This window comes from Dipodomys merriami, unplaced genomic scaffold, assembly GCF_024711535.1.
Source record: "Dipodomys merriami isolate MVZ:Mamm:240054 unplaced genomic scaffold, mDipMer1.0.p SCAF_78, whole genome shotgun sequence".
Taxonomy (NCBI): Eukaryota; Metazoa; Chordata; class Mammalia; order Rodentia; family Heteromyidae; genus Dipodomys; species Dipodomys merriami.
The window spans coordinates 5,368,327-5,499,978 of record NW_027206379.1 but is presented as its reverse complement, the minus strand read 5'-3'; the positions used below and the strand labels follow the sequence as shown (position 1 = coordinate 5,499,978).

General features: G+C 62.2%; 3 protein-coding genes across 4 annotated transcripts; 2 read left to right on the top strand and 1 right to left on the bottom strand.

Moving 5' to 3' along the window:
* The first annotated feature begins 14,795 nt into the window (after positions 1-14,795).
* Positions 14,796-46,442, top strand: Muc5ac (mucin 5AC, oligomeric mucus/gel-forming). The gene is made up of 51 exons (XM_070009630.1): positions 14,796-14,868; positions 17,040-17,114; positions 17,525-17,584; positions 17,862-18,120; positions 18,275-18,389; positions 18,808-18,898; positions 19,339-19,448; positions 19,676-19,889; positions 19,990-20,115; positions 20,311-20,425; positions 20,521-20,659; positions 21,973-22,083; positions 22,590-22,659; positions 22,767-22,904; positions 22,995-23,159; positions 23,885-23,979; positions 24,603-24,729; positions 24,959-25,214; positions 25,340-25,392; positions 27,083-27,183; positions 27,504-27,655; positions 28,352-28,490; positions 28,757-28,870; positions 29,219-29,398; positions 30,328-30,567; positions 31,010-31,166; positions 31,438-31,566; positions 31,739-31,904; positions 32,601-32,644; positions 32,731-32,919; positions 33,419-34,030; positions 34,547-38,716; positions 38,915-39,138; positions 39,537-39,711; positions 40,083-40,333; positions 40,458-40,641; positions 40,941-41,148; positions 41,617-41,795; positions 41,893-41,980; positions 42,101-42,204; positions 42,365-42,396; positions 42,765-42,936; positions 43,230-43,331; positions 43,538-43,575; positions 43,808-43,930; positions 44,164-44,265; positions 44,602-44,715; positions 44,895-44,940; positions 45,040-45,148; positions 45,675-45,935; positions 46,253-46,442. Exons 1-51 carry the CDS (start codon positions 14,796-14,798, stop codon positions 46,440-46,442), a joined length of 11,487 nt encoding a protein of 3,828 aa, XP_069865731.1.
* A 15,759-nt stretch (positions 46,443-62,201) lies between these two features.
* Muc5b (mucin 5B, oligomeric mucus/gel-forming) lies at positions 62,202-97,580 on the top strand. The gene is made up of 49 exons (XM_070009916.1): positions 62,202-62,254; positions 64,215-64,286; positions 64,654-64,737; positions 65,016-65,277; positions 65,415-65,529; positions 65,631-65,721; positions 65,864-65,970; positions 67,762-67,963; positions 68,680-68,805; positions 69,165-69,282; positions 69,384-69,522; positions 69,766-69,876; positions 70,072-70,141; positions 70,844-70,981; positions 71,285-71,449; positions 71,721-71,815; positions 72,345-72,471; positions 72,713-72,968; positions 74,514-74,569; positions 74,883-74,983; positions 75,231-75,382; positions 75,596-75,734; positions 75,833-75,943; positions 76,663-76,842; positions 77,142-77,381; positions 78,697-78,853; positions 79,151-79,279; positions 79,390-79,534; positions 79,638-79,681; positions 79,758-79,952; positions 80,032-86,811; positions 87,007-87,191; positions 87,479-87,650; positions 89,980-90,233; positions 90,514-90,700; positions 90,856-91,093; positions 91,186-91,364; positions 91,440-91,509; positions 91,780-91,880; positions 92,154-92,185; positions 92,356-92,536; positions 92,829-92,933; positions 93,102-93,139; positions 93,558-93,674; positions 95,675-95,761; positions 95,859-95,981; positions 96,098-96,143; positions 96,271-96,379; positions 96,892-97,580. The coding sequence occupies exons 2-49, from the start codon at positions 64,259-64,261 to the stop codon at positions 97,082-97,084; spliced, it is 13,080 nt and encodes a 4,359-aa protein (XP_069866017.1). The 5' UTR covers positions 62,202-62,254; positions 64,215-64,258; the 3' UTR covers positions 97,085-97,580.
* Positions 97,581-103,746: 6,166 nt separating this feature from the next.
* On the bottom strand, positions 103,747-128,993 carry Tollip (toll interacting protein). 2 transcript variants are annotated; one of them, XM_070009934.1, is made up of 6 exons: positions 128,841-128,993; positions 118,749-118,898; positions 117,824-118,006; positions 116,615-116,767; positions 115,149-115,239; positions 103,747-106,520 (listed from the first exon to the last, which is right to left on the bottom strand). In XM_070009934.1, exons 1-6 carry the CDS (start codon positions 128,871-128,873, stop codon positions 106,306-106,308), a joined length of 825 nt encoding a protein of 274 aa, XP_069866035.1. In that variant the 5' UTR covers positions 128,874-128,993; the 3' UTR covers positions 103,747-106,305. The 2 variants fall into 2 exon arrangements, with proteins under 2 accessions (XP_069866035.1, XP_069866036.1); XM_070009935.1 differs by lacking the exon at positions 128,841-128,993 and adding an exon at positions 127,121-127,156.
* Positions 128,994-131,652: the final 2,659 nt, after the last annotated feature.

Genomic DNA, 131,652 nt, shown 5'->3' with positions numbered 1-131,652 from the left:
CCAGCGGAAGGCTGTGGAGCACCGCCAGAACCGTCAGAGAGCAGCCTGGGCCCTGGGCTCCATCCGCTCCAGCCGACTACACCCAGTGGGGCGGTGTGGGGATGGCCAGGCACCGTCAGGGGGGCAGACCGGCGTCCTTGCCTGATAGGCAAGCTACAGCTCTTCACCTGGTATTCATGCATGCATGCATGCATTCATTCATTCACACTCCTCCTCGCTCACTGGCCATTCAATTCTTCATTCCACACGATTGCTGGCTCTAGATGCTTAGCCTTCCTAGGCCTCAGTTTCATCTGTTCTGCGTGCATTTCCTGAGGCTGCCTGTCTCAGAGGACCCCAAACCTGGGCCTAAACACATCAGAAGCGTGTCTCCTCAAGCCGGGGGCCTGGGTGGGGAGGACCCCTCCCCCTCCTGTTTTGTCAGCCTCTGGGAGCTGTTCTGGCTCGCCTCAAATCTCTCTCTACCCATCTCTTAAGGACTTGCGCAGGGTCCTGGGGCCCAGCTGGGTGGCCCAGGACGCCTCGTCTGGGGCTGCAGAGCTCTCTTCCCAGCAGGCTGGGCCCCAGGGGCCAGGGGCTGCCGTGGGGCTTACCTTCCAGGGGCGGCTTCCGCCCAACCCTCGGCTCCTTCCGTCTAGACCTAGCTGTGCTGTGCACTCGGGGTTGGCCGCCGGCCACCGGGCAGCAGCCCCGCGGGGCGGCCTGGTCTGTTCTGTGGCCGTCCCCAGAGAGGGGTCCTGTGTGAGCCCCCGAAGGAGGGGAGACAGGACAGAGTGTGTGGAGGGTGAGGCTCATCACCCCTGCCCATCTCCAGGTGTCCGTGACAAAGCGCGGGGCCCCGGAGCCCGTGCGCATTGGTGACGGCCACCCCTCCGCAGCCTGGGCCTCTGAGGCTGGGCTGCCAGGTCCCAGGCCACCGTGAGGCTTCGAGTTCTGCCCACCAGAGGCAGGGAGGGGCGGCGGAGCTGCAGCGTTGGCCCCTGAGCCGAGTGTGCTGGGGCTCCTGCTTGGCCCCCCAGGGACGCCCCTCATACCCACCCTGGGCCAGTGACCTGTGTGGCCAGTGCTTGACCCCAGCCCAACGTGCCGTGGCCAGAGAGGTGATGCTCCCCCCGGGAGCCCGCGGTGCACGCTCCTCCCCCTCCCCCCCCATAGCCCGCAGTGCACGCTCCTCCCCACCCTCCCGGCTCCGTCCCCCCGGGTCTGAGGGTTAGTGAGAGTCATGGGTCCTCCCAGCCCAGGGTCCAGAACCGGGACTGCCCGAGGCCAACTGGCCCCCTTTCCATGGGAAGCAGGGTGTCTCCTTCCCACCCTCCCACCCTCCCTCCCTCCCTCCCCTCCCCTCCCTCCCTCCCTCCTCCCCTCCCTCCCTTCCTTCCCTCCCTTCCTTGCCTCCCTTCCTCCCTCCCTCCCTTCCTCCCTCCCTCCCCTCCCTCCCTTCTTCCCTCCCTCCCTCCCTTCCTTCCCTCCCTTCCTCCCTCCCTCCCTCCCTCCCACCCTCCCTCCCTTCCTCCATCCCTCCCTCCCTCCCTCTCTCCTTCCCCTCCCTCCCTCCCCTCCCTCCCTTCCCATCCCTTCCTTCCCTCCCTTCCCTCCCTCCCTCCCTCCCCTCCCACCCTCCCTCCCCTTCCTCCATCCCTCCCTCCCTCCCTCCTTCCCCTCCCTCCCTCCCTTCCCTCCCTCCCTTCCCTCCCTTCCTTCCCTCCCTTCCCTCCCTCCTCCCTCCTCCCTTCCCTCCCTCCCTCCCTCCCTCCCTCCCTTCCCTCCCTTCCTCCCTCCCTTCCCTTCTTCCCTTCCTCCCTCCCTTCCCTCCCTCCCTCCTCCCCCTTCCCTCCCTCCCTTCCCTCCCTCCCTTCCCTCCCTTCCTCCATCCCTTCCCTCCCTCCCTCCCTCTCTTCCTCCCTCCCTTCCCTCCCTCCCTTCCCTCCCTCCCTTCCCTCCCTCCCTCCCTTCCTCCTTCCTTCCCTCCCTCCCTCCCTCCCACCCTCCCTCCCTCACTCCCTCCCTCCCTCCCTTCCTTCCCTCCCTTCCTCCCCTCCCTCCCTCCCACCCTCCCTCCCTTCCTCCATCCCTCCCTCCCTTCCTCCCTCCCCTCCTTCCCCTCCCTCCCTCCCTTCCCTCCCTTCCCTCCCTCCCTTCCCTCCCTCCCTTCCCTCCCTCCCTTCCCTCCCTCCCTCCATCCCTTCCCTCCCTCCCTCCCTCTCTTCCTCCCTCCCTTCCCTCCCTCCCTTCCCTCCCTCCCTCCCTCCCTTCCTCCTTCCCTTCCCTCCCTCCCTCCCTCCACCCTCCCTCCCCTCACTCCCTCCCTCCTTCCCTCCCTCCCTTGCAGGTTAGATCAGGTGACTGCAAGGCTCTTTGTGTATGTGTGCTGCTCCTGGGGCTTAAACTCAGGGCCTGGGAGCTGCCCCTTGAGCTTTTTTAGGCCACAGCCCCACTTCCGGTTTCCTGGTGGTTGGTTAGAGATAAGAGTCTCAGGGACTTCCCTGTCTGGGCTGGCGTTGAACTGCCATGCTCAGCTCTGCAAGTCGCGTGGGGCCGGGACGGCCGGCGGGAGGCTCTGGAGCACTGTGGCGAGGGGCCGGGATGGGATGGGACCTCTGGCGGGAGGCTCTGGAGCACTGTGGCGAGGGGCCGGGATGGGATGGGACCTCTGGCGGGAGGCTCTGGAGCACTGTGGTTGAGGGGCTGGGACGGCAGGGCGGGAGGCTCTGGAGCACTGCGGCAGCGAGGGGCCGGGATGGGACGGCAGGCGGGAGGCTCTGGAGCACTGTGGTGAGGGGCCGGGACGGGCACTGTGGCAGCGAGGGGCCGGGATGGACGGCAGGCAGGAGGCTCTGGAGCACTGTGGTGAGGGGCCGGGACGGGCACTGTGGCAGCGAGGGGCCGGGATGGACGGCAGGCAGGAGGCTCTGGAGCACTGCGGCGAGGGGGCCGGGATGGACGGCAGGCGGGAGGCTCTGGAGCACTGTGGTGAGGGGCCGGGAACGGGCACTGTGGCAGCGAGGGGCCGGGATGGACGGCAGGCGGGAGGCTCTGGAGCACTGTGGTGAGGGGCCGGACGGGCACTGTGGCAGCGAGGGGCCGGGACGGACGGCAGGCGGGAGGCTCTGGAACACTGCGGCTGAGGTGGCAGGTGCTCCGTGCGCCCTCAGTACGGGCAGTGCGCTGGCCGCGGCTGGAAGGTCTACGGTGCCCCGGCCTCCCCCCAAGTCCGGGACGCTCACATCTGGGGGTTGGTGAGGTGCGCTGTCAGCCAGGGCCTGGCCCTGTGCACGTGCTCTGGAAAGTCAGGAGAGGGGAGCTGTGGCGGGACGGGGCAGGGGGGCGGGAAGCGCGGGGTGACAGGTCGGGACGGCCCCAGGCACGGGAAGCCTGGCCACTGTTCTCCCAGAGTCCTCCTCGGCCCCCTCCTCAGCCCGGGCCCACCCCTCAAAGCAGCCTTCGCGGGTGCCCTGGCCGGTCTGCACCTGTTGGGGCCCCAAGGCCCAGGCATGGCCCACCACGGCCCTGTCCTTCCACTGTCAGTCACACAGACCATCTGAGGTCACCTGATCTCTGTGGCTCTGCGGCTTTCTCTGGGGACTGCCGGCCGGATGGGGTCTGTGGGCAGAGGACAGGCTGAGCCCAGGACGTGGGCAAGGCCAGCGCCGGGCCGACGCCTCCCCCGAGCAGGTGAGGCCACGCTGCTGGGTGAAGGACTCGGCCTCGGGTCAGACAGCTCAAAGGGAGGGGACCGCCGTCACACTGGCGGTGGCAACGCTGGGAGGTCTTTGTCCTGAAGGAGCAGCGAGTCCCCGGTGTCCGCCATGCGGGCCCCCGGCGGCCGGAACTGATCCTTCCCACCCCCACCCCCTGCAGGCGCCTAATGCTGTGTCAGCGACGCGCCAAGAATTATAGATCTGGGAAACTGAGGCTCAGAGGCACCTGGCAGGTGCTGACAGAGTTGGCCTCACACTGCCCATCTGGTGCCCTGTCCAGAGCTATCCACCGGGTGCGGCCTGGTCAGCAAGCTTGGACAGTGTCCAGGGAAGGGCCGTGGTCAGGACCCCCCGGGCTTCGCTCCCTCAGGTGAGCTCTCCAACCTGGCTGGACCACTGCCATGTTGGGGGACAGCTGTCTTGCATTGGCAAGGCTTCAAAATGACCGCTACAGGTGTGGGCTTCGGGGAAGCTGTCCGTCCACAGGGGACAGGGGCTGCCTCGGTGGACAGCTGGGCGCCCCGCCCAGACCTGTCCCCCTGCTTACGGTCAGTGTGGTTCCCCGTGGGTGTGGCCTGCCGGGCAGATAAGCAGATTAGCCTAGCGAGTGTCCTCAGGCGTGTGGAATCAGCTTTATCACGGCCAGGATGTTGTCTCAGGTGGAGCCGGGCTGCCCCGGTGGGGGCGTTCCCCGGCCACCCAGAGCAGCGCTGCCCGGCTCCCGCCGTGGCGGGGGAGGGACAGGCCGGACCTGCCGTCCAGCTTCAGTGAGAAGCAGGGCTGGGGGCGATGGTGGAGGGGAGCCAGGCTGGAGGTTCAGATCCTCTCTGGTCTGGGGGAGCAGCCTGGCTCTTCCCCACGTCCCGCCCTCCATAGCCTGGACGAGGACCCCGGCCGGGCAGGGCGGGATCGCGTTGCACGGGGCCTGCAGGGGCTCCTGCTTCCTGGGTCCCCCACATGACCTTGATTCCCGAGAGAGGATTCTCACTTAGGAACAGGAGACAGGGCCTTGGGGGTTCATGGCCTGGGTCCCTGTGAGATCGCATCCTCCAGGGGCCATCTGAGCGCTGCACAGCAAGAGACGACCCAGCAAAGTAAAATAAGTGGGAGACGCACCGCTGTGAGACTCGGGCAGAGCCAGGGCAGGTGGCCGGGGACATGGGGCGGGATCAGGCCAGGGGGCACCCAGGCTGGCCTGCCGGGGTTCTGGCAGTGCAGGAAGGAGCCCGGGGGCACTTGGAGCGGCATGGGGCTTGGAGGGGACTTGGGAAGCCGGGCGGGGGCTGAGGGCAGGGTGGGTGCAGACCCGCAGCTCATCAAACCCACCTCCCCTGCCCACAACCGGAGACCCTGCACCGTGGGTCCATGCCAGCTCTGTCTGCGTCCAGCTGGTGACCAGGGGCCTCTCCCAGTGCTGACCTTCCCACTCCTCTGGGTTCTGAACCTGGCTCCCAGCTGCACCAGCTCCGTGATGCCACCCCACGTCCCTCTGTGTCCAAGACCCTCGGAGAGGGACGCCCCCCCCCTGCAGTCCTCCCCCGCCCTGACCACGGATGGAGAAATAGACCCCAGGGCTGCCCTCCAGCCCGAGGGCCTGGGGCCCCAAGTCTGGCCGGGAGCCAGGGCGCAGGCTTGGAGCTGGGGGAAAGGCCAACAGCCCTTTGTGCGAATCCCTGTCCTCTGCTCCCGGCACTCTGGGGGCAAAAGCTGGGGCTGAGGAGCCCCACAGTCCAGACGGCCCGGCCCCTCCGGGCAGACAGAGGCTGCCATGCAAGAGCTCCGGTGTCCCTAGGGCTGCTCCGTGGTCCCTGGCAGGAAGGACCCGTGAGGCCAGCAAGGCCAGCAGGACGGGCTCCAAGCTGGCCCCGTACGAGAGAGCAGTGCGGCTGTCTACCTCGGGCCTGGGTCTGGGGGAGAACTCAGTCAGGCTCTGAAACAGTGGAGTTGATCGGAAGGAAGAGACTCGCTGGGTTGGAAGCCTCGGCTTTCCACCCTCCCCTTCCCTGCAGGAGCTGCTGCTCTCTAGGGAGGAGGACACACTTTCCACGGAAGTGGGAGAGCCAGGATCCTTTGTTCCGTCCTCAGGGCCGGGCCCGCAGGGCAGAGCCTCCATCCAAGCCCCGGGAGGCTCCCCTCGAGGGCCTGGTGTCCTGGCGGTGTAGCAGTGAGAATCTACTGTCCTAGAGCTATTGGACGGATTTCTCCCTGTGTCCTCTGTCATGGTGCCTGTGATGCTCCCAACAACCCCACAAGCCAGTTACTCCGGGCCCGGAGTAACTTTTTTCTCCTTTTAAGTAATTGACAGGTAGCTTAACCAGCGGCTGGGTGAGGCGTAATCCACACCCGCTCCCCAGCCCTGGAGGAGCCTCCCACACACAAGCAGGCTGAGACCTACAAGAGCCGTGAGAGCGCAGCTCCGTGCCGCCAGACCAGAGCAGCGATGGATCCGTGAGTGGTCGCAGACCCCTGACAAAGGCCAGGGAGGGTGAGCGAAGCTCCAGGTGCGGCAACTCCAACCGGGCACCGGTGTCACGCCTGGAATCCCAGCTACTCGAGAGGCTGACCTGAGGACCGTGGTTCAAAGCCAGCCCTGGAAGGAAAGTCTGTGAGACTCTTATCTCCACTAAATTACCCAAGATGCCAGAAGTAGAGCTGTGGCTCAAGTGGTAGAGTGCTCGCCTTGAGCAAAAAGAACCCCAGGGTCAGCCCCAGGCCCCGAGTTCAATCCCAAGGACTGTCAGAAAAAAAAAAAAAGACAAGAAGAAAGAAAAGACTTGATGAGTCATCAACCCCACATTCTAAGAAAGTCAAAGTGCAGTAAGTATGAAGAAAACCGCATCCATGTGTATTCATCAAAGAGAAAGAAATGTAAAGGAAATGTTGGAAGAAAACCTCTGAAGCAGCTAGGAAAAAACACAGCCAACATAGAAAACAAGTTACAAAATGGCAACTATGAATGCCATCATACCAAAACTCATATTAAGTGTGAATGAATCAAACACTCCAACTAAAAGGCAGAGGTTTTCAAGTTGAGTCAAAAAGCAAGACCCATTCTCATGTTGTGCATACATTTGCCGAAGATCCTTCAATACTAACTTTGAATGAATTCTCTTATGTGTAAGTTGTACCCCAATAAAGTTATTTCAAAAGAAAGCCGTGGTCTCCTGAAAGGGGAGCAGGCCAGCGGAGAAGCAAGGCATGAAGCAACTGGCAGAGCCGGTCTGTGCTGGCACCCTGCTCTGCCCGCAGCGGATGCTGGAGACCCAACGCAGAGGTTCTGGCTACTACCTGAGTGGAGGCTCCACCCGCCCTTCGCTTGGCGGTTTGAAGGTCTGTTGCCCCAGTTTTGTGGAGATCAGTGTGGTCAGCCCTCAGCAGTGTTGGGAGGGTGGTGGCATGGAAGGGGGCCAGGCCGGGGACAGCAGGTACAGCTGTTAACTCAGTGGGTTAGAGCGACTCAGCTCTGCCTCCCCTGGGAACCAAGAGACGTGAAGACTTACTCCAGCCAGTGGCAGCACAGTCTCGGTTCAGTCTCAAGGGCGTGAGGCTGTGACCTTCAGGACGGTGACCTGGCTGAGGCCGTCCAGTGGGGACCTCCCGCCAGGAGCTCAGTCACTGCCAAAGGGCAGGACTGCCCTGGAACCCAGAGTCAATATTCCAGAACCAGACCTGGAGAGGAAGGCTGCTGAGTGTGTGTGAGCATGTGTTTCTATGATTGTGTTTGCATGGTTGTGTGTGCTTGCATGGATCTGTGTGTTTGCCTGTCTGTAGGCATGTGTTTGCCTAGTTCTGTGTGCAAGCTTGGGTATTTGCACGTTTGTTAGCATGCATTTACATGGTCATATATGTTCGCATGGCAGTGAGCGTATTTTGCACGGATGCATGTTTGGATGTGTGTGCGTGATGGTTGCATGCGTGTGAGCATGAGTTTGCATGGCTGTGTTTGTGTGGTGGTGAGCATATTTTGCATGGATGCGTGTTTAATTGCGTGCATGTCGGTCGTGTGTTTGTAAGCCTGTGTTTGTGTGGATGTGGGTGACTGCCTGGCCTGGCTTCCAGGACTGGGTTCCGCTTCGTGTTGCTCTGAGGGAGGGAGGAACGTCTTGGTGCTTTTCTTTGCTGTTTTTCTGTAAGTCTGATGCTGTGTGTATGGGTGGACGCTCGCTGTCCTCTGCCCAGGCCCATTAGGGCTTCTCCCCGAGGGACATTGCCAGCCGCCTGGGCCGGGGCTTCTGCACCCCGGTGCTCCTGGGGAGAGCCCGACACTGTTTCGTGGACGCACCTCACCTGGCGACCCCCCGCCTGGGGTGGTCCGCCATGGGTCTTTGGTCAGAGGAGGTGAGGGCCATGATTTTGGTGTGTGGACTCGGGAGAGGGTCCTGACTCAGGAGAGGAGGGCTGGGAAGAGCCCAGGGCCCCTGGCTAGAGGTGCAGGGCTGGACCCCAGCCCTGGCCAGGCAGCGATGCAGGGCAGCGATGGGTGGTTACCTGAACTTTCCTCAGATCGTGGGTGTGGGGTGGCGTGTTCACTCGGGGCTGGGTGTTGGGAGTCTCCGGTGGGTGTGGGGTGGCGTGTTCACTCGGGGCTGGGTGTTGGGAGTCTCCGGTGGGTGTGGGGTGGCATGTTCGCTCGGGGCCGGGTGTCGGGAGTCTTCTGGGCCCCCTGGGTTCTAGCCCCCGTGTGTGGGTGTCCAGGCCTGTCCAGGAGTGGGCTGGCCTGGTCTCGGGGACTCAGGCTCATGCCCCACTTGAGGGCAACACCTGTGTTTTGTATAATTCAGGGCTGTTAACCCTGGGGAGCGGCGGCGTGGGGCCGAGGCCGAGGCCAGGGCCTCAGATGCGGCAAAGTCAGAGAGGCCGAGACACCCAGCACCTATGTCTCAACGCAAGCAATATTTTAAGCAATATTTGCTTTAGATTTCTTTTTCCAACTTTTAATTATGGTCAAATATACATAACGAGATTTGGCGCCTTGGTTGTTTGAAGGCCACAAGGCAGGGGCATCCGGCACAATCACAGCGCTGTGCACTCCCCACTACCCGTCTCCAGAACTTTCTCCTCTTCCCAAACTGAACCTTGTCCCCACCGAGCACTGCCCCCAGCCCTGCCCCGCCTTCCCCTCTACCGCGGCTCTTACCAGTGCAGTTACGCAGGGTTTGTCTCCTCGACTGGCTGGCTTATTTCTCCGTGATGCAGAGGGAGTCTGATTCCCTTCCCTCAGAGGCTGAGGCCTGTATTGGTGTGAGGCTCTGGTGTCAGTCCCCCGCCAGGGGCAGTACGGCGGTGCCGGCTTGGGAACGGTGCTGCTCTCGTCCGGGAGACGCCTTCTTTCCCCAAGGCCCTGTGTTCAGTTATTGGGAGATGAACCCAGAAGCAGCACACTGCTTTTTTTTTCATGTATTGTGTGTGTATGTGTGTGCATATGTGTGCATGCACGTGTGTGTGCGTGCACGTGCCTGTTTGGGGGCTTGAACTCAGAGCCTGGGTGCTGTCCTTCAGCTTTTTTTTGCTCAAGCCTAGTGCTCTACCTCTGGAGGTTAGTTGGAAATCAGAGTCTTACAAATTGAAACACGAGGTTGTTTTGCTGTTTCTGTTTTCTGTTGTCTGGCCTGTTCACTTACCTGTCTTTGGGAAGGTGAGAGCGTAGAAATGGAGGGACAGGGTGAACAAATGCAGCCGTGCTCCTCACTAGACGCTGTGTTGAAAACGAACTCTGCAGCTTGTGCAGGGGGCCGGAGGGAACAGCTTGGAGAGAGGGAGGGAAGAGGTGACGCTGTCCAAACAGAGGTGCACTCTTTACCTGCCTCATGTAACTGGAACCCCCTGCAATCACCTTTAAAGAAAGTCTCACAGACTTTCCTACTCACGTACGCTTCAAACCGTGATCCTTAGAGCTCAGACTCCTGAGTAGCTAGGATGACACGTGTGCGCCGCCACTGCCCAACAGCACGCTAATTTTTAGGAGTATAATTTTATACTGAGAAATACGCCTTCAAATGTGCTGCCTCATTTTGTGGACGCCTTCTCTGTGTAGAAATCCCAGGGGCCCCGACAGCGTGCCGGCGAGCCCAGTGAAGGTGTCTGTGTGTCTGTGCATGCCGGGTCATCGGCCACGCCAAGGTCGAGTGTGGGTGGCCCGGGGGTGGGTGGGGGGAGGTGGGGGGGGGGGGGGGGGGGGGGGGGGGGGGGGGGGGGGGGTTGCCCCAGGGAGGGTGAGCAGCCTGGCCTGGCCCTCAGCCCAGGGCAAGGAGAGGAATGGAGCGGAGGGGACAGTGTGGGTCAGACCTCTGGAGTTCTCAGCTGGGGAGAGGCTTGGCTGGCGACAGGGGCGGGGGGCGGCCAGGATCATGTTCACTCTGAAGCTGCCTGGGGACTCAGGCCAGAGATTGAAGGAGGAGGGGAAGGGGTCAGGGGTTGGGAGGAGAAGGTTGGACGCCCAGGAGCTGTGCCAGCCCTGTAGGTGCGGGGGCCCTGCCCGGGGAGGCTGAGGGATAGGAGGGGCTCGGCTGTGCGGGGCCGGGACAGACCGGCTCTGAAGACATCACCTGGGCCTCGCTGGACGGGGTACAGGGGCCCGGGCCCGGGCAGATCCCTGAAGGAGGGCTCAGGACTGCTCCATGCTCCCTGGACGATCTTGGGAGGAATTCTGTTTGCTCTGTGACTCAGAGAAAGCAAATAAGTACAGGAATGCACCAAATCAGTGCAGCCACACCGCAAAGTCAAATCTGCGCTGTTCCTTTTCTCCTGATGGCAGGTGCAGGTCCTCATATCCGGCCAGGCCCTCTGGACAGGGCAGGATGGCTCCCCGTGCCCTCCCTCAGTCCCCTCCCCAAAGTAAGCAGAGGAGAAATTTAAGATCCCCTCCTCCTATCACGGAAGTTCCTGACGCACAGCAAAGCCTGCCCCTTCTGTCAACATTGGCCACACATCGTGAACGTGGTCAGGCTGCCCAGCTGCAGCCACAGGAGACCCCCTCCCTGCCGCAGCTCATTTCCTGCTTGCCCCTTAGTAGGGACAGACACACAGACAGCAGCTTTTCCATGACGCGACCTCTGGTGTTCCCACACAGCCCGGTCCTTCAGGAGGATGCCCTCCCTTGGGGAAGTGATTGCCAGGCATGGGACAAAGCCGTTGACACCAGACATGAGCGGTGCTCCATGTGCCACAGGGTGAAGATGTGTCACAGAAAAGACTGACTGCCGGGGATGGGGGCCAAGCACACTTTCCAGCCCTTCACTGGCCCAAGTCCCTGCGGGGAGAGATCCCTGGAAGGGAGGCAGGGCTACAGGAGCACTTCTGGGGCCCGCTGCAGCCCCAGGATGGTCTGCTCATCCTCACAGCATAGCACTAGGAGTGCGTCCCGCAGGAGAGGGGACAGAGGTACAGAGGGGCGGGCTGTGTGTCCCACAGGAGAGGACAGAGGTACACAGGGGCGGGCTGTGTGTCCCGCAGGAGGGGACAGAGGTACAGAGGGGCGGGCTGTGCGTCCCGCAGGAGAGGACAGAGGTACACAGGGGGCGGGCTGTGTGTCCCACAGGAGAGGACAGAGGTACACAGGGGGCGGGCTGTGTGTCCCACAGGAGAGGACAGAGGTACACAGGGGCGGGCTGTGTGTCCCACAGGAGAGGACAGAGGTACACAGGGGGCGGGCTGTGTGTCCCACAGGAGAGGACAGAGGTACAGAGGGGGCGGGCTGTGTGTCCCGCAGGAGAGGACAGAGGTACACAGGGGCGGGCTGTGTGTCCCACAGGAGAGGACAGAGGTACACAGGGGCGGGCTGTGTGTCCCGCAGGAGAGGACAGAGGTACAGAGGGGGCGGGCTGTGTGTCCCGCAGGAGAGGACAGAGGTACAGAGGGACGGGCTGTGTGTCCCACAGGAGAGGACAGAGGTACAGAGGGGGAGGGCTGTGTGTCCCGCAGGAGGGGACAGAGGTACACAGGGACGGGCTGTGCGTCCCGCAGGAGAGGACCGGGCACAGAGGGATGGACTGGCCCAGGGACACAGGTGCTGTGTGAGTCGGGACGACGGCTTCTGGCAGGGGATCTAGTCCCATGGAATCCACGGGCGGGAGGGCGGGCCGCAGCCCCTTCTCCCCTCCCCAGGTAGAGTTGTCCTCCATCCCCAGAGCAGGGGAGGAAGGTGGAGGTGTGGCTGAGCAGGGCTACAGGGGGCAGGGCCCCAGCCGTGTGGTCCGAACGCGCTGATCTGAGGGCCCTGCAGGTCACTGCACCTGGAGGTTTGAGCCAGGGGCTCTGCTGGACGCAGCTGGGCCAGAGATGGATTTCCTGGCGCTCCAGCAGCGGGGTGGGTTGCACAGGAACCAGGGGGTGTGCGGCCGCTCATCATGCAGATGGGGTACAGCCACCAAGCTCTGCCTGAGCCCGGGAGACCTGGGGGGCTGGAGACCTCAGCGGGGGCGGGGAAAGATCTCGGAGGGGGCTGGAGACCCCTGGGGCAGCTGGAGACCTGGGGGGCTGGAGACCTCAGCGGGGGGCGGGGAAAGATCTCGGAGGGGGCTGGAGACCCCCGGGGCAGAGGGAGACCTGGGGCTGGCGGCTGGCTGTATGCATGGCTCACGCCTGGGAAGCCCCTTGCTGAGCACACAGCCCACCCCAGGCAGCACGTGAGATGCCCAGATACACAGACCTGGCCAAGGAGCTCTGGACGCCCAGAGGGGGCACTGAGTGGGCCGGAAGAGCACCCTCCCAAGGCTATCCAGATTTGGCCATTTCTGGCCCCACCTGAGGCCCCGCTAAATGGCATCCGAGTTGGCCCAGGGCTTAATCTCCACTGAGTCACCGGGGTTGGCTTGCGGGACAAAGGGGCTGCCCGCCTGCTTCCTGTCCCAGATCAGGGGACCAGAGGCGGGTCTGCATCCTGACGCAGCCCGGCAGCGATGCTGTCACCTCCGCCCTGCCCTGACCCCCAACATTTTCCCTGTCCCCATGGCAACGTCCCTGGACACCCGCCAGCCCTTTCTTGTTAGGAGTGAGCCACTGGACTATCAGATCCTGGGGGGATGGGAGCCACCCGCCCAGCCCAAGCCCAGGCCTGGAGCTGAGTGGCCTCGGAGACCAGAGCGGGAGGGCTTCGAGCCCCTGTCCTGCCAGCACCCCCAGGGGCTTGGGTCCCTCCTGAGGGACAAGTGGAATGCTACAGGCCTATTTCTGGGAGCCACTGGGAAAGAAAGATCCGGAGTCTCTGGTCCTGAGCTCTTCTGGCTGCAGGACGGGAGAGGTGGGCTGGTCACCTCCCTCCCGAGACTCGTGGCCTAGGCTGGCCTTTCATGGGACCTGGAGCCCAATGTCCAGCGGCTCTAGTGCTCAGAGCTGGGCTGTACGTGGACACCAGGTGGGCACTGACGGGGCAAAAGCAGCCCCGGCCGCCTCTTGGGTGCTGGGCCTGGTGCCGGTCTGGGCTGCAGGCTCTGGGTGGCCGAGTGGCCAGCTGCCTGGTAGCTCAGCCCAGCCTGGGACACAGGGTGTGGTGCCCTTTGAGTCCAAGGTGCTGAATCAAACGGGTCAGGGTCAAGGCCTGGGCCCAGGTGGTGACTCAGGCCCGATCTCATGCCAGGGCCGTGGAAGCTGCTGGCCAGCCACTTCCCTGCCTTTGTGAGGGCACAAGGAGGCCAGAGCATGGCTCAGACCCCTGGCCGGGGACCCGTCTGCCTGCGGTCCCCGCCAGGCCCGATCGGAGAGGCCACACACGTGTCGGGGCCAGCCCTGTCCACCGGCCCCTCCACAGGGAGGCTGCTCTCCGGTGCTGACCTCGATCTCAGCTCTGTCAGCACCTGGCAGATGTGGAGTCCAGGGCAAAGGTCGGGCAGGGAAGCCCCGGCTGTGTCTGGGGAGGTAACAGGGCTGAAGCACAGCCTGCTGGGTCCAGGCACCCCAACGCCCCCTTCCTGCTCCCCATTCACTCACTGGCTCACTCATTCACCGCTTACCCAGTCACTCCCTCATTCATTCACTCATTAACTTACCCAGTCACTCCCTCATTCATTAACTCCCTCCCTCATTCACTCCTTAACTTACCCAGTCACTCTCTCATTCATTAACTCCCTCCCTCATTCACTCCTTAACTTACCCTGTCGTCCCTCATTCATTAACTCCCTCATTCATCCATTCATTCCTGTGTTCCTCCACTCCTGTGATGTGCGAGGGGCTCCCTCTCCTAGATACTGGTACCAAGACAGTGTCTAGGGACAGAGCAGAGACAGAGTTACATTAGGAGATCAGGTTTGGCTTGGGATGGGCCCAGGGAAGCCGGAAGCAGATGGTCGGATCTGGGGTGCCTCTCGAGTGCCCTCCGGGGCAGAGCAGGAGCCCAGTCCCCCTCTCCCCCTGTGCTGCCATCCCTCCTCCGGGCCCCCGCCGCACTCCGCCCTGTGGGTCTGCTGGGGGAGGGGGCCGCGCGGCGGGTGGGTTGGGCCCGAGTCCCGGCAGGGCGGACGAGGCCCAGCGCCACCTGCCCATGGCGGGGCAGGTTTCCGTCCAGTGAGGTGCTGTCTCTGCTGGAGGCGTCAGAACAGTGACTTCAGGACAACTTCCCGCCGGAGCCAATTCTCAGCCCGGTGGCCAGTGGGCATCAAGGACTCCTGGTCCCTGGCGGTCAGAGGAACTGGGCCTTGCTCTCCGCCTGCCTGGGCCCAGCTGTGGTCTCAGGCCGCAGGGGGCTGGGGCTGCTCTGCCCCTAGCTTGGGGGCTGTTGCCCACGGAGCTTCTGGGAGTGAGGGGAGGTGACCGGCCAGTCCAGGCTCACGACACCTTATGGGTAGCATTTGGTCATGTTCCTTGAAGAACCAGGAACCCCTGGGTTGCAAGTGAGAAAGTCAGGGTGGGGGCCACATGGCGAGGGCCTGCGGGAATCCAGGGGAAAACAGGCCCCACCCAGGGTGGGCCCGCCCACCTCCACCCTCTGCGGCTGACCGGCCTGAAGCGGGCGCCCACTGTTTACCTGGGTGAGAACCACAGCCTGCCCCGCCCACTCACGTGGAGCCCCCGGGGCTGGGGCCGGCTCCGGGGCTACAAAAGCCCAGGGCGGACTCCAGCCTCCCCTCAGAGGCCGCCGGTGGGGACACCTCTCACACCCACACCATGCGTGTCGGCCGGGAGAAGCTGGCCCCGCTGTGGGCGCTGGCGCTGGCCCTGGCTTGCTGCCAGCACACAGGTAGGACTTGAGCTGTCCCGATGTCCCAGATGGGGCTTGGAGCCCCAGCCACTGTCCAAGCCCTGGTCTCAGGTGGGCGGTGGTCACTTGGAGTTCCTCCCCGTGGGCAAGCTGAATGCATCCACGGGGCACCAGCCCCTCAGCCCCCGTGCAGCCCCACTCCTCCCCCAAGACAGCTTCTGGCTGGGGGGCTGCGGGGCTGCGGCTGGACGTCCCCGCGGTGGAGAAGCGCGCTCCATCTCCAAGCCCGGCCGGCCTGGTCGGGTGGCTCTCGGCACCTTGGACACAGGACTCATGTCTAGAGAGTCTGCCTCTGTTGGGGCCTTGGTGGGGGGTATCCTGAGGTCTCGACCTTGGGGGACAAGGTGACCCCGACTCACCAGGCCTGTGTTCCTGAGGTGAGAGAGGGCTACAGCCCTAGGGCAGGCTGGTCACCCTTCCCACGGGGCCAGCACACCCTGCCTCTGCAGGAGAGCCAGGCTGCCAGTGAGGGGGTGGGCGCGGAGGGGGGAGCAGGGGGGGATGGCCGCCAGTGAGGGGGTGGGCGCGGAGGGGGGAGCAGGGGGGGACGGCCTGCAGTGAGGAGGTGGGTGTGGAGGGGGGAGCGGGGGGGACGGCCGCCAGTGAGGAGGTGGGCGCGGAGGGGGGAGCAGGGGGGGACGGCCTGCAGTGAGGAGGTGGGTGTGGAGGGGGGAGCGGGGGGGACGGCCTGCAGTGAGGAGGTGGGCGCGGAGGGGGGAGCGGGGGGGACGGCCTGCAGTGAGGAGGTGGGCGTGGAGGGGGGAGTGGGGGGGGGATGGCCGCCAGTGAGGGGGTGGGTGTGGAGGGGGGAGCGGGGAGGGGACGGCCGCCAGTGAGGAGGTGGGTGTGGAGGGGGGAGCGGGGGGGGGGACGGCCGCCAGTGAGGAGGTGGGTGTGGAGGGGGGAGGGGGGGGACGGCCTGCAGTGAGGAGGTGGGCGCGGAGGGGGGAGCGGGGGGGGGATGGCCGCCAGTGAGGAGGTGGGCGCGGAGGGGGGAGCAGGGGGGGATGGCCGCCAGTGAGGGGGTGGGCGCGGAGGGGGGGGAGGGGGGGGACGGCCTGCAGTGAGGAGGTGGGCGTGGAGGGGGGAGTGGGGGGGGGATGGCCGCCAGTGAGGAGGTGGGTGTGGAGGGGGGAGCGGGGGGGATGGCCGCCAGTGAGGGGGTGGGTGTGGAGGGGGGAGGGGGGGGGGATGGCCGTGGCGCAGGCCCTGGAGGGGCAGGGAACACGCTCACAGTTCCGGCCACACTGCTGTCCTGCTCTAAGCCACAGCCCTCTGCCAGAGACTTGGAGCCCGCAGGGCCTCCTTCCACCTGCCTGTGCTCCTCTGGCAGGCAGGACCCTGTCTGGCCTGGCCACCCACCCGGTCCGTGCTGACCCCCAGTGGACACTCGCTCCGGAGGCCTGGCATGGTCCTCCCGGGCCTCTGCAGAGCTCACAGGGCAGGGCCAGGGCACTGGGTGAGTGGGCTTCTGAAGCGCCGTCTGTGCTGAGGGGCCACACCCATGCCATGGCCTGTGTCCTGAGCCAGCCACCTTCCCGCTGGCCTCTGCCACGCCGTGTCAAGGCTGGCCTGGCCTCTGGTGTCTGGGAGCCCTGGGCAGGGCTGCACCACCATCTCGCTGGCCTCTGCCGGCCTGAGGCCCTGGCCAGGGTGCTGATGAGGCTCGTGTCCAGGGAGGCGGGAGGGGACAGCAACTTGGAACTGGCTCTTGCTCTGTCCTTCGCATGTCTGCTCCCCAGGCTGGCCAGTCATGACCCTCATAAGATCACCCCTGCAGAAGCCGAGGGACAGCAGGGCGTGGGGGAGCGCAGGACGCAGGCAGCTGGACTCCCGGTGGAATCCAGTGTGGCCTTGCACACCACCCCTCCACCCGAGCAGGGCCCGCCACGCCGGCCCCAGGCGTCAGGCTAGCCGGTGACACTGTGCACACGTGTGCAGCCTGACGGGGCAGCGATGGGGCCATTCTCACGGCCCTCAGCCCGGGGGCCTCCGATGCCCGGCCACGGGGATGGGAGCATCCCGCCACCCAGACAGCCCTTCCTACCGGCCCTCCCACCTCTTTATGCCTCTCCCTTCGTCCGCACCTCTGGTGACCGGCGGCCTGGACCGTTTGAGGCACCTGCCCTGCTCAGGCTCATCTCTTACAGGCCAGGCCCAGGGTGACGCTCTGAAGTCCGGCTATAAGCAGCACCCAAGCCTCTCCCCGGCTCAGGGGCACGGCAGTAAGTCTTGGCCTTCTTTCCCCACCCCACGCGACTGCCAGGTTCCCCACCTCCAACACGCACGGCCAGGGGCCCCAGGACTTCTTGAGGTGGCAACGCAGCTGGTTACCACCGAGGGGTCAGAACTCGGAGGGAGGGGTGCTGGGGGAGGCCCCCCGCCCATGTGGCCCTGGGCAGTCCCTGCCTGGCCGTCCTTGGCCCAGCCCCGTGGGGCATCGCAGCCTTCAAGGCCCAGGCTTCTCAGGGCTGGCCGAGCTGGACAGGGCACTTCCCTGAGGTTCTCTGGCTGCTGGACACCCGTGACCACCTGCAGACAGAACGGGGGGCTCCCCGAACCGCTTCCTCTGGGCCGCGGGGTCCCCAGCCCCTCTCAAGTCCGCTCACAGCCCCACGAGCCCCGGTCTCCACAGGTGACCCGCTCCGAGGCGTGACGCTCCTCTCTCCGCTGAGGCCCCTCCCGGTGGTCCAGGGTGAGTGCGGCCCGACGGCTGGCCCGGGGTGGCAGGGCTGCCCTGGGCGGGTAGACAGCGGGGGTCCACGTCCAGGCTGACAACGAGCAGGCCGGGAAAGGGGTCCCCACGGCCTCCAGCCATCCCCAGCGCGTTCTAGATCAGTCAGGACTGCCGCCTGAGGCGGCCGTGTCGGGGGTCCCGGAGGCCTGCGGAGGGCGGTGGCAGCCGCCGTGTGCCCGGGAGGCTGCGGGAAAGGCGGCAGCCCCGAAGGCTCAACCGCGCCGGTTCCCCGCAGCCCTGAGCCCCGCGCACAACGGGCGGGTGTGCAGCACCTGGGGCGACTTCCACTACAAGACCTTCGACGGCCGCGTCTTCCGCTTCCCCGGCCTCTGCAACTACGTGTTCTCCGCGCACTGCGGCGCCGCCTACGAGGACTTCAACGTGCAGCTGCGCCGCGGCCCGCTCCCCAGCGCCTCCGCGCTGCAGGTCACCATGAAGCTCGATGGCCTGGTGGTCCAGCTGGCCAAGAGCTCCGTCCTGGTCAACGGCCGTCCGTGAGTCTCCGGGGGTGCTGGGGGAACCTGCGTGCGGGCGGTGGGGGACAGCAGGGCCTCGCGGTCCTGGGACACCCCCCCCAGAGGCGCGGGGCTTGTGCTCCACCCCGGGCAGCCCCGGCCGCTCAGCTCCTCCGCCTGCTCTCCTCCACAGTGTCCAGCTGCCTTTCAGCCAGTCCGGGGTCCTCGTGGAGCTCAGCAGTGGATACCTGAAGGTGGTGGCCAAGCTGGGCCTGGTCTTCATGTGGAATGAGGATGACAGCCTCCTGGTGAGCTGGGGGGTTGGGGGGAGGGGAAGGGGAGGGGGAGGGAGGAGGGCGAGGGGGGAGGGGCAGAGCAATGGTGGGAGACGTGGGAGGGGGCGGACGGGCCTGTGACGAAGGCAGGATGGGGCCCCGCTCCAGCCGAGGCCTGGCCAGTCCCACAGGCTCCGCAGAGGCCTTCCTGGGCGGAAGGCGCGTGGGATGGGCTGCGGGGGCGGCGGGCTGTCACCAGTAGGGCTTCGCCCCAAGACGGAGGCCCCCTGTGTGCAGTGTCTCCACCCTGCTTGGGGTCCGCTTCCATCGACTCCCGTGGGGTCTCCAGCCTGGGCCTCCTCTGAGGGCCCCCAGCCCCTCCTTGGGAGTCTGCCCTTCATATCTTGGGACCCTGTTGGCGGGACGGGGTCTGACGTCTCCCCCATTTCAGCTGGAGCTGGACGGCAAGTATGCCAACAAGACCTGTGGGCTCTGTGGCGATTTCAACGGCAGCCCCGCGTCCAGCGAGTTCATCGTTCACAGTAAGGCCGCCGGCGGGCCCACCCAGAGCCCCCCGGGTCTCAGACTCCGGGAGCCCCAGTCCGGCATCTCCAAATAGTGTGCAAACATTCCCCCACACGTGACGCACAAAGACACGCACCCAGAGCACTCTGTGTGCCCACACGCAGGCCTGCCGAGGCACAGTTCTCGCACACACCTCACACGCGTGCCGCCCGGCCTCCGCCGTCTGGCGGTAGGAACCAGGGTCCCCTGTGGTTAGTGCCAGGCTGGAGCCCTCGGCTCCTCCCTCTCCTCACGCAGCTCCAGACTCCCCGCATGTCCGGGCAGCGGACAGGACGTGAGTTAGCAGGATGACTCAGGCCTCCCGGCAGGGCGCCAGCCCCCCGCAGGGATCTAGCCCCAGGAATTCTCTGGGCTGAGGCCGGGGCCACAGGCAGGGCTGGCTCTGTGTCTCTTGCAGATGTCAAGCTGACCCCCCTCGAGTTTGGGAACCTGCAGAAGATGGATGGTCCCACAGAGCAGTGCCAAGACCCCGTCCCGGAGCCTCAGAAGAACTGCTCAAACAGCCACGTGAGCCTTGAAGCGAACTGGCCGGGGGGGGGGGGGGGGACGGGGGACGGGGAGAGTCAGTGAACCATGAGGGGGAGGGGGATGGGGTTGGGGGACAGGGAGCAGCAGTGAGCCATGAGGGGGAGGGGGACGGGGTCGGGGGACGGGGACGGGGAGCGGCAGCGAGCCGTGAGGACACCCCAGCACGCTCTGAGCCGAGGCTCAGCACAGGCTCCTGTCTTGCCCAGGGCATCTGCGATGAGATCTTGAGAAGCCGGCTGTTCTCAGGCTGTGCGGCCCTGGTGGACGTGGGCAGCTACGTGGAGGCCTGCCGGCAGGACGTCTGCCGGTGCGCCCACGCCCACCTGCCCGCCTGCCTCTGCCACACCCTAGCCGAGTACTCGAGGCAGTGCGCCCACGCGGGAGGGCGGCCGCAGGACTGGCGGGGTCCCGACCTCTGCCGTGAGTCCCCAGCCAGGCGCCCCTCCTCCGTCGCGCCATCCTGGGGTCAGGGGGAAGGGGCCGGGGCCAGGACGTAAACCCATGCTGGTGGTCTCCGCAGCCCGGACGTGCCCCCTCAACATGCAGCACCAGGAGTGCGGCTCGCCCTGCGTGGACACCTGCTCCAACCCCCAGCGCTCCCAGACCTGCGAGGACCACTGTGTCGCTGGGTGTTTCTGCCCCAAGGGTAAGACGGGGTTCAGCCCTGCACGCCCATGCACAGAGGCGCACCTGCATTCTGGGCTCCAGGTGGCCATCTTCCATGGCTGAGCCTTGGAGAACAGACCCCTCTGGCCCCTGACTGGAGGTGTCCTGGGCTGTCGGTGCTGGCCGAGGCCCCGGCTGGTACCTACCTGCCACACAGCCTGGCTGTTCTCTGCAGGGCTGGTGCTCGATGACATCGGCCAGACTGGCTGTGTGCCGGTGTCGCAGTGTGCCTGCCTGTACAACGGGACTGCTTATGCACCGGGAGCCAACTACTCTACAGACTGCACCACGTGGTAGGTCCCGGGCTCCTGTGGCCTGCGGAGGGGCCAGACGGCCTGTTGCTCCCGCGGCCAATGCGTGTTATCCCTGTCCCCGCTGCCTGCAGTACCTGCTCTGGAGGCCGGTGGAGCTGCCGGGAGGTCCCCTGCCCAGGCACCTGCTCGGTGCTGGGCGGCTCCCACTTCTCCACGTTCGACGAGAGGCAGTACACGGTGCACGGAGACTGCAGCTATGTACTGACCAAGGTAGGGCCTGGGCTGTCTCTCGTCCTCTGCTTTCTGGGATGCACCCGGCGGGGTCCCAGGCTCAGCCTCCTGGTTTAACTCCCCTGACTGAGGGTCTCACATCTCAGCCGTCCTTGGGAATACCTGGTGTGAGATCTTGAAGAAATGCCCTGTCCTCAAACATGGGCTCCGCAGGGACACCTGCGTTCCCTCAATGGAGGACTGCTGTCCGGTGTCTGGCTGATGCCTCTGACCTTGAGCTTTGTCTTTGTTTTGGTAGCATTGGGCTTGAACTCAGGGTCTCTTGCTACACAGGTACCAACTAAGTCATGCCTTCAGCCCTGAAGTTTTTGTTTAATAAACTTGGTAATAATAAGAATTATTAGGGAGACACAGGGGTTTGAACTCGGGCCTTTGTGCTTGCTAGGCAAGACCCCATTAACAAGCTATTTCTCCCGTTAGATTGTATTCTTTTTGCCAGTCCTGGAGCTTGAACTTGGAGCCTGGGCACTGTCCCTGAGCCTCTGTTGTTGATGCTCTACCACTTGAGCCATAGCTCCATTTCTGGCTTCCTGTGGTTGATTATTTGGAGGTTAGAGTCTCACGGACTTTCCTGCTCAGGCTGGCTTCAAACAGTGATCCTCGGATCTCAGCCTCCCGAGTAGCTACGATTACAGGTGTGAGCTACCAGTGTCTGGCTATACTGCATTTTTAAAGAGCAGTTTTAGGTTTACAAATTGAGCAGAAAGTCCAGAGAATTCTCATGTACTCCCATCCTCAGTCCAGTTTCTTTCCCCCCCACGTTAACTTTTTACATTAGTGAGATTTTGTGACAATCGAGGGGTCAAAATCGACGCCTCATTGCCACGATGCCTGTTCCCATCACCTGACATCCCTCACCGGGCGCTGAGTGCGTGGAGCCGCCGTGTGGCGCCCCTCCTGCTGCTCTTGGTGTCGTGCAGTGTGCTGTGTCTGCCATCGCAGTGTCACACCACAGAGCTGTGTCATACAGAATAGTGCCACTGCCTGGGCACCTGGGATGCCTGCCCACCTCTCCCCACCCTCGGAGCCCGCAGACCCTCTGGTCGCGTGATTGGAATGATCACTGGCCGCCTTCTTAGATTTCTTCCACACAGTGGGCGTACTGCCATTCCCCTGTGTGGGCTGCGGGGCAGGGGAGGGGTCCCCATTTGGGGATCTGAAAGCACATCTCCCTGGGATTGGGGGAAGGTGCTGCTGAGGAGCCCAGTGAAGGGACACAGCATGGGCCGGAGGAGAGGGAGGATGAGGTGGGTGGTAGGGACAGTGCCTGAGGACCCGTGCTGTGTCCGCAGCCCTGCGACAGTGGCGCCTTCACTGTGCTGGCTGAGCTGCGCAGGTGCGGGCTGACCGACAGTGAGACCTGCCTGAAGAGCGTAACGCTGAGCCTGGGTGGGGGGCAGACGGTGAGTCTCACAGGCGGGGGGGGCCGTGGCGTGGGGGAACACAGGCCCGGGATGACCCAGGGAGGGAGGGAGGGGAGTCCTGTGGCATGTCACCTGTGCCCACGTGATGGGCAGCAAGTGGCTGCTGCTTGAGTCTTCTCAGTGCCTATCCCTAAGTGGAGAGGCTCAGGGACGGGATGCTGAGCCCCAGGCCTGGCCCACCTGGTCCTAGGTAGGTAGGAGAGGCTGCAGCATCTCTGGCCAGCAGGCTTCTTCACTGAAGTTGATTTTTTTTTAACAGACTTTGGGCTGTAGATGTCGGGGGGGGGGAGTTCTCATAAAGTTTAGGAAAGTAGAATAGGAATCAGAACACCTCATGGGGGTCGTGACCCTCCGGGAAGATGGTCTCCAGGCCCCTCAAGGACACATTTCACAGCCTCGGCCAGGCACCATGGGGGAGGGTAGCTGGAGGGACAAGGCCCCAGGCCTGAGCCACATGCTGACTTGTTGTGTGTGGCCGCTTCCAGGTTGTCGTGATGAAGGCCAGTGGAGAGGTCTTTGTGAATCAGATCTACACGCAGCTGCCGGTCTCTGCAGGTGAGGGCGCTGCCTGCAGTCTCCCTGTGCACCCCGCCCCCCAATCACAGGCCGCCTCTGGGTCTCCTCCCGAGCCCCAGCACAACCTGTGTGCTCTTCATCCGCAGCCAACGTCACCCTCTTCAGACCCTCAACCTTCTTCATCATCGCTCAGACCACCCTGGGCCTGCAGCTGGATGTCCAGCTGGTGCCCACCATGCAGGTGTTTGTGCGGCTGGCACCTGAGCTCCGGGGACTGACCTGCGGTAAGAGCACCATCTCCGGGCTGCCTGACTGACCTCATCCCAGAGCCCACCTGGGTCTCAAGCTGCTTTCTCTTTCCCCCCATCCCCCAGGTCTCTGCGGGAACTTCAACAGCATCCAGGCTGATGACTTCCGGACCATCAGTGGGGTGGTGGAGGGCACCGCTGCTGCTTTCTTCAACACCTTCAAGACACAGGCTGCCTGCCCCAATGTTAAGAACATCTTTGAGGACCCCTGCTCACTCAGCGTGGAGAATGGTATGTGTGGGCATTGGCTGCCCAGGGCTCATCTACCCACCCCTATTGCTGAGCTGGGCACTTGCTCAGTGCCCTCTGACCCTGGCGAGGGTTCAGCTCTCTGCTCTGAAGGGAGGTCATCAGGCAAACTCACCATGTGCTGGGTGGCAAGTGAGGCAAGTCTGGGTGCCCCAGGGCAGATGGAAGGCTGGTGTCTTCCATCTGGGTGTGGTGGTGGACAGCTGGTGTCTATGTCTGGGTGAGGCAATGGAAAATGGCCCTGAAATGGTCACAGCCAGCCACCTGCCTTGTCGCTGAGCACCCGGAATCACACTTTGGGCCTCTGCTTCTGGGCCTCTCTTGACCTACCAGTGATATTAGTTACTCAGCCTCCTGGACCTGGCAAGGTGCAAGAGGCAAGGAGTTCAGCCAGTCCTGACTCCATCACTGCCTGCCCTGGTATAGTTATCTTGGCTTACCTATCCATAGTGAGAGCCTCTCATACCCCTAGAAGATGGTGGCTCTGAGGAGGGGCTGGGGGCGGGGAAGGGGGAGGAGCCTGGGCCGCGGCTGCTCCGTGCTCCCTGTGTGTGGGAGGACACTGAATCCCCAGTCTGCAGTGCTGCGTTCAGTGTAACGGCGCCTGCCATGTCTGTTGGTACAGATGCCAGAACCTCCAAACCTCAGGCAGGAGCAACCAGGAGTGCAGGTATGTGAGTAGCTGATGGCTTCTTTTCTGTCCATAGAGAAGTATGCCCAGTACTGGTGCTCACAGCTGACAAACTCCAATGGCCCTTTTTCCCAGTGCCACGCCACCGTGAACCCTGCTACCTACTACTCGGTAACACTCTCTGCCAGCCTCTGGACACAGCCCCACCACTGGGCTTGTGGGGTCCCCCACAGAGGGCTGAGGAACTCTAAGGAGGGGCACCTGGTGGGCAGTGGGCAGCGGGGTCTGGAGGAAGCTCTGTGCTCTGGTGCCATTTCCTCATTCTCACACCTCATTCACTCACTCACTCATTCATCATTTCCATAAGCCCACACCAGCACAGGGACTAAACTCTGGGGGTTTTCAGCTAGCTGGACCCAAGGACTAAGCGGGGAACCAGGAAGGGATAGAGCAGATGCATGTAGAACCCACACTTGATGGGTCACAGAGAGAAAACACCAGAGTTTTCCAAAACTCACTGCCCTGAGGACCTGATTAGAGCCCTGAAGCTCCAAGTCCTGTGTGCTGCACAAGTACTTCTCACCAGGGAGGGTGGGGGCCATGGGGGATCCTGGGGGAGCCAGGGAAGGTGGGGAGATGCAGGGACACTGGGCTTCCAGACCCCAGGCCAGCAGTGAAGGAGATGTCCCCACGTGTGGGCGGGGTTCTTGGTGTCCTGACCTCCATCTGCAGAGCTGGGTGCTGAGGGACCCTGAGGGGCATGGGGTCCCTGATGCCCCGACTTGCGCCCTCAGAACTGCATGTTTGACACGTGCAACTGCGAGAAGAGCGAGGATTGCATGTGCGCGGCCCTGTCCTCCTACGTGCGTGCCTGTGCGGCCCAGGGCGTGCTGCTCAGCGGCTGGCGAGACGGCTTCTGCAGTGAGTGTGCCCGGGAGGGGGCTGGGCCTGGCCCCCACCAGGCTTGGGGGAGGCCCCATCGTCTTCTAGGGCCTGGCTCCCTTGCTCTAAGGCTGAGCAGCACCCAAACCACCACCACCAGGCTTAGTATCCGGGGAGCCAGAGGCCTCTGCCCACTGGGCTGCCAGCTGACCCCAGGCTGTTTACCACGACCCTCCTGAGTGTCCCCTTCCTGCCTCCTACCCCATAGCAAAACCCACCACCACCTGCCCGAAGTCAATGAGCTACCATTACCACATCAGCACCTGCCAGCCCACCTGCCGCTCCCTGAGCCAGGAGGATGTCACCTGTCAGGTCAGCTTTGTCCCTGTGGATGGCTGTGCCTGCCCTGAGGGCACCTTCCTGGATGACGTGGGCAAGTGTGTGGCGGCAGCCAGCTGCCCCTGCTACCACAGAGGCTCCCTCGTCCCCAACGGCGAGTCTGTGCACGACAACGGGGCTGTCTGGTAGGGCTTGTGGGTCGGGCAGGGTGGGGACAAGGCAGGGTGGGGTCTGGTGGGTGGGGCCTGGCTTGTGGGTCTCCAGGCCCCAGGAGCCCAGAGCAGACATGCTGACAGCCCTCTTCTCCTAGCACCTGCACAACGGGGTCCCTGACCTGCATCGGAGGCCCTGCTCCCACCCCAGGTGAGGCGGGATTGGGAATCACTGCCCTTAAGCTCCCTCATCTCCACGAGAAACTCCCTATTTGGTGCTGGGGTCAAACAGACAAGAGGTTGTTGACTGGCTTCTCTGTGTCTGGTGTGGTATCTGCTCCCCACCCCTCAGTGCTGGTGAGGACGATGGGAGCAAGGACTGGCCACTTCCAACACTTAGAACATACAATCACACACACCTCAAAATCCACACACACTTCCCCCATGCACAGCACACAATCACACACACACATACCTCACAATCCACACACAGCACACACAATCACCCACACCCATGCCTCACAATCCACACTTGCTTCCTCCACGCACAGCACAATCACACACACATACCTCACAATCCACACACGCTTCCCCCCCACAGCACAATCACACACACCTCACAATCCACACAATCCACACATGCTTCTCCCATGCACAGCATACACAATCACACACCCACCTCACAATCCACACACGCTTCCCCCACACACAGCACACACAATCACCCACACCCACACCTCACAATCCACACACGCTTCCCACACACACAGCACACACAATCACACACACATACCTCACAATCCACATACAGCACACACAATCACCCACACCCATGCCTCACAATCCACACTTGCTTCCTCCACGCACAGCACAATCACACACCCACACCTCACAATCCACACACGCTTCCCCCCACAGCACAATCACACACACCTCACAATCCACACAATCCACACATGCTTCTCCCATGCACAGCATACACAATCACACACCCACCTCACAATCCACACACGCTTCCCCCACACACAGCACACACAATCACACACACATACCTCACAATCCACACACGCTTCCCCCACACACAGCACACACAATCACCCACACCCACACCTCACAATCCACACACGCTTCCCACACACACAGCACACACAATCACACACACACACCTCACTCCACACACGCTTCCCCCACGCATAGCACACACAATCACCCACACCCACACCTCACGATACACACATGCTTCCTCCCACACAGCACATACAATCATACCCACACCTCATAATCCACACACGCTTCCCACACACACAGCACACACAATCACACACACCCACACCTTACAATCCACACACGCTTCCCCCCCCCACAGCACACACAATCACACACACACACCTCACAACCCACCCAATCCACACATGCTTCCCCCATGTACAGCACACACAATTACCCATACCCACGCCTCACAATCCACACATGATTCCCCCCACAGCACACACAATCACACATACCTCACAATCCACACATGCTTCCCCCATGTACAGCACAATCACACATACCCACACCTCACAATTTACACAGCTTCCCACTCACACAGCACCCACAATCACATACCCCCACACCTCACAATCCACACACGCCTCCCCCCCACATAGCACACACAATCACACACACACCTCACAATCCACACGGACACACATTCCCCACGCACAGCACACATAATCACACACACACCTCACAATCCACATGGACACACGCTTCCCACACACAGCACAGATGTGCAGCTCTCCCACATTCAGGGTGGTCGGATGTTTAAGAACATGCTCGAGGATGGCAGCAGCTGCCCCCCTTTGGTGCAGCTGCCCCCTGGTGGTGGGAAGGTCTCCTGACTGGCCCTCCCTCCCCAGTGTGCGAAACACCCATGGTCTACTTCGACTGCCGAAATGCCACAGCCGGGGCCACCGGGGCTGGCTGCCAGAAGAGCTGCCACACGCTGGACATGGCCTGTGTAAGTACCCTGGTCACCCCTCCCACTGGCTTCTGACCCCTGGCCCTTCCTGCTGAGGGTGCTCCCCATGACCCCTGGCCCTTCCTGCTGAGGGTGCTCCCCATGACCCCTGACCCTTCCTGCTGAGGATGTCTGTGGCTGCTCTAGTAGTAGGGTCAGAGGAGTTCACCAGCACACTGGAGCTTGGGACAGTGTGGCCAGACTGGTCCTTCAAAGACTCTGATGCTCCTGGGGCCCTGCGGCCGTGTGCCACGTCTCTTGGGGGTCGTGGCAGTCCGGCTCTGTCCCTGTCCACTCAGCCCTGTCCACCTCCCCTACAGTACAGCCCTCAGTGCGTGCCTGGCTGTGTGTGCCCTGATGGGCTGGTGGCAGATGGCGACGGTGGCTGCGTGGCCGTGGAAGACTGTCCCTGTGTGCACAACGAGGCCACGTACAGACGCGGGGAGACGATCCGGGTGGGCTGCAACACCTGGTACGTGGGCATCCGTACAGACGCGGGGTGACCATCTGGGTGGGCTGTAACACCTGGCACGTGGGCATCCGTACAGACGCGGGGTGACCATCTGGGTGGGCTGTAACACCTGGCACGTGGGCATCCGTACAGACGCGGGGCGACCATCTGGGTGGGCTGTAACACCTGGCACGTGGGCATCCGTACAGATGCGGGGCGACCATCTGGGTGGGCTGTAACACCTGGCACGTGGGCATCTGTACAGACGCGGGGCGACCATCTGGGTGGGCTGTAACACCTGGCACGTGGGCATCTGTACAGACGCGGGCGACCATCTGGGTGGGCTGTAACACCTGGTACGTGGGCATCCGTACAGACGCGGGGCGACCATCTGGGTGGGCTGTAACACCTGGCACGTGGGCATCTGTACAGACGCGGGGCGACCATCTGGGTGGGCTGTAACACCTGGCACGTGGGCATCCAAGCCATCCTCAACCCCAAGACACAGAGGCCAGGGCTGGGGAATTACGAGCCAGTGCAGAGGCCCTGCTGACTGATGTCTGTCACGGGATACCCAGCCAGGAAAACTCTGGTCAGATAGTTAAATCACCAGGTCCTCTTGGAGGTCACGGCCACCAGCAGGCCCTGCAGGGTCTCCCAGAGCCTCTGGGAGGGTCCCTGGCAGGGGCCCAGGCCTGACCTCTGTGTCCCACATAGCACCTGTGAGAGCAGAAAGTGGCAGTGCACAGATGAGCCCTGCCTGGCCACCTGCTCTGTTTATGGGGATGGCCACTACCTCACCTTTGACGGACAGCGCTACAGTTTCAGTGGAGACTGCGAGTATACACTGGTGCAGGTCTGTATGGGGGGGTGAGGATGTCCTGGTTCATGTGTGTGGGGACTGCTAGTATGCACTAGTGCAAATGTGTGGATAGCAGGGGGATTATGCGCTGGTGCAGGGATGTGGACGGCAGGCGAGTGTGCGCTGGTGCAGGGGTGTGCAGAGTAGGGAGTCAGCAGCCTGGGCCAAGCCACACAAGGCCCAGAGAGCGTGGCTGTCCCAATGCCTGTGGGCGCCCCACGCACCCCGTCTCCTTGGCCCTCTGCTCTCTGCCCTCCCAGGACCACTGCAGCGGGAACAGCAGTGCGCAGGGCTCCTTCCGCGTGGTCACAGAGAACGTCCCCTGCGGCACCACAGGGACCACCTGCTCCAAAGCCATCAAGCTATTCCTCGGGGTGAGAAGCCCGGGGTACCAGGAGCTCCGTGGCGGGTCGCCGGCCTGGGGCTGAGCGGGGGTCCGTGGCGGGACGTGGGCCTGGGGCTGAGCGGGGGCTCCGTGGCGGGACGTGGGCCTGGGGCTGAGCGGGGGCTCCGTGGCGGGATGTGGGGAGCTGGGGCTGAGTGGCGGCTCCGTGGCGGGACGCGGGCCTGGGGCTGAGCGGGGGCTCCGTGGCGGGATGTGGGGGCCTGGGGCTGAGCGGGGGCTCCGTGGTGGGACGCGGGCCTGGGGCTGAGCGGGGGCTCCGTGGCGGGATGGGGGGGGCCAGGGCTCTGCCAGACCCTGAGGGCTGTTTGTCTCGCAGCACTACGAGCTGAAGCTGAGCGACGGGAAGGTGGAGGTGGTTCAGAAGGAGGCGGGGCAGGAGATGCCCTTCTCCATCCGCCAGGTGGGCGTCTACCTGGTGGTGGAGACGGACGTTGGCCTGGTGCTACTATGGGACAGAAGGACCAGCATCTTCCTCAGGCTTGATCCAGAGTTCAAGGTGAGACGGAGACAGGAAGGCCACTGCATTGCTCACAAGGCCAGAGGGACCCAGTGGGTAGGGGACAGAGACGGAGACAAGATTTAGAAGGTGCAGAGAGAGGCAGGATGCACAGAGACAGAGACAGAGCGCCCCAGAGAGGAGACAGGCAGAGACAGGTAGACACAGGGAGACGGGAGGCAGGGGGTGGGAGAGGGGGCGGGGCAGGACCCCCGCCCATGGCTGTCCTTCCGCGGCCATAGCAGGTGGCGGTAGACTAGGTGGTCAGTCCTTTCTCAGCTCTAGACACTAGAATTGCAGATGAGACGCCGGCAGAGCCGCGTTCCCGCTTGGGCTTGGGTAGGCCGCGGCGGCCTCTTTGGCCTCTGGGGCTCCAGGTGTGTTTGGCTTGTGGCGGAGTCGCTCAGCCTCTGCCTCCACCATCGAGCATTTCCCTGTGCATTGCTCCGCTGCGCACGCTTCCCTCTGCTCCAGACACTAGACACTGGGCCTGGGGGCCACGGCTCCAGCGAGGCCTCGTCTCACCGTGGCTAGTCACAGGCCCGGGGAGGAGTGGGAACAGCGAGGGGCCCCTGACCCACTCAGGTTTCGGCTTCCCTGCGAGACAGGCTCTCGACCTCCGACAGGGCTCTGGACCTCACCATGCAGTGTATTCAGGGCCTTGCTCCCGGGTCCCCGCGTTTGATGGGGGAGAGGCCCCGCATTGCCCCCAGGAGGCTCCAGGGAGGGACAGGCCGGGCCCAGCCGGGGGCGTCTGCCGTCTGGCAGGGCGCAGACACGGGGCCGGCCCCAGGGGCGGCATTGCAAACCCCACGCGCCCCCTCTTCCTTAGCTCCTCCCTCTAGAAACGGGGCATCCGTGCGGCCTTAGGGGGCTGGGGCGTGTGGGAAGGGGCCCCAGCTTACTTCTGCTCTTCCTGGGCTCCGCAGGGCAGGGTCTGCGGCCTGTGCGGGAACTTCGATGACAACGCCATCAACGACTTCACCACGCGGAGTCAGTCTGTGGTGGGAGACGCCCTGGAGTTCGGCAACAGCTGGAAGTTCTCCCCATCCTGCCCCGATGCCCTGGTGCCCAAGGACCCCTGCACTGCCAACCCTTACCGCAAGTCCTGGGCCCAGAAGCAGTGCAGCATCATCAACAGCAAGACCTTCGCTGCCTGCCACGCCCATGTACGACGGAGGGGGGGAGGCTGGCTGAGGGCAGGGGAGGGGGCGGTGGGGGCCTGGCTGAAGACAGGGCGGGGGGGGGGTCCTGGCTGAGGGCAGGGAGAGGGCGGTGGGGGCCGGGCTGAGGGCAGGGGAGGGGGCCTGGCTGAGGGCAGGGAGAGGGCGGTGGGGGCCGGGCTGAGGGCAGGGGAGGGGGCCTGGCTGAGGCATCCTGGGGAGCAGGCAAGGAGGGAGATGCAGCCATCAGCCCAGGGTGTGTGTGGGGGCCAGGATGGGCTATCTGGGAGCCGGGGATTGAACGGGAACACCGGGTAGCCAGAACTCAGCAGAGCCAGGACTGCGCTACAGACACCAGCCATTTGCTTCCCTGAGCCCCGCTGGAAACAGGCCAGCAGACCAGGGTGTGCATCCGGGGTCCCCAGAGCTGAAGCCCTGTCTCCCCCAGGTGGAGCCCACCAAGTACTACGAGGCCTGCGTGAGCGACGCGTGTGCCTGCGACGCGGGGGGAGACTGCGAGTGTCTGTGCACCGCCGTGGCGGCCTACGCCCAGGCCTGCCACGACGTGGGCGTGTGCGTGTCCTGGAGGACGCCCGACGTCTGCCGTGAGTGCCGGGCGGGGAGGCAGCGCCGGGGCCCTCGGGAGGACGGAAGCGAAAGACCGCGGGGCCGCGTCTGAGTGAGCCCTGGGGTGCGGTTGAGGGGCTCTGTCTCGAGACCCCTGCACCCCATCTCATGTCAGCCCCTCCAGGACCTGGGAACCAGGAGGGGCGGGACCAGGGTCACGCTCCCGGTTCTGGGTCACCGTGGCCGTGGCCGAGAGCGAGGGGTGGTGGCGCCGGCCGAGCTCCGGGCTGACTCTCCCTGTCCCCGCAGCGCTCTTCTGCGACTACTACAACGCGGAGGGCCAGTGCACGTGGCACTACCGGCCCTGTGGAGCCCCCTGTATGCGCACCTGCCGGAACCCCAGCGGCCAGTGCCTGAATGGCCTTCGTAGCCTTGAAGGTGGGCTGGGAGCTGGCCTGGGAGGGCCGGGGTGTGGCCGGGCCCCCGGGATCTGGTCTGGGGGCTGCCCTGGGGAACTTGGGGTCCAGAGTGGGGGTCCACCGGGGCCGTGGGCTGCCCCTGGGCACGCAGCACGCCCGGCCGGCGTGTCTGACGCAGCTCTGGCCCGCAGGCTGTTATCCCCAGTGCTCAGCCGACACACCCATCTTCGATGAGGACAAGATGCAGTGTGTGGCCACGTGCCCCACCCCGCCACCACCGCCACCCATCTGCCGTGTCCACGGGAAGTCGTACCGGCTGGGCGCTGCGGTGCCCTCCGACCAGAACTGTCATTCCTGGTGCGTCACGTGCCTGCCCGGGGGGGGGGGCGGGGGGCTGGGCCGCTGCACTCCCAGAGCTCTGGGCCTTGCGCCCTCGGCCCGGGGTCTCCTGACGGGCTGTGTACTCTGGATCAAGCACACAGGACACACTTCTCTTAAGGGCTGGGGTCCCGTGTCCTGAGGTCCAGAGATGTGGGGTACATTCCAGGTTGGGGTGCTTTGGGGGTGCAGGGGACAGCTAATGGGGTGCAGGGGAAACAGCTGTGCTGACACCAGGGGACGGGTGCCCGTCGGAAGCGTGGGCCGAAGAGCAGTGTTTTTTATTTTTGGCCAGTCCTGGGGCTTGAACTCAAGGCCTGGGCACTGTCCCCGAGCTTCTTTTGTTCAAAGCTGGTGCTCTACCACTCGAGCCACAGCGCCACTTCCGGCTTTTCCTGCGTATGTGGTGCTGAGGCATCGAACCCAGGGCTTTGTGCACGCTAGGCCAGCACTCTACCACTAGCACCTTCCCAGCCCGTGGGCAGTGTTTTAGTTCGCATGTCTCCACGGTCACTGACCGCTGGCCAGCCCTGGAGAAGGCATGCGCCCAGGGGTGCTGACCCCAGAGGGCTGCAGGCTGGGCCGCCCCTGGCCAGCGGGCCGTGGGGAGGCGCGGGGCCCTGTGCGGGCCGGCGGCAGCCTGCACACCCTGCTTAATGCTCCTCCTCCCGCCAGCGTCTGCACGGAGCGCGGTGTGCACTGCGTCCACGACCCCCAGGGTGAGTAGTCGCAGCCTCCGGACCGGGGGTGGCGGTCTCCGCTAGCGCCCCGGCCCCCATCAGCCCAGCGGCTCTGCTCCCCGCAGCCTGTGTCTGCAGCTACGGCGGGAGCCGCTTCCGTCCCGGGGAGGTGATCTACCACACGGCCGACGGCACGGGCGGCTGCATCACTGCCCGCTGTGGGGCCGAGGGCACCATTGAGAGGAAGACCTACGCGTGCAGCCCCACCACCCCCGGGCCCACGACCACCTTCTCCTTCTCCACGGCGCCGCCCGGTAAGGCAGAGGGGCCCGGGGTCCTGTGGCTGCCCCACAGTCTGTCTGGCTGGATGCCGGGTGTGTGCCCAGCACCGAGGGTCAGACGGGGCCTGGAGCATCAGCCCCTGATGGCGCCCTGCCCCTCTCCCAGGCCCCCAGCTGCAGGGGCAGGCCTGGCCTCCACGATCCTGCCTCCAGCAGCGGACGGGCCTGGCTTTGAGCGTGCTTAGACCCCAGGACTGAGGCTCCCCACACACGGGAATTTAGGGCTACTGCACGCACGCGGGGCATCTCCAAGTCCCTACGCCCGCTGTGCCGGCAGCACCGTCACCAGCCTCCGAGCGAGGCGGGATTATACACATGGGCTGGGCCAAACTGCTGCTCCACCCCTGCCCGGGTCAGGCAGGCCCTTCTGTGGTGAAAGGCCCAGGCAGCCGGTGGCATGGCGGGGCGGCAGGGCCAGAGGCGGCCCGAGCACCAGCCCCGGTGCCAGCTCTGTCCCCTTCTTTGCCCACAGCTGTGAGCTCAAGGCAAACCGTTGGCACAGGGCCCAGCCCCACCCAGAGCACGGCACGCACGGAGCCCCCGAGCACCGCCTCCTCCTCCAGGGAGATGCCGGGCACCACCTCTGTGCGGACCAGCCCGGGCTGCGAGGACCAATGCCTGTGGTCCCCGTGGCTGGACGTCAGCCGTCCAGGGCTGGGGCTCGACAGCGGTGACTTCGAGACGCTGGAGAACCTCCGGGCGCACGGGTTCCGGGTCTGCCCGGCGCCCAGGGCCGTGCAGTGCCGGGCCGAGGGCGCTCCCGAGGAGCGCCCCCTGGCCCCGGGCCAGCACGTGGACTGCAGCCCCGCCGTGGGGCTGAGCTGCCGCAACAGGGACCAGGCATCGGGGCTCTGCCACAACTACCAGGTGAGGATCCTGTGCTGCAGCCCCGCGCCCTGCTCCAGCTCCGGCAGCCCCGAACCGACCCTCAGCACCGCCTCCAGCACAGCCAGACCCGGAACCACCGCCTCCCCGGCCGCCTCCCCCTCAGCCACTGTCTCCACAGCTAGTGCTCCTGTGCCTGCCCTGGGCACCTCCACACCTGCCCCGGGCACCCCTGCACCTGCCCCGGGCACCTCCACACCTGCCCCGGGCACCCCTACACCTGCCCCACGCACCCCTACACCTGCCCCGGGCACCTCCACACCTGCCCCGGGCACCCCTACACCTGCCCCGGGCACCTCCACACCTGCCCCACGCACCCCTACACCTGCCCCGGGCACCCCTACACCTGCCCCACGCACCCCTACACCTGCCCCACGCACCCCTACACCTGCCCCACGCACCACTACACCTGCCCCGGGCACCCCTACACCTGCCCCACGCACCCCTACATCTGCCCCACGCACCCCTACACCTGCCCCACGCACCACTACACCTGCCCCGGGCACCCCTACACCTGCCCCACGCACCCCTACACCTGCCCCACGCACCCCTACACCTGCCCCGGGCACCTCCACACCTGCCCCACGCACCCCTACACCTGCCCCGGACACCTCCACACCTGCCCCACGCACCCCTACACCTGCCCCGGGCACCCCTACACCTGCCCCGGACACCCCTACACCTGCTCCGGACACCCCTACACCTGCCCCGGGCACCTCCACACCTGCCCCGGGCACCTCCACACCTGCCCCGGGCACCTCCACACCTGCCCAAACAACTCTTCCCACCACTAGCATAATGCACGTGTCAACCACTTCAGCAAGGCCCTCCGTGTCCACTGTGGCCACAGAAGCCACGGCGCACATCCACAGCCTGACCTCCCCTGGTGACCCCTGCCGGCGGGAGTTGTGCGAATGGACCGAATGGATGGATGGCAGCTATCCCAGGCCAGACAGGAACAGTGGTGATTTCGACACCTTTGAAAACCTGCGGTCCCAGGGATTCCAGTTCTGTGAGCGCCCTCAGCAGGTGGACTGCAGGGCTCAGTTTTTCCCCAACACACCGCTGGCTGAGCTGGGCCAAGACGTGACCTGCAGCCTGGAGCAGGGGCTGATCTGCCTGAACAAAAACCAGCTCCCGCCCATCTGCTACAACTACGAGATCCGGGTGAAGTGCTGCCGCACCGTGGATCAGTGTGTTACCAGCATGCGAGCCCACACCGAGGCCGGCCCACGCAACACCAGCCCCCAGACGCCAGCCACCGGCTGGACTGTCAGCAGACACTCGCCAGCAGACAGCTCAGCACCTGTGACCAGATCCAGAAACCCCACCGGCAGAACTCAAACCAGCACTGCACCTGTAACCACTAACTGCCAGCCACAGTGCAACTGGACCAAGTGGTTCAACGTGGACTCCCCCGTCCCCGGGCCACACGGAGGGGACGAGGAAACCTACAGCCGCATCCTCAGGGCGGGAGAGCAGATCTGCGGTCGCCCCGAGGAGATCACTCAGCTGCAGTGCCGGGCCGAGAGCCACCCGGAAGCAAGCCTGGAGAGCCTGGGCCAGGTGGTGCGGTGCGACCCCGACGTGGGCCTGCTGTGCCGGAACCAGGACCAGCCGGGGACCCTGGGAATGTGCCTGGACTACTCGGTGCGGGTGCTGTGCTGCCGGCAGCCCTCGGGCTGCCCTACCACCACACCTGTCACCCCACCCAGAGCCTCCACTGAGAGTGTCACTCCTGTGCACACAGTCAGTGTCTCCTCCAGACCCCAGACCAGCTCCTCCTCTGTGCACACAGTCAGTGTCTCCTCCAGACCCCAGACCAGCTCCTCCTCTGCGCACACAGTCAGCGTCTCCTCCAGACCCCAGACCAGCTCCACCTCTGTGCACACAGTCAGCACCTCCTCCAGACCCCAGACCAGCTCCACCTCTGCGCACACAGTCAGTGTCTCCTCTGCGCACACAGTCAGCTCCTCCTCCAGACCCCAGACCAGCTCCTCCTCTGCGCACACAGTCAGCGTCTCCTCCAGACCCCAGACCAGCTCCTCCTCTGCGCACACAGTCAGCACCTCCTCCAGACCCCAGACCAGCTCCACCTCTGCGCACACAGTCAGTGTCTCCTCTGCGCACACAGTCAGCTCCTCCTCCAGACCCCAGACCAGCTCCTCCTCTGCGCACACAGTCAGTGTCTCCTCCAGACCCCAGACCAGCTCCTCCTCTGCGCACACAGTCAGTGTCTCCTCCAGACCCCAGACCAGCTCCGCCTCTGCGCACACAGTCAGCACCTCCTCCAGACCCCAGACCAGCTCCACCACTGCGCACACAGTCAGTGTCTCCTCTGCGCACACAGTCAGATCCACCTCCTCTCAAAGGCACAGCACCACTTCTGCATCTACAGCCAGCACAAGACCTGTGTCTACACCACCACCAAGCCAGTCCTCGGCCGTGCCCCCTGAGTGCCAGCCACAGTGCAACTGGACCAAGTGGTTCAACGTGGACTCCCCTGTCCCCGGGCCACACGGAGGGGACGAGGAAACCTACAGCCGCATCCTCAGGGCGGGAGAGCAGATCTGCGGTCGCCCCGAGGAGATCACTCAGCTGCAGTGCCGGGCCGAGAGCCACCCGGAAGCGAGCCTGGAGAGCCTGGGCCAGGTGGTGCGGTGCGACCCCGACGTGGGCCTGCTGTGCCGGAACCAGGACCAGCCGGGGACCCTGGGAATGTGCCTGGACTACTCGGTGCGGGTGCTGTGCTGCCGGCAGCCCTCGGGCTGTCCTACCACCACACCTGTCACCCCACCCAGAGCCTCCACTAAGAGTGTCACTCCTGCGCACACAGTCAGTGTCTCCTCCAGACCCCAGACCAGCTCCACCTCTGCGCACACAGTCAGCACCTCCTCTGCGCACACAGTCAGCACCTCTTCCAGACCCCAGACCAGCTCCTCCTCTGCGCACACAGTCAGCACCTCCTCTGCGCACACAGTCAGCACCTCCTCCAGACCCCAGACCAGCTCCTCCTCTGTGCACACAGTCAGCACCTCCTCCAGACCCCAGACCAGCTCCTCCTCTGTGCACACAGTCAGCACTTCCTCCAGACCCCAGACCAGCACCTCCTCTGCGCACACAGTCAGCACCTTCTCCAGACCCCAGACCAGCTCCACCACTGAGCACACAGTCAGTGTCTCCTCTGCGCACACAGTCAGATCCACCTCCTCTCAAAGGCACAGCACCACTTCTGCATCTACAGCCAGCACAAGACCTGTGTCTACACCACCACCAAGCCAGTCCTCGGCCGTGCCCCCTGAGTGCCAGCCACAGTGCAACTGGACCAAGTGGTTCAACGTGGACTCCCCCGTCCCCGGGCCACACGGAGGGGACGAGGAAACCTACAGCCGCATCCTCAGGGCGGGAGAGCAGATCTGCGGTCGCCCCGAGGAGATCACTCAGCTGCAGTGCCGGGCCGAGAGCCACCCGGAAGCGAGCCTGGAGAGCCTGGGCCAGGTGGTGCGGTGCGACCCCGACGTGGGCCTGCTGTGCCGGAACCAGGACCAGCCGGGGACCCTGGGAATGTGCCTGGACTACTCGGTGCGGGTGCTGTGCTGCCGGCAGCCCTCGGGCTGCCCTACCACCACACCTGTCACCCCACCCAGAGCCTCCACTGAGAGTGTCACTCCTGCGCACACAGTCAGTGTCTTCTCCAGACCCCAGACCAGCTCCACCTCTGTGCACACAGTCAGCACCTCCTCCAGACCCCAGACCAGCTCCTCCTCTGTGCACACAGTCAGTGTCTCCTCCAGACCCCAGACCAGCTCCACCTCTGCGCACACAGTCAGCACCTTCTCCAGACCCCAGACCAGCTCCTCCTCTGTGCACACAGTCAGCATTTCCTCCAGACCCCAGACCAGCTCCGCCTCTGCGCACACAGTCAGCACCTCCTCTGCGCACACAGTCAGTGTCTCCTCCAGACCCCAGATCAGTACCTCCTCTGCGCACACAGTCAGCACCTCCTCCAGACCCCAGACCAGCTCCACCACTGAGCACACAGTCAGCACCTCCTCCAGACCCCAGACCAGCTCCTCCTCTGCGCACACAGTCAGCACCTCCTCCAGACCCCAGACCAGCTCCTCCTCTGCGCACACAGTCAGCACCTCCTCCAGACCCCAGACCAGCACCTCCTCTGCGCACACAGTCAGCACCTCCTCCAGACCCCAGACCAGCTCCGCCTCTGCGCACACAGTCAGCACCTTCTCCAGACCCCAGACCAGCTCCACCACTGAGCACACAGTCAGTGTCTCCTCTGCGCACACAGTCAGATCCACCTCCTCTCAAAGGCACAGCACCACTTCTGCATCTACAGCCAGCACAAGACCTGTGTCTACACCACCACCAAGCCAGTCCTCGGCCGTGCCCCCTGAGTGCCAGCCACAGTGCAACTGGACCAAGTGGTTCAACGTGGACTCCCCCGTCCCCGGGCCACACGGAGGGGACGTGGAAACCTACAGCCGCATCCTCAGGGCGGGAGAGCAGATCTGCGGTCGCCCCGAGGAGATCACTCAGCTGCAGTGCCGGGCCGAGAGCCACCCGGAAGCGAGCCTGGAGAGCCTGGGCCAGGTGGTGCGGTGCGACCCCGACGTGGGCCTGCTGTGCCGGAACCAGGACCAGCCGGGGACCCTGGGAATGTGCCTGGACTACTCGGTGCGGGTGCTGTGCTGCCGGCAGCCCTCGGGCTGCGGTGTGACTCCGACGGTGCCTCTCGCGATCTCCACCACCTCTGTCTGGTCTCCGCCACCCTCGCCGTCAGCTCCCTCCTCGCCTTGGACGTCCGGCTCCCTGTCAGTCTCCACCCCCAAATGCTTCTGCAATGTGCACAACCACCTGTATGCAGCAGGTAGGCCCAGGGGCTTGCGGGAGCGGCAGCCAGGCAGGGCTGGCATTTAGCAGTCACGCAGATTGGCCCCAGGCCCTGGGGGTGCTGACGCCACCTCCACGGGGGTGGGGGGGCCCCCCGGGCCTGGCGACTCCAGCCGGGCTGGGGAGGGGCCTTTCCGGGAAGGCCTCTACTCATTCTCCTCGCTCTTTGGTTCAGGGTCTACTATATACCTCCAGAGAGACCTCGAGGGCCATTGCTACCACGCCACGTGCAGCCAGGACTGTGTGGTCATCCGTGGTGTGGACCGGGACTGTCCCTCCACCGCACAGCCCCCCACGCCCTCTTTGTCCCCCTCCCCATCATCGCCCTCTCCGCCGTCCACCTCTCCCTCGGGCTCTTCGCCTGCCCACTGGTGCCACAATGTGATTCCTCCAAGAAAGGTCAGTGGCCGTGGGGCCCGGGCCGCTGCTGGGCCTCTGCAGTGCGGCCTCAGCCCAAAGTCCCCCGCTGGCCGAGTGACCACTGGGTGGCAGTCTTGCTGCTGACCGGGGGTGGGGCCTCCCCCGTGGCTGGCTGTCCAGGGGTTGGGCCTCCCCCGTGGCTGGCTGTCCAGGCGCGTGGGGCCTGGGGCTGGGGGCGGGCAGGGACAGAGGACGGGTGTCTCCACACGGTGAGCCCCCCCCAGCCGGCTGGGCTCAGGAGGGGGCCACAGGTCACAGGTGGGTGGGAGGCAGGCAGGGCCCCAGTGGGTCCTGGGTCGGCGCACAGTACCCTGATTGCTGGGGGGGAGGGGGGTGCCGAGGCCGGGCTGTGGCCCGCAGCTGTCTTCATTCTGCAGAAAGGGGAGACGTGGGCCATGGCCAACTGCTCCCAGGCCACCTGTGAGGAGGACCACAGCGTCTCCCTGAGCCCCCGCACCTGCCCAGAGATAGAAGCGCCCGCGTGTGCCAATGGCTACCCGGCCTTGAAGGTGGACGACGAGGATGGTTGTTGCCAGCACTACCAGTGCCAGTGTGAGCCGGGGGTCCGGCCGGGGCGGGCTGGGGGTCCAGCCGGGGGTCCCACCAGGGCGGGCCGGGTGGGTGGGGCTCAGACACCAGCAGGCTGGGCAGGCCGGGTGGGCGGGGCTCAGACACCAGCAGGCTGGGGGGGCCAGATGGGTGGGGCTCAGGGGCCGGGTGGGCGGGGCTCAGGGGCCGGGCGGGCGGGGCTCAGACACCAGCAGGCTTCCTGTTACGGAGGCAGGGATCCGTGGAGTTGAGGCTCCAGCCCGGGGTGTCCGCCGAGCTCTGCTGAGCCCCAGCCCTGCTGGGAGGGAGTGGGGAACACTGGCCTCTGCCGCTCTGGGGCCGGCGGCCGCTGGCGTAACCGCCGTGACCCGCAGGTGTGTGCAGCGGCTGGGGAGACCCCCATTACATCACATTCGACGGGACGTACTACACCTTCCTGGACAACTGCACCTACGTGCTGCTGCAGCAGATCGTGCCCGTGTTCGGCCACCTGCGGGTCCTGGTCGACAACTACTTCTGCGACCCCAAGGACCAGGTGTCCTGTCCGCAGTCCATCATCGTGGAGTACCACCAGGACCGCGTGGTGCTCACGCGCAGGCCGGTCGGCGGGGTCATGACCAACCAGGTGAGTGAGCGGCCCGAGCGAGGGGCTGGGGAGGGCGCTGGCGGGCGGGCGGGGGAGGCCTGGGGTGAGGCAGGGTGGCTCGCCTGCTGTCCTCACCTCCCGTGGCCGCGGCCTCCGAATCCAGATCCTTTTCAACGACGAGGTGGTCAGCCCCGGCTTCCAGAGGAACGGCATCGCCGTCTCTCGCGTGGGCATCAAGATGTACGTGACCATCCGCGAGATCGGCGTCCAGGTCATGTTCTCCGGCCTCATCTTCTCGGTGGAGGTGCCGTTCCACACGTTCGCCAACAACACCGAGGGCCAGTGTGGTGAGTGCCGGCCCAGTCTCGCCGTGGCTGCCTGCCGAGGGTCCCCGGGCTGAGCCTGCAGCTGCTTCCGGTGGCACACACCTGGGACTTCGGCCGTCGGGGGGCGGCTGCCTGGTACCCTGGCTGGGAGCTGTCCAGGGCTGGTTTCTCGGGGGGACACGGCACGTAGGAAGGCACCCGGGCAGAAGATTCTCAGGAAGGGCCCACGGGTCTGGGGTGGGGGAGCGGGGCATGGGCGTCTGGCTCTGCCACCCAGCCTCTGGCGTCCGTCCAGCCGTCCGACCCCACCTCACCCCCAGGCACCTGCAGCAATAACCAGAGGGACGAGTGCCGGCTTCCCAGGGGCGCCGTGGCCAGCTCCTGCGCCCAGATGGCCGGCCACTGGAAGGTGCGCGTCCCCGGCCAGCCCTCCTGCTCCGGGCCTCCGCCCCCGCCCAGCTCCGTGGTGCCCACGCCCCCACCGGCCTGGTGCCCACCCTCGCCGCTCTGCCAGCTGATCCTGGGCGAGTAAGACTTGGTGGGGGGCGGGGGGGAGCAGCCCTAGCCACCCTGTCCCGGTGCTGTTGGCCCTCAAGGGGATCCTTCTAGAAGAGGACAACCGTCCCACGCTGGGTCCTGAGGGCTGCCCTCAGGCCTCCCAGCACAGCAGTCAGTGCTGGAAAGCCGGCGTGAGGCGGGCCAGGGCCAGGCCACTCTGTGTCTGAGCCTTCTACCGGCCTCTTCTCACGGACGTGGGCTCGGGTAGGGCCCGGGCGGCAGGCGGGTGGGGCGTGTGCGCAGGAAGGAGTGAGCTGGCGGGACGGCGACCCGCACACAGCCGTGCGGGACGGCCTTTGTCCCGGAGGCCGGCTGGCCAGGCCCAGGGGGCCGAACGGAGCCCGCCTCCAGGGGAGTCCTCCCTGGGGGACACTCAGGTCGGCCGGTGGCCGGGGAGGCGGTGCACTCACCGGCGCGTCCGTCCCGCCCGCCCCCCAGCGTCTTCCAGCCCTGCCACGCCTCCGTGCCCCCGCAGCCGTTCTTCGAAGGCTGCGCCTTCGACCACTGCTACAGCACGGACATCCAGGTGCAGTGCTCCAGTCTGGAGCTCTACGCGTCCCTCTGCGCCTCCTTCGGCGTGTGCATCGACTGGAGGAGCCGCACCAACGGCTCGTGTCGTGAGTGCCCGCCCGGCAGCGCCCCAGCCTGGTCCCGAGGGGAGGAAGCCGCGGGGGCCGGCTGGGGCCGCTGCTCAGGCGCCCGCTCCTCCCGCAGAGTTCTCCTGCCCTGCCGACAAGGTGTACCAGCCCTGCGGTCCGTCCCGCGTCCGCTACTGCTACGGAAACGACAGCGCCAGCATCTGGTACAGGACGTGTCCTACGGTGCACCTCAGAGCCACACGGAGACCCCGGCCAGGCCCCCCCCCGGCTTGGGGGCGGGCACGGAGGCCCCCCCCCCCCCGCTGACCCCCTTCTCCCCACAGGGCGCTCCCTGAGGCTGGCCCCTTCACCGAAGGCTGCTTCTGCCCTGACACCATGACACCGTTCAGCAACGAGGTCCCTGTCTGTGTGTCCTCCGAGTGCCCTGGTACATGCCGTGGGCCGGGCCGGGCCGAGGCGGGAGCAGGGAGGTGTAGGGAGGGAGGGGCAGGGCATAAAATGGACCCCAGATCCTTCCCTGGCTCCCCGTGGGTCCCCGCCCCTCCCTGTGGCTGCCCAGAGTGACCACCTGGCCTCTTTTCCTGCAGTGTGTCTGGGGCCCCGCGGGGAGCCGGTGGAGGTAAGCGCCCCGCCAGGATGGACACGGGGCAGCGGGCACCACGGGGCTGTGTGGGGCTGTGTGGGGCAGCGGGCACCGCGGGGCTGTGTGGGGTTGTGTGGGGCAGCGGGCGCCGCGGGGCTGTGCGGGGCTGTGCGGGACTGGACGGCCTGGAGGCCCTCTGCTGTCCTGCAGACCCCGGGGTGCCTGTGGCCCCCCGACCTGTCCTCCGCCCCGGAGGGGCACGGGGGATGCGGGAGCGCCCCAGGCTCGCCCCCACCCCTCCCCTTGCCCGCCCCCAGCCCCACCCGCCCGTGCCGTTCTGGCTGCGGCTGCCCTGGGGCCAAGCTGCTGGCCCACAGCAGGTCCCGCTCACCCCTCCCCCGCAGCCGGGCCGCACGGTCAGCGCTGACTGCCAGGAGTGCACCTGTGACCCCGCCACGCTGGCCCTGAGCTGCCGCAGGACGCCGTGCGCCCTGCCCCCCGTGTGCCGAGAGCCGGGCTTCGTGCCGGTGCCCGCGGCCCCAGAGGCTGGCCAGTGCTGCCAGGAGTTCAGCTGCGGTGAGTGCGGGGGGAGGGGGAGTCCTGGGGGCACAGGCGCACCACCACGGGGGGGGCACGTACTGGGGTCACAGGTGCACCGCTGCCCAACACACCCCGCAGAGGGGCAGGGGGCGGGCGCGGGCCTGCCCTGGGTCCTGCCTCCACCCACCGGGCGACCAAGGCAGGCGTTCTCCGGGCGTGGGGTTGGCCGCAAGCGTGGTCTCCCAGGACACAGATGCTCCTGAAGACCCCCGTGGGGTTCAGCTCCCTGGGACAGAGTGGGCCCCGCTTCTAACTGCCCCCCCCCACAGCCTGCAACTCCAGCTACTGCCCCGAGCCCCTGGACTGCCCCGAGGGCTCCATCCGGGTCGTGACCTACGAGGAAGGCGCCTGCTGCCCCAGCCAAAACTGCAGTGAGTGTCCCGACCCTGTGCCGGGCCCCGTGGGCCCCGTGGGCTGGGGGCCTAGGCCTGGGACTTCCCTCGGCCTAGCCAGGACCGATGCTGGCCGGGGCTCTGCCTGGGAGGGCTGGTGGGGAGCGGCAGGGCCGGGCCGGAAGGTGCGGGGTGGGAGGGGCGGCCAGGATGGCCAGTGTGTCAGCAGGTGTGATTCCCAACAGGCTGGCAAGTCTGCAATGTCAACGGGACCCTCTACAAGGTGAGGAGGACTCCAGGCCTGGGCTTCCCTCCCCTGGGTCCCGCCTGCCCCTGAGGCTCGGGAGGCACAGCCGCAGTGTGTGCCGGTGAGGGGCCTGCGCTGGACCCCGGTGCCCAGCGTGGTGAGGGGCCTGCGCTCGACCCCGGTGCCCGGCGGTGGCGCCACAGGCAGCCCTCTTGGGGCAGGATGGCCCGGGCCGAGCCCACTAACGCCCAGATCCGGGCTTCTGCAGCCGGGCGCCATCATCCACTCCAGCCTCTGTGAGACGTGCAGGTGTGAGGCGCCCAGCGACTCTCCCGTGGACACTCTGGTGGTCAGCTGCGAGACGCAGCACTGCGACTCCCACTGCCCCCTGGTGAGTGCTCGTGCCCGGCTCCGCCCCCCACTGCCCCCTGGTGAGTGCTCGTGCCCGGCTCCCCCACTGCCCCCTGGTGAGTGCTCGTGCCCGGCTCCGCCCCCCACTGCCCCCTGGTGAGTGCTCGTGCCCGGCTCCGCCCCCCACTGCCCCCTGGTGAGTGCTCGTGCCCGGCTCCGCCCCCCTCCTCCGCGGCGGCCAGCCCCGCTCAGGCCGCTGTCCTCCTCCCACAGGGCTTTGAGTACCGGGCCCGCAGCGGTCAGTGCTGCGGGTTGTGTGTGCAGAAGTACTGCGTCGTAGTGAACTCCAGCAGCGATGATGCCCACCTGGTCCACGTGAGTGGCCACCGCCATGGGGCGGGCGGGCGCCTGAGGGTGCGGGCTCTGCCTTGTCCACTTGGTCACAGCTGTGGGGTGGACGGGGCCCGCAGGTGTGGGCTCCAGGCTTCTGTTGGGGCCAGGTCACTGCAGCCCCTCCCACAGGCTCCAGGAAGGCCCAGCGTCAGGGTGGTGTGTAACACAGGCCCGGAGCAGGGCTGAGCCGGCAGGGCCCTGGTGTGTGGGGGCACTTGGGAAGTTGTCCGTGTCGGGCGTCCGGCTGGGCAGTGCCCGTGCTTCCCAGGGAGCCGCTCCCGGGGAGAGCCGCTCACCTGTGGCCCGGCCTCCTTCCAGGCTGGCGAGATCTGGACGGAGCCCGGGAACGGCTGCGTGACTCACCGCTGCGAGCGGCGCGGGGACCGGCTGGAGGTGGTGACGAAGGTGGCGTGCTCCGCCAACTGTTCCCAGGCGAGTGCTGGGCCTTGGCGCCCTGGGCGTCCCGGGGAGATGGGCGCGGGGCGCGGCCGCCCGCGGGGCCGGCAGGATGGCTGCCCACCTGTGTGTGCCGTGGGGTGGGGGGCTCCCAGACCGGGTCCCCACTTCCCCCTCTGGCTTTCCCCACACTCATCGCATCCTGGTTGGCACAGGACCAGGACGGCCAGGAGAGCCACGCCTGCCCACAGATAAACAACGGTGAGCGACGGGGGCTGCCGGGCGGGCCCTCCAGCCCGGGAGGCCAGGAGAGGCCAGGCGGGTGCTTAGACGCTGCCCACCTTCCGTGCCCCTCCCCAGGGTCCAGCTGCACCGTGCACCACAGGGACGAGACCGTGGAGCAGGACGGCTGCAGCGGCTCCGTGCGCGCCTCCTACTGCCAGGGGCACTGCGGGGAGTCCACGTCCAAGTAGGAGACCCGGGCCCGGCCCTGAGCCACAGGGGTCACGGTGGGGCTCAGAGGCGGGCCTGACCCTGGGTGTGGTCAGGTCCGTCCAGGGCCCCAGGCGGTGGGGGGAGTGGAAGGCCCGGAGCCGGGAGGAGGGGTAGGGCGAAGGCTCGTCCAAGGACTCCTAAGGCTCGGTCCCTGGGAACATGCGGGTGCGGGGTCCCTGGCCCGGGGTCCCTGGCCGTGCCTGGGTGGTAGGCAGTGCCGCTGTTGGCTGCACCACCGTCCTAGCCCCGGGGTGGTTGCAGCCCGGGTTGGGTCTCCAGCCCCGGGACCCGGCGGTCACAGCCGGCTGGAACTGGCCCAAGAGGACTGAGGGGTGAGTCGGTGGCGGATGATAGCCCAGAGCTGTGCAGGCCGGTGGTGAGGTGGCTGTGCCTGGCGTGGTGCCAGCTCATGGGGACAGCCGGCCCAGGGCACCCGCCGGGTGGCCGCAGTGGGCTGAGGAGCCCACTCGGGGCCCGGTGCTGAGCACGTCTGCCCGCAGGTACTCCCTGGAGGCCAACACGGTGGAGCACAGATGCCAGTGCTGCCAGGAACTCCGCACCTCCCGGAGCAACGTGACCCTGCGCTGCCCGGACGGCTCCAGCCGGGTCTTCAGCTACACCCAGGTGGATGAGTGCAGCTGCCTCCAACAGCAGTGCCAAGGGCCGGGTGGCACCAGCCACTCAGCGCCGTCAGCGTCGCAGCTCCAGACTGAGGAGAGCGGGGAGCGCCGGGCGCGGGAGGGGGGGCCCAGGCCGCCCCAGTAAGGGCCAGTGCCACTCGCGCCGGCCCCGGGGGCAGCCAGAACGTAAGCAACCTCCGTCTCCTCTACCGTCACTCCTGGCGTCCTGGCCCCCGCCTGCCAGGAAGCCGGGCTGCTGGGCAGCGCCGGCTGTGGGCCGGCCCGCCCCTGCACACACACACACAACGCGTGACAGTCACAGACACGGGCCCTGCGGCTCCCCGCCTGCGTCCCGCCCAGGGCCCCGCTCAGGAAACCATCCGTCTCTTCCATAAATAAACTCACAGCCTTTTGCAATCTGTGGACTGTGCATTTTTAAAACGTGTCCACGCATCCAGGCTGGGACCGGGCGGTGCCCTGGCCACCTGGGGGAGCCTGCTGAACCATCAGCTGGAGGACGTGGCCATGCGCCTGGAGCACAAGCCTGACCTGTCCCAAAAGGTGACAGTCACTGCAGAAGCCTTCAAGGGCGCCATTGCCCAAAGAGGCGTCTGGTCAGATGACAGTGAGGGGTGGAGGAAAAGATGAATGAATGAAACGAATGAATGGAAAGTGAGTGAACAAGTAAACGAGTAAGTGAATCAACGTGCGGACAGGACGTGTGAGCCAGTGAGTGAGAGCCAATGAACGAGCCGTGAGCAAACAGGTCGGGCCCAGGGTTCTACGGAGCGTCCGGGACGCAGGCCCCCGCCCGGCGGAGGTGCTCTGACTGCCCTGTGCACCACCTCCCTGCACAAAGCTCCGGACACTGCCTGCTTGGGGCACACCTGTGGGCACGTGTATGTGGCGTATGTGCACACGGTCACGGGTGGGGGCTTGGCAGCCTCGTGTCTTCTGCTTGGAGTGGGTGAGTTTCCCAGCCCTGCCTTCTCGAACACGATGTTCACTGCTTCAAACACACACTGCCTCAGTTTCTCTCCACTCCCAGTGCCGGGCCCAGCAGGGGTGAGTCCCAGCAGGGCCGAGGTCAGCTGGACAGGAGGCGCTCAGCGGCGCTTCCTGTGGCTGCCACAAGGTGGCACATGACCCAGGTCCGCACCTTCTGGCCTAGGGTCCTGGCCTTGAAGCATTCATTCATTCATTCGTTCGTTCATTCGTTCACTTTCTTGCTGGCCCACACACTCACTCATCACGTGCACACTCATTCACTCACACTTTCACTAACGTATCCATCATTCACTTTCACATGCGTTTCCTCACTTGCTTATTCACTCATTTATTCTGGGCCTTCCTGGGTCCCTGGAAGCCAGCCGCAGGGGAACTGAGGCCCTGAGTGAGGGGCTGGGCGGGAGGCCCGGGGTCCTCACACTCCACACCGGACGTCCACTGGGTGTGCCCGGGCTCCTCCGACCCGGCTCTGTCGACATTCACTCGGGCTGGGGCTGTCCTCGGGCACCCCACCGTTCCTCCAGCTCCCAGGCCCCCAGAGGCCCCGAGGCCCAGGGCACGGCGTGCCAGTCCCACTAGCTTCTAGGTCATAGTCCACAGTCCACCCCAGTGCCTGCTACTCACACTGCCATTGGTCTGGCAGGGCCTGCAGGTGGGGGGGGGGCCCACTGGGATCCTCATGGGCCCCGTGGTCCCGCAGGTGGGTGGGGGGCACTGGGATCCTCGCGGGCCCCGTGGTCCCGCAGCAGGGGTGGGGGTGGGGGGTCACTTTGTGGGTCCCGTGACCCCCTCCCATCGTCTGGCCTGGCTCTTTCACCCTCACGGCACAGGTGCCCGTCTGTGGCCAGGCAGGGCTGGGGCTCTCCTGTGTGACCCTTGACCCTTTGTGGCTGGCAGGGGCGGTGAGCGTGGCTGGCCCGGCAGCCTGTGCTGGTGCTGGCCGGCCTGCTGGCCTCAGCCACTCCTGGGCCCTGGCTGAGGGCGCTGCCCCCCGGGGGGGATCGGGTGTCCCTCGGGCCACCTCTTCCTCTCCGAGCAGGGGGACCCTGAAGTGGCTAATCCTCGGGACCCGCCCAGCCCCGCCCGCCGCCACGCCACATCCCTGCCTGGAACCGAGGGGCGCTGACAGGGGGTAACCGGAGAGCTGGCCCCAGCGCAACCCCAGCCGGGTTATGCAAGGGGTTGTTTCTGGAAAGCGTCTCCGAGCTGCGTGTGGTCACAGAGCCTTGGCGGTGCGGCTGCAGGGCCGCGGGGCGTTAGGAAGGGGGGGGCTGCCTCTGGCCCGGAGAAGGAAGGCCTCACTTCAGGAGCTGCCTTGGGGAGCCACAAACTTGAGTTGGGGTTCAGTGCTGGAGACAGGTGTGGGGTTCTAGGGAGCCCGTGGGCCCGGGGGACAGAGGCACGCAGCCTCCCCTGACCTCTCACTCAGCACCCTAGGCTTCACCATCGTGAAAGCCACCAGGAGCGGGGCTCACAGAGCCAGGCCCCGAGGCCCCGAGGAGCCCTGGGAGCGCGGGGTGGGTGCAGGCAGGGGGGCTGCGTCGGGGTCAGCGCGGGGCGGGGGGGCGCGGGCGGGGGGGCTGCATCAGGGTCAGCGTGGGGCGGGGGGGGCGCGGGCAGGGGGGGCTGCGTCAGGGTCAGCGCGGGGCGGGGGGGGCGCGGGCAGGGGGGGCTGCGTCAGGGTCAGCGCGGGGCGGGGGGGCGTGGGCAGGGGGGGGCTGCATCGGGGTCAGCGTGGGGCGGGGGGGCGTGGGCAGGGGGGGGCTGCATCGGGGTCAGCGTGGGGCGGGGGGGCTGCGTCAGGGTCAGCGTGGGGCGGGGGGGCTGCGTCAGGGTCAGCGCGGGGCGGGGGGGCTGCGTCGGGGTCAGCGCGGGGCGGGGGGGCTGCGTCGGGGTCAGCGCGGGGCGGGGGGGCGCGGGCGGGGGGGGCCGTGTCAGGGTCAGCGTGGGGCGGGGGGGCTGCGTCAGGGTCAGCGCGGGGCGGGGGGGGCGCGGGCAGGGGGGGCTGCGTCGGGGTCAGCGCGGGGCGGGGGGGCGCGGGCGGGGGGGCTGCATCAGGGTCAGCGTGGGGCGGGGGGGGCGCGGGCAGGGGGGGCTGCGTCAGGGTCAGCGCGGGGCGGGGGGGCTGCGTCAGGGTCAGCGCGGGGCGGGGGGGGCGCGGGCAGGGGGGGCTGCGTCAGGGTCAGCGCGGGGCGGGGGGGCGTGGGCAGGGGGGGGCTGCATCGGGGTCAGCGTGGGGCGGGGGGGGCTGCGTCGGGGTCAGCGCGGGGCGGGGGGGCTGCGTCGGGGTCAGCGCGGGGCGGGGGGGCGCGGGCGGGGGGGGCCGTGTCAGGGTCAGCGTGGGGCGGGGGGGCTGCGTCAGGGTCAGCGCGGGGTGGGGGGGGCGCAGGCAGGGGGGCTGCATCAGGGTCAGCACGGGGCGGGGGGGCTGTGTCGGGGTCAGCGCGGGGCGGGGGGGCGCGGGCGGGGGGGGCCGTGTCAGGGTCAGCGTGGGGCGGGGGGGCTGCGTCAGGGTCAGCGCGGGGTGGGGGGGCGCGGGCAGGGGGGGCTGCATCAGGGTCAGCGTGGGGCGGGGGTGCGCGGGCAGGGGGAGCTGCGTCGGGGTCAGCGCGGGGCGGGGGGGCGCGGGCGGGGGGGCTGCGTCGGGGTCAGCGCGGGGCGGGGGGGCGCGGGCAGGGGGGGCTGCGTCGGGGTCAGCGCGGGGCGGGGGCGCAGGCAGGGGGGGCTGCGTCAGGGTCAGCGCGGGGCGGGGGGGCGCGGGCAGGGGGGGCTGCGTCAGGGTCAGCGCGGGGCGGGGGGGGCCACGTAGGGGTCAGCGCGGGGCGGGGGGGCGCGGGCAGGGGGGGCCGTGTCGGGGTCAGCGCGGGGCGGGGGGGCTGCGTCGGGGTCAGCGCGGGGCGGGGGGGCTGCGTCGGGGTCAGCGCGGGGCGGGGGGGCGCGGGCAGGGGGGGCTGCGTCGGGGTCAGCACGGGGCGGGGGGGCGCGGGCGGGGGGGGCTGCGTTGGGGTCAGCGCGGGGCGGGGGGGCGCGGGCAGGGGGGGCTGTGTCGGGGTCAGCGCGGGGCGGGGGGGGCGCGGGCAGGGGGGGCTGTGTCGGGGTCAGCAGGAGGGAGACGCTCGGAGGGGGGCGCGGCTGGGCGCTGGTGTGGGCGCTGCCAGCCGGGAGTGGCCTGCGGCTTCCTGAGGGCGCACGGCCGGCCCCGGGGACAGCGTGGGCTGCTGCTGTGATCCAGAAAGGAGGACAGATCCCCGGGCCTTTCCCAGGCGAGCACAGAGCTGAGGCATGGCGGGGTAGAGGGCAGCTTGGCAGGTGTGAGGTCCTGAGTTCAAATCCCAGCACTCCCCTCCCCAACAGCACAACAATGATGGGCAAAGGCGCTGAGTTCCAAGCCCCAGTGGCCGGGAACGGAGCGTGGAGGCCGTGTGGCCTGGCGCGGCGGTGAGTTCCAAGCCCCAGTGGCCGGGAACGGAGCGTGGAGGCCGTGTGGCCTGGCGCGGCCTTCCTCTCACCTTGAAAGAAGCCACCCAGCTCCCACTCCCAGCAGGGAGGAGGCTGGAGCTCACTCTGCCCCAAGGCCGCTCTGAGTCGGGGCTGGACTGCGTGGAGTCCTGAGCCCCTGGGCCGGGGCGGGGGGGGGGGGGCCCACAGGCCCCGCTGACTCCTCCCAGTTACACAGCTCGGGCCCCGGCCGAGCTCCAGCTGGCCGGCCAGCCCCTCCCCTGGCCCGGCCAAGCTTGGCATCACCTGAACTTGGTGTCTCTCACGGGAGCACGCAGGGCCGCGGCCGTAGAGGCCTCAGGGGCCAAGCGGTAGGCAGCAGGAAGCCTCAAGAGGGACAGAAATCCCAGGAGCGACTCCTCCCCTCCTCCCGGTCCCCCAGCCCCTGCCCAGCACCCCGACACCCAGCCCCCCCATCTCACTCACAGGAGGCCTGGCCCGGCCTAGCGGGCACCTGACAACACAGGTAGCTCTGCTCCACAGCCCACACGGCGGCCTGAAGACAGGAGACATGGGGCCGGGCACTGGTGGAGGAGCGGCCCTGCCCTGACACACGCACACACACGCACACGCATGCGCACGCACGCGCCGGGCACTGGTGGAGGAGCGGCCCTGCCCTGACACACGCACGCACACGCACACGCACGCGCATGCACGCGCCGTGGACTGCCGTGCCCAGCCAGGACGCTCTGGTTCGTAGCTCTGCTGGGACCTGGCCACTTGTCCAGGACGTGGCAGGAAGCGGTCCCTAGCCCTCTGCCCCCAGGGTCCCCACGGCTCAAAGCTCTCCCCCGGGCTCTGCAGCAGCAGCAGCCAGAAGGACAGCTTTCCAAGTGTGTGTGTGCGCACGTGTGTGTGTGTGTGTGTGTGTGTGTGTGAGAGAGAGAGAGGCAGACACACACACACACACACACACATGCACACACACCACGGCTCCCTGGCTCCATGCGGGATGTGCACATGGGCTCACCAGGCAGGCCCTCCCTTCAGAAGAGACCTCTCCCCTACCCCCGTTCCTCCTGGGCACACGGCCCCGCATGGCCCCCGCCAGGGGTCACAGGGCAGGGGCTCTGAGCTGAGCGCCCCGTGGAGCTCTGCGGTGACCCCCGAGGCTGGGCCTGAGCAGAGCTGGGTGAGGGATCTCCCCCCACGCCCCCTCCCCCCGGCAGGTTCCCCTGCGCCTCAGTGTTCCTGGCCCCGGGTCAGGTCCGCGCCCGCTGACCGCTGACCGCTGACCGCTGACCGCAGGTGCCTGGAGTGTGTCCTCACCTCTGCCCCTCCTCTCCCGGCACTGGCGCGTCCCTGGCGTGGCCGGCACAGCAGCGCTGCTTGGAGCCAGCCTTGGGGGCAAGAAGACACCTGGGGATGGGCAGGGCCGACGGGGTCACACCTGGGCCTGTCTGTGCGGACGTCCTGGGCGCTCTGTGCCCCTCCCCCAGGGCTGGCCCTCCCCCCAGGACCAGGGCATCTCCTGGGCTGACCTTGGGGGTCATCTTGGGGGGTCCTGGGGCCAGCGGGCAGGCTTGGTGGGGGCGGGGCCATGGGGCCTGGGCACGGATGTGCAGCCCCAGGCGGCACCAGGCCCCTCTCTCCGAGCGAGGTCTCGGGGGTAAAGGCCCCCGCGCGGGCCTTGAGTCAACAGGAGGGAAGGGAGGGCCTGTTTGTCCACGACGCTTGGCTTCCCCGCGCTGCGCCAGGACACCGCGGCCCTGCTCCTGTTTGCTCTCTCTTGTGCTATCTAATCCTGAGCAAATGTGGTGGCGGGGAACCCTTTCTTCCTGGCCCGGGGTCCCGCCCTGCATCCACACCGGTCCACTGGTGCTGGGCCAGGCCTGGGCCACCACAGAGGGTCGCTCCACAGCCCTGGGCCTGGGCAAGTGTGCGAGAGCCGGCACCAAACGGGTGCGCGGAGCCTGGCCAGGGCCGTCCCCGGGCCCCCCGGCCAGCCCCGGTGTGCGGACACAGATCCAGGGCCGTCCCCGGGCCCCCCGGCCAGCCCCGGTGTGCGGACACAGATCCAGGGCCGTCCCCGGGCCCCCCGGCCAGCCCCGGTGGACGGACGCAGAGCCAGGGCCGTCCCCGGGCCCCCCGGCCAGCCCCGGTGTGCGGACACAGATCCAGGGCCGTCCCCGGGCCCCCCGGCCAGCCCCGGTGTGCGGACACAGAGCCAGGGCCGTCCCTGGGCCCCCGGCCCTTCCCCCACCTCCCCTCTGTGTGGCTCTGGCGGGGCTAGGGTGCTGGGCCCTCCCGCCAGCCACTCTTCAAGCTGCAGCCAGCGCAGAGCCCTGAGCGACTTTCCTGATCGGCTTTCCAGTTTACAGCAAAGTTGCGAAAACAGCAGAGATTTCCACGCGTCCCCACCGGGACCTGCCAGCCTGCATTGTGCTCTGCATGCGTCACTGTTGACACTGTCCCTCTTTCCTGAACACTTGCGTAGGGGAAGCACCGTGTGCGCCCCTGGAAACGGGGCAGGAGTCACGCCGGCTGAGTTTGCGTGATGTGCCGCCGCCGCCCAGCCTGAGCGCCCTGCCACGGCGGCTGCCGCCGCAGAGCATCTCCAGGACACCCCCGGCAGGAGAGCATCTCCTGAGTCTCTTCCACCTGGGACCTGCCCTTGGCCTCTCTCTGTCCCTCAGTGTCAGCCTTTCAGAGGGGCGCAGGCTGGACATGCTGGGCAGCACCCAAACCTGGACTGCCGTGCTCGCGTCCACGCCCATGGTGTGACCCATCTCTGGGTCACCGCCTTTGTCGCGCCTCAGGAGGAAGTTGCCATTTCCCCCTGGAAGGAGTGACTGTGGAGGGCGCGTATTAGAGGCCATGGAAGTCCCCCCGCCCCACGCCCCTAGCCACGGTCAGCCCCCCCCCTGCCTTCCCACCTTTTCCTGGACAACGTTGCTCCCTGTCTGAAAAAGCTTTGCCCCTCCCGTGGTTCACGTGTTTTCTTAGCATAGACTTTGTTTTCAGAATGCATCCTCTAAAAGAGAGGAGTCAGGCAGTAAAGTGCGACGACACAGGAAGCTTTGCACTCCTTTTCCCGAGAACCCAGGGGCTGGGGGCAGGGGGAGCTAGCCTAACCAGGAGAGACTGTGAACCAGCTCTGCCAGGCTCTGAGAAGCGACCAAACTGAGGCCTGACAAGAAAACCCACCGTATTGTCAGTGAAGTTCTGTGGGCTGTGTCTCCCCTCTGTGGCCTGTGGCCTCCCCTAGTGGCCTGTGATCTCTCTCTGTGGCCTGTGTCTCCCCTAGTGGCCTGTGGTCTCTCTCTGTGGCCTGTGGCCTCCCTCTGTGGCCTGTGGCCTCCCCTAGTGGCCCGTGTCTCCCCTCTGTGGCCTGTGGCCTCCCTCTGTGGCCTGTGGTCTCCCTCTGTGGCCTGTGGCCTCCCTCTGTGACCTGTGGTCTCCCTCTGTGGCCTGTGATCTCCCTCTGTGGCCTGTATTCTCCCCTAGTGGCCTGTGATCTCACCCCTAGTGGCACATGGTCTTACTTCGCACCCCCTTTCCAAGTGCAGCAAAGCATCCGTTCCCCTCTTCCACAGGTCGGAAAGTGTGGAAAGACCATACTGGACAAAACGCTGCATGCCTGGTGGAAGCTTGGGGGCCCGAGTCACCATCTCTCAGGGGAAGTGTCAGGCATTGCTGGTGATTACCAATCACGGAGTCCTGGGGGGAGATTCCACTCGACCAACGAGCTCAGATGGGGGACTTGGAGGGCCAAGCCTACCCGGCAGGGCTGGCCAGGGGCAGACCACCTTCTCCCCATCCCTCGGTCAGGGAGCAAGTCCAGGAAGGCTTGGCATTTGAAGAAACACCTGTTACCTCATTACTGGAACACAAACCCAAGGAACAGAGTCTTCAGTAATCATGGGTGATAAGGAAAAGTCTTTCCAAAAGTAGGTTGGAAGCAGGTCAAAAAAAAAATTAGACTGCTTCAGTCTTCAATAATGTAATGAGAGGGGGGAGAAAAGAGGAGGCAGAGGAGGAAAGAGGAAGAGGAAGAGGAGGAAGGACTCCAACAAATCCCCGACGTTTAAGCCAGTACAAAAATCTCACAGCTTATAAGAAACAAACGTGGCTCGTTCAAAGGCACAAAATGGACAGAAATGATCTTGAGCAAGTCCTACGAAACAAGAACTCAAAAACAACAGTCCTCACGAGGCTCTCAGAGCCAAGGAAAACACTGAAGAAAGAGCAAAAAGAAATCGGTAAAATAATACATGTACAAAGTGAGCCAACAAGGAGGGAGAGCCCATTAGAAAGAATAGAAACTCGGGAGCTAAATAGCACAAAAGCACAGGGGCTGTGATGGAAGTCCGCCGGACGTCTGCAAATGCAGAGGGCGAGGCGGGGAAGGACACGGAACAGAATCTCGTCTGAGCAGAAGAGAAGAGGAACGGCGGAGGTGAGCGCGCGGCCCTTGAAGGCAAACCCCTGGGGAACACGCACGCACGCACGCGAGAACGAGAAGCAAGAACGGAAACTTCCTGCATTTGATGGAAGATACAGGTCCACAAAATCCAGGAAGGAGGGTACAAATTCTGAGTGGGATAAACATGGCGGCCAAACTGCTGGGAGATACGAGCACAGGAGACTCTTGCAGGAAGAGACTGGCTTCTTGTCATGTTCAGGGTCCCTGACCATCACCCGGAGGCTGGAGGGCCAGGGGATGGTCCATCTAAAACAAAGGGAAGAAGCCTGGTCCCTACGGCTCGTACACCTGGCAAAATGGCCCTTTAAAAATTAGGGAGAAGCCAAGACATCCTCCCATAAACAACAGCCAAGGCCTGCCCTACAAGAAATGCTACAGGAAGTCCTCTAGATGGAATAAAGCCTCCCCAGACATTACTCAAGCTGGATGGAGGAAAACAAATCCAGTGAAACTAAATACATGGGCAAATACAAAAGCCGAGGTCCTTGTAATTCTGCTTTGCACTTTTATTCTCCACAGGTTTTGAAAGGCAATTGTATAAATATAATTATAAATTCATCCTATTGGGTACAAGGTTACAAAAACATAATTTGTGATGAGCAAATCCTTAGGAATTGTATGCGTCTGAAGTCAAGTTGGTACCAACTCACATTAGACTGCCCTATCTTTAGGAGATATATATATATATATATATATATATATATATATATATATATATATATATATACACACACACACACTTTATATATATTTTATATATATATATATATATATATATCGTCACACAGTGATTATTCACAAATGGAACAGGAATAAAAATCTGTCACTGCAAAAATTCAGCTCAATACAAAAGAAGACTAACAGAAGGAACAAAGAACGAGGCCTAGAGAGATTAGAAGACACAGAAAACATGGTGAATCACAGAGGTAAGTCCATTCTGTTGAAAGAAGGAATATATTTTGCGATGGAGTCTCACTATGCAGCACAGGCTGACCTCACACTATGACCCTCCTGCTGAGCCTCGTGGCTGTTGGAGTTATAGGTGTGCACCACACTTGGCTGCAAAGAAAGAGTTGTGAAAGCATTATGGCAGAAATGACTTGTCACGCTGCACAGATTCTTAAGAAGGCTGGCTGCATACTTTCCAGGAAGGGGGAGGCCCAAAGGCATCCTTGTCAGCAGCTCCTCTAAATGTGAATGGATCTAGATTCTCCAGTGAACAGAGATGGGCAAAATGGCTGAAAATGGCCACAGCAAAAACATGATCTAACCATATGTAATGGGAGAGGAAAGGGCAGCTTGTGGAGATACTATTTAGAATTAAGAACATAGTAGGTTACAGGTGGCAGACTGAGAGAGATACACAGTGAAAATCACAGCCAAAACAGACGTGAGATGTCTGTGTATCAGACGAAACAGTGTACACAAAGGAAGTTAAGAGATGGAGAGAGGTATTATGAATCAACAAATGAGTCAACAGATACAACTGTCAACACGCATGCACCAAACCGCAGAGCCCCCAGATACAGAGAACAAATGTTGACAGAATCCAGGGAGCTTTGGCCCGTTCAAAAATAATAATTGAAGGCTCTGCTACAGCACTTTCAATAGCAGGGCAATAAGACAGAAGATCAATTCAGAACACACCTGAACAACAGACACTCTGAGTTGGCTAGACCTAACCACACATACACAGCATGCCCACCCAACTCAGCAGAATGCACATTTCCCTCAAGGGCACATGGTACATTCTCCAGAATAAATTATCCCAAAGATGGCTAAACTTTTGGATGCTAGGATCCAAAAGGGAATCTTAGTGAGTTTTAAGATACTGAAATTACACCTAGTATGCTTTCCAGCCACAAAGGGATGATACTACAAATCCATAATAGAAGGGAAAATGTAGATAGCATGTACACAGGAACTAAGTTTCATACTCTAGAGATGGAAGTTGGGAGGATCGCACTCGATTGCCAGCCTGGGCAGAAGACAGGCAGGATGGCTCAGGTCTGGGGCCCCAGCTATGCGGGAGGCACAGGTGGGAGGGTCAAAACTGGAGCAAAATTAGCTTAAGACCTAATCTGAAAAAAATAACTGAAAAGCAGAGAGAACTGGGGGTGGAGTTGGGTGGCACCAAGAGTCTGCCTAGCGTGCACAGGGCCTCAGCCAAGCTGAGGGTCACCAGCAAGAAAGGAAAGGAAAACGATCCCAGTCAGTAAAAAGAAAAGAAAAACGATCCCAATCAATAGCCCATACGTACATCCCAAGGGACCAGAGACAGAAGACAAAACCTAAAGCTAGCAAGAGGAAGGAGATAATAAAGGATCATTGGTCCTAAGGAAAAAACCCAGTGGGACCAAAAGATGGCTCTTTGACTAGGTTGGCTAAGGGAATGAGAAAAGATTTGAATTCCTAAAACTAGAAATAAAAGGACTCACAACCAACTTTAAATTAAAATGGAAACTTTGCGGGGGGGTCAGTTGTGGGCCTGGGCGCTGTCCCTCAGCTGGTCAGTTCAAGGCTGGTGCCCTACCACTTGAGCCACAGCGCCACACACACACACATGCACACACACACACGCACGCACACGCGCATGCACACATATGCATGCACTCACGCACACACCTCCTATGGTTTAACTGCTTTAAATCCACAACCAATACCGCCATTCCTCAGACGCAGAATTGGTAGAATTTGAGAACTTGTCCCCCGTCTAACCTGCCCACCACACCTGCTGTCCCTCACCCCTACACCCCAGTCCCAACCTCAGCACGGGCCTTTGGGCCCATCCTACCCCAGGGCCTCAGCACTGCAGGGCCCTCTCTGGTAGTTCCCTTGCCTGGATTGGTTGCCTGCCCTGCCCCACACAGAGCCATCATCTGCTCGTGGGTCCTGGGAACCCCATTTCTATTCCCAAGAGCCTCGATGTCATATACCTTGAAGGCAGGGCATCGTTGTCCTGGCCCCTGCCCAGTACAGCTCCAGCAGGAGCTGGACTTGTCAGTTTGAGAGAGACAGAGAGAGACAGAGAGACAGAGACAAAGACAGAGACAGAGAGACACAGAGACAGAGACCCTGAGAGACAGAGACAGAGAAAGACAAAGAGAGAGACACACACAGAGAAAGATGGGGGTAGAGGGAGGACCATGATCGGGAGGACAGGCCGGGAGGGATCTAGGGAGGACTGGACTGGCAGTGTGGGTTCAGGTTGGGCTATACAGGGTGGCGGGCAGAGCCCTGGTCACAGCCAGGGTGGCTCGGGGACTGAGCTGCTGGGAGCGGGGTGATCCATCCGCCCACTCCTAATCGCTGCTCCCACCGGGGCGCCGGCCCTGCCAGCGGTGTTTGCAGCTGGACTGGCCGGGGGTGGTGGTGGACCGCAGGACCCAAAGGGTCCCCTGGAGCGCATGGAGTCCCAGGAAACTCCCTAAGCCCAGAGCCCCTCAGTCCTGGTGAGCAAGCCCAGCGCGGGCTCGGTCCGGCCCTGGAGCCTGTCCAGGGCGCAGCCCAGCGCATTCCCTTTGTTCCGCCTGGCCCAGAGTCAGCAGCGGCTGGAATGAGGCCGGGGGCCGCCCGGCTGGCCGGGTTCCTGGCACGGACACCCCACCCCCGGGGAAGCGGCCGGCCAGCAGCTCTCTGCACTGGGTCCTCCTCGGCTTCCCGCTCCCTCAACTGTGAAGAGGCCAGCTCCCCAGCAGGCTGAGCAAACAGGCCGGGCCCAGGCGCATCCGGGATGTCACAACAGCCGCCGCCCCTCGGCCGCGCCCCCCCTGCGGTGCCGGCCTGGCCGAGGAAAGCGCTCGGGACAAAGGCAGGACTTGCGGGTGGGGACCGCGGCTGTCCGTCCCGACTCCCGGCGTGACCCTGCTGAGCGTCCTCCTGGGTGGGGCGGGAGGAGCAATGAGCCCTGACCGCTCTGACACGCTGCCACGGGGGCTGGCACCCTCAGAGGCGGGAGTGGGTGGAGGGCTTCGCAGGTGGCCAGCCGGGCAGGGGGCACCACACACACACACACACACACACACCGTGGTGTGAGAGCCACCCCTGTGCCCAGCCTGTGAGTGCACCGCGGCCCAGGAGAGGGGTCCAGCGGGAAGCCCAGAGCCCAGGCCAGCCGGGCAGGGGCACAGCCTTCTCTCCAGACTGTCCTGAGGCCCCGAGCCCCTCCGGCCATGTTGTTTGGCTGCAGGCCAGATACCAAAGAGAACCTTGAGGACCCTAAAGCCCCAAACCTGGGCCTCCCGACGTGAGAATGGCAGGGTTGGCAAGGAGCCAGCAGCCCAGCCCCGGCCCGGCCCCGGCCCCGGCCCCGGCCCCGGCCCCGGCCCCGGCCCCGGGCAGCATCTAGAGTGGAGGTCAGAGGCTCTGCTGAGATCTGGGCCCAGCCCCGGCCCTCCCCAGGCCCCCTAGTGGGCCCCGCCACAGGCCAGTGCCACAGCCTGGGACACCTGGGACAAGGGTGAGAGGCGGGGCCCAGGCCAGGCCCCGGGGCTCCCAGGAAGCCCAGGCAGAGTGGGGTCATCCATCATGTCAGGGTGACCATCAGTCAAATGTGTCCAAAGCCCTTTGAAAGTATTGTTGTGGGAGAATCTACGTGCGCAGAACCCGGCCCCTACCCTACATCATGCGTAAGCACACCGCCCGGGGCCAGCAGGTAATCACGCTCACCGTATTGTGCAACCATCACACGGCTGCTTCCAGAACTTTTGTTTTCCCACACGGAAACTCTGTCCCCATTAAACCCCGGGTCCCTCCCTGGCAGCCCACTTTCCCACCTGTGGGACCTCACAGAGCAGACAGGGAGCGGCCCTTTGGGGACTGGCTCGTGCGTGACCTCGGCACACGGGTTTGGCACGGATCAGTCTCCACATGCTGCTGCTGCTGCTGTTCCGCCCATTCGGCCCAGGACCCTGGGTTGCATGGTCTGCGCGGGTGGCGCGCAGAGGGGTGCGCCGCATCTGAGCCCACGTCCCAGTCTTCGGAACACCCACTACACGTAGAATCGTGAGGCCGCATGGAAGTTCTATGCATGACTTGCTGGGGGACCGGCCAGAATTCTCTACAGCAGCAGCATTTTCCTCCCCTGGACAGAGCAGGGCCCCAGGCTCCAGCTCCTCACAGCGCTTGCTATTTGCAGGGGGGTTAATTTGGTTTTTTTTTTGACAGCAGGCAGCTACTGAATAGGAAGTGATTCAGATTCCTTCGAGCCAGACGCAGGGCTCAGGCCTACCATTTCTAGTTACTCAGGAGGCCGAGGTTGGGAGGTGAGGGCAAAGTTCCCCAGACTCCACCTGGCTGCCGTGGTGTGCGTCTGTCTCTCCGCTGGGAGAGAAAGCACAAACAGCGGACCAAGGCCCGGCCGCACAGAACGAATATGAAAAACAAGTGAAAAATAGTGGACGCAAAAAGGACTGTGGCAGGGCTCCGCGGTGAGCCCTCCGGCCGGCCCGGCCTGACGTCCAACCCGGAGTTCCTCCGCTCTGCCCTCTCCCAGCGCCCCCTTCCGTGGGCTCATCCTCACAACCAGACCGCAGCCAATGGAAGGGCCCTGCGGCTGCATTCCACCACAGCCCGGGGCTCGCCTCACGCCCCACCGCGGCCCTGCTCCCACTGTAACCCCGCACCCCACTGTGACCCCCCACCCCACTGTGACCCCCCACCCCACTGTGACCCCACTGTGACCCCACACCCCACTGTGACCCCACTGTGACCCCGCGCCCCACTATGACCCCACTGTGACCCTGCACCCCACTGTGACCCCACTGTGACCCCCTACCCCACTGTGACCCCACTGTGACCCCGCACCCCACTGTGATCCCGCACCCCACTGTGATCCCACTGTGACCCCGCACCCCACTGTGACCCCACTGTGACCCCGCACCCCACTGTGACCCCACTGTGACGCCACTGTGATCCCGTACCCCACTGTGACCCCACTGTGACCCCGTAACCCACTGTGACCCCACTGTGACCCCATACCCCACTCTGTGACCCCACTGTGACCCCGCACCCCACTGTGACACCACTGTGACCCCGCACCCCACTGTGACCCCACTGTGACCCCCCCACCCCACTGTGACCCCACTGTGACCCTGCACCCCACTGTGACCCTACTGTAAGCCCGCACCCCACTGTGACCCCACTGTGACCCCACACCCCCACTGTGACCCCACACCCCACTGTGACCCCACTGTGACCCCGTACCCCACTGTGACCCCACACCCCCACTGTGACCCCACTGTGACCCCACTGTGACCCCACTGTGACCCACACCCCCACTGTGACCCCACACCCCCACTGTGACCCCACTGTGACCCCATACCCCCACTGTGACCTCGCACCCCACTGTGATCCTGCACCCCACTGTGACCCCACTGTGACCCCACTACCCCACTGTGACCCCGCACCCCACTGTGACCCCCACCCCACTGTGACCCCACTGTGACCCCCCCACCCCACTGTGACCACACTGTGACCCTGCACCCCAGTGTGACCCCGCACCCCACTGTGACCCCACACCCCACTGTGACCCCCCACCCCACTGTGACCCCACACCCCACTGTGACCCCCCACCCCACTGTGACCCCCACACCCCACTGTGACCTCCGCACCCCACTACCCCCCGCCCCAGTGTGACCCCTGTACCCTATTGGCCCCCACGTCCCCTGCCCCTCTGGGTCCATCTGAGGGGGACCGTCACAGTGCACAGGCCTGCATGACAGGACCCGGCTGTCCCCTCCCAAGCTTCCCACTCTGCCCACAGCGGTTCGGCCCGGGAGGGCAGCCAGGAGAGCCCTGGAGACCCCCCTCCAGCCTCGGTGCACCGGGCAGCTCATTGGCCTGGGCCGGGGGGGGGGGAGGCCTCTGGAGCCAGGCCCAACAGCCCCTGGATGGGGCCCCAGCTGCTCCTTGGTCTGTGAGGAGACTCCCCTGGGACCGCAGGGCCCCCCTCGACCCCCAATGCATGGCTGAGGGCACTCCACAGTGAGGAGCCCCGGACTTCCCGTCTGCTCACAGAGCAGCGAGCACCAAGGCTCAGGCCCAGCCTCACCCCCGCCTGCCGAGGCCTTGGGACAAGTGCTGCGCCCCATGGTCACTCCTGGGGCCAACATGGGATGAGGCCCCAGCCCTTCACCCCTAGCCCTGCCCTCCCAGGCTGGCGTGAGACGGTGCAGGGCTCCGCATCCAGCCGGGCCGGCTCCGTCTGGCCCCACGGTTCTCAAGCTGCGGGGGGTGGGGGCGTCCTGTCCGGTGTCGCCACAAATCCTTCCTCGTCCAGGTCTCTTTCCTGCTGCAGCCCCTCCCCAAGAGCAAACACACGTGGCTGCCCGGGGAGTGGACAGTGATCTGTGTGGCCTAGGACCTGGGCCCCGAGCCAAACTGTTCTGCTACATAAGCCCAGGCCCCCAGGGAGAGAGCGCCTTGCCCGCTGTGCCTGACTGCCGTGCCGCCCCCAGGATGGCCACCGGCAGCCGGAGCCAGGTGCTGGCGTGGGCCCTCACGGCCCTGCTCGTGGTGAGGCCAGCAGGTAAGGTCAGGCCCCCCAGACCCAGGCCAGCTTCCGGCGGGGGCTTGCACCGGGGAGCATCTCCAGGCAGGTCCCAGGGGCCCTGGCCTGAGAGTCCCACCAGCTCTCGCTCGGCCCGTGTCCCACGCAGGGGCCGACACGGCGTCAGAAGCAGAGCCCAGGCCGGGATGGGGTGTTGGAGAGAAGGTGGGTGCCCCAACTTAACCTAAGGCCCCTTGAGGAGACCCCAAGAGGCTCTTAGAAGGGACAGGAATGGGGTCTCTCTGGGTCGGAGCGGTTCCATTCCAGGGAGCAGCACCACGGCAGCCCTGCCCTGCCCCCCGCGGCCGGGATCACGGCCCCCCGGTGGTCCTCCTGCCCTGCCCCCCGCGGCCGGGATCACGGCCCCCCAGCAGTCCTCCCGCCCTCCCCCCCGGATCGGCCCCCCAGCAGTCCTCCCGCCCCTCCCCCCCGGATCGGCCACGGCACCAGCGCAGCTCAAACCTGGAGCCCATGTGGGTCCTGCACCCACGGGTGCCATCTGCCCTGAGAAGGCCACAGTGCTAAACTGTGAACAGGGAAAGACCGTCCGGGCCCAGCCGACACCCATAGGGTCCACAGGAAGCAGGCCGGGCTGGCCCGGAGTCCCGGCAGCTGCCGGAGGGCACAGGCCCCAAGCCCTGCCCTCTGTTGGGCTCCAGGTCTGAGCAGTGGGGTCTCCGCCCCGGGCTGGCTTACCTGTGGAATGGGCAAAGATGTCTCCCTTCCTTGGGGACCGGGTTTGGGGGAGGGTCTCTGCAGCACCTCCCATGGGGACTGGGGAAGCCGCAGGGCCTTGCCAACCCCAGCCAGGCTGAGAGTCACCTTGCCATGCTCATTTGGCTCCTGGGGCAGTTTGGCATGCTGGGACGGGGGCCTTAGTCCCAGGGGTGGCTGGGGACCAAGGCCACCACATCACATCCGATGCACAATGGAAGGCACCGAGCAGGCCAAGGCGGAGCGGCTGGTTGCTGGCCAGCACTGCCTAGGAGAGGCGATGCTGACCAAGCACTCTGGCCCAGGAGGGCCTGCACGGAGGGGGGCCTGAGGGGTGGGAGATGCGGTGACCTGGGGGGCTCCTGGGTCCCTCAGCCTTGCTGTCACCCGGGGCCGGCAGGTGACAGCCGCTCAGCCTGATCCAGGGGTGGACAGAGGAGCGGCTGTGCATCTGGGAAGTTCAGTCCACGGGGCTCTGGGAAGGGGAGATGCGTGAGCAGGCCTGTCATTTCCAAGTGCCGTGGACACGGCTGGGAAAGTTCACCGGGAAGCCGAGCATTGTGGTGCTGCTGTGAGCAGCTGGCCATGAGGAGTCACTTCCAGGGCTGGGGACCAAGGCCCTCGGGGTAAACCGGGTCCTGCCCGAGCCTCTGACCAGGCCTCCATGGTCAGGCTGTGGAGGAAACCTGTCCTTCTGGTGGTGAACAGTCCAGGCCAGTCCGGGCAGCCATTCCTTCACCAAAGGCCACCCTGTCCTAACTCATGGTTCCAGCTGGAGGCCAGCCCAGCACCCAGGCTGCTGCTAAGTCACGCTTGGGTCTCTCCACAATGCCCGTCTTTGTCCTCCCTGCCCCTCGAGGGATGGTGGCTGAATCCCTCCCCGAGCAGCTGCGGTCTGGGATCAGCTCTGCTTCCTGATTCGTTTTCTTCCTTGAGCCGGGAGGGCATCTGCCCTGTCTCTCCTGGGATGGGGTGCCACCCCGAGTGCAGATGAGCCACAACGGGGTCCCCGAGGGGCAGGCTCGGGCCGCAGGCAGAACGGAGCACCTGAGGCCCCGAGGGACAGCTGACAGGGTCACTGGGTCCCTGTGCCAACGGGAAGGGACGTGGCCCTGAATCACAGCTTGTCCCTGTGCCTCAAGTAGGCCCTTGCGGCCAGGGCGGCGGCCTGGTCTGGGGCGGCTGGTATATCGGCCCCCGCTGACCCGCTCCCCCTTTTCTGCAGAGATCCAGGGCCAGGCAGAGCGGAGTCCGGGGAACCCAGAGCCCATGGTGGACAGCCCGCGTGTGGGCAGAGGTATGAAGTACAGGTCCCGGCTGTGTGGTGAGGGGTCTCCTGAGCAGGCAGAAGGGCTGGGCACTGGGGATGGAGGCAAAGGCCCTTTGCGGAGTCCCTCCCTGGCCTCTCCCACGGGAGGCGTCCTGAGCTCAGGGCTGAGTGTCACAGACGGAGGGAGCGCAGAGCAGAGGCCGTGTACACCGTGTGACACAGTGACAGCAGTCCCCAAGGCAGATGGGAGGTGGCAGGGGTTGGGGGCAGGAGCAACAGGACCGCTTGCGCGTTCTGGCTGCCGAAAGTCCCCAGGGCGGGCACCGAAGCGGGCGGGGCCTGGAAGGGTGTCCTGGGCCACCCACACCGGCCACATGGGTCTCTCCTCCCGCAGTCCACCCCATGTCCCCACCTGCCATGTCCTCACCTGCCCGCCGCCTGACCTTCATCCCACCCATGAACATCTTCCACATGAGCCGTGAGTGGATGGCACCGCAGCTGGCCAGGGAGGGGCGGGCTGGCCGGGCCGCACCTGCGGCGGGGTGGCTGGGTCCTGCGGGGGGCTGTCCCTCGTGGGGAGGGGCTCCGGGCCTCCTCTCAGCTCGGAGCAGCAGAGAGAGGTAGGGCGGGCACAGGAGTCGCTTCCTTGCTGCGCGTGTGGGAGCCTGGTGCCCAGGGGCCCCCAGTGGGCGGGGGTTGGGTCCCCCACCACGAGGCTTCCCACACAGCCCTAAGCCCCGCGCCGGTTCCCCGCAGCCCTGAACCCCGCGCACAACGGGCGGGTCTGCAGCACCTGGGGCGACTTCCACTACAAGACCTTCGATGGCCGCGTCTTCCGCTTCCCCGGCCTCTGCAACTACGTGTTCTCCGCGCACTGCGGCGCCGCCTACGAGGACTTCAACGTGCAGCTGCGCCGTGGCCTGGCAGGGTCCAGGCCTGTGGTCACCCGCGTGGTCCTCAAGGCCCAGGGGCTGGTGCTAGAGCTGGGCAACGGCTCTGTCTTGGTGGATGGGCGCCGGTGAGCTGGGCCCAGGGGGGACCCTGCCACGGCCCGGCCCTCCGGAGCCCAGCGGGTCCACTGTAGGGCGCGGGTGGGGCCCCTCAGAGCTCGTGGGAGGGCACTGGGCAGAGGGAGGACCAGAACTTTCTGCCTAGGGTGGAGCTGCCCTACAGCCGTGCCGGCCTCCTGGTGGAGCAGAGCAGCGACTACATCAAGGTCAACATCCGCCTGACCCTGACCTTCATGTGGAACGGAGGAGACAGCGCTCTGGTGAGGATGCCCCACAGCCCCGCAGCCCCCAGGCTGGGTCAGGAGAAGGACCCCCAGGGAGGGGGGGACCCAAGTCCCCGAATGCACCGCTTCCCCCATAGCTGCAGCTGGACCCCAAGTACGCCAACCAGACCTGCGGGCTCTGCGGGGACTTCAACGGGCTCCCCGACATCCACGAGTTCTACGCCCACAGTGAGTGTGCGCAGGCCCAGGGCCGGCCCCGGTGGCATGTGGCGTCTGGGCGTGGGTGGGGCCGGGCCTGACGCCACCTCAGACAGCCCACTCTGGGTCCGAGCCCGCGGGGTCGGTGACGGTGCTTCTCCCCGCCCGGCAGACGCCAAACTGACCCCCCTCCAGTTTGGGAACCTACAGAAGATGGACGGTCCCACGGAGCAGTGCCCAGACCCCCTGCCCTCAGCGGCTGACAACTGCACAGATGGGGTGAGCGCCCCCACGGGGCCGGGGCCAGCCAGTGCGGGCAGGGGGACAGGCACGAGGGCAGGCGCGGGCGGGGCCTGCCCAGCACAGAGGGAAATGGCCTCTGCCCTGTGAGGCTCTGTTAGGCCCGAAGGGGTCAGGCGGGACGGGCGCCCACGGCGGGCAGGATGAGCCCCGGAGGGGGCTGAACCCTGCATGTGCAGCTCCATCTTGGACATGTGTGGAGCCCGTGGACCTCGGTCCTGCATGTGCCTGCACTGGGCTGGCCAGGCGCACCAGACACGGAGATTGCAGGGCCAGAACCCCTCCCAGGAGCAGGGAGGGCCTTCCCCAGGAATCCCCAAACTAGCAGAGTCCCTGAGCCCTGAGCTGTGAAAGAGAACGCTGGCAAAGCCTGGGAACTTGGGCCTGCGTGGGCCAATCTAGGGGTCAAGGACTGCAGAACCCACCGGGGCTGTCCAAGGGGACATCTGCTCCTGTCCTCTGAGCTGCTAGCCAGGGAGGAGGGGGCCTCTTCTGGAGGCTCCCGTGTCCAGAGTTAGGCCACTCCACTAACCAAGGAGATCTTTGCATCTCAGAGCAGCAAGCTCAGCATGGATGGATAGAATAATAGGTCGATGGATAGATGGGTGGATGATGGATGATGGATGATGGGTGGATGAAGGATGGAGGATGGATGATGAGTGGATGGATGAATAGATGATGGATGGATGGATAGATGGATGGATGATGGATGAATGGAGGATGGATAGATGATGACAGATGAATGGTCAAGTTGATGATGGATGGATGGATGGATGGATAGATGGATGGATGATGGATGATGGGTGGATGGAGTATGGATGGATGATGACAGATGAATGGTCAAATTGATGATGGATGGATGGATGGATGATGGATGAGGGATGGATGACGGATGGATGGATGGATGATGGATGGATGGATGGATAGATGATGGATGATGGGTGAATGGATGATGATGGATGAAGGATGGATGATGGATGGATGGATGGATGATGAATGGATGATGGATGGATGGATGATGGATGAATGATGGATGATGGATGGATGATGAATGATGGATGATGGATGGATGGATGACGGATGGATGAATGGATGATGGATGGATGGATGGATGATGGATGGATGATGGGTGGATGGAGGATGAATGGATGATGGCAGATGAATGGGCAAATTGATGATGGATGGATGGATGGATGATGGATGAAGGATGGATGATGGATGGATGGATGACGGATGGATGGATGATGGATGGATGGATGGATGGATAGATGATGGATGGATAGATGGATGGATGATGGATGAATGGAGATGGATATGATGACAGATGGTCAAGTTGATGACGGATGGATAGATGGATGATGGATGGATAGATGGATGATGGATGGATGGATGGATGGATGGATGGATGGATGGATGATGGATGATGGATAATGGGTGGATGGAGGATGGATTGATGATGGATGGATGGATGGATGACAAATGGATGGATGGATAGATGGATGATGACAGATGAATGGGCAAATTGATGATGAATGAATGGATGGATGAAGGATGGATGATGGATAAACAGATGGGTGGACAGATGGTATGTACAGATGGACAAATGAGTGGATGGATGGATGGGTGGATGGATGGGTGGGTGTGTGGGCAGATGGATAAATTGACATGAGTGGGTGGCAGGAAACTCGAAAGAAAGAAGATGCTCCCCATGGACTGCCCTGACCCCTCTGCCTGGGGGGAGAGGGTGGCCAACTTCCCTGTGCTCCCCAGGAGGACACCTGCCGCCATACCCTACTTGGCCCGGCCTTTGCGGACTGCAACACACTGGTGGACGCCAGCGTGTACGTGACCGCCTGTATCCAGGACCTGTGCCGCTGCCCCACCTGCCCATGTGCCACCTTTGCCGAGTACTCCCGCCAGTGTGCCCACGCAGGGGGTCAGCCGCAGAACTGGAGGGCTCCTGACCTCTGCCGTGAGTGTCCTACCAGGGTCTACGTCGGGGCCAGACTGGTGTCCGAAATCTGGCAGGAGGGTGGTGTCAACATGAGGTGGGGCAACAGGGGCTGGACAGTGCAGAGAGCTTGGGGCCTGTTGGGTCCAGATGGAGGACCTGACCCCAAGCACAACAAGAAGACATTGTCCCAGAGCTCCAGATGGGAGCATGGTCTCACGTGGTGCTGGGTTCTGCTTCTTGCTTCCTCTGTACCCAGAAGATGGCATCCAGGAACGATGGTGGACACAGCTACGGGGAGTTTGGAGGATGGGGAGTCACGAAGTTCAGTGAACATGGAGTGAGGGACTTTGGTGGACATGGAGTCAGGGACTTTGGTGGACATGGAGTCAGGGACTTTGGTGGACATGGAGTCAGGGACTTTGGAGGACTTGGAGTCAGGGACTTTGGTGGACATGGAGTCAGGGACTTTGGAGGACATGGAGTCAGGGACTTTGGTGGACATGGAGTCAGGGACTTTGGAGGACATGGAGTGAGGGACTTTGGTGAACATGGAGTGAGGGACTTTGGTGGACATGGAGTGAGGGACTTTGGAGGACATGGAGTGAGGGACTTTGGTGAACATGGAGTGAGGGACTTTGGAGGACATGGAATGAGGGACTTTGGAGAACAGTGTCAGACACGGGGTGCGACTCCCTCTGTCCACCGTGGTCAGAGGGGACGCCCCTGTGTTGCAGCCCGGACGTGCCCCCTCAACATGCAGCACCAGGAGTGCGGCTCGCCCTGCGTGGACACCTGCTCCAACCCCCAGCGCTCCCAGACCTGTGGTGACCACTGCATGGATGGCTGCTTCTGTCCCCCAGGTAGGCCCTGTGCCCTGTGCCCTACCTCCAGGGTGGCCTTTGGGGTCTCTGTCTCCAGCACTGAACCCTGGCCTTGCTGACAGCTGGGGGCACCCACTGCTCACTCAGGGGTCCTATCGGGGTGAACACTGGCCATCGGGAATCTGTGGAGAGAACAGATCAGGCGTCACAGGCCTTGAGCAGGAGGGGAGCTGGCTCAGAGGAGCTCAGTGTTCATTCCGAGAAGCATCCTAGTGTAGGAATCCTTCCCTCACACCCGGGTTGGGGTCTCCTCTAGGCCCTGGGCTGGTGGCCCTGCCGGGAGCCTCGGCACCCCTGGCTAGGCACGGTGCTGGATGATGTCATGCACTCTCTCCCAGGCACGGTGCTGGATGATGTCAGGCACTCGGGCTGCCTGCCCCTGACCCAGTGCCACTGCACCCACGGCGGCCGCACCTATGCCCCCGGGGCCTCCTTCTCCACCAGCTGCAGATCCTGGTAGGCTGGCTGCGCCCCTGTTCCGTCCCCCACTGCCCGCAGGCTCACCCCGTCCCCTGCTCCCCCCCCGCCCCCCCGCTACTCACGGTCTCCCCTCGCAGCACCTGCTCTGGAGGCCTCTGGCAGTGCCAGGACCTGCCGTGCCCGGGCACCTGCTCCGTGCAGGGTGGGTCCCACATCTCCACCTATGATGAGAAGCTCTATGACGTGCATGGGGACTGCAACTATGTTCTTTCCAAGGTGGGGCTGCGGGCAGCTGTGTGGAGGTGTGGCCGCCGGCCAGGCTGGGGCCGGGACCCAAGCCCCGTGAAGGCTGTCAGTGGGGTTGGGCCTGAGATGAGCTGCCCAGTGGGGGATGGGTGTCCAAGGCACCCCCAGCCACATTGGCACCTACAGGCAGCGTGCACACGGGCAGGGGACGCGGCCTGAGCGCACACGGGCAGCCCCGCCCGCGCTCAGCCCTGCCCTTGGGGCCCCCCACAGAAATGTACCCACAACGCCTTCATCGTGCTGGCCGAGCTGCGCAAGTGCGGCCTGACGGACACGGAGAATTGCCTGAAAACCGTGACGCTGAGCCTGCAGGGCGGGGACGCGGTGAGCACTGGGCTGGGCCGGAGGCGCAGAGGCTCCCGGAGCTGGCCCCGGCCCCTCCACGGCCCAGCCCACAGCCGACCGACAGCGACTGGGGTGCTGGCTTGAGCTGAGGGGAGCCCCAGGCTGGCGTTGCCCACGGCCGGAGGGCGAGGCTGGGCCTGGTGGCCGCTGACCAGAGATCTGTCCTCCCACCAGGCCATCCAGATCCAGGCCAATGGGGCTGTGTTCGTAAACTCCATCTACACCCAGCTGCCGCTGTCCGCAGGTGCGGGGCCTACCTGGGGCTGCGTCCCCCGAGGTGGTGGTCAACTCCCAGAGCCGGAGAGCTGTCTGCCCGCAGGCTGCTCCAGAGTACCCCCACCTGTCACTCAGGTGGGGGTGCCACCCCTGTCACTCAGCATGGCAGGGGCCACACACTCTGGCTCAGCCTCCTGTCCCCTCGGCGGTGCCAGGGTCACTCACGGCCCGGGAAGGCTTGGGAGCTGTTGGGACGGGGGGGGGGGGGGGGTTAGCCAGTCAGCCCTGCGCTGTGTGGCCAGCGGCTCTGGGGGGGGGGGGTTAGCCAGTCAGCCCTGCGCTGTGTGGCCCGCCGGCTCTGGGGGGGGGTGGTTAGCCAGTCAGCCCTGCGCTGTGTGGCCCGCCGGCTCTGGGGGGGGGGGGGTTAGCCAGTCAGCCCTGCGCTGTGTGGCCAGCGGCTCTGGGGGGTGGTTAGCCAGTCAGCCCTGCGCTGTGTGGCCCGCCGGCTCTGGGGGGTGGTTAGCCAGTCAGCCCTGCGCTGTGTGGCCCGCCGGCTCTGGGGGGGGGTTAGCCAGTCAGCCCTGCGCTGTGTGGCCCGCCGGCTCTGGGGGGTGGTTAGCCAGTCAGCCCTGCGCTGTGTGGCCCGCCGGCTCTGGGGGGGGGTTAGCCAGTCAGCCCTGCGCTGTGTGGCCCGCCGGCTCTGGCTCACCTGACTCTGCTCCCCCCACAGCCAACATCACCATCTTCAGCCCCTCCTCCTTCTTCATCGTGGTACAGACGCACCTGGGTCTGCAGCTGCAGGTGCAGCTGGTGCCCCTCATGCAGGTGTTTGTCAGACTGGATCCCTCCCACCAAGGCCAGATGTGCGGTGAGGCCCTTGGGGGGCTCTGGGGAGGCCGGGAAGTGAGGCCCAACCAAGCCCTAGCACCAGAGGGGTGGGAACGTGGAGGCGCCCTGGCCCCAGGAGCCCCCAGCACACACAGGGCACAGGGCAGCTGCCGGCTGACTCAGCACAGCCTGGCGATGGCTGGCCTGTTGGTAGCCAACCTGGGGACGAGGCTCTGTGCCCTCCGGCAGAGCCTGCAGGCCCAGGGGACGGCCGGGTTCGACCCGGCTGATCCCCTCCCCCAATCTCCCCCCTCCCCCCCCCCCCGCCATGCCTGGCTCCCAGGCCTGTGTGGGAACTTCAACCAGAACCAGGCAGATGACTTCACGGCCCTCAGCGGGGTGGTGGAGGGGACGGGCGCTGCCTTTGCCAACACCTGGAAGACCCAGGCGACCTGCCCCAACTCCAAGAACGTCTTCGAGGACCCCTGCTCACTCAGCGTGGAGAATGGTAGCCTTCCTGTGGCCCTTGGCTGCTGCACAGCCCTGCCTGACCCTAGTCATGGGGGCCTTGGGGGCGAGGAGGGGGGACTCTATGTACACAGGAGTGCTTGAGGGGGCAAGGGGGGAGGGGAGCACAAGGGAGAAGGGGAGGGAGGGAAGGGAGGGGGAAAGAGGGGAGGGAGGGGGCATGAGGGAGAAGGGGAGGGAGGGGGGAGGGGAGGGGAGCAGGCTCCACGAGGCAGGAGAGGGTGGCACCCTACATTCCACCTGCCCCCCAGAAAACTACGCCCAGCACTGGTGCTCACTGCTGACGGACCCCACGGGTGTGTTCTCGGCCTGCCACTCCACCGTCAGCCCTGCGCCCTTCCACTCGGTGAGAGGCTGTGGCCATGGGGGAGGCAGGGAAGCCCTGGAGCGCCCCCCCCCCCCTGCCCCGCTGTCTGGCCCAGGGTTTCTGGGGAAGCTAATGGAGAGGCCGTGGGAGGGCCCTTGCTGCCATCTACGACCCGTCCATTTCCCCACTTCTGAGGATGTCAGCCAACTTGAGCTCAAGGCTACCTGCAAGGGCCTCACCCACGCCCCATATATGTGTAGATGTGTGTCTGTGTGTGTATAGAGGGGGGGGAGGGAGAGAGAGAGCGCCCCCAGTGTGGCACCCCTCTCACGAGTGTGGGGCGGACTCTCCATCTCCAGGAGACCCTCCTGGCCTCCCCTCCTTTGAGTCTTCCAGCTCCCCGGTCCCCTGTGCGCAGGCCTGGCCTCCGCTCTCTCCTGGTGGCCAGAGCCTCCTCTCCAAGCCTCCACCTGCAGAGCTATGAGCCTCAGACTCAGCTGATGCTGGTGGGTGCTGAGGGGCCCCAAGGGACCAGAGGGGTCCCTGATGCCCCGACCTGCGCCCCCAGAACTGCGTGTTCGACACGTGCAACTGCGAGAGGAGCGAGGATTGCATGTGCGCGGCCCTGTCCTCCTACGTGCGTGCCTGTGCGGCCCAGGGTGTGCTGCTCAGCGGCTGGCGGAAGGATGTCTGCGGTGAGCGCCTGCCGGGGCTCTGTGCCGGGGGCCGGGGAGGTGCAGGGACGGGCACCTGGGTCGGGGGAGGGGGGAGGGGGCAGCCAGGGCTCCCGTCACCTCAGGTAGGGGCTTTCGTTTTTCCATCCTGACCTCCTGAGAACCCCACAAGCCCATCGTGCCCCTGCAGGGACCCCGAGTCTGGGGCTGGGCCAGTTTTGCTGGCCACAGACCACTCTGTCCCCACTCTTGCCTTGCACAGCCAAGTATATGAGCAGCTGCCCCAAGTCGCAGAGCTACGCGTACGTGGTGGACACCTGCCAGCCCACCTGCCGCGCCCTGAGCGAGGCCGACGCCACCTGCGGCGTCTCCTTCGTGCCCGTGGACGGCTGCACGTGCCCCAACGGCACCTTCCTGAACGACAGGGGCGTCTGCGTGCCCGCCCAGGAGTGTCCCTGCTACTTCAGAGGCACCGTGGTGGCTCCCGGCGAGGTCGTGCAGGACAACAGCGTCATGTGGTAAGGAGGCCAGGGGCGGGGGCGGGCCAGCTGCCGGCACCCACACCATCTCAACACACCCGGAAGCTGTATCTGACACGTGCGCACACACACATGTGCACACACACACATGCCAGGGGCGGGGGCAGGCCGTCCATCGGCACTCACACCATCTCAACACACCCGGAAGCTGTATCTGACACGTGCGCACACACACATGTGGTATGGAGGCCAGGGACCGGCGCAGGCCAGCTGTCGGCATTCATACCCTGCGGGTGGGTGAGCCTCACCATCTCAACACCCGGAAGCTGTATCTGACGCGTGCGCACACACACATGTGGTATGGAGGCCAGGGACCGGCGCAGGCCAGCTGTCAGCATTCATACCCTGCGGGTGGGTGGGCCTCATCATCTCATCTGACGTGCACATGCACACACGTGCGCACACACACACATGCGCACATATAATGCACAATCACAGACACAATCACATGCATAGACACACATGCACACACATATACATGTGCACTTGCATGCACACATGCATGCACATATACACGTGCATGCATGCACACTCATGCACATACAATCACACATACACATATACACCCATGCCCAAACCCACTCACATATACATAATACATATGCACACATGCATATACATGACACACACCTATCTATGCACACCTATGCAAAAATATACATGCACATACACACATCCATATACTGACAGATGCATGCACACATGCACATCCATATACTGACACAGATGCATGCACACACGCACATCCATACACTGACACAGATGCATGCACACAGACACATATGCACTGAGGTGAAGGACACTTGCCAGACCCATACAAAGAGGCCTGGGGGTTGTTGTTCAAGGGTCCTGGGCCCCCAAAGGGGCAGGGGGGTCGGGGAGAGGGTCGCCAAGGACTGGAAGGGTCACACCCTCTGCCCTGAAGGCCGTTCGTGTGTGGGTCAGCCTTCCTTTCTATAACGACAAACCACAGACAGTCAGTAGAGAGGAAGGGTTTACCTGGGTTCCCAGGCCCGAGGGTCCAGTCCACAGCCACTGCCTCCTTGTCCTGACGCTGCAATGTACCCTGCGGTTACGAGGAGAGCAAGCAGGGTCCAGCTCTTAGGACCCACCAAAGCATGTGCCCACCTTACCTCCTCCCCACAGCCCATGACCTCACGTCCTCCCCACAGCCCATGACCTCACGTCCTCCCCACAGCCCATGACCTCACCTCCTCCCCACAGCCCATGACCTCACCTCCTCCCTTTAGGCCACACCTCCTGTAGGTCTACCTCCTCCCAGGAGACTGCAGACCAAGACTAGCACCAAGGACATTGGGGGACATCAGAGGGACAATCTATAGCACAGGCCTGGGGCTGAGTGCAGCTGCCTTCTCGCCCATCCTAGTGACGGCTGCCTAGCAGCAGGCACCGTCCCGGTCCTGAGAGGAGATGGTGCAGCCTGAGGCGGTCCAAGCCTGGCTGGCAGGCAGGGTGGCCAGGTAGGGGCCTGGAGTTCAGACCGGGTGGCTTGTCTTCTCGTAGCTCGTGCACGAATGGGAAGCTGAACTGCCTGGGAGCCACACTGCAGGAGAACACAGGTAACACACTTGCCCTGTCTCAGCCCAGCCACGCCCCAGGCTCCTCCTGTCCCAGCCCGCCCAGCCCAGCCCAGCCACGCCCCAGGCTCCTCCTGTCCCAGCCAGCCCAGCCACGCCCCAGGCTGCAGGGGAAGGCCACTGGCTTCTGTCTAGTGTGGCCACAGTACCTTGGTTGTGCATCCTGGCTCCGAGGGACAGGTCTGAGGCAGCCTGGACACTCTGATCAGAACCCCAAAGCAGAAAGGGGTCAGCAGACACAGCGGGAGCGTGGCTGCCTCTCCCGCCGGCCCTTCTCATGAACTCTGCCCTCCAGGCTGTGTGGCACCCATGGTGCACCTGGACTGCAACAACGTCACGGCGGGCACCCCCGGGGCCGAGTGCCTCAGGAGCTGCCGCACGCTGGACGTCGACTGCGTGAGTACCCCTGGCAGGACCTGAGCCACCGGGAGGGGCGCTGGGATGGGCCCCGGAGACCCCCGCCCCCGGGGCCCTGGGACCGCGAGGTGGCCGTGGCTTTGGCCTTGATGCCCCACTCCCCATGTGGCCCCTGCCTGGCCACTACCAGGTGGGAAGTGTCCACTTGCCTCAAGTCCCAGGACCCCAGGAGGGACGGGTGAGCAGGCCACGCTCCTGTCCCTGACCAGGCTGCCTGTGCCCACAGTTCAGCACACACTGCGTCTCGGGCTGCGTGTGCCCGCAGGGGCTGGTGGCGGACGGACACGGGGGCTGCATTGCCGAGGAAGACTGTCCGTGTGTGCACAACGAGGCCACCTACAGACCTGGGGAGACGATCCGGGCGGACTGCAACACCTGGTGGGTGCCGGGCCACGGGAGGCAGGGCGGGAGGGCCTCCCGGGACCCCGGCCTCAGCTGGCACCGGCGCGGCAGGGCTAGAGCCTGGACGAGGCTTGGGTCTGGAGTCTGAGGTGACCGCCTGCCCGTCCACACAAGCCCTGCCCTGGCTGGGCTGTGGGCAGCACACTGGCTCAGAGCCGGGCCCGGTGAGCAGCCTCCCCCACCCCACAGCACCTGCAAGAACCGGCGATGGGCGTGCACGGACCGGCCCTGCCTGGGCACCTGCGTGGCCTACGGGGACGGCCACTTCATCACGTTTGACGGGGAGCGCTACAGCTTCCAGGGCAGCTGCGAGTACGTCCTGGCCCAGGTGCGTGGCTTGGGCTGCCCCCACGGCGCCCGGGCAGTCCACCCCGCACGGAGCCTCCGTGGCGCCCGTGACTGACGCTTCCTCTCCTCCCATCACAGGACTACTGTGGGGGTGTCAGCACCAACGGGACCTTCCGCATCGTCACGGAGAACGTCCCCTGCGGGACCACGGGGACCACCTGCTCCAAAGCCATCAAGGTCTTCCTAGAGGTGAGGTGCCCCCAGCCAGAGGCACCACGCCAAACCACACCAAACCACAGGCCCGCCTCACCTGAGGCCCGGAGGCTGACACGGAGGCCGGCTGGGGCTCCAACCTCTGCTTTGTCTTCTCATAGCCTTCTGCCCTGTCTGTGTATTCGCCTCTGTCATATAAAAGGGCGCCATATTGGATTGAAGGCTATCCAGGCAGTTTAGGATGATCCAGTCCAAAATTCTTCATTATCTACAGAGACCTTTGTTTTTAGACGAGAAGTTTGTGTGAGCATTGCTGTGCTGGATGGAACCCAGGGCCTTACGGATTCTGGGCACGGCTCTGCCACAGGTCACATCCCAGCCCTTCCAAGGCTCGTAACGTGGCTTTCATGGGGGAGCAGACTGTGGGCAGACAGGTTCACCCCACACACCCGGACCCCACTCTCACGGAAGGTAGACCAGAGTTCACACAAGGCAGAAAGCGGAGCTCCTGGCGGGCACTGAGCTCCCAGGGGCTGGGAGGGGCTGAGGAGGGCGGCTGTGGGTGAGAGGAAGGAAGTGTAGGGTGGAACGGCGTGAGAGATGATGGCGGTGTGATCGCACGGCCTTCCCTGGCCTCTGGCCGGGCTCGCTGTGAGTCGCCGAGTTCGGGGGCCTGTCCCGAGTCCCGGCCTCACAGTGAGCCCCTCGGCCCTCTCAGCCCCTGCAGCTGCCGTCCCTTATCCCTCCACCCGCAGAGCCAGGAGCTGCTCCTCCATGAGGGGCGCGTCCAGATGGTACACAGGGGGTCCGGCGGGACCCTGCCTTACAAGATCCGCTACATGGGCATCTTCCTGGTCATTGAGACACGCGGTGGGCTGGTTGTGTCCTGGGACCGGAAGACCAGTGTGTTCATCCGACTGAAGCAGCATTACAAGGTGCGCGCAGCTGGCAGGGCCCCGTGCCCAGGCAGGTCCTGCTGGGGTGGAGTCTGCTGCCTCGGGCTGGGCCTCGGTTGCAAAGGCTCTAACTAGAGGGGCGAGGCTGATGCCCATCCGTCCCCCCGCCTCTGGGGTAGCTGGCAGGGACATTTAAGGGAGCAGGTACTCTCCAGCCGTCTGCCCCAGGACCTGCTTCACATTGCACCCCCCCCCTGCCCAGAGGGACTCCAGGCCTGCCCTGTGGCTCCCAGGCCAGGCCTGTCCCATCTGGGCTGTGTGTTCTCCATGGGCTGCAGGGCAGGGTCTGCGGCCTGTGCGGGAACTTCGATGACAACGCCATCAACGACTTCACCACGCGGAGTCAGTCTGTGGTGGGAGACGCCCTGGAGTTCGGCAACAGCTGGAAGTTCTCCCCATCCTGCCCCGATGCCCTGGTGCCCAAGGACCCCTGCACTGCCAACCCTTACCGCAAGTCCTGGGCCCAGAAGCAGTGCAGCATCATCAACAGCAAGACCTTCGCTGCCTGCCACCCTCAGGTGGGACCTAGGGAGACCTGGGCTTGGGCTGGGTGGGAGGGGCCTGCCGGGGGACAGGGGCCCGCAGGGGGACTGGGGCCCGCAGGGGGACTGGGGCCTGCTGGGGGCCAGGGGTCTGCAGGGGGACAGGGGCCCGCAGGGGGACAGGGGTCTGCTGGGGGACAGGGGTCTGCAGGGTCTTTGGTTGTCTCCTTCTCATGGGAGTCGAGCAGGGCCAGGCTGGGCACAACACAGGCTGGATTACATGGGCTGGATCTCTCACGGGACGGGCCCCTGGCATGGGATATCATTGCTGTCCCAGCCCCCATCAGTGGCTCCCTGTTTACATGCCAGGCCTGCCCAGTCAGCAGCACGGATGGGAAGGCCAGCCAGGCTCCCCGGGAGGACAGGGTGATCGGCCTTCACTAGGGACTTCTAAAATCCGTCCTGCGGTTTCTAACCAACACTGGTGTGCCTACCTAGCGACACAAATCCCTAAGTCAGGCGGTGGTGGTGATGAGGGGGAGTGACTGCCCAGGGCCATGGCAGCCACCGCTCCACGCGGGGACAGAGTGCCCCTCGCACCCACAGCTCGTCCCCCAGCCGGGCAGCCACCCTGCAGCACCTTCATCCTCACAGTACAAACGCAGGCAGCCCGCACAGCCCTATTGGCCTCCTGCTTGGCTTGGGCCTTACGGCCGGGCTCTCCTGAGGGCACACGGGCCGGCCACACACAGCAGGGATATGCTGGTCGGAAGCGAAGCAAGGCCGGGCACGGCTCCTGCCCCCCACCGACACCCAGAGCTTCCTGAGGAGCCCGGAAGGTTCTGGGCTCCAACCCGCCCCCAGAGAACAGAAAATAGAGTGTTCTTGCATAGCTCAACTTTAGGAAACAAGGCATCGGGGTGGCCAGAGTGGGGCTCTGTGCAGAGCAGCCTGAGCAGGGGCCAGAGAGCATCAGTGTGAGGAAGGTGTCATCCCTGTACTCAGAGGAAGGACGGACCAGCCTGCCGAGCAGAGCAAGCCAGGGCACAAGGGCAGGGGGCCAGGCTAGGGGCGCAGGGCAGGGGGTGATGTCCTGGGCGGGCCTGGAACCTGTGGGCCACATCCTCATATACTAAAAGGATCTGAGGGCTGTAGGCGCAGGTGCGTGGGAGGGCAGGAGAAGGTGCCTGGAGAGGTGGGCTGGGAGGGGCTCCCATTCGGAATCCCCCAGAAAGCACCTCACAGCCCCGGGATATCTCAGGTCACTGGGGTCGAGGCTGCTCAGGGCTGGGTCTGGGGCCTGGCTGGTTGTGGCTCTTCCCTGAGTGGCGCCTTGGCCCTTCTGCTCCAGATCGACTCCACCAAGTACTACGAGGCCTGCGTGAGCGACGCGTGTGCCTGCGACTCGGGGGGAGACTGCGAGTGTCTGTGCACCGCCGTGGCGGCCTACGCCCAGGCCTGCCACGACGTGGGCGTGTGCGTGTCCTGGAGGACGCCCGACGTCTGCCGTGAGTGGGGCTCTGTCCGTGGTGCTGAACGCAGAACCAGGCAGCAGGCGTGCACGTCCGTGACACGCGTGTGGCACGCCTAGGGGCACGCACATCAATGGTGCACGCACACAGCTCTGTGCGGAGCTTCGGGGCTGGCGAGGCCCTGCCTGGCCCGAGACCTGCGTCTGAGGTGGCGAGGCCCTGGGCGCCGAGGGAAGGGGGCTTGGTGGGCGCTCTGCACCAGGGGTGGGCTGGCCCTGGGCACTCACAAGGAGGCCTGGCGGGCGCCCGCTTAGCCTCCGCCCTCTCGCCCAGCTCTGTTCTGCGACTACTACAACCCCCATGGGCAGTGTGAGTGGCACTACCAGCCCTGCGGGGCCCCCTGCCTGAAGACCTGCCGGAACCCCAGCGGCAAGTGTCTGCTTGACCTGCCCGGCATGGAGGGTAAGGCGTCTGCCAGCCCTGGGCTGGCTCTGCGGGGCGGAGGGGGATCGAGGAGCCCCGGACCTGTCAGAGAGGGTGGAGGACCAGCAAGCCCCCTACCCCGCCCCCAGGCTGCTACCCAGAGTGCCCCGACAGCCAGCCCTTCTTCAGTGAGGACCAGATGAAGTGTGTGGCCCAGTGCGGCTGCTATGATGAGAAAGAAAATTACTATGACATCGACATGCAGGTCCCCACTGCAGAGAACTGCCAGACCTGGTGAGAGGCAGATGGGGGAGGGGAGGGGAGAGAGAAGGGGGGCGGGATGGGGAGATGGGGCCTGCCTTCCAGGACCTCACCGCTCCTCTCCCCCCCCCCCCAGCCGCTGCACCACTGCGGGCCTCCAGTGTGCTTACAGCCTCTCAGGTGAGGAGTGGTCCCGGGTGAGGGCTGGGGTGGGGCTGGGGGCTCAGGTGAGTGAGCGGATGCCCCCCGCCCCCAGCCTGTCACTGCACCTACGAGAACCGCACCTACGGCTACGGGGACACCATCTACAACACCACAGACGGCCTGGGCGCCTGCCTGGCGGCCACCTGCGGGGAAAACGGAACAATCATCCGGAGGACCTCAGTGTGCGCTATAAGTCCGTCCACCACGCCTTTCACCTTCACCACCACCTCGGCCCCTCCCTCCACGGGTGAGTGCACCGGAAGCCGGTCCCCGGCCGCGGCCAGGCCGGGGGAGGCTGAGTGGACCCTCTCCTGCCTCCCATGCAGGCTCAGCTCCTACTCCATCCACCGTGTGTGTTCGCAAGGTGTGCCGCTGGTCCGCCTGGCTGGACGGGAGCCACCCGGAGCCCAGCATGGCGGGCGGGGACTTCGAAACGTTCCTGAACCTGAGGCAAAGCGGACACCCGCTGTGCCAGGCCCCTGCCGACATCCAGTGCCGCGCGGTGCAGTTCCCCGACACGCCCCTGCAGGAGCTGGGTCAGCAGGTGACCTGCGACCCGGCCCAGGGACTGCTGTGCCTCAACAGAGAGCAGAGCCCCCCGCTCTGCCACGACTACGAGCTGCGGGTCCTGTGCTGCGAGCTCACGCCGTGTGGCGCCTCCCCGGCCCCGAGCGGCAGCCCCTCCCCCGCTCCATCGGGGGCCACCGCGCAGACCTCCCTGTCCACCCGCGCCACAGGCGGCACCACCCCCGCCTCCCTGCCCGGTCCCGCCCCGACCACAGCCATCCCGGGGACCACGCTCAGCGCCCGGCCTACGCCGGCACCTGGCACCCCGACTGTGGTACCCACCCCCCTGGGCGGCAGCACCGTGACCTCGGGCTCCACCACCTGCCAGCCCCGCTGTCAGTGGACGGGGTGGTTTGACACGGATTACCCCAAATCCGAGCTCGCCGGGGGAGACACTGAGACGTTCGACAGGATCCGGGCCACGGGGGCCGAGCTCTGTGAGCAGCCGCAGGACATCCAGTGCCAGGCCCAGAACTTCCCCGGCTGGAGCCTGGACAGGCTGGGTCAGCGGGTGCACTGTGACGTCCGCTCCGGCCTGGTGTGCCGCAACCAGGAGCAGGAGGGCCCCTTCCCCATGTGCTACAACTACATGATCCGCGTGCTGTGCTGCAGCCGCAGCCACTGCCAGGCGCCCGCCACCACCACACCGCCAGCCACGGCCGCCCGGACCCCCTCCCCAAGGCCACAGCCCACCAGCAGCCCGGTGGTGACTGGGACCTCCCTAGCCAGTACCACGGGGACAGCCAGCATGTCACCGAATTCTCCCAGACACACACAGGTCACAGCCACCACAGAACAAGCCACAGCTTCTCGAGGGTCCACGAAAACCCCCAGCTCAGGAGGAGCCATGTCGACGCCTCCCACATCCACGCCGGCCAAGGCCACACCCACCGCCACAGCCGCGTCCACGGCTGGCTCTCCCACAGGAGGACCCACGGGCACGGCTAGCGCCATCTCCACAGAGACTCTGGCCACGAGCCCGCCACGGACCACCCACACGAGCCAGCTGTCCACTTCCCAAGCAGAAACCGACAGCCCGAGGACGCACAGGCCGCCAGGCACCACGGCTGGGGTCACCGCCAGCCGAGGCCCGACCCCCTGCCCGCCCAGGTGCAACTGGACGGAATGGTTTGATGTGGACTTCCCGACCTCAGGAGTGGAGCATGGGGACATGGAGACCTACGAAAACATCCGGGCTGCGGGCGGCAAGCTGTGCGAAGCACCGGAGAAGATAGAATGCCGGGCAGAGAACTACCCCGCGGTGAGTGTCGACAGCATCGGGCAGGTGCTGACCTGCAGCCTGAAGGAGGGGCTGATCTGCAGGAACAAGGACCAGACGGGGGTGTTCCACATGTGCTTCAACTACAACGTGCGGGTGCTGTGCTGTGATGATTACAGCCACTGCCCGAGCGCGGCCCCGCCCACCCCCCCCACCGCCACCGCCCCCGCCCGCACCGCCGCCACCAGCCCCGCCGCCACCACAGGAACAGAGCCCACAGCCTGCAGGCCTAAGTGCGCCTGGACGGACTGGCTGGACTCAGACCAGCCCAAGCCAGGACGCTTTGGGGGCGACATCGAAACCTACTACCGTATCATGAACTTGGGGGTGCAGCTGTGCACGAAGCCCACGGCCATCCAGTGTGAGGCGGTCCTCTTCCCCAACAAGACCCTCCAGCAGCTCGGCCAGGTGGTGCTCTGCAACGTGGACTACGGCCTCATCTGCCGGAACAGCAAGCAGGCCGCAGGCCAGACGTGCCTCAACTACCACATCCGCGTGCTCTGCTGCGAAGACAGCGGGCCCTGCAGCACCACCGCCCCGTGGCCAGCGTCCCCCGGCACGGTGCCCACAGCCACGACTCCGGTCCTAACCCCGACAAGCCCCTTCCACCCCGGGACTTCTCCGAGGACCCCCCAGGGGCTGCCCAGTGCCTCGACCCTCCCCGCCTCCACCGCCAGCCACCCCCACACTTCAGGGACTCGGACCACAAATTCCAAGTCCTCCCTGCCCAGCATGCCCCCTACGGCGGGCCAGCGCACCTCCCACACCCTGCCCACCCAAGGGTCCTCCGCCAGCAGCCCCACGTCTCAGGCCAGCCTCCCTTCCAGCCCCCTGACCACAGCCATGGGATCAACCACCACCCTCTCCTCCACACCAGGGTCCACTCACGTACCCCCAGGGCTGACCACCACAGCCACCTCATCCACAGGCCCCTCCTCATCAGGGTCCACTCACGTCCCCCCAGGGCTGACCACCACGGCCACCTCACCCATAGCCACTGCGTCAACCATGGGCCACTCCTCCACACCAGGGTCCACTCATGTCCCCCCAGGGCTGACCACCACAGCCACCTCATCCACAGGCCCCTCCTCATCAGGGTCCACTCACGTCCCCCCAGGGCTGACCACCACGGCCACCTCATCCACAGGCCCCTCCTCCACACCAGGGTCCACTCACGTCCCCCCAGATCTGACCACCACGGCCACCTCATCCACAGGCCCCTCCTCCACACCAGGGTCCACTCATGTCCCCCCAGATCTGACCACCACGGCCACCTCATCCACAGGCCCCTCCTCCACACCAGGGTCCACTCGCTCACCCCCAGGGCTGACCACAACGGCCACCTCACCCACAGCCACAGGAGCCACCACAGGGCCCTCCTCCACACCAGGGTCCACTCATGTCCCCCCAGGGCTGACCACCACGGCCACCTCACCCACAGCCACAGGAGCTACCACAGGGCCCTCCTCCACACCAGGGTCCACTCATGTCCCCCCAGGGCTGACCACCACGGCCACCTCATCCACAGGCCCCTCCTCCACACCAGGGTCCACTCATGTCCCCCCAGGGCTGACCACCACGGCCACCTCATCCACAGGCCCCTCCTCCACACCAGGGTCCACTCATGTCCCCCCAGGGCTGACCACCACGGCCACCTCATCCACAGGCCCCTCCTCCACACCAGGGTCCACTCACGTACCCCCAGGGCTGACCACCACGGCCACCTCACCCACAGGCCCCTCCTCCACACCAGGGTCCACTCACGTACCCCCAGGGCTGACCACCACGGCCACCTCACCCACAGCCACTGCGTCAACCATGGGCCACTCCTCCACACCAGGGTCCACTCATGTCCCCCCAGGGCTGACCACCACGGCCACCTCCCAAGGGAGCTCACTGTTCCCCACCAGTCCGCACTCAAGGCCCACTACCCTGACATCCTCAGCCATAGTCACAAACACTTCCCAGGTCACAAGCCCACCCACATCCACCCCTCAGACCACATCCAAGCCCTCTGGTACCACCACCATGACAAGGTGGGCCACCTCTGGTACCTCTGCTAACCCCAGGACCAGCGGGTCAGTCCCTGCCCCCGGAAATGCCACCACTGAACTCACTACAGCACATCCAGAGAAGACCCGGACGTCGCCCGTGCTGACTGCTGGCCCCACAGCGACCCCTTCAGCCTCCACAGCAGGGTCCACGCCTTGCAGACCCCGCTGCACCTGGACAGACTGGATGGATGAGGACTACCCCACTCCGGGTGCCAACGGCGGGGACTTTGAGACACTCTCCGTCCTCCGCATGGCCGGGCACGTCTTCTGTGAGCAGCCACAGGACATCCAGTGCCGCTCTGAGAAGGAGCCAGACCAACCCCTGGAGGCCCTGGACCAGGTGGTGAAATGCGACGTGCGCGTGGGGCTGGTGTGCAGAAACCTGGAGCAGCCGGGCCGCCTGAAGTACTGCCACAACTACCACGTGCGCATGCTGTGCTGTGAGGACTACAGCCACTGCGACACCACAGCCACAACCACCGGATCCACGGCGGCTTCCTCCCCTGTGCCAGGGTCCACTCATGTCCCCCCAGGGCTGACCACCACGGCCACCTCACCCAGAGCCTCAGGAGCCACCACAGGCCCCTCCTCCACACCAGGGTCCACTCATGTCCCCCCAGGGCTGACCACCACGGCCACCTCACCCACAGGCCCCTCCTCCACACCAGGGTCCACTCATGCACCCCCAGATCTGACCACCACGGCCACCTCATCCACAGGCCCCTCCTCCACACCAGGGTCCACTCATATCCCCCCAGGGCTGACCACCATGGCCACCTCCCAAGGGAGCTCACTGTTCCCCACCAGTCCGCACTCAAGGCCCACTACCCTGACATCCTCAGCCATAGTCACAAACACTTCCCAGGTCACAAGCCCACCCACATCCACCCCTCAGACCACATCCAAGCCCTCCGGTACCACCACCATGACAAGGTGGGCCACCTCTGGTACCTCTGCTAACCCCAGGACCAGCGGGTCAGTCCCTGCCCCCGGAAATGCCACCACTGAACTCACTACAGCACATCCAGAGAAGACCCGGACGTCGCCCGTGCTGACTGCTGGCCCCACAGCGACCCCTTCAGCCTCCACAGCAGGGTCCACGCCTTGCAGACCCCGCTGCACCTGGACAGACTGGATGGATGAGGACTACCCCACTCCGGGTGCCAACGGCGGGGACTTTGAGACACTCTCCGTCCTCCGCATGGCCGGGCACGTCTTCTGTGAGCAGCCACAGGACATCCAGTGCCGCTCTGAGAAGGAGCCAGACCAACCCCTGGAGGCCCTGGACCAGGTGGTGAAATGCGACGTGCGCGTGGGGCTGGTGTGCAGAAACCTGGAGCAGCCGGGCCGCCTGAAGTACTGCCACAACTACCACGTGCGCATGCTGTGCTGTGAGGACTACAGCCACTGCGACACCACAGCCACAACCACCGGATCCACGGCGGCTTCCTCCCCTGTGCCAGGGTCCACTCATGTCCCCCCAGGGCTGACCACCACGGCCACCTCACCCAGAGCCTCAGGAGCCACCACAGGCCCCTCCTCCACACCAGGGTCCACTCATGTCCCCCCAGGGCTGACCACCACGGCCACCTCACCCACAGGCCCCTCCTCCACACCAGGGTCCACTCATGCACCCCCAGATCTGACCACCACGGCCACCTCATCCACAGGCCCCTCCTCCACACCAGGGTCCACTCATATCCCCCCAGGGCTGACCACCATGGCCACCTCCCAAGGGAGCTCACTGTTCCCCACCAGTCCGCACTCAAGGCCCACTACCCTGACATCCTCAGCCATAGTCACAAACACTTCCCAGGTCACAAGCCCACCCACATCCACCCCTCAGACCACATCCAAGCCCTCCGGTACCACCACCATGACAAGGTGGGCCACCTCTGGTACCTCTGCTAACCCCAGGACCAGCGGGTCAGTCCCTGCCCCCGGAAATGCCACCACTGAACTCACTACAGCACATCCAGAGAAGACCCGGACGTCGCCCGTGCTGACTGCTGGCCCCACAGCGACCCCTTCAGCCTCCACAGCAGGGTCCACGCCTTGCAGACCCCGCTGCACCTGGACAGACTGGATGGATGAGGACTACCCCACTCCGGGTGCCAACGGCGGGGACTTTGAGACACTCTCCGTCCTCCGCATGGCCGGGCACGTCTTCTGTGAGCAGCCACAGGACATCCAGTGCCGCTCTGAGAAGGAGCCAGACCAACCCCTGGAGGCCCTGGACCAGGTGGTGAAATGCGACGTGCGCGTGGGGCTGGTGTGCAGAAACCTGGAGCAGCCGGGCCGCCTGAAGTACTGCCACAACTACCACGTGCGCATGCTGTGCTGTGAGGACTACAGCCACTGCGACACCACAGCCACAACCACCGGATCCACGGCGGCTTCCTCCCCTGTGCCAGGGTCCACTCGCTCACCTCCAGGGCTGACCACCACGGCCACCTCACCCAGAGCCTCAGGAGCCACCACAGGCCCCTCCTCCACACCAGGGTCCACTCATGTCCCCCCAGGGCTGACCACCACGGCCACCTCACCCACAGCCACAGGAGCTACCACAGGCCCCTCCTCCACACCAGGGTCCACTCATGTCCCCCCAGGGCTGACCACCACGGCCACCTCATCCACAGGCCCCTCCTCCACACCAGGGTCCACTCATGCACCCCCAGATCTGACCACCACGGCCACCTCATCCACAGGCCCCTCCTCCACACCAGGGTCCACTCATGCACCCCCAGGGCTGACCACCACGGCCACCTCATCCACAGGCCCCTCCTCCACACCAGGGTCCACTCATGCACCCCCAGGGCTGACCACCACGGCCACCTCACCCACAGCCACAGGAGCCACCACAGGCCCCTCCTCCACAGCAGGGTCCACTCACGTCCCCCCAGGGCTGACCACCACGGCCACCTCACCCACAGCCACAGGAGCCACCACAGGCCCCTCCTCCACAGTAGGGTCCACTCACGTCCACCCAGGGCTGACCAGCAGAACTGCCTTGCCTATATCTGCTGGGTCCACTGTCACCCCCTCCTCTACCCTGGGGAGCACACCCCCCCCAACGGTGACCCCCCACAGCCTGCCAAGTTTCAGTGTGTCTACTGCCTCTCCCTCGGGCATCAGCACCCTCAGATCCACCACATTCCCCAGTCCGCCCTGTTTCTGCCGTGCATTCGGACAGCTCCTCTCACCTGGTGAGTGGCGGGGACCGTGAGCCTCTTCTCGTGTCCTTATCAAGCTGGGTCTGTCTCCCTGCTGGCCACTCTCCACCGCTCTGTCCCTAGCCAACGCCTCTCTACCCCACGGCCTCCCCTCCATCCTGGCTTTTCCCTTGGTCTCATGCATGGACAGCTGAGGTGTGGCTGTCCTCTTACGGCTCTGTTTTTCAGGGGAAGTCATCTACAATAAGACCGACAGAGCTGGCTGCCACTTCTACGCCATCTGCAACCAGCACTGCGGCATCGACCGCTACCAGGACAGCTGCCCGCCCTCCTCCTCACCGCCCATGTCCTCCAAGCCTACGCTCCCGCAAACGATCCTTCCTGGCTGTGACAATGCTGTCCCTCCTCGACAGGTAGTCTCCCCCCCACCCTTCACCTCCCTCAGATGTGACACAGGGCCCGGCCTCTGGCCAGGACTACCATTTGGTGTGAGCTGGGACCAGCACCAGAGCCAGCACCAAAGCCCCCTTCCCTGCTCGCTGCAGTCTGTGGCCGGCATGTGGGATTTGTGTCTCGCTCACTACAAACTGGCTGCTCTTTGGGGCTCAGGGGCCTAGGGACCTCAGACAGCAGGCGGGGAGGGGAGGGAGCTGGGACCCCACAAGCTCCCAGGTCAGCACCTCGTGTGTCCCTGCCCCAGGTGAACGAGACCTGGACCCTGGACAACTGCACGGTGGCCAAGTGTGAGGGCGACAACCAGATCATCCTCCTGAAGCCGGAGCCCGTACCCAACATCACCTGTGTGAACGAGTACCTGCCCGTCCAAGTGTGGGACCAGGACCAGCCCTGCCGCTTCCACTACGAATGCGAGTGTGAGCAGTCACGGGATGCGGGCTGCACGTGGAGGGGGTACAGACAGGACACGGGGGTGCGGACAGGACATGACAGGACACGGGGGTGCAGACAGGACAGGACACGGGGGTGTAGACAGGACAGGACACGGGGGTGAAGACAGGACAGGACACGGGGCTGAAGACAGGACAGGACAGGACACGGGGGTGCAGACAGGACAGGACAGGACACGGGGCTGAAGACAGGACAGGACAGGACACGGGGGTGCGGGCAGGACAGGACAGGACACGGGGGTGAAGACAGGACAGGACACAGGGGTGCGGACAGGACAGGACACGGGGGTGCAGACAGGACAGGACAGGACACGGGGGTGTGGACAGGACAGGACACGGGGGTGTGGACAGGACAAGACAGGACACGGGGGTGCGGACAGGACAGGACAGGACACGGGGGTGAAGACAGGACAGGACACGGGGGTGTAGACAGGACAGGACACGGGGGTGCGGACAGGACAGGACACGGGGGTGTGGACAGGACAGGACAGGACACGGGGGTGCGGACAGGACAGGACAGGACACGGGGGTGAAGACAGGACAGGACACGGGGGTGTAGACAGGACAGGACAGGACACGGGGGTGAAGACAGGACAGGACACAGGGGTGTGGACAGGACAGGACAGGACACGGGGGTGAAGACAGGACAGGACACAGGGGTGCGGACAGGACAGGGCACGGGGGTGCAGACAGGACAGGACACGGGGGTGTGGACAGGACAGGACATGGGGGTGCGGACAGGACAGGACAGGACATGGGGGTGCAGACAGGACAGGACACGGGGGTGAAGACAGGACAGGACACAGGGGTGCGGACAGGACAGGACACGGGGGTGAAGACAGGACAGGACACGGGGGTGAAGACAGGACAGGACAGGACACGGGGGTGCAGACAGGACAGGACAGGACACAGGGGTGAAGACAGGACAGGACACGGGGGTGAAGACAGGACAGGACAGGACACGGGGGTGTAGACAGGACAGGACAGGACACGGGGGTGAAGACAGGACAGGACACGGGGTGAAGACAGGACAGGACAGGACACGGGGGTGTAGACAGGACAGGACACGGGGGTGCAGACAGGACAGGACACGGGGGTACAGACAGACACGGGGGTGGACAGGACACAGGGGTGTGGACAGGACAGGACACGGGGGTGAAGACAGGACAGGACAGGACACGGGGGTGCGGGCAGGACAGGACACAGGGGTGCAGACAGGACAGGACAGGACACGGGGGTGCAGACAGGACAGGACACGGGGGTGCAGACAGGACAGGACACGGGGGTGCAGACAGGACAGGACACGGGGGTGAAGACAGGACAGGACACGGGGGTGAAGACAGACACGGGGGTGGACAGGACATGGGGGTGTGGACAGGACAGGACATGGGGGTGGACAGGACACGGGGGTGCGGACAGGACAGGACAGGACACGGGGGTGCAGACAGGACAGGACAGGACACGGGGGTGCAGACAGGACAGGACAGGACACGGGGGTGCGGACAGGACAGGACAGGACACGGGGGTGCAGACAGGACAGGACACGGGGGTGCGGACAGGACAGGACACGGGGGTGAAGACAGGACAGGACACGGGGGTGCGGACAGGACACGAGGTTCAGATAGAACACAAGGTATAGGTGGAACACGGGGTGGGGTGCAGGCAGGACACGGGTGCAGGCAGAGCATAAGGCAGGGTTCAGGCAGGAGAGTGGGGTATAGGCAGACCTTGAGGTGGGGTACAGGCAGGACACGGGAGTGGAGGAGGGGTTGTCTGGAGGCCAGTGGCTCCCGTGGCCTCAGGCAGCACACGTACCCACTCTTCTGGCCTGCAGGCCCCAAGTCCCGGGGGAGGGCTGGACAATGGGCACAGCGCAGGTGAGCAAGGCAAGGGCGCAGGCAGTGTCCGTAGGGTGGAGTCTGGGATTCTGTGTCTGTTTTCTAGTATTGAGTACCAAGGATGGGGAATGATCCAATCCAGGTTTTAAAACAGACATGCTCTCCCATCCCAGAGGCTGAACTCTGACACGGGGGCCGTCTGGGGTCCGGGGGGCGCCTCCCTGCCTTCTCTGGCCTGGGGCTCCCATCTGTGTGTCCATCTTTGGGTGGCCTCTCCTTTGTCTAAAAGGACACGGCCGTTGGAGGCAGGGTCCACCCAGGTAATCCTGGATGGTCCCGCTTCGAGACCCTTCACTCGCTCGCCTGCTCAGGTGCACGCTCTCATTTTAGAGCTGGGGCAGGGTGGGGGCGGGGCCGCACAGCCCCAGGTGGAGGCCCCAGCCTGCGGTGTTCCTCAGGCTCCTGCAGTGGCTGGGGGAAATCACACTACAGGACGTTCGACGGCACCTCCTACTCCTTCCTGGACAACTGCGCCTACGTACTCATGCGAGAGATCCGCCCTCAGCAGGGGAACCTGAGCGTCATTATTTACAACCACTACTGCGGGGTCGCCACCAACGCCCACTGTCCCCGGGCCCTCCAAGTGAACCTCGGATCCACAGAGATCATCCTCACCACCACGGCCACGGTCGGCAGGAAGGAGGAGGGCCTGGTGAGTGTGTACGGCGGTCTGCAGCCTTTCCGGCACAGAGGCCCGGAGGCCAAGTTGCCAACTGAGGGCCTAGGTGTGGAGGTGACCAGGGCAGAGGCTAGGTGCCCCCAGACCAGGATCTTGTGCCAGAGGTGGTCCCCAGGGGAGCCGCAGAGGCTGGGGATGGGCGGCCAAGGAAGAGCACCCCTGAACAGCCGAGCATGTGACCCCGGGCCTGTGTCAGTCAGTCCCCGCTGCTGCCCGGCCCTGCTCTGACGAGGGTCCCCACGGGCAACCCCAGATCCTGTTTAACCAAACGAGGCTGAGCAGGAGCTTCACCAAGGATGGTGTGAGTGTGGCCTTGACCGGAACCTCCACGATGAGCATCGACATTCCCGCCATCGGCGCCACCATCACCTTTGACGGCCGCATCTTCCACATCCGGCTGTCCTACAGCCACTTCAACCACAACACAGAGGGCCAGTGCGGTGAGTGGGCCTGGTCCCGCCCAGCCGCCCTCCTCCCTGGGCCCCTCGGGCTGCTACCTGCTCCTCTCCAGGCCGGAGCTGCCCCTGTGCTCCTTCGATGGGGGGAACGGGAAGGGGGAGAGCATGAGGGACTGACAGACCCCACCGCCCCCCAGGAACCTGCACCAACGACCGGAGAGATGACTGCCGCCGGCCAGACGGCACCATGGCCCCCAGCTGCCAGGACATGGCCCAGGCCTGGCTGCTGCCTGGGATTAGTCAAAACTGCTCTGTACAGTCCAGCCCGGCCCCAAGCACCAGCCCCACACCCACCAGCCTCACGCCCGCCGTGTCCAACGCGCTCACCTCTATCCCGTGCCCTCTCAAAAACCTCTGTGAGGTGATGCTGAGCAAGTGAGTCACTGGCCTGGGGGCAGGGGGTACAGGCAGCGGCCGTGAGAGCCAGGCTCCCCGCTGGCCACTGACCCCTCCCAACCCCGCCGCAGGGTCTTTGCCAACTGCCACAGTCTCATCCCACCTGGTGCCTTCGTTAGCACCTGTGTGCACGAGAGCTGCCAGACCAGCAACCCCGAGGCGCTCTGCCAGAACCTGGAGGCCTACGCAGGGCTCTGCCGTGCCCGGGGGGCATGCGTGGACTGGCGCAATGCCACCGGCGGGCAGTGCGGTGAGCCGGGGTGGCCCAGGACCCCAGCCTCCGGGCCCATGGAGCAGCTCATGATTGCTGTCCCTGTGCCCACAGACTTCTCCTGCCCTCCATCCAAGGTGTACAAGTCATGTGGCCCCCTGCAGCCCCAGTCCTGCAACTCCAGGTAGGTGCCAGCTGGTGCGGAAGGTGTGAGCGGAGCTGGAAGACAGGATGGATGGGTCAGGTGTCTGAGCTGAAGTCCTATACACGCCTGCACCCCCAGACTCCCTGAACCACCCCCCCAGCCCTGCCTCCAAGCTCCAACGCCCCTTTCAGACAGAGCCCAGGAAAGACAGGACACCTGGCCGACCCCAACCCCTGATGGCAATATGTGGGCTGCCTCAGGCTGCCGCCTGGCCACAGGGTCAGAGTCCTCTGTGTTCTTATCCTTCAGGACCCAGAGCTCCGAGAACCGGGGGCTGGTTGAAGGCTGCTTCTGCCCCGAGGGTCAGGTCCTCTTCAGCTCTAGCATGGACATCTGTGTGTCTGAGTGCCGTAAGCGCTGCCCACCCACAGCTAGACATGACCCCTGTCCCCTTACAAGCCCACTGCACTGTGCTGGACTCTCAGTGGTCCTACCCCAGCCCCATCTCACTGGCCCCATGCCCCCAAACCTCCCAGGGGGCATCTGTGCCATCCTGGTGGGAAGACAGGGGCTCTGGCCCGGGGTCTCGGGCAGCGCGGCCTAGGGCACAGTCCCCTCGGCCTGTAGCCCTCTGTGCCAGCCCCAGCCTGTGACATCACCAGCGACTCCCCCTTTCCTTCCAGCCTGCGTGGGACCAGACGGGTTCCCCAAGCTCGTGAGTGGCTCTTCCTCCACCTTCTCTATCTGAGCAGAGGGAGGGAGGGGAGAAGGGTGGCCGGCTCTGCTGGGTAGGCTCCCCTGCGTCCCCTGGGCAGCAGAGGGGTGGAGCTGGAAAGGCCGAGGACTCTGTCCTGAGCCTGGTCCTGGCTCCTTGTTCTGTTCCAGCCCGGGGAACGGTGGGTCAGCAACTGCCACACATGCCAGTGCGAGGTGAGCTCGGTGACGGTGCAGTGTGAGGCCGTGCCGTGCGAGCCCCGGGACCTCCCCCTGCAGTGCAGACAGGCTGGCTTTGTGACCCTGACCAGGCCCCAGGCCGACAACCCGTGCTGCCCCGAGACACTGTGCGGTGAGCCCCACCAGCCGGGGTCAGGGGGCAGAGCAGGCCAGCACGGCCAGTGGGCACAGCGTGACCTGGGCTGGCCACCCTTGTGGACAGGCCTTGAGGCCTTTCTACTGAAATCTGCTGAGTTCCCAGCCAGCCGGGGGCTCAGGGGGAGATCTGGCAATGCTGGTGAGGGATCTGGAGGGGAACTCGGAAGGGTCATGAGGCCTACCAGCCTCCAAGACTGTCAGGGAAGGAGCGAGGTGGGGGCAGGCGGGCAGGCAGGCCGGACCCTGACGGGGAAAATTCTCCACAGTCTGCAACACGACCACCTGTCCCCAGAGCCCACCCGTGTGTGGGCCTGGACAGGAGTTGATCAGAGTCCAGGAGGAGGGTGGCTGCTGCCCCAGCTTCACCTGCAGTGAGTGGGCGGGGAGGGGCGGGGAGGGGCGGGGCAGGGGAGGGGCGGGTTGGGCCATGGCCGGGCACCACGGGTCCCTTGGACTGGACCTTGCTGGGTTCGTGATGGAGGAGCACAGCTCCCCACTGCTGGCCAGCCACACTCAGCCCCCCCCACACCTTCTTCCAGAGCCTAAGCTGTGTGAGTACAACGGCACAGTCTATGGGGTAAGTAAGGGCTCAGCCAAGACCCACGGGGGCGGAGACAGGGATGGGCGGAGGTGGCAGGCTCCAGCAGGGTCCAGCGGGGCAGGAGGGAGGTCAGTGTCCCCCTCAGCTCAGCATTTCTGCCATGAGGGCAGGTCAGCAAGGGGCTGTGGGGTCCAGTCGGCCCCCTCTACCAGAGCTGCACAGCTGGGTCGTGAGCCTGCTGCCTGAGTGCTGAGGTACAGGGCCTCCCAGCAGGAGAATGTGGTGCGGCACTGCTCACACCGGGCCCTGCCAGTCTGGACCCTGCTCGGCCAGGGACACTCGACTCCCAGGAAACAATAGCTTTGTGGGCCCAGCCCGGCCCCAGGAGGGACCCCCATGGCTCGGTGCACCCCCATGCACCGCCCCGTGGCTCCGCGCACCCCCCCTTCTGCAGGTTGGGGCAAGATTCCCTGCAGTCACTCCTTGCTACACATGCACCTGCCTCTCGGAGGACATCCGGGCACCGACTGTCCAGTGCGAGAAGGAGGCCTGCTCCACCACCTGCCCTCAGGTGAGCCTGCAGGGAGCAGCCCCCCTCAGCACCCACCAGCAGCATGGGCCCAGCTCAGCCTCTGAGGGACAGGGTCTGGGCTTTGTTTGCCCCAAATCAGCAGGAAGGTAAGAAGGCTTGGGGGGGACAGGAGGGACGGTGGACAGAGAGAAGACGCAGGAGGTGGGGTGTGGGTGCAGCATGCCAGGCGGGGACCAGGAGGGCCTGCTGAGGACAGATGGACGGGGTGGCTGGGCGGGGTGGAGGCTGACTGATGGACGGGTGGCAGCTGACTGACTGATGGATGGGGTGGAGGCTGACTGATGGACGGGTGGAGGCTGACTGATGGACGGGGTGGAGGCTGACTGATGGACGGGGTAGAGGCTGACTGATGGACGGGTGGAGGCTGACTGATGGACGGGTGGAGGCTGACTGACTGATGGACGGGGTGGAGGCTGACTGATGGACGGGGTGGAGGCTGACTGACTGATGGACGGGGTAGAGGCTGACTGATGGACGGGGTAGAGGCTGACTGATGGACGGGTGGAGGCTGACTGACTGATGGACGGGGTGGAGGCTGACTGATGGACGGGGTGGAGGCTGACTGACTGATGGACGGGGTAGAGGCTGACTGATGGACGGGGTAGAGGCTGACTGATGGACGGGTGGAGGCTGACTGACTGATGGACGGGGTGGAGGCTGACTGATGGACGGGTGGAGGCTGACTGATGGACGGGTGGAGGCTGACTGATGGATGGGTGGAGGCTGACTGATGGACGGGTGGAGGCTGACTGATGGACGGGTGGAGGCTGACTGATGGACGGGTGGAGGCTGACTGACTGATGGACGGGGTAGAGGCTGACTGATGGACGGGGTGGAGGCTGACTGATGGACGGGGTGGAGGCTGACTGATGGACGGGTGGAGGCTGACTGATGGACGGGTGGAGGCTGACTGATGGACGGGGTGGAGGCTGACTGATGGACGGGGTAGAGGCTGACTGATGGACGGGTGGAGGCTGACTGATGGACGGGGTGGAGGCTGACTGATGGACGGGTGGAGGCTGACTGACTGATGGACGGGTGGAGGCTGACTGACTGATGGACGGGTGGAGGCTGACTGACTGATGGACGGGTGGAGGCTGACTGACGGATGGACGGGTGGAGGCTGACTGATGGACGGGTGGAGGCTGACTGACTGATGGACGGGGTGGAGGCTGACTGACTGATGGACGGGTGGAGGCTGACTGACTGATGGACGGGTGGAGGCTGACTGACGGATGGACGGGTGGAGGCTGACTGATGGACGGGTGGAGGCTGACTGACTGATGGACGGGTGGAGGCTGACTGATGGACGGGTGGAGGCTGACTGACTGATGGGCGGGTGGAGGCTGACTGACTGATGGGCGGGTGGAGGCTGACTGACTGATGGACGGGTGGAGGCTGACTGATGGGCGGGTGGAGGCTGACTGACTGATGGACGGGTGGAGGCTGACTGATGGACAGGTGGAGGCTGACTGACTGATGGGCGGGTGGAGGCTGACTGACTGATGGACGGGTGGAGGCTGACTGATGGACGGGTGGAGGCTGACTGATGGACGGGGTGGAGGCTGACTGATGGACGGGTGGAGGCTGACTGACTGATGGACGGGTGGCGGCTGACTGATGGACGGGTGGAGGCTGACTGATGGACGGGTGGAGGCTGACTGATGGGCGGGTGGAGGCTGACTGATGGACGGGGTGGAGGCTGACTGATGGGCGGGTGGAGGCTGACTGATGGACGGGTGGAGGCTGACTGATGGGCGGGTGGAGGCTGACTGATGGGCGGGTGGAGGCTGACTGATGGACGGGGTGGAGGCTGACTGATGGACGGGGTGGAGGCTGACTGATGGACGGGGTGGAGGCTGACTGATGGACGGGTGGAGGCTGACTGACTGATGGACGGGTGGAGGCTGACTGACTGATGGACGGGTGGAGGCTGACTGATGGACGGGTGGAGGCTGACTGTCTCCCGGCCCCCACAGGGCTTCAGGTACTCCAGGACGCCGGGGCAGTGCTGTGGGGAGTGTGTACAGGCTGCCTGCCTCACCCCGGAGGGCCGGCCGGTGCAGGTAACAGGAGAGGGCGGTGGGGTGGGGAGACCGCCCCCCACAGGCTCAGCCCTGAACTAATCCCCTCCCGGGCACCCCCTTCCGCCTTGCTTTGCAGCCCAACCAGACCTGGGTCAACAGCCAGGTGAACAACTGCACGGAGTACCGCTGCCGGGAGGAGGGGGGCGTCTATGTGCTGACCCCGCAGCCCACACACTGCCCCGACGTGTCCAGCTGCAGGGTGCGTGTCCGGGAGGCCCTGCCCCAGGCTGGCCCGTCCCTGTCATGCTCTGAGTCCCCCCTCCCCCAACGTCCTAACTGCACCCCAACCCCCACCCACTGTCCTCCGTCCTGCAGGGGGTCCTCAGGAAGAAGAACTGCTGCTACTTCTGTGAGGAGGACAGTAAGTGCAGGCCGCCGTCCCGCCAGCCCCTGCCAGACCTCTCCCCCGGGGGCCAGCGGGACCCGACCAGGGCAGCAGGAGGGAGGCTGCGAGGGCTGGGGTCTCTGCATCTGCCTCCTCTTCCCAGACTCATGTCAAGTCCACACCAACATGACCGTCCTGCGGCACCTGGGCTGCACAACCGAGGCCATGGTGAAAGTCACCTTCTGCGAGGGCTCCTGTCCTGGACTGTCCAAGTGAGTGGGCCACCCTCAGTCACCAGGGCCCCTGCTGACGGCCCTTTCCCAGGCCAGGAGGCCACGCCTACCACGGGAAGAGGGACCGGACTTCTCTGTGTCTACCCGCACCAAAGCCTAGGGCCAGCCTCCCAGCCAGACCAGAGGCAAGCTAGGATCCGCCATATGGGACGGGTAGCCTTGGAGCCCTCTGGGGGCCTCCAGGCCAACTGTGAAGAATGGCAGGAAAGCTGGGGCCCTGGGCCAGAAGAGACAGGAGGAATCGGGCCACCCCAAGAGCTCAGGAAGGTTCTCAGAGTAGAGCCTGCCCAGAGGCAGCAAGCTAAAGGGGCTAGCTAGTCGGAGGAGAGAGCCACAGGAGGCAGAGCAGGTTCAGAGCAAGTCTGAGTGCCCAGAGAGCCCAGGGAGGGGTGCTGTGCTCAGGGAGCAGCCACCGCGGACAGAGCGGGCAGCTGTGAGCCTCGGAGCCCAGGAACAGCTTCGGGCTGAGGGCTGCCCGGCTCTGTCTGCAGGTACTCAGCTGAGGCCCAGGCCATGGAGTACTTTTGCCCCTGCTGCCAAGAAAGCAAGGCCCACGAGGTGACCGTGGCCCTGCGCTGCCCAGATGGCTCCACCGTGCCATACACCTACACCTACGTGGACAAGTGCAGCTGCTCCCTGGCCTGCAGCTCTCAGCCCATGGCTCCCATGGGCACCTCCGTTTAGGGGCCCCGGCCCCATCCCTCCTGCCCCTCCTGAAGCCAGAACACTCATCACTGACATGGAACCCTTAGGCGGGCTTGCTGGGCCTCTGTGGTTCGCACCACCTCTGCCCCGCCTTCTGCCTGCGCCTCAGTAAACCGGGTCTCTGGTGGTGGCGGGCCCGTGAGGATCCATTTGAGGACGGCACTGGTGGCGACCTGCCCCCGGGAGACCCTGACACCCAGCTCCTGGCCCACCCCACCCACCCCTCCGTGGTGTCCTCCAGACACCTTAGAGCAAAGCCCAGAACCTGCAGCACCACTTCCCACTGCAAGCCCCCCTGGAGCCGACAGGGGCCTGGCCAGGCCAGCTGTGTCCGGCAGTGGCCGCCTGCCAGGCCTTTCCCCCTCATCCTGCCACCGCCGCCTGCTAGAGGAAGCTGGGACTGGACCAGGAGAGGGGCCAGCCCTCGGCACCCACTGCTCACCCAGCCCCAGCTGCAATAAACCCTAGCACTGTGTGCATGTTACCCTGGTGTCTTTTCCTGCCGAGGATGGGGCTTGGACAATCCACAGAGCAGATTGCGGGCAGAAGGGCTTGGCCATCTGCAGGCCCTGGGCACCTCAGGGGCAGGTCTCAGGCTGGGGCCCCATGCCTGGCCTAGCCCTCTGTGGACATGGGCAGCACGAGGAGGCGGGCCCCCATTCAGGCAGTGGAGCCTGAAGCCCGGGGACAGCCCAGGCGCCTGTCAGTGCAGAGCCGTTGTCCTGGGCAGCGCAGAGGGATGTGCGGTGTGGCTGACATCTCTGTGGCAGAACGGGCCCAGGCCCCGGCACACAGCCCTGGGTGTGTTTCCTTGGTACACCTGTCACGGTCAGCTTGCTGCACACGTGGCTACTCTCATCCCTGCCCTTTCTGGAGAGAAGAGTTCTCCATATACATGGCAGGGAGTCACAGACGGCGGGGACAGGTGGGGCTCACTGGCGGGGGCTGTAGGTGGCAGACAGGGACCCACTTGGTGCAGGACACAGACAATGCCTGTGATGTGGCTGTGCAGAAAGGGTGGGAAATGACCTCCAAGGCAGCGTATGGTTGTAAGCAGTAAGCAAAGATAAATGCTGACCACCAGCCAGGGAAGCATCTGACGAGGGAGCTAGGGTTTCTGCGTGGAAGCGTCTGGCGAGGGGGCGGGGGGGGGGGGAGGGGAGCTGGGAGGCCTCTCCTCTCTCTGAGGGTGTGGATGCAGTGGGACCCTGCTCTTGGAGGGTTGTGCAGGGTCTGACTCTCCTTCCTGGCCAGGGTCAGTGCTCAGGCCTTCCTTTCCTATCTGCCTAGTGGGGTCAGGCAGGCAGGCTACCTGGACATAATGGACACGGTCCAAGGGCTAAGGGTGCAGGTAGGGTATGAGGCAGCAGCAGGCTCCAAGGTCAGCTTCTTGGAGCCAGGCCACAGGCCAACTATGTCCTCGACCCTGGTTACTCTCGCGGCGCCATCTCTCAGGACACGGGCCTGGGCTACCGGCTCGGGGCAGCATCTCCATCCTTTAAGGGTGGAGGGTGCCAGCCTTTCATCCTAACCTAACAGTGTGCTTTCACTTTTGGGGTGAGGAGACTGGCGCAAAGAGACCAGGAAGTACTACGGAAGAGGGAAGGTTGGCTCCGGCCAGGCTAGTGGGCTCAGGTGTACCGCAAGCCATTGTCCCTGGGGAGACAGGGACAGGGGTAAGATGGACAACCAAAACCAAACAGTACTATTTGACTACTTTTAAGGACTTTGGTGCTGGGCGCCGGTAGCTCATGCCTGTAATCCTAGCTCTTCAGGAGGCTGAGATCTGAGGATCATATTTTGCATCCATTCCAGGCAGGAAAGTCCATGAGACATCTCCAATGAACTTTCAAAAAGCTGAAAAGAGCTGTGGCTCAAGTAGTAGGGTGCTGGTCTTGAGCAAAAAAAGCTCAGGGACAGCACCCAGACCCTGAGTTCAAGCCCCAGGCCAAGATCAGCAAAAAAAGGAGGAAAGGAAGGAAGGAAAGGAAGGAGGGAGGGATATTTTTTTAACGTTTTAAAAAAGGACTTCTGGTTTCTAGATGGAAAAGTAGGTGTTTCTCCTCCACAGACATCTGATAAAAGTGACAGAAACACTGAAACTGCAGCTTAAAAAAATGACAGTAACTATCATAAAAGCAGACAGATGCCATGGAGACAGGAAGGGCCTGGGGCCCAGAGCCCTTCTTGATAGACAACATGCATATAGCCCCAAATCGCCAAGTGCTCCAGGGTCCTGAGAACCAGCTAAACCAAAAGGGTAGTGAAAGACTGCACATCCAGGCTCACTGGTTCAACAGGAGGGTCTGTCCTCTCTCCTGAAGATTTAAAGATATTTAAGACAGACTTGAAAATTTTTTTCTAATGAGCTCCAAAAAGCAAGAGCGGGGTGTGTGTGTGTGTGTGTGTGTGTGTGTGTGTGTTAGGGGGGGAGAGGGAGAGGAAGAGAGCATGCGTGCACACATAGGGGAGAGGAAGAGAGCATGCGTGCACACATATCCCAGGGGTACCACCAGTCTTACAGGACTAAGAAGCGATGAGAGACGAGAACAAGTAAATCCATCCCGGACGCTGGGGAAGAAGGCCACAGAGATCAAGTCAAAGCTGCCAGAAGGATCAGTCCGCTTACCCACCCCAGCCCTGTCCTGCGGCAAGGAACATTATCACCTGGGATATTTCCTGCAGCTCTACAGCTTTTAAAGTTCTGAGGCCAGGGGCTGGGAAGGTGGCTCAGTGGTAGAACGCTTGCCTTACATACATGAGGCCCTGGGTTCCATTCCTCAGCACCACATAAGCAAAAAGAAAAAAGCCGGAAGTGGCGCTGTGGCTCAAGTGGTAGAGCGCTAGCCTTGAGCTGAAGAGCTGAGGGACAGCGCCCAGCCCCAGAGTTCAGGCCCCACAACCGGACACCCCCCCCCCACCAAAAAAAAGTTCTGAGTCCAACAGTGGTGTGACACAGGAGTCTGACCCTTCTACATAGGAAATGTGTGGGGTGAGCTGTGTCCTCTACCTGGAAGGCCTGTCTGCAGTGTGGACCTGGCCTTCAAGGCTCAGGTCAGCAAGGACATACCAGCTGACCCAGGGGTGATGTCCAGGCTCTGTTCATCCACACTGTGGAGCTGATGCCCCCTGCTGGCCACTCAGTATCTGTGGAGGCTGCAGCAGGAGGATCATGAGTTTGAGGCCAGGCTGTGGGTTACACAGTGAGACCATGCCCCAAATGGCAACCAGACACAGGAGAGGACCCTGCCTTGGGCTGCCCTCTCAGCCTAGTGCTGCCACCTGCCAGCACTAACGGAACCTCACGCTCCTCACGTTACCAACCTCGGGGAAACTTCAGTGTGGAGGCCTGGCCCACCCCCTGGTCACGGCAAGCCAGCCCAGTCTGCTGGGCTCAGCTCAGGGCTGGGCCCAGACCTGCCACCCACACACCCCGGCTTCCATGTTTGGGCCCTTTCTTGTAAATAAACCTTGGCCATGGGTCCTGCTTCTACAAGGATTGCTGGACAGAAAGGTACCATTCACAGAGGCTGTGGAAGTTATTTGTAAAAATAACAATTGCACCAGGCACCAGAGGTTCATGTCTGCATTCCTACTCAGGAGACTGAGATCTGAGGATCATGGTACAAAGCCAGCCCAGGCAGGAAGTTCGTTAGATTCTTATCTCCAATTAACCACCAAAAAGCCACACTTGGGGCTATGGCTCAAGAGTGCTGGCCTTGAGCACAAAAGCTCTGGGACAGCTCCAAAGCCTGGAGTTCTGAGATGTGAGGATCACAGCTCAAAGTGAACCAGGGCAGGAAAGCCTGTGAGACTCTTCTCTCCAATTAATCACTAAAAATAAGCCAAAAGTGGAGCTGTGGCTCAAGTGGTAAAATGCTAGCCCTGAGCAGAAAGAACTCAGGGACAGCACCCACCTGAGTTCAAGCCCCTGGACCCGCACAAAACCAACCAAACACAAACCCCTTATGTGAAGCAAACAGTAGCACATACTGTTCAAGGGTTGAGGGCTCAGGTGCTGGGGTGCTTCCACTGAACCCCGCGATGCTGCGTCCCGACGTTCGCGAACGCTTTGCTGCAGGTGCATGCTGGGCAGGTCTGTGGGCGATAGAATCCTTGGGGCACTTTGGCTCCTGTGGATCAGATGCAGGAGGCTGGGCTGTGATCTGAGTTTTGGCAGTTATCTCTCCTTATAGGTGGCTTTTCCCCCCAGCTCAACCTGGCAATAAAAGGACCATATTCCAGCCCTGCACCCCAGGCCTCCTCATCCACTCAGATGCCCGCAGCTCCCTGCCCTGCACCCCAGGACTCCTCATCCACTCACAGACGCCCGCAGCCCCCCTGCCCTGCACCCCATGCTTCCTCATCCACTCAGATGCCCGCAGCCCCCTGCCCTGCACCCCAGGCCTCCTCATCCACTCAGATGCCCGCACTCCCCTCTGCCCTGCACCCCAGGCCTCCTCATCCACTCACAGACGCCCGCAGCCCCTCTGCCCTGAACCCCAGGCCTCCTCATCCACTCACAGACGCCCGCAGCCCCCTGCCCTGCACCCCAGGCCTCCTCATCCACTCAGATGCCCGCAGCCCCTCTGCCCTGCACCCCAGGCCTCCTCATCCACTCACAGATGCCCGCAGCCCCCCTGCCCTGCACCCCAGGCCTCCTCATCCACTCAGATGCCCGCAGCCCCCTGCCCTGCACCCCAGGCCTCCTCATCCACTCAGATGCCCGCAGCCCCCTGCCCTGCACCCCAGGCCTCCTCATCCACTCAGACACCCGCAGCCCCCTGCCCTGCACCCCAGGCCTCCTCATCCACTCACAGATGCCCGCAGCCCCCCTGCCCTGCACCCCAGGCCTCCTCGTCCACTCAGATGCCCGCAGCCCCCTGCCCTGCACCCCAGGCCTCCTCATCCACTCAGATGCCCGCAGCCCCCCTGCCCTGCACCCCAGGCCTCCTCATCCACTCAGATGCCCGCAGCCCCCTGCCCTGCACCCCAGGCCTCCTCATCCACTCAGATGCCCGCAGCCCCCTGCCCTGCACCCCAGGCCTCCTCATCCACTCACAGATGCCCGCAGCCCCCCTGCCCTGCACCCCAGGCCTCCTCGTCCACTCAGATGCCCGCAGCCCCCTGCCCTGCACCCCAGGCCTCCTCGTCCACTCAGATGCCCGCAGCCCCCTGCCCTGCACCCCAGGCCTCCTCGTCCACTCAGATGCCCGCAGCCCCCCTGCCCTGCACCCCAGGCCTCCTCATCCACTCAGATGCCCGCAGCCCCCCTGCCCTGCACCCCAGGCCTCCTCATCCACTCAGATGCCCGCAGCCCCCTGCCCTGTACCCCAGGCCTCCTCATCCACTCACAGATGCCCGCAGCCCCCTGCCCTGCACCCCAGGCCTCAGGCCTCTTCATCCACTCAGGGATACCTATAGGGGGCAGCGTACTATGTCCTCTGGAAGCAGTGGCAAATGGGAGACCAAACCCCATTTCCAGCCTGTTAAAAGCCATACAATTCCCCTTGCCCGGGAAAATGCAATTTTCTTTTAAGAGCTCAGCTTTGAACTTAAAGGCTATTTCTCCCTGTGGCAACTGTGGCATGAGTCCCTTTAGGAATGCGTCTCTGCATCATGGCCAGTACTAACACACGTACGCTTTTATCAGGTGTTTTGGACCAAAAATCACCTGATACTTAAGGTCAATGGCTGAAAGACCACAATTTATAGAAGTGCTACACTTAGAAGCCCACAGTTCGAGGAGCCGTGGTGCCACATCCGGCTCCATCTGTCCATCTGGCTCAGGGGTGGGGTGTGCTGGGCAGAGAAGGCTAGGCCATCCACAGCCTTAGCCCCAAATGACAGCTACAAGGACAGGAAACTGATGCAACCATCACTGATTGGCCCCAGCTCTTTGTCTTTGGTGGAGCTGGGGACTGAACTCAGGGCCTTGAGTTTGCTAGCAGGCACATCAACCTTTCTGTTCAGGTAGGGTGGAAAGTCCCCTTTTTGCCCATGACCCACCTACCTATTGCCTTCCAGAGCTGGGACTACAGGTGTGTGGCACCACACCCAGCTGACTGAGCTGGGATCTCCCTAACTTCTTGCCCAGGCTGGCCTGAATCGTGTTCTTCCTGGTCTCCACCTCCTGAGTAGCTGGGTTTACAGGCATGAGCCCCCATGCCCAGCCTGCAAGTGCCTGTGGAGTCTGAGGAGGAAATGCACGACTTCAGAGTCGAGGTCGACTTCCTAACAAGACAACCATCCCTTGGGGTTCGGTGAGCCGGGCTGGGGGTTCATGCTGGCCCCGTGAGAGGGAAGCGTTGGGTCCAGTTCCTTCCTCATTCCCAAGTTTAAATGGCCTGGAAAGGGGAAGTTACAGATATTGGTGAAGGAGGACCAACCACAAAAGCCACCCCTGCTGCCGACAGACGGGCGGACAGACGGACAGCTTCACCAGTTCTGACTGGAAGTGAAGGCCCATGCTGGGTGCAGCGCACCAGCTCACGTCCAGTCTGCCCTGGGGCTTGCCTTCCCACGGTGTCTTCTCTCACAACCTGGAACAAGGTTACTAGTGAGTGAGCTTACTGGCTGTGCCTCGTTTGTTACTTCTGCATACTGTGAGCCACATTAAAAAACACTCAAGAACAAAGTGGTAAACATTTCCGTAGAGGACTTTATTTACTTTTATATGGACCACTTAAATTACAAGGCTGAAAGGTAAAAATATATTTTACAATCAAAGAAAATCTGGACATGGGCTGCCTCCACGTAACCAGAAACACAAAGTTCTGAGAATCATCCCCACAGAGCGTGTCTCCACCCACACCAGCACGCCCACAGAGGACACGAGGGGCCTGGAGAGGGCGTGGGCAGCACCGAGCCACACAACATACTGCTCTCATAGTCATCTTCACACGGGGAGACGCCACAGCCACGTCAGCCCACAGACGTCAGATGGGCCCAGACTCTAACCATCCAGCAACGGCTGTGAAAATATACCAGCCTCAACTTTGCAGACCACTGGCCACAGTGGAAAAAGCTGATGGGCTGCTCCCCTCCAGTGTCCCATGCAGCTTTGTTAATGACCGTGTCTTCAAACACGGGCAGGAGCGATAAGGAGACCCAGAGAGGGCCAGTGCCTGGGCTGGGAGCCTTCTGCATCTGCCCCAGTGCACAGGCCTGGACCAGGAGCTAGAAGCCATCTGCGTCTGCCCCAGTCTGCTGTGGTCTCTGCCTTCCAAGTGTGACCACCTTTCATCCAAACCAGACACAGGACAGAAGATGAACAAGTACCTCCCCTCCCGGGACAGGGCAGGACAACACAAAACAAAGGAGAAAAGAGTCTCACTGAATTAAAGGTCTTATAAAATGTGATCTTTCTCAATCTTAAAAAAATAAAGTGTTCATGAAAAAAGGGAAGAGACTGTGGTAAGTTCAGTCTGAAATCTATCTTAAAACAATCACTCTCTCCTATGCAGGTGCCCACAAGAGCTGCCTTGGTGGGCACCGTGATGGCTGCTCCCGGTTGGCAGCTGGCACCAAGGGATGCTTCTCCAGGACCCTCCTCAGAACCATGCCGAGACGCACTCAGGCACCAGCAACATTAAGGCAGACGCTGGCACTGCAGCCACACCAGAAACCTCCAGCCCCTCTCACACCATGTCTGCTGACTGCCTGGAAAGGTCCGCTTTGCCCGACACGTCACCTACTCGAGAGCCTGACAGGGGACTTCCAGCGACCAGGGCTCAAGCGAGTGCCCCATCCAACTTCACAAACATTGGTGTCTTTCCCCTCCCCGTCCCCGGGAAAGCAAAGCACTCGGTAGGTACCTCCACCCACACTCCTCCAGGGATACAAAAATAAATATTTATGAATAATATTATCTGACAAAAAGCACCTCCACAGGTGGCAGAAAGCAGGATTTTCCAGCTGACATTAAAACTTGCCCTATATTTTTAGGGGGGGAAAGACTGAAATTCCAGTGCTAACTTCCTTACTCTAATGCTTCCACAAGGTACCTTCCTGCCAGTCAGTCAGCATTGTCTCCAAAGGCTGGGGGCAAACACTCAGAAGAACGAGAAGCAACTGCAATTTTATGTCGAACCACAACACACACACATATCGATGCTTGCTAGCTTTCCCCACCTGAGAAAGCTCTCACGGCTCTGAGTCTCACAATGAGGTGTCACCTGCACTGTCCCTAAACCTTGAGTCTGCAGCCAGAACACAGGTCCGAAAGTCTGACCCACAGTAACCAGGAGTAGGTATTGTGCCCCGCAGTAACCGGGGGTTAGGGTGTGGACACCTCTAGCCTCTGCAAAATCCAAGTGTGAGCAGGTGCCGGTTTCGGTCACCCAGACTGAGCTACATGTACAGGCACACAGCGTCTCCTTACACGGGTCAGCAGTAGCCACAATGCCTGAATACTTTAGAAAGCACAGTGCTACATCTGTCCCTTTGCCGGACGCCAGGCACTGTGGCAAGAAGCCCTCGGGCTAACTCCAGACAAATGGGAGGGAACAGCAGGAGACAGGCAGCGGGTAGACAGGCAAGCTGGCAGGCAGGACTCCTGCCCCAGGCTCCCTTCACACTGGCGGTCTGGACACGTGCTGCACCCACCAGCGAAGCTATGGCTGAGGCCTGGCTGACGGGCAAGGTGAGCTGGGCAGGGCGGCCTGCCAGCTATGGCTAGAAAGCACAGCTCAATGGCCCAGGACTCAGTGACGAAGTAGTTCATGTTCACAAAGAATGTCAGGAAGGACATGAGCTCTCAACACAACCCACAAGTCAGTAAACAAATTCTGAGCGCCTTAACCACATCTGTCTCAATTTGTCAGAATAACCCCATGCCATTCAACCCAAAAGGACATTCCATAACTTCTAATGCCCTGGCAGAGGAGGCCGCTTTCCAAAACAGTGTGAAGAGGGGAAACGGGTCTCCAAGCAACAGGAGCACAGGCCTGCAGTGTGGCCGTGCCACCATCAGTAACCCAGACAAGGGGGAGGGAGCCGCCTCTCCCCACCCATGGCCCCGAGGGCTGCTAGCAAGGGAAAACCCACATGCATCCCAAAACAGGTGGGGAGGGGCGGCACACGTGTCCAAGGAAGGAGAACATGGGTGGTCTTTCATAGGAATCGTGTTGGGGCCTGACCCTGGGAACCCTGGAGGACAGGTCCCAGGGCGGTGGTGGGAGATGCAGGCCGAGGCGGGCCTAGGACTCCTCGGCCATCTGCAGCAGGGAGTTGATGGCAGCGCCCTTGTTCCCTCTCTGGGCTTCCAGCACAGAGCGAATCACCTCCTTGTCCATGTTGGGAAACATGTCCTGGATAGCCTTCAGGTCCTCCTCGTTACAGCGGGGCTGGGCGGTTACCGCAGGCGGGGGCATGGCTACTGGCACCATGCCAGGGCTGCAGACCGCAGGCATCCCTGCAAACAAAAGATCGACTCTGGTAAAAGCAGCAGCAGAGGGAGGAGCAAGACTGGCCCCCTGTAAACACAGATCCTGCAGGAAAACCAGGAAGCCAGGACCTGGAAGGCTACCACAGGTGGGACGGGCCTCCTCCTGACACTCTCTCCAGACATGCTCTGCAGCTCTGTCCTACCTCCCCCATGCTACCACCCAGCAGGGACCACAGCTGACACACCATGGACCTGAGTGGGTCCTGGGAACTGGCCAGCCAGTTCATGCTCATTCATCCCACACTTCAAAGCTGCAGTCTAATATCTTCACACTCTAGAACATACTACCACAGCAAAGCAAGGATGTCACTACCACTTTGGGTGCCTATGCTGGTAAGGAGGAGAAACCATAGCAGAGACCCAGGGTGGGCGGGGAGGGGGGGGAAGGGAGGGGGCGGGGGGAGGCGGGGGTGCATACTGATAAACACGCTACACATGAAAAAAAAAACCAACAAAAAATACCACAAGAAATTGCTCACAGGATCACAAAAAAGCCAGTTGTCCTCAGTGGGTCAGAGCCACTGAGCATGGCCAGCCGCAGGGTCAGTAGGTCAGGCAAGAGACACATGGGCATGGTTGGCTGCAGGGCCAGCAGGACCGTCACAAGCCACGTGAGCTTGGCTGGCAGCAGGGCCAGTCTACACGGGCTCCCGGCAGAGCTCTGCACTATGTGGGATACAGGGGGACACAGAAGAGACCTAGGAGGCACAAGCAACCAAGAGGAGTCTGACCAGGCCTGGACTGCTCACGCGCACACCCCATCAGCACCCAAAGAGAATACAGGAAGTAAAGCACTGAGCAACCAAGAATCACAGAATTCCTACTTAGATTCCTCCCTCAAAACTTTCAGACATGGGCTGGGAAGGTGGCTCAGTGATGGGAGCGCTTGCCTTGCATGCCACGGGGCCCTCAGTACCTCAATTCCTCAGCACCACATGAGCAGAAAAAGCCAGAAGTGGTGCTGTGGCTCGAGTGCTAGAGCACTAGCCTTGAGCTCAAGAGGTTAAGGACAGCACCCAGGCCCAGATTCAGATTCCACGACCGACAAAAAAAAACACCTTTCAGACACTACTTCCTTAAATTCATGAACAGCACTCCAAATGTGGCCTGCATATGCTCAGGGAGGGTTTCTCTCCGAACTAAATATAAAGGACCCCAATGGCAGCTGAACATCATCTTCCAGGCCGGCACAAAGTGAAATGGGAAAAAGGACCCAGAAGCTATTGGCACTGGGCAGAGTGGCTGCAGGTACACAGGCACAGCTGCATGCTCTCCTGCCCTAGCACCTCCACTCACACTGCCCCTCCATGGGGCAGGGCTCACGAAAGCCACCACCTACAGTCTTCCACTGGTACCAACACCTCCTGGCCGACTGTCTGTCTCTGAGACGGCTGTCATACACAGGAAGGGCATGTCACCACGGTCCATGATGGCAGGCCTTTCAGCAACTAAGGGGAAGGAAACCACATGGTAGCCACACGTGGCTTCCTTCCACAGAGAAGGACAGATGACAGGCTGCTGGCCTAGGTCCTCAGCAACAGTCTCTCCTGGGTTGGACATGGTGCCCACACGCTAGAAGCATCTACCCCATGAGGAGAGGTGCTTATCTGCAGCCAGGCCCGGCAGGTTCCTATCATCTGCCACGCAAACTCCTCTCGAGCACTCATACCATCAGCACAAAAAAGGGCAGTGATATGGACCTCACTGCTTGGATGAACACTGACCTCACAGCAACTGCCCGGAACACACACCGCACGCACGCACGCACGCACACACACACACACACACACACACACACACACACACACACACACACACACACACACACACACACACACACACACACACAGAAAAGGTGTGACTCTAGTAGCTAAAGGCCATGAGATTGTTCCTACGCAGAAGACATGGCACAGGGCAAAGTCCTGCCACAGAACAAAGTCCATAGGGCATACAAAGGGCCACCGGTGTTGCCCGCAGCCTGGGCTCAGTGTGGAGCTAAAAGAATGCTCCTTATCATGTCACATTTCAGAGGTTTCAAATCGGTGGACTCAAACACAAAGGAGCAAAAAGGAACAAATTCCAAGCAAAGGTGGGGGAGTAACAAAAACCCAGTATTATTTCAATATTGGCATTTGCACAGTTTAAGACAGCAAGTGACGTGGAGCCAGATGTGCGTTTCCTTGTGAGGGAGATGGCAATGACTGTCCACACAGGCCTCCTCTCCCACGGGTGCTGGTCACAGTGCAGGCGTTAGTGATAAAGGACGGGCCTTACTTTCATGCCTGTGGAGCACAGACATCGCTCTCTTGACAGTTCAAGAGCTATCAGCCACAGTGCATGAACAACTGGCTTCTGGGCAGAGGACAGCAGATCTGACCACTTGCCCGAAACAGATCACTCTACAGAGGCCTGTGGAGACACGGAGGCATGGGAAGAAGGAAATGTTAATTTGTAGCCACCGTGGGAGGCCCTGCCAACACCAGTGAGTGTGGGCCCTGAGCCTGCAGGTACCAGAGCATCTACCAGAGGTCCAGCTGGGAGGTGCCATGGGGGGAAAGGAAGCAACACTAGTGCCCATGGTCACAACTGAACAAGGCCAGTCCTTCCCAAGCGGAAGGCTCTCAGCCTTCTGATGTCTCACTCCCGAGGCCTCGTGGAGCCTGCTCACACCGGTGACCTCGTGGAGCCTGCTCACACCCATGACCTCATGGAGCCTGAGCACACCCATGACCTCGTGAAGCCTGGTCATACCCATGACCTCGTGGAGACTGATCACACCCATGACCTCGTGAAGCCTGGTCATACCCATGACCTCGTGGAGACTGATCACACCCATGACCTCGTGGAGCCTGGTCACACCAATGACCTCGTGGAGCCTGGTCACACTGATGATCTCGTGGAGACTGATCTCACGGATGACCTCATGGAGCCTGGTCACACCCCTGACCTCATGGAGCCTGGTCACACCCATGACCTCGTGGAGTCTGGTCACACTGATGACTTCTTGGAGCCTGGTCACTCCTCTGAGCTCATGGATTCTGGTCACACCGATGACCTCGTGGAGCCTGGTCACACCCATGACCTCATGGAGCCTGGTCACACCAATGACCTCGTGGAGTCTGGTCACACCCATGACCTCCTGGAGTCTGGTCACACCAATGACCTCGTGGAGCCTGATCACACTTCTGACCTCGTGGAGCCTGGTCACACCCATGACCTCGTGGAGCCTGGTCACACCCCTAACCTCGTGGAGACTAATCACACCTCTGACCTCGTGGGGCCTGGCCACACTGAGGACCTTGTGGAGCCTGGTCACACCTCTGACCTTGTAGAGCCTGGTCACACCTCTGACCTTGTGGAGCCTGGTCACACCTCTGACCTCATGGAGCCTGGTCACACCTCTGATCTTGTGGACCCTGGTCACACCTCTGACCTCATGGAGTCTGGTCACACTGATGACCTCGTGGAGCCTGGTCATACTGATGACCCTCGTGAAGCCTGGTCACATCTCTGACGCTTGTGGAAGCTGGTCATATCTCTGACATAGTGGGTCATCTTCTGAAGTCTAGAAAAGGGACTATCAGAGGCCCCTAAGTGAATGTACAGCCACTTCTGACCAGACATACACACAAGGACAGTCCAGGGTCACCTCAGGCTGTACACTGCCTACTGGGCACAAGAGCAAGTATGGGTTGAGGGGCTTCAGGACCTGCCCAGGAAGGTAGCCTCTCAGTTCCTGCCACAAGTCTGATAGGACTCATCCCACTGACCACTCACTCACAGGAGCACACACACTGCTCTCCCACCATGCACCTCACACTTATGCCCTGCTGTCCTACCATGCATAGCACACACACACACACATGAACTGGCCTCCCACCATGCACAGAGTGCACACACACACACAATACACATCCACTGGCCTCTCACCACATATAGCACACACACACACACACACACACATGCACGCACACGCACTGGCCTCCCACCATGCACAGAGTGCACACACACACACACACACACACACATCCACTGGCCTCTCACCACATATAGCATACACACACACACACACGCACACGCACTGGCCTCCCACCATGCAGAGTGCACACACACACACACACACACACACACACACACATCCACTGGCCTCTCACCACATATAGCACACACACACACACACGCACACGCACTGGCCTCCCACCATGCAGAGTGCACACACACACACACACGCACGCACACACACTGGCCTCCCACCATGCACAGAGTGCACACACACACACAATACACATCCACTGGCCTCTCACCACATATAGCACACACACACACACACATGCACGCACACGCACTGGCCTCCCACCATGCACAGAGTGCACACACACACACACACAATACACATCCACTGGCCTCTCACCACATATAGCACACACACACACACACACACACACGCACTGGCCTCCCACCATGCACAGAGTGCACACACACACACAATACACATCCACTGGCCTCTCACCACATATAGCACACACACACACACACACACACGCACACGCACTGGCCTCCCACCATGCACAGAGTGCACACACACACACAATACACATCCACTGGCCTCTCACCACATATAGCACACACACACACACACACATGCACGCACACGCACTGGCCTCCCACCATGCACAGAGTGCACACACACACACAATACACATCCACTGGCCTCTCACTACATATAGCACACACACACACACACACACACACGCACTGGCCTCCCACCATGCACAGAGTGCACACACACACACAATACACATCCACTGGCCTCTCACCACATATAGCACACACACACACACACACACGCACACGCACTGGCCTCCCACCATGCAGAGTGCACACACACACACACACACACGCACGCACACACACTGGCCTCCCACCATGCACAGAGTGCACACACACACACAATACACATCCACTGGCCTCTCACCACATATAGCACACACACACACACACATGCATGCACACGCACTGGCCTCCCACCATGCACAGAGTGCACACACACACACACAATACACATCCACTGGCCTCTCACCACATATAGCACACACACACACACACGCACTGGCCTCCCACCATGCACAGAGTGCACACACACACACAATACACATCCACTGGCCTCTCACCACATATAGCACACACACACACACACACACACGCACACGCACTGGCCTCCCACCATGCACAGAGTGCACACACACACACAATACACATCCACTGGCCTCTCACCACATATAGCACACACACACACATGCACGCACACGCACTGGCCTCCCACCATGCACAGAGTGCACACACACACACAATACACATCCACTGGCCTCTCACCACATATAGCACACACACACACACACACACACACACACACGCACTGGCCTCCCACCATGCACAGAGTGCACACACACACACACACACACACACGCACTGGCCTCCCACCACATATAGCGCGCACGCGTGCGCGCACACACACACACACACACACACACACACACACACACACACACACACACACACACAGGCCTCCCACCACACACGCACGCAAACACATTACTGAGTCCTTCACAAAAGAACAAACTCCAAAACACAAAACATCACCTGAACTAAGGTGTGGCTCAAGCTCTGCATTTTCCAGAAGGCAGGTAAGGAGCAGGAATGTGTTGGCAAACATGCACTTGGTGAGTCAACCTTGATAAGAAAAGCCTGATTTCAACATGTGACTCCCCAGGGGGCCACGGCTGATGTGGCAGCCTCCGGTGGTCTCTGCACTGAACACACCCCCACACTCCACCACAAACATTCAGGAATTAAGGGACTCGAGGGAAACGGGCATCAACTTTCAATGAGTCCCCAAGTTGTGTTAACCTTCCAAGCACCAAGATTATTTTAACAGTTCAAAGGCTGATTATCCTCTCGTGGACGCTCCACTCATGGAAACGAGAGCTCCTGGGAGGCACCACTGACACCAGGGTAGAAACAGAAGGTGCGCTAGATGGGCGGGGCTTCTGTCCCACCAGAGCCAGAAAGTTCTCAAAGAACACAGGGCATCTCAAGAGGACAAAGTCCAGCCTTAAGGGCTCTGGCCAAACTGGGGTCACTGAGTGACAAAATAAATAATGTAGTAAACTGTAGCCCAGAGTACAAAACAAACCTGAGCCCATACCGCTAGTCAATAGTGGGCAGCTCCATCTCATGAGAACCAAGTGGTAGCCACGACCTTGAACCTGATCTCAAGGGCAGATACAAAAGGTGTTTCTGGGACCAAGTCCACCATTACGTCGAGGTACGCCACCCCCTCCCTCTGAATACGAAGAGGTAGGCAGCCAGAAAGGCCAGCAGCTCCTTGGTGACAGTGGACACACTCATACACAAGGCAGAGAAGGGCAGCACAGCCTTGGGACAGGGAACCACAGGGCCTGCTCAGCCCAACTCCAGACTGAGCCCCTCCACAGGGCAAGTGGGGAGCAGCCTGGAGGCCCCTGAACCAATGCCTGATGTGGACGTTGTCCTGTGCTGTGGCTGAGTCCTCGTATAGAAAACCCACACCAGGAGCCGGGGCTGGGGGGGGGGGGGGGGGGGGGGAGGCCGGCACCAGAGGCCACAATCTTCAAAGGTTCTGGCAAAACCTCCTTTTCTCTTTCTGGAAATGTTTCTGTAAGTAGGAGACTATTTCAAAATTACAAATGTATGTCAAAAGAAAAGTTCAAAGTCTCTGTTTTTAAAAGAAATCTTCCCTAAGATATACATCCTAGAGCAAACTTTAAAAGCATATAGAAAATTAAGGACAGGAACCAGAAACAGGTCAGTAGCTTCTGTCTCTATGTGGAAGTTGACTATTGACCAATACTTTTTGGTATTCATAACTGAACTGGACAGAACTGTATACCCCCAAAAAGGTAGGCTCAAATCCTGACCTCAGGGCCTGTGAAGAGCCTTGAGCTTATTTAGATCTAGATTTTTTTTTTTTTTTTTTTTGTGCCCACACTGTGGCTTGAACTTGGGACCTGGGCTCGGTCCCACAGCTTTTTCACTCAAGATTGGAGTTCTACCAGTTTGCCACAGCTCTACTTCCAAATGCCTTTATAGAAGTAGGTAGGGTGTTTGGGCTAGGAAGGTGGCTCAGTGGTAGAGTGCTTATCTTGCATGCACGAGGCCCTGGGTTCGATTCCTTGGTACCACATAAGCAGAAAAAGCAGGAAGTGGCGCTATGGCTCAAGTGGTAGAGTGCTAGCTTTGACCTGAAGAGCTGAGGGACAGTGCCGAGGTCCAGAGTTCAGGCCCCACAACTGGCAAAAAAAAAAAAAAAAAAAAAGAGTAGGATGTTTGTGGAGATCCTTAAGCTAGGACAAGGCCATGCAGCGGGCCCTGGTCTAATGACACGAGAGGACAAAGACACAGAAAGAAGAGGGATGACCCCATGGAAACAGAGACAAAGATTGGGGCAGTGTGGCCACAAGCCAAGAAATGCTAAAGGCTCCAGACCAAAACTCAAGAGTTTCAGGAGGAATCACAGCACTGACACTGAGACACCATGATACCTTCTCCTTCAGACTTCCGCCTCAAGATACCCTAACGAACACCATTTAACATGCTGGACAGAACACTGCACTCTTCAGATAGCAAGGCTGTCCCAGAATGAAACCCACAAAACTGGAGAGCTGCTCTCCAGGGACGCAGTCCCGTCTGTACTCAAGTCCCTGTCGCTGCATCTGACAGGTCACCAACCTGTTGGGGCCTCACAGAAGCACCACACCCCTGCTGAGGCCTCTTCCCACTGGTTAAAGTCTTCTCCAGCACCCTCCAGCACTCTGGATGGCCACACCGCCTTCTGGTTTATGGGTCATCCTGCCCCATCTCCATGAACTGGTTTTTCTCTTGACTGCAGATCACATAGCCCTATGGGTCTGGTGACTTCCTAGTACTTCCCTCAGCGGAGTTCTACCTTTGACGGCAGGCAGCTCCACAGACAGAAAACCTCAGCATGGCGCAGCCTGAAGCATGCTCCACCCGCTCCAGTCCAGGCCTTGACTCCTGGGTGTGGCCTTGGGGTGGGGGCAACGGATGATGAGCCTCTGCACTTCAAGTGCCCACACTGGTAGGCCACCAGTGTGTCTGCCCTTCCAGGCCCGGGGTGCACCCACACTTAGCACCCATAGCTGAAGGCCACACCTTATGACCTCACACAACTCCTGCCCCATAAACCTGACCACTGCCCTGGCCTTTTTCACTTTGGGGCATCAGGACCACCAGGCTGAGCTGGACCATGACAGAAAACCTGCCTTGGCATCTTTGGTCAAGACTGTGGCCAGACTGTCCTGATGGCTAATGCCTGAAAATACAAATTTTCAACCATCTTATATGTTACAACAATTAGGCATATGCATAAAAAATTAAAATGTAACAACTCTGCTTTTAGAAGCATCTTGGGGGGGGGGGGTCAAATCCGTACACAATTCTGCACTAGCTCCAGCCCCACGGGAATGCGCTGAGGTCCCTCCTGCATCCCACTCTGCCCCAGAGCCTGCCACTATGGCCGGCCGCAGCAGCACATACCTGCAATGGGCACATAGCCGACGCCCTGCTGGTACACGGTTGGCATCAGGACCACAGGCTGGGGCGGGATCATCATGGCAGCCGGCAGGGACTGAAACACATGAGACAACGTTGGAGCCAGAAGGACCTGCCACACGTCATCACAGCATTCCTTCTAGTCTCACCACAAGCGTCCCAGCCAGAGCCCAGACCCAAGACAGAATCTCAGCATGGGAGTGGTCATCCCACCCACACCAGCCCCAATACTTCACCTCAGCTGGAAACCTGAACTGAAAGGTGGTATAGACATGATCACAGCTATTGTAATATGATCAAGAGAACAGGACTTAACAAGACCCACTGAAGGCCTGAGCAGCTCATGCCTAGAACCTCAGCTCTTGGAGGAGGGTCACCATTAGAGGCCATGTGGGCAAAAAGTCAGTAGGATCCCATCTTGACAAGTGAGCCAGTTTTGGTGAATGTGCCTATTAACTGCAGCTACACCAGAGGCACAACTAGCAGGACAGTGGTTCCGGGCGGGCCCTAGGAAAACACCTGAGCCTCTTATCTGAAAAATAACTAAATAAAAAACATGTACATTTAAGTAACATTTTAAGGTCTGTTTTATGAGAGAAACTGACTCAACATCAGCGTTTCTTACACTAGTCTTAGATTTTAGTTCAAAGGATTTATTGCAGATGAAGTAGTTCTGGACTACGCAGGAATGTCTGCTAGGAACACACAGTGAGCCCAGAACTTGCTCTGAGCACAGCACGGAGAGCAGGGAGGGATGGACTTGCAGGCTCAGCACACGCCCTCCACGCCCAGAGCATGACTTTTTTCTTTCTGCATACATCAGTTATAGGATTCCAATGTGACATTTCTGCTCATGTATGTATTTTTATGTATTCCAAATCACTCTCAGGTCACCCTTTCTCTTTCTTATCCTCTTCTCCACTTCACAAACCAATTTTTAACACATTTCATGCTTCTAATTTTACACCTGCAAACAAACTACTCCAACCATATTCAACAGAGGCTTACATTCTTTACCATTAAGAGAAAAGTCCCTGGTGACACAGAGATGATGGGAGTCCTGGCCCTAATCGTGCCTCTTAATGACCTCCCCAAGGGCCCCAGAGCCGCAGCCGCTCTGAGGACAGGGGTGGGTGGGAAGTAGACACCTGACACACTAGGCCCACTGCCCGGCACAGCCAGACTAGTGTCCACAACCCGGGGGCAGCGGGCCCCCAAGTTGTGACCAGTCACTGCCTCAGAAGGCCCCAAGCTTGGGTCACACACTAGGCCCTGCCCACATCCCAGGTCCTAGCTAGCTGCCACGTCACTACCTTACACAGCTCAAGCTCAAGGGCAGAGCCTAACAAGAAAGTAGAGTCACACCTCCCAAGAGGCCAGGAGCAGGGCGGGGCCCGCCCGCCCCCAGACAGACCGATGGCAGGGGGGGGATGGCGGGGGCGGGCACTTACCGTGTAGGACATAACCAGGTTGATCATGCCCTCCTTGTCATCACCCTGCCTCCCACTCAGGCTGTACCACTCATCCTCCACCTGGCCCTGCTTCAGGGACTCAGGGATGGTGATGTGGGTCCAGGCAATGCGGTCATCCATGGAGAAGGCTCGCTGGGAGAGGGAAGGAACAGTCACAACCTGTGGTGTCCTGTCATGGCATCGCGCTGTAGGCCCCACCACTGCCTCGGCAGCATGGGTACTCTTGTGCCACTGCCAGCCCCCCTCCAGGCCCCCATGAAACCACGGCCCCAGACCGTTTCAGCAGTCTGCGAGACACAGGGCCCCTCCCTCTGCAGTCACCATGAGGGGTGGGCGGGGATGGGCCTGAGAACGGGGAAGGAGGAATTTCTGATGCTGCGATCCTCAACTTGTGCCTGCCCCAGGAATGCCCACTCGCCCACGGTTGCTCCCAGGCCTCACGGACACACTCCTGAGCCTCCAGCCACCATCTCAAGTCCCAAGCACGGAAGGTACAAGACGAGGAGGAGGGAAACATGGAGAGCCATCAGAGCCCCAACATCCTCCTGTATGCTCCAATTCTCCCAAGGGTCACAGAAGGAAGAGGGAGGAGGGACAGGAAGGGGGAAATGGTGAGTAAGGGGCCAAGGAAAGAGGGCAAGGGAAAGCTGCGCCCTCCTGGCCAAGCTGCTGACACTTCAGGTCCTATTTGGCCCTGGTGGCCCTTATTCCTCCCAGCTTGCACTCAGGCCTCGGGAGACATGTGAAGCCCAAACCCAGCTTCCCATGAGCCTCCTGCTGCCACTTGACCATCCAATAGCCCCTCAGAAATGTTGTCCAGCCCCTGCTGATAAGCAAGCGTACTACTGGTGGGCCTATGGCTCATGCCAGCAAGAACAATGCTCTTGCTTGAAAGTGAACCTATCCAGAACAGCAAGAAGGGGCACATCCATTCTCTGGGCAGAGCTCACAGATTTTGTGTCACTTGTGATGTTTCCAAATGGAGGCTGTTAGAACTGAGAGCAAGGGGTGCGGCCCCAGCTCACACAACCAGAACTGAATGGGGGGGGGGGGCGTCTGGAGAGGGGCTCACACAACCGGTAACACGCAGAGCACAGGCAGGTCTAAGCCTCACAAGCAGCCTCCAACGGCTGTCAGGTGGGTCAGCCGGACTCACATGTGGCCTCCATGACACTGGAGGCCCCTCACCTCATCAAAGATCTCAAGGTAGAAAGAGTCCACGCCTGGGGGCACGGTGCACTGGATGACCCTGCCCCAGCGAGGGTTCTTGGCGCCGTTGTGGGCTGTGGGCGTCTCGTACACTGCGTGACCCACGCGCAGACGGCAGTAGGGGTCCATGCGGGTCATACCGTAATTCTTTGCCAACTTTGCCTGAAATAAAGCCAGACTCAGACAAATGAGGGGCCCACTGCCAGAGGGAAAGGCATGCACCACCACAGCTGCCTGTCTCCTTGAGCCATTCCCTGCCAGTTCCCAGGCACGAGTTACAGTCACTGTGTTCCAGGACGAGGGAACAGTCAGCTATCGTCACTGGGAGACTCACACGTCTCTGGGAGACAGAACCAGAGCCACTTCAACAGAACACAGCCACAACAAGTACCTCACTGTAGCAATACACTTTGGTTTTCACACAGCTGTCAGCAGGAAGCTGTTGGGGTATGCAAGCTGGGTGGGGCTGCTGCCCACCGGGCCAGTGCTGTCGACCTGGCCATGGACCGGGGCTAGTGCTGTTGACCTGGCCATGGACCGGGCCAGTGCTGTTGACCTGGCCATGGACCGGGCCAGTGCTGTCGACCTGGCCATGGACTGGGCCAGTCTCTTCAGCAGCCTCAAGAGCCATGGAACCTATCCTTACAAGGGAACAAGGCCCAACATGGAGCTCACACCCACCAACTCTCATTACAATTATTGTAAGCAGATCCCTGGGAAATCAGGAATATGTTTCACACATTCTTTTTCAGCATCAGACGTTCTGGGTAAAACTGGAACCATCTGTCCACATGGGAAAACCTGCTGTACCAGATGAAATGCACCCTCTCTGCCTGGGCGCAGCCTGTCTCCTCTCCTCCCCAACCCATGCCAGCCTCCACAGGAAGGGGAGTCTGACACTCACCTGCACCACGGTGATGCTGAGGCGCCCCACAGTCCCCAATGCCCCTCCGTACTGCAGCTGCTGGGCTGCCTGGGCATCTAGCTGGATCTGCTGCTGCTGCTGTGTAGGCGTGATACGGAGAAAGTCCTGGGGGAGCTCACCGATGTACACCTGCAGGCAGGGAGCAGAGACAGGGTGAGCACCTGGCAGATTCAACAGGAGACTGAGCAACCCCACGGCACCACCCTACGTGCCTAAGACCAGGACCTACCAGCTTCAGTCTCTCCAAAAATAAGAAGGTCCAAGAAATACGGGACTCTGTCCCCAATAGGAACTGTCTCATCTGAGGTGTTCAAAGGCAAACCAGAGTCCTCTGAACGCTCAGAACACTAAAACCCATTCTGACCCCTCAGAAAGGCTTGCTCTGGGATGTGTCGGCTCTCATGTGCTCCAGTCTGCGAATCACTGGGTAAATGAGACAGCACTCTGAAATCTAAAGTTATCTGGCAAGTACTCTGTCCTGGTAATCTTCAAAATGCAGCTCAAGTTCGAGTGCCTCAGAACAATATAAGAAGCAGACTCAAAAGACTTCACTGCTCTGCTTTTTGCCTCCCACCTAACCCTGCTGACCAGCCTGTCCAACCTTGATGGGGATTCAGAGGGACACCTAAAATGCTGGGCCCAGAACTAGAGGCAGACGGTCCTCAGAGCAAGGCCCAGAGCATGAATCTTGCATGGTCCCTCAAAGATTAGAGAAAAGCTTCACAAGAAAGCCAGAGAGTTATCAAAGCCAAAGGTGAGCCAAGCCTCCTAGACCCTAGCCAAAGCTCCTATCCTAGAGGAGCAGAGGAGCAGAGTTCCACATAGAAATGCAACCACACAGATGAGCAGAGCCCACAGCAGGGAGTGTGATCACACAGACGAGCACAGTCCACACCAAGGAGCGTGATCACACAGACCAGCAGAGTTCACACCAGGGAGCCTGATCACACAGATGAGCAGAGTTCACACCAGGGAGTGTGATCACACAGACGAGCAGAGTTCACACCAGGGAGTGTGATCACACAGATGAGCACAGTTCACACCAAGGAGCGTGATCACACAGACCAGCAGAGTCCACACCAAGGAGCGTGATCACACAGACCAGCAGAGTTCACACCAGGGAGCCTGATCACACAGATGAGCAGAGTTCACACCAGGGAGTGTGATCACACAGACAAACAGAGCCCACAGTAGAGAGTATGACACTCAACAAGCAGAGTTCACACCAGGGAGCGTGATCACACAGACCAGCAGAGTTCACACCAGGGAGCGTGATCACACAGACGAGCAGAGTTCACACCAGGGAGCCTGATCACACAGACGAGCAGAGTCCACACCAGGGAGCGTGATCACACAGACGAGCAGAGTCCACACCAGGGAGCCTGATCACACAGACCAGCAGAGTGCACACCAGGGAGCCTGATCACACAGATGAGCAGAGTTCACACCAGGGAGTGTGATCACACAGACGAGCACAGTTCACACCAGGGAGCCTGATCACACAGATGATCAGAGTTCACACCAGGGAGCCTGATCACACAGATGAGCAGAGCCCACAGCAGGGAGCGTGATCACACAGACGAGCACAGTCCACACCAAGGAGCGTGATCACACAGACCAGCAGAGTTCACACCAGGGAGCCTGATCACACAGATGAGCAGAGTTCACACCAGGGAGTGTGATCACACAGACGAGCACAGTTCACACCAGGGAGCCTGATCACACAGATGAGCAGAGTTCACACCAGGGAGTGTGATCACACAGACAAACAGAGCCCACAGTAGAGAGTATGACACTCAACAAGCAGAGTTCACACCAGGGAGCGTGACCACACCGACCAGCTGAGTTCACACTAAGGAGTGTGATCACACAGACAAGCAGAGTTCACACCAGGGAGTGTGACCACACAGAAGAGTAAAATTCACACCAGGGAGTATGAACACATGGACGGGCAGAATTCACACCAGGGAGTGTGAACACATGGACGGGCAGAGCCCCACATGAGGACCTACCAGGGAGTGGGACTATACAGACAGGTGCCCAATCACGGTACCCAACAGCTGTGCGGCAAAGCCCCACCGGAAGCAGCAGGCCTGTCTGGGACCCCAGGGTGATTAGGGACCCCTGGGCGTGAGCACTGTCTGCAGCTCCAGGGACGCTGGCCCTAAGTGAGGCACTAGGAGAACTGCTCCTAGGCCGAGCACAGAACCGGAGGGTCCTGTGTGGGAGATGTTCACACCAGAAACGGCTGATGAACCCTGCCAGGCCCAAACACCCAAGTGGAAGCCTGGCTGCCGCAGGCCTGGCACCTCGCCTGACAGCCTGCTCCCTCCCGCAGCAGCGTGCGCGTACACCTCAAAGGAAGCCCGGCAGCATGGACAGGAGCCCTGGCAGGCCCTGACTGAAAGCTGCTGCAGGAACACACGCGCGCCTAGGGGCTGCGACCCCAGCCGCCTCCACAGCACTCATTCCCCTCGGCTTCTGAAGGAAGCCAGGCAGGCTGCCAGAAAGTTCTACAGGTTGTTTGATCCCCAACATGCTCGGAAGCTCCTCTCCCCGGGCCCTTAGTCGCTGCTTTCAAAGGTCTGGGACGGGCTGGCTCCTCTCCATCTTGCCACCTGTGCCCCTGGTTCTGAGAACACTCACAGCCCTCACGCCTCTGGCCCAGCCCCCACTTACGGACACCCCCGGGAAAGGGCACCTGTGAGGGCCCAGCCTCTCAGGAACAGCACTTCCTCGGCTGTGTCACACAGGCTGCCAGTCCACGTGAAGAGCCTTGAAAAGGGCTGTGACACAAGACGCCACAGCCAGCTCCTTCTGAGGCAGCCGGCTCACACAGGTGCGAGGCCTGCAGAGCTCACACCCCTCTGGCTCTGCTCGCCACCAGCGCACTGTCGGCACAGACATTCCCAGACAGCAAGGTCTTAGGATTAACACACAAATCACATTCCCACTCATTTAACTAAAAAACAAATACCCACATCCACAAATCAGCCAACGACAAATGCTGGAGGGGATGTGGAGAACGAGGAACGCTATTACACTGCTGGTGGGAATGTACACTCATACAACCACTTTGGAAAGCAGTCTGGAGGGTCCTTAGAAAGCTAAAGATTGACCTCCCTTACGACCCAGTCATACCACTTCTAGGCATCTACCCTGAACAACAGGAACCAATATACAAGGACACATGCACCTCCATGTTTATTGCAGCACTGTTCGCAATAGCTAGGATATGGAAACAACCTAGATGCCCCACCACAGATGAATGGATCCAAAAATTGTGGTATCTATACACAATGGAATATTATGCAGCCATTAGAAATGACAAAATAATGGCATTTGCAGGGAAATGGATGGAGCTAGAAGGAATCATGTTGAGCGAGGTAAGCCAAGAACGAAGAGACAAACAGTACATGGTCTCCCTGATAAGTGGATGATGAATCCAAAATGTTAGGTGATATGACAAAACTAACAGGACTTAAGAAACAAAGAACTCCCACTCATCTGGTTGAACCACTACTAAATATCCCCATGCTGCTGATCACATATATGGTATATAACATATGAGCACCGTTATATATTATAGACTGTGATAGACAATTTGCTCCAGGAAAGTTAGAATGAACTTGTGACTTTAAATGAGCATCATTATTCCACAATACTGTGAATTTCCGGAAATTAAGTAATCACTTAATCACGATCAAAAAAAAGAAAAAAAAAAAGAACCTTGAGGAAGGGAGGGAGGGAGGGGATGGTAGGGGGAAAACAATGGAGGGGGTAACAATGTTCAAGAGGAAGTGGAAGTGTACTCATTACCTCACTCATGTAACTGTAACCCTCTGTATAGTATCTCTACAATAAAAAAAATTAAAAAAAAAAAAAAAAAAAAAACAAATACCCGCGCCCCTAATGCCACGCACTATAGCTCTGGGGTAGAGAGGAGAATGTCCGAGGACACGCTCAGCGGTGTCCAGTGAGGGTCAGGGAGGCTGCTGTGGCTGTGGGGCCAGGAAGACCAGTTGGAGGGAGTCATGGCAGGCCTTCGCCCCTTGTGAGTGCAGCCTCTCGGCAGCAGGCGTCCAGTACAGAGAATGGAGCCACTTCTTAATGGGGACAAATTCTATCAGAAGACCAAATGTGTTATGCTTCAACAAGAATTTAGCCATCGGGCTACAAATAGGAAAGTTTTAACAATGTGAGCTAAGAAGAGTGACTGAGAAGGCTAAATGAGAGACAGATAAGACGCAGAGTACCTCAGCATATCTTTTTCTTAAATACAGAATTCTTCTTAGATCAGAAGTTTAAAAAAAAAAAAAAAAGAAGTAGTTTAGTAGAAAAAATTTCACTTTACCTTAAAGGGCAGAAGAAGCCAACACAGCCAAAACCAAACCATAACAAACTTGTTATGCAACCAACACAGTGTCGGCAGGAGGAGAAAGACAAGTCTGGCTGCTGTTACAAGTCCCAGAAGATTTCTCAACTTGAGATTCAATTTGTCTAAACGAGGACACGTTTCTACACTTCAAAAGCAACCACTGTTAACAAAACAAAATAATGTCTCACAAGCCACAGCACAATACAGGTTAGGGTGCCCTCCTACAATGTCAGTCACAGTACCTGAAAATGTCACTGATAAACAGGTACTTTTAAAATTCAGTTCTAATTCTAAAATGTCTGTTTTCCTTGCCATAATGAAGGAAATGTTGGGCTCTGTGAAGAATACATTCTTTAACATGGCTCAAAAACAGGAATCTAGCCAGGTGCCAGTTGCTCACACCTGTAATTCTAGCTATTCAAGGGGCTGAGATCTGAGGCTCGTGGTTCAAAGCCATCCCTGGCAGGAAATTCTATAAGACTCTTATCTTCAATTAACCACCAAAGGCCAGATTGGAGCTATAGCTCAAGTGGTAGAATGCTAACCTTGAGCACAGAAGCTTGGGGTCATTGTCCAGGCCCTGAGTTCAAGCCCCAGGACATTCAGACACACATACAAAACCAGGTATATAAAAAGAAAATAAAAATCTTGATAACAGATACATAGGAATGTTTTTTTAGAGTTCTGCTCAAAGATGAAACTGACCAATACTAGCAAAAAACTTAGAAGCTCGTGAAAGCCCCACAGTTCCATTTCCAGGTAGCACTTCTGTAGAAACACCCAAAAGTAGCCAAGCACAGGGGCTCACACCTATAATCCCAGCTACTTAAGTTCAAGGCCAGTATAGGCAAATGCTTCTTGAGACTCCATCTCAATTAATAAAAAGTTGGGCAAGGTTACATGTGCCTGTCATTCCAGCTATACAGGAACCTTAAGTAGGAGGATTTCAGTCTAGGTTGGCTCCAGGCAAAAAAATGAGAGCCTATCCAGAAAACGCCTAAAACAAAGGGATAGAAAATGTGGTTCAAAGTGGTGAAGTATTTACCTCGCCAGCACAAGGGCCGTGAGCTCAAACCCCAGACACATACACACACGCGGGCACCCGTAATCCTGGTTATTCAGGAGGCTAAGACCTGGTTCAAAGCCAGACCAGGCAGCAAAAGTCCAGGAGACTCTTATCTCCAATTAACCACTTAGAATAAAAAGCCAGAAGTAGAACTGTGGACCAAGTAATAGACTGCTATCCTTAAGGGAAAAAATTTTAAGGGCAGTGTCCAGTCCCTGAGTGCTGGCACTGAGAGGTATCGTTGCCTGGGAAGAGGAACAGCCACCCACACAGACCCATGAAGCCCTGGAAAAGAGTAAAGACACAAGGACACCCCCAGGACCCCGACCCAGGACAAGGGCTGGGCAGGCAAGAGACTCGCACTTGGCTCTGCCTGACACTTGACTGCACTTACGAGTGGGAACAAGCACAGGAGGGAGCGATTATCACATGATCCCAACATGCTTCCAAGACAGAACCTGTAGGACCTCCTGACAAGGGTGAGGGTGGGGGTCATCAGAAGGCTTTTAGCCTAGGCAACATGAAGGAAGGACTTGCCTTTGTGTCTGGAGCATTCCACAGAAAGGCAAGTGCTGCTGGATATGAGTCTAGAACAAAGGAAGAGGTGGGAGGGGACAGTCACTATGGACTATTTGTGGAAATGTAAAGCTACGGCACTGGTGACAGTCCAGAGGGGACATGAGAGAAACCAGCTGAGCAGAGGCAGGGTCTGCTGCACTGGTGCCAAGGCTGGGGGCAACCTTCGAGGGCCAGAGCTCACGGGCAACATTCAACACAGAGTTGCTGCTACCTGCACAACAACCCTTCCCTGCCTAAGGCCCCCATCTTCCCTGCACACAGCAACACTGCAGAGTGACATCAAAGCCAAAACTGATACAGGGGACCTAGCCACAGTTTGTGAGAAATGAAAAATAACTCATAAAGACCCAGAAGTGCACCTGTTTCATGGTATTTTTTATGGGTCAGGCCTGAAGCAAGCACTTCCTACACATAAATTTAGCCCATCTTCAACATGAGCCCCAAGAAGGGCTTCATGAATGGTGACAGCCCAAAGCTAGAGAACTGTCACTGCACCTGAAGCCTCACATAGTGCATATCAAAACTGAAGTGGAAGTGAAGTGATGACATTGGAGACACACCAGCAGAGGGTTTCAAAGGCAGGAGGAAGATGGCAGGGCAAACCTCCAGTAGACAGAGAAACAACTGTCAACATTACACACACACACACACACACACACACACACACACACACACACACACACACACACACACACACACACACACACACACACACACACACAGAGCACCAATAGCCCTCAGGAGTTTCAATAAGGCGTGTACAATGAGGAACTGAGTGTGTGAAGCACCAAGAGTCAAGGGAGGAACTTAAGTGAGACATGGGAACAGTAAGACAAGAAAGCCAACCTAAGCAAGCACTGGACTGCACAAAAACAACGCTGTTCCTTGGAGAAGCCTCCAAAGGAAGGTAGAAGCTACCACATCCCACACCACACCCAGCCGAGATGTGACCCAAAGGTCTCCAGGCTTGCATTACCCAGTAAGACAAGACCAGTGACTTCCTTCAGAGCCTCATAATGCCAAATGTTAAAAAAAAAAAAAAAAAGAAAGAAATACACCAAGCATTTCCCAAACCAGTAGAAAATACACTATTAAACTGAGTTTTCACAACCTATGTTTAATAAATAAAAAGGGATAAAGTAGGAAAATAAAAGCACAAGTGATTGAAACACAGATATGTGTACATGTGTCTATAACTACAAAAAAGGGCAAGCTAATACGTTTCAGCAAAAAGAGAAAAACTAGAATTTCTTAGATTTGACTTTTTTTTAATACAATCATATGCTGTAGATGATGAATCTTAAACAGAAATGTTGAGCAAAATGTGAAGAGAAACCACCATCAGATAAATACTCTGAAAGGAAGATAGAGAAACTATACTAGTACCAAAAAAAGCAAAAAGTGCGGCCCGTAAGGTCACCACCTGGTGACCAGTCTTATTTACAGGAAGGGGCAGCAATGCGAAGCTTGTATGTACAATGCACAAGTAGCGTGGCCTCGGAATCCAGCAAAGACCTTCACAGACTAACACCACCTAGGGGCCAGCTGCTGGTAACCCATCTGCCTGTGAGCGTATCAACAGGCAGGGGCTGAGAGGGGGCTGACTGACAGCGAAGGTCCATAAGGTCACTCCACAAAAGAAAGGCAGCAACAAAAGAAAATCAACTCTGTCCTCTCTTCCTGCTAAGTAAGGAGCACATATTTTACTCTACCTTTACAAACTGTGCCTGCTCTGCTGATGGCAGTCCCAGTTAGGAAATGACCCTTTGCCATCCCACCTGCCAGACTCCACAGGACACAGGTTGATGAAGAAGGCCAGCGGGTAAAGCTGTCCTTGGCACAGACTTCAGCCACAGTAGCGGGGAGACTTACAGCAGAATCTCCTGCATGTGTTTCCGTGTTTCCCCAGAGAAGCAGGGGCTCTAAGTCACTTACTATAGGAATCTAATAGGTGCTTAAAAAAATCTGTGGACTAGGTAGGAAAGGGTGGTACTGTTTATCTCAGTGTTGCCACAGTCCCATGAGTGTAACAGAATAAGCAGGGATATAGTACTTATTATCACACCCTAGCAAAATTTAGAGCTCTACTATACCCTAACAAATTGGCCAAGAAGTTTTTGCAAGTTTTGGTGAACCTAGAGGGCTACGGGCAGGTCCCTCTGTGTGAAGCAGCTAATGGAAAGGTCGGAAACTGAAGCAGGTATGCAAAAAGCATCAGAAACTGCTCTGACCAAAGCTCCTGGGCCAGATCCAGCTGCACACAGCCCAAAGCCCTTCTACTGTAAGACACACTGCCCCCAGCCCAAGCAGTCTTCCTCTCCACCTTACCACACCCCACATGCTTGATCCCCTCCAAGTGCCCGTTTGAATGCACTGCCTCAAAAAGGTTTACCCAACCCACACAACACTCACACAGCACCCAATCCCTAAGGAAGACCACACACCTGATGGTGATTGTCAATCACTAGCACATCTGAGTTGTCACATGCAGCCCTTTGTCCCTTGTGCCACAGACCTGTGGTTCACTATGACACGGCTGCCCACACATGGTCATTCACTCTGCTGAAGTCACACATAACCCAAGCAGAACTGGAGATCCGGTCCCTGATGACATATCCTTAGAGCCTGAGCCCAAGCCCAAGGTTACTGTTCTGAACGTACTTTTTTTTAAACTTGTCTGCCTAGAATGTGGGTGGCACAGGACATAGGGAAAGTCAGACTCAACAGCAGGACCTGGACACCTCAGATCCTACAAGTCTGAACATTACCTGACGCTCCCAGTAACTCATAACAGACAAAGGTTATGCCAGCTCTGCATAAGCACAGCATCAGTTTCTCTCAGCAACAGGAAAGGCAAAGCTCAGTGGATTGCTTAATTCACTGTTGTGTGAATTCAAACTGGGTCTCACACTACAACGGTTTCAGATTGGAAGGGAGCGGGAAGGGGTGTGAGGGGATGAATTCCTAGACCACCCAGCTGGACAGGAAGGGGCTACCCGGCCTGGCCAGGTGCCCACTGCTGTGTGGAAGCCATGGCACAGGAAAGTTGTCTCCCTTCCTCTCTGGCTGCTTAGTTCTCTGGGGTGGGGTGGAGATGGAGAGGGACACAGCAGGCGCTGGAGGCGCCACACACCAAGTGTCTCAGGAGACTGTCTCTGAAGCCCTCGGAAAAGACACCTTAAGAAAGGCGTGCTAGGAGTCCCGTGGGGGGGGGGGGTTGCAACGCAGGGCAGAGCGAGGGGTCCCGGCTCGGCGCGCCCCGCGGCCGCCGGCATCTATACGGGAAGGGTCTTCAAAGCTCCGGCTCCCACGCTCCACCTCCACAAGACCCGACAGGGGCCGGGGCGGCGTCGGGACGGGGGAAGCCTCACCTGGGCGCGGGCGCGACAGGGACCCCGATCCCGTCCCGGGGACGCGGGGGGGGGGGGCCGGGCCCACGCGGGGCCTCCAGCGCCGCTCGACGCCCAGGGAGTTCCGCCTCCCTGACTCCCGGCCCCCAGCCCCGGCTCCCAGCCCCCGGCCCCCGGCCCAGACCCCGGTCCCGGTCCCGATCCCGACCCCGGCTCCAGCCCCGACCGCGGCTCCGTCCCCGACCCCTGCCCCCGACCCCGGCTCCGGCCCCGACCTCGACCCCGGCCCCGGCCCCCGGCTCCCGGCCCCGACCCCGGCTCCCGGCTCCCGCCCCGGCTCCCAGCCCCGGCCCCGGCCCCCAGCCCCGGCTCCCAGCCCCGGCCCCGGCCCCCAGCCCCGGCTCCCAGCCCCGGCCCCGGCCCCCAGCCCCGGCTCCCAGCCCCGGCCCCGGCCCCAGCCCCCAGCCCCCAGCCCCGGCCTCCAGCCCCCAGCCCCGGCTCCAGCCCCGACCTCGACCCCGGCCCCGGCCCCCAGCCCCGACCCCGGCTCCCAGCCCCGGCCCCGACCCCGGCTCCGGCCCCGACCCCGGCTCCGGCCCCCAGCCCCGGCTCCCGGCCCCGCCGGTGCCGGCCGCGCCCGCGCTGAGGAGAAGCCGGGCCCGAGGCCGCCCCGCCGCCCCGCCGCCCGGAGGCCTCACCGGCCCGCGCTGCGTGCTGACGGTGGTCGCCATGGTGCCGCGGCGGCCCCCGGGCCTCGTCGACCCCTCCGCCCCGCGCCGCGCCGGACGAGCTCTTCCGCCCCCGCCGGAGCCGCCTCGCCGACGTCGGCCTCCGGGAAGCTGCGCCGCCCCAGTCAGCTGACAGCCGCCCCGGTTCTCCCCGGGCGCATGCGCCCCACCCGCCCCAGCCCGTGCCGCGCACGCGCGCTCCCGGCTCGGAGGGGCGGGGCCAGACCCTTGGCGGGCGCCTGCGCAATCGCGCTCTTCTGGACCCGGGCGTTTCGGCGAAATGGCTCCGGGCCCGCTGTCTGCGCGCGCGCAAGTGCGCCGAAGGCAGTCCAGCGGGGCGGCGGTGGACGGATCAGCGCCTGCAGGCACAGGAGAAGGGAGAGGGAGAGAACTGCGGGGTCGGAGGAGGAGACGTCTGGCTGCGGGGCCGGAGGCGTGGCTCGGGTGGGAGAGCGCCAGGCGCCGAGTTCGAGTCCCGTCCGCGAACAGCGGAGAAAAGAAGGCAGTAAAGCCGTCGGTCACCCGCGAGCCCCACCCCGGGGCTGCCCCGCAGGCTGCCACCCCTGGGCCACAGCGCCACCTCCGGCTTCCTGCTGGTTCCTGAGCCCGAAGGGTCTCCGGGCCCGACCTGCCCGGCCCCGCCTGCCCGGCCTGCCCTGCCCGGCCCGGCCCGCCCCGTCCTCGGGTCTCAGCCCGGCCCGGCCCGCCCCGATCCAGGGCTTCAACATCGCGCTGCGCGTGGCAGGAGTCCATTGCGGGCCCCAAGGCCTGACGGCAGGGCTGGTGCGCAACCCGTGCCTTTGCCCAGAGTCCTGACTTCAGTCGGGCCTGCAAATCCTCTGTCCCCATTTTGCATCTGCCAACCCCCCTGTCAGACATCCTGGCCTTCTGGATTCCAGCTGAGGGACTTACAGAAAAACATCTGTGACCAGGGCCCCGAGGTTTTCCAGCCCGCCCTGGTCTTTCCTTCTGCTTGGCTCCTTTTCAACATTTTAATGGAAATGTTCTTCCTTCCAGGGGATTCGAAAGTAAGTCAAGAGTTGGAAAAGGCCCCACCTGACCGATCCCGAGAAATAAGCAACCCAAAGACGATTAGACCACAGCTCTTACCAGCCTGTTACGTGTGCCTCCTGCTCCTGCCCCAGCGCTTCCTCTATTTAAGCAAAAAGCTCATGTCTACCTTGGACATGGGCTGAAGGGCCTACCTGTCCTCACGCGCCCTTCTCTGACCTTCACCACTGCTTATCTCTTTGGCAAGTGGGCAAAGTGGAGCAGGTGGCCAGACTTGACTGTCCTGGGACTCCAGTTATGGCAGGACCTGCTGCCAGGCAGAGCTGCTTTGCCCCAGTCCGCAGCACTCTCCATGTTGGTGGTCAGTTCTCAGTTCCCACGTATGACATTGCAATACCCCCTTGGACATTCCTTCTAGAATGGCTCTTCACACCCACCTGGGATGCGTGTTCTCTCCGTTCCCTCTCATCTCAAAGACCACATCTTCCTTCCCTCTTACCAGCAGGTAATTATGCAGCAGGGTCCCCTGGACCCCTGTCCACCCACGTTCTCAGTGATCTCCAGACCTGTGGCAAGAAGAGTCACCTGTGTGCTGAGCATCTCTCCTGCCAGGACCTCCTCTGAACACTAGATTCAGTGCCCACTCTGAGGGTCTTTGTCCTCACCATCCTGTGTTCATGTCCTCATACAGTCCTCTCTTCTGGAGTGTGGACAGGGCCTATGCTTGCTTCCAAAAACAGAACTGGCAAATGTGGTCAGATGGCACTCTGATGATGGCCTTAGATGATGTAAAATCTCATCTGGCTAGAGTGTCTCTCAGCTGATTCCTTTGGAGGCTCTGTGGGCTGTGATAAGGCAGCACATCATGGCAGGGAGCATGCAGTGGGGCAAACGTGTGCTTCATGGCAATGGGAGGTAAAAGAGAAGAAAAGGGACAGGGTGGGCCTCCCCCTCCCCTTTGGAGGCCAGACCTCCTCAGGGAGGTAAACACCTTCCACCCACTCCATACTGGCCCCATTCCAGTGTCCAGCAGACTGATCTTCAACCCACGGGCCTTTGGGGACATCCACATCCAGCCTGTAGCAGTTACTTAAAATCCCACCAACCTTCCTCAGCTGCAATGGTCACACCAGTGTATAGCTTTACCAAAACCCAGTCAACCATGTGCTTAGGATCTGTGCGTGTTTTTTTTTTTATTTTTTTTATTGTAAAGATACTATACAGAGGGTTACAGTTACATGAGTGAGGTAATGAGTACACTTCCACTTCCTCTTGAACATTGTTACCCCCTCCATTGTTTTCCCCCTACCATCCCTTCCCTCCCTCCCTTCCCCGAGGTTCTTTTTTTTTTTTTTTTTTGATCGTGATTAAGTGATTACTTAATTTCCGGAAATTCACAGTATTGTGGAATAATGATGCTCATTTAAAGTCACAAGTTCATTCTAACTTTCCTGGAGCAAATTGTCTATCACAGTCTGTAATATATAACGGTGCTCATATGTTATATACCATATATGTGATCAGCAGCATGGGGATATTTAGTAGTGGTTCAACCAGATGAGTGGGAATTCTTTGTTTCTTAAGTCCTGTTAGTTTTGTCATATCACCTAACATTTTGGATTTAGAATCCACTTATCAGGGAGACCATGTACTGTTTGTCTCTTCGTTCTTGGCTTACCTCGCTCAACATGATTCCTTCTAGCTCCATCCATTTCCCTGCAAATGCCATTATTTTGTCCTTTCTAATGGCTGCATAATATTCCATTGTGTA

Coding starts and splice junctions, on each gene's coding strand:
- Tollip (XM_070009934.1), bottom strand. CDS start 128,873: ATGGCGACCACCGTCAGCACGCAGCGCGGGCCG. Junction 118,899..128,840: donor TCAGCACGCAGCGCGGGCCG/GTGAGGCCTCCG, acceptor CCCTGCCTGCAG/GTGTACATCGGTGAGCTCCC. Junction 118,007..118,748: donor TCAGCATCACCGTGGTGCAG/GTGAGTGTCAGA, acceptor GCTTTATTTCAG/GCAAAGTTGGCAAAGAATTA.
- Muc5b (XM_070009916.1), top strand. CDS start 64,259: ATGGTGGACAGCCCGCGTGTGGGCAGAG. Junction 68,806..69,164: donor TGGCTGCTTCTGTCCCCCAG/GTAGGCCCTGTG, acceptor ACTCTCTCCCAG/GCACGGTGCTGGATGATGTC. Junction 72,472..72,712: donor CTGGCGGAAGGATGTCTGCG/GTGAGCGCCTGC, acceptor TGCCTTGCACAG/CCAAGTATATGAGCAGCTGC.
- Muc5ac (XM_070009630.1), top strand. CDS start 14,796: ATGCGTGTCGGCCGGGAGAAGCTGGCCCCGCTGTGGGCGCTGGCGCTG. Junction 40,642..40,940: donor CAACACCGAGGGCCAGTGTG/GTGAGTGCCGGC, acceptor CCTCACCCCCAG/GCACCTGCAGCAATAACCAG. Junction 43,931..44,163: donor GCGACTCCCACTGCCCCCTG/GTGAGTGCTCGT, acceptor CTCCTCCCACAG/GGCTTTGAGTACCGGGCCCG.